The following is a 144,179-nucleotide window of genomic DNA, read 5'->3' as shown; positions in this document are numbered from 1 at the left end:
TGGATATAAACCTGTGGCGAGCCCAAAGCGTGGCGAGCAAAGCGAGCCCCGCGAGGGGACGCAGATTTCTTAAAAAGTATACGCTCGCCACGCTTCGGGCTCGGCGGCTCGCTACGCTCGCCACAGGTTTATGTCCAACTCCATGCCCACTTGGATAGTAGGGAAAGGAAAAGGACCCCTTTTTCCCATTGAATTCTATGTTAAAATGGACTCAGACCATTTTAACATTGAATCCTATGGAAAAATCTGGACCATCGCATCGCATATGATTTGGTCGCATGCAATGCGATGTGATGCTACCGATCCGACCCGATTTCTAAATCGGACGCCCAGATACTACATTAGTACCCCTTATTCTAGTTCACTCTTTCTGACAAAATCCTTCTTAGATGGACAAAACCATGTGCACTGCAGGGGGGCAGATGTACTGTAACTTGTGCAGAGAGAATTAGATTTGGGTGGGGTTTTACTTCAAAGTGAGATCTACAGTATATTGCAGTGTAAAAATAAAGCAGCCAATATTTACCCTGCACAGAAACAAAATAACTCACCCAAATCTAATTCTCTCTGCACATTTTACATCTGCCCCCCCCCCCCTGCAGTGCACATGGTTTTGTCCATCTAAGAAGGATTTTGTCAGAAAGAGTGAACTAGAATAAGGCCCATACTGACACACTAAATGCCCCACATAATGCCCCTTACACATTTGTTGCACATTATTAATGCCCTTATACACATGACACACATAATGCCTGTTACACATGTTGCACATTTTTAATGCATTTATACATAACACACATAATGCCCCTTACACATATGCCAAACACTATTGCACAGCCAACCCACCCGCAGACAGCACTCGCACAGCTGCTAACACTGTGACCTCTGCCTCTGCTTGGATACAGATGTTTCCTCATACATCTTGCCTCAATAGGCCATGCAGCTCTTGGCCAGATCTGGTTGGGTACCTTTTTTTGCTGAAAATTCGTCTTATTTGCATTGTTATGACCAGCACACACAAGGAGCTTCCAATGATTAAAATTATATGCGGCATGCCTATATTCTGTGTGTGACTGTGGCTGTACCTGCATACGCTATGCTATGTTACAGTGATTTCCATGAATACACTATTTCATATGCAGATACAGCCTCATTTACACACAGAATATAGGCATGCTGCATATCATTTTAATCAGCAGAATCTGCTGATGCCCCTAGGCAATTGCCTAGTTTGCCTATGCCTAAGGCCGGCTCTGGGTTTATTTTAAGATTTCCATGGTATAGCATACCATAATTCATGCTTCTGTCTCTTTCTGAAATGTCTCCTCCCAACCATTCTAGATCATTGGCAGCTGCACAGAAATGCCTGTCACAAATAACTGCTTTTTTTTTGGAGGTTAATACAATATCTGACATTTACTATCCGCACATTCTGTTATCATCCACATGTTGGGTGACATTCTATGGGATGTGCTAAATGCGCATTTTTTTTATCGCACCACTTCGCCCTTTTTAAAATCGCAAGATTGGCCCGTTTTTCACATATTTAATGAGATGCGAAAAACGGGCCAAATAGTGCGAATAGGTGCGAGGTGGTGCGATGTGTTTAGTCGTGAAAATGTGCGATTTTCATGTCTGAAAATCGCACGTTTGCAGGAAAGCGCACATAAAAAAAACACTGACACCCTGAAAAATAAAAGTTTAATACACACATAACACACACACACTGATACTTACCTACCTTGAGCCCGTAGTTCGGTCCCTGGATCCTGGGTCCGGGCTCCGGGGCTCCATGGCTGAAGAGTCCAGTTCCGGGGCCTTGGTCCTGGTTCCGGGCTGGTCCTGGGGTTCCGGGGCTCCAGGGCTGAAGAGTCGGCATCCTCTCCGGCAGACGCGCTGCTCCCGGCTGCTGTGGTACCCGCTCTCGGACTGAAGAGACGCAGAGATTTTCATCTTCCGCGCCTTTCCTCCGGATGATTCTATTGGCCACCTAGCGGCCAATCAGGAGCCGACTTCCTCGGCTCCTGATTGGCCGCTAGGCGGCCAATGGAATCATTCTGAGAAGAGGCGCGGAAGATGAAACATCTCTGCGCCTCTTCAGTCCGAGAGCGGGTACCACAGCAGCCGGGAGCAGCGCGTCTGCAGGAGAGGATGCCGATGTCGTCGCCGGGGACCAGGGGAGTAGGATTTCCTTCCTCAGGTACCCCTGTGGACTTCATCGGATCCTGGACCCCGGACCAGCCCCGGAACCAGGACCAAGGCCCCAGAACCGGACTCTTCAGCCCTGGAGCCCCGGAGCCCGGACCCAGGATCCAGGGACCGACCTACGGGCTCAAGGTAGGTAAGTATCAGTGTGTGTATTATGTGTGTATTAAACTTTTATTTTTCAGGGTGTCAGTGTGTTTTATTTAACTATTTTTTGTACTGTAGAACTACAAGTGCCAGCGGGCCCTTTAATGCCCCGCATGCTGGGACTTGTGGTTCTCCAAGTCCCAGCATGCGGGGTAGGCTTGCTGGGACTCATAGTTCGACAGTAGAAAACAATAGTTTATCTTCTTTTTTTTACACTTTACATCAGCCCGATGCCCACCGCCCAGGGGCATCGGGGACAGCCCCGGACTTTCAGCATGGGCTGGTAAGTCCTGGAGGGGGGGGGGGGGGGCCTTCATTGGGGGGGTCCCCACTTCCCCAGGACCCCTGCCCATGCTGACCAGCCAGGGGGATAATGCTTTGGCCGCGGGACCTTATATAATAAGTGTCCCCCGGCTGTGGCATTACCCTGCTGGCTGGTTGGGTCTGGTGCTGGTTCTTAAAATACGGGGGACCCCTAGTCATTTTGTCCCCCGTATTTTGGGAACCAGCGCCGGACCTTGAGCCTGGTGCTGGTTTCATTAAATCAAGGGGACCCCTATTTGTCGGGGACCCTGATTTTATGTCACCAGCACCGGCTCAATGAGCCCGGGGCTGGTTATGCTCGGGCGGGGGACCCCGCGCTCGTTTTTTTTTTAATTTTAACTGTTTAATTTTTTTTTTACACCAGAACCCTGCACAGAACATTGCGATCTGTGCAGGGTTCAGGCTAATTCGCCCATCAGAACCTGGTCTGATTTTTGGGCGAATTATAGACACACTTTATACAAATCAAATACCATTAAATATGCGATTTGTATACTTTTTCATGTAAAAAACATGAAAATGTGCTGCGAAAAGCAGCCATCGCATTTCCAGTGTGTCCAACTTGTTGGCCAAAATCGCACTTTTTTCTCATTTTCGCAGCTCATTAAATATGCAAAAATGCAAAAAAATGAGATTTCGGCCATTTTTGCGAAAAAACTCGCAAAAGTCTAAACTTCTCATCCCATAGAATGTCACCCTTTGTATCCTGTGCTTCTCACACCTCTTACATGAGAAGCTGAACTCAGTCAGCATAAATTTCTTCAGGAGTATTCGCAGTACGAGCCCAGTCACAGAAGTTGTTTCACAAGTCTCTGCCCTCGGAGCATTCACCGTGGGCAAGCAGCTTATTAAATTTGGATTCCAGAGGGATTTTACCCAATTCAAGGTATGAAACAAATTGAGAATGATGATACAGTTACCAAGATGAATATTTGCAGAAGTGTTAGATTATTAGAGATCATTAGCGTGCAGTTATGGTGCTCAGTAGTGGTCTGATACACCAGTGGTTCTCAACCTCGGTCCTAAGGGACCCCCAACAGTGCTCGTTTTGCAGGTCTCCTCACAAAATCACAGGTCAAATAATTAGCTCCACCTGTGATCTTTTAAAATGTGCCAGTGAGTAATTAGTGCACCTGTGTATCTGTGAGGTGACCTGGAAAACATGCACCGTTGGGGGTCCCTGAGGACCGAGGTTGAGAACCACTGTGATACACAACTCAACTGCCCAATACACGTCTACTCGTTGGGCTATTTTATAAGAAAGAAATAGTCAGAGGCAAATGTTGATTCTTCCTGATTTGTGACGTCACAGACATGAATGGCATTAAAATGTTACTTTTTCTCTTAAAACTACAGTATTTTCTTCTTATAGGTAATATGGGAATTACTGTGTACAAAAGTCTTCACATATAAATATGCCAAATTACAGTATCATCTGATAGTCTGAAGCAATCTGAAAAAAAAAAATGTATTTCTGCAGGTGTGTTATGACTGGCCAACGGTTGGGAACTCGACGGTCCGTATACCAACATCGGAATTCTGACCGCCAGTACTGACTGGCCAGTGCAAAAAAGTCTCTGCCCGGCGCTGACCTGCTTTCTAGGCTGCAAGTATAGGGCTGAACTATAGATATCACAGTATGCATGGAAACAAGGCAGAGGTTGTTGAGTGAGAGGGAGATGTGTGATAGGGAAGAGCTTTGGCAAACAGATATTATACTTGATGAAATTTTGGCTATCTGCAGTGGCGGTTTTTACCTATGGGCTGCAGCCCCCCCAGGTAAAATCCGCCACTGTCTCTGCCTAAAGTGAAGCCAGATGCATTCTGTGAGACTTCTCTGGCTTCACTGTGACTGGCAGTGACTTCCTATTGGAAGTCCGACCTGCCAGTCACTCAAGGCATCCCATCGGGAGGTGTTCCCTCCCTCCGGGATGCCTCTCTCTGCGCAAATGTGCAACAGCCCCCAAAACAGGTTCTGCGCATGCGCAGTATCGCGGACCATACTGCGCATGCGCCGGAACCCAGGAACCCGATCAAGCCTCCGGGGGCTGCTGCAAAGGCAGCCCCCGGAGGCTTGGGCCAGCACATGCGCAGTGTGTATAAAGTTACTACGAATGCGTTGGCCCCGTGTAGGGAACCAGCGGCAGTGGAGCACGGTGGTGGTAACAGCGGCAGCGGAGGAGGGGGACACATTGCGGCAGCTCCCCTCCTCCTAAACAGTACCAGCCGCTACTGGCCATCTGGATAAAGAAACAATTGGACACACAGGATAAGAAGGAGGAAAATAGGTCAGGTGAAGGGAGGTAGAAGTGGAGGCCAAAGTGTCATAGTATGAGTTTGCTGAAAGAGATCAGTTAGTGCAGGCCTAAGTATAATAACAGTGAGGAGGAAAGATGTTGGAAGTAGAGACTTTGATGGAGAAACCTAAAAGTAGGAGGTGAACTAGCAGGCTTAATGTGTGAAGGGGTCAAGAAGAGAGTTATTGACATGTCAAAATATAGTAACAATGTCTGATTAGAAGTAAGGTCATGTATTATAATCATAGTTACTGTACTTACCTAGCCTTCCAAAAATCTGGTCCTCCTCCCAGCCCCCTGGAAGGGTGGGCAAGACTCCCACATTTAGTGCCCCCCCCCCCCCCCCCCCCCCCGTATCAGCCCCAGACCCCCAGGGCTAACATGAAGCAAATTGCATCATTTAGTACCACCCCTCCCCGAAGAGCCGTGAATAGTGGCATTTACTGTTGTGGGGCTTAATGGGGGCGCGGCTTAATGACAGCAGGTTCCGGCCCTGGAAAAAGCTGCAGGGAGTTTCCTCTTCGGGCTTCTCCCCACTGCCCAGCCACTGCCTACACATACACACACACACCAGTTATCCTATCAGTATATTTTTGGAGTATGGATGAAAACTCACACAAAGCCTGGAGATAATATGTAAACTCCACACTGTTATGGCACTGGTGGGAATTGAACCCCTGACCTCAGTGCTGTGAGGCAGTTATGGTAACCATTACATCATCCATATAGTGTTTCTGAGGGTAAAAAATGCACCTATACTAACATTTAAATATAAATATAGTACAAGTCTTTTTCATTGTTAAAATTATAAAAATCAATGGTAACTGAATAAATCCTCCGAAATTCCTTTAGTCCAAATAAGACCATTTTATATACTGGAGATAGATAGATAGATAGATAGATATGCATACATCATATAGCATAATATAATCTAGCACCAGAACCTAGTACACTCATAGTAGGAATTATAATGCCAGTATCTCTAGACTGAGCCACATAGGGGGAGAGTTACTAAAGCGGGAGTTCTGTTTATGATGGGCAATTAATCAGATACTATCGTTTATCTTCTAGAAGGTGTTAAATAAATAAGAAGTAGATTCCGATAGATTGCCCAGAGCAATATGCCATGTGAAATAGAACTCCTACCTTAGTAAATTTCTCCCCATAGAGAGACAGTGAAGCTCATATTTGTCACTTAGCACCAAGCTGGGTCTACCTAATTATTGTGATGCTCTGTATATTGTTTCTGGATTCTTTAGCCTTTAACAAATATATAAGGTCATTATTTATTGTGTTAGCACTGAAGCTAAGAATGGAGATGACACAGACACTCTGTCATTATACTGTGGCACCCATATGTTCTTTACCCTGGCTTGCATGCAGAAAGCATACACTATGCTAATCCAACAAATGCTCCGAAATCTATTCAACAGTTACTGTACCCTGCTGTCTTCAGTCTCTGACTCATCTTCGTTATCATGTCATAATATATCAAATAGAATATAAACCACTCTAAAAACCAAGAGTAGAAATGCAGCAGTATACTGTACCAATCATTATTAGTCAATCCTGGGGTGTTCACTTGAGGGATGCAGTCGTAATTTTGACATTTCCAATGTCAACAATCATAATGTTGACACCACAATGTTGTCAGTTATGATGACATCCTCAGAATGTCAAAATATTCACAATGTTGATAGATGAAATTTTGATATGTCAAAACCCAACATGCTCAGAATGTCAACATTAGGGTTAGGCTGCAGGAGGGGTTTCAGCAGTGATAACCAGAGATGGGTCGTTCGCGAACGAAGCAGATCTTTTGGACGGATCCCATAAAAGAGTGAGTGAGCCACCGATCCCAAAAAGGTGAACCTTTACTTTCATTCCTTTACTTTCAGTTTATTACAATGCATTTGCCTGAGCTCAGCACTGCCACCTGTGGCAGCTGAGATGTCCTAACTCCGGAGACTGAGTACAGTGCTGTGACTGCAAGTGAAAGAAAGAATAACAAGGCTGCTGCTGCCAGGGATGGCCATAGGTGCAGACGCCATCGATGGTTGCCATTGATGGTGATTCTGCACCCAGCCATCAATCAGTGTTTTACTTGGTCATGTATGTTCTTATTTGTTCAGCTCACTGTTTTAAAAAAAAAAAGTTTACAAAAATGGCAATAAATGATTGTAAAACAAATTATGCTTCGTTATTATCAAAAACCCCTTTTTTCAAAGTGAGCCGAGGACCCGTCTAAAAGATCAGGATCTTTTCACGGATTGATCACTAGATCCCAGCTCTTCTTAGTGACCCGCATTGCCCATCTCTAGTGATAACACTGATACTGCATAATGTTGCAGTTGCTGCTGCAGACCTGCCCACAAATATGTTTATCTGCAAATACTGGCCAGCTTAACCCTTAGAGCTCTGTGGCAATATTGCTAGGGAATCGTTGTGTCACTCAGCTACCTAGACAAATATTTTTTTTGCAAACTTTGGGTGACAGCCATTACTTTTATTGCCATGAAGAGCAGCAATAAAAATGCAAAGTGATTGCCATGATCAGTGTCATTATAAATAATTTATATTGCTATAGTCTCAACTGCTTCTTCCAATTTAAGTTCTTGAAACTTTCCCTTATTTGTTTTTTTGGCTGTAAGGAATTTTGTATTATATAATGTTATAGATCATTTCAATCTATCATTTGTGTAGCGCTTCCTGCTTATTATAATTCCGATATGACAACTGCTGTGCAATGCATAATTTAAGCAACTGGCAAAACTGCTTATGTTATCTTCATCTCAAATTGCTTAATATTTTTCCCAGCTCTTTTATTTATATAATCCCTCCATTATTTCCTTCTACTTTATCAAATAATCCAAGAGTTTAATATAATGTCCAAGAGCTGGATTCATGTGGAGCTTTAGTGAAACTATTTGGAGGTTATTTTATTAAAACGTGCAGACATTTACAGTATGATTGGAAAAACATTAGCATTCTACAAGACCACAATCTGATCATATGTTATTGGGTTGAAATGAAAATCCAGGTTGACAGAATACTACAATTTTTTGCAAATAAAATAATCAGTTGATCTAGAAGGGGGCAGGCATGTGTGCAGCCATCTTAGCATTGCCTTCAGAAATTACAGATGGATGTTTGTGTGTCCAGATTGAGAATTTAGCCTGTAATATTTCTCACACTTGAAGATGTTTGGCATTGGATTGCATTAGGTGGCTGCTTTCACCTGAGCTGATTTATCAGTAAGGCCTGTGGCTAAAGAAAAGTCCTTAAACTCTGCTCTAAAGTTCTCCCAATTAGTGCACAAATTGCCACTCATTTGCATCCCATCAGGTGGAGGAATGTTGTTAGTAGATGCCATGTTGCTGAGCTTTCACTCCAGAGAAGGCAGAAAAGTTTAACACAATGATGATTCAATCCACTTGACATCTATGCAATCCTTATCCTTGTCTTGTCTCTGCAGGTTTTCTCATACGCCTGAGCTGCTGCACCACCAATAATCAGCATCATTTGTGGGCTCAGGAACTTCTCACACCATGTTTCAGATGTAATAAATGAGGACAGACACTGCATACTAGTTTCAAGAATATCCTTACAAAGAAATAAGGATCAAAAAGGGTTGAGATTACCTGAAGGATAAAAAAGGGGCAGACTAGATGGGCCAAATGGTTCTTATCTGCCGTCAAATTCTATGTTTCTATGATTCTAAGTAGCCATGTTAAACAAGAACAGCAGTAACAGGAAACCGCACCCCCAACTCCCATGGCAACACTAGGGGCCATATTCTGGTTGGTGCGGCCGGCCCGTACGCGTACGTTCCGGGTTTTTTAATGATCTGCGCATGCGTACCATCTCCAATGCGCAGGCGCGAACACTCCACAACGCTTACGGACGGGTCTCTCCGTGCGAAAAAACCTGTACACAAGAGTACGGGCATTGGGGGCGGCATAGGGGCGTGATGAGGGGAGCGGCCGAAATAATGAGGGAAAATGGGCGTAAATATGGGCGTACACGGGGGTGTGCACCAAAAATGAACGGTGCTACTACCGCACGATCGGCTAAAGCACTGTTCATTTCGGACACAAAACAGGCGGCCGCCAACCGCCACCTCAGACCACCCCTACAGATACCGCATGCCAGCGTGCGCCTGGGTTTGCTAATTTACGCTGATTACTACTCAAACACATACACCTGAATGTAATAAGCAATGCTGCAGTCTATTAAGTCCAAACCATGATTTCACTACCTGCAAGCCTACACACAGCACTCAAACACATTGGAAGCTTATCTTTCTATACTTCTCTACATTTAAAGGTTTGTTTAATTTAAGGTAAGAATCTTTTTTAAGACCTGCTTATACAGGTTGAGTATCCCGTATCCAAAATGCTCGGGACCAGGAGAATTTTGGATAACGGATTATTCCGTATTTCGGAATATTTTAATATTTCAATGATGTATTTTGAAGTATCTTGCATTTATGCTGTATAAACACATAATATACACACAAATATATTTTATTACCACATAAAATACACACAAAAATATTTTAATTGTTCAAAAAACAAGGTTTCAAAACGTGAAACAAAATGTGTGTACTATCTCAGCACTGAATTTGAATGCCAAGCAATCATTGTCTTGCACATATATAGTGCCAGTTACATATCATGTCCCCAGTGATGCTGTTACATATGTCCCCAGTGAGTTTTTAGCAAAAAAAAAAAATTTTTTCACTTTCTGGAATGTCCGTATTTCGGAATAATTCGGATAACGGATATTCGGATACGGGATACTCGACCTGTATATGCTAAGGTAGGTATTTGTTAAACAGTTATACACATTCACTACGTGCTTTCATAGACTTTACACAGTAGCACACTCAATCTACACAAGTCGACATGTGTCAACGTGTTCACTCTAATACAAACATAGGTTTTGTATTTATGATACAATAACATAAACCACATCTAACACCTACAAAGGATGTTTCAGCAATGTTTTAAGCCCATGCCCACTATTTTGCACACAATCTTCAATTGAGTTAATAGAAAACAATAATTGAATAACAATTAGAATAATTAATTAATTGTCAGAATTATAGTTGAAAGGCAAGATTAGCAGGTCCATATATGTGAAGGGTATGCCAGCGTGCACGGACGTACGCTCACTCTCACGAGCGGTGACATAAGCTGAGTTTTCCATTGAAAACAATAGGGACCCGTCCGTGCAAGCTGGCGTACGCTCAGATAGCCGCAAGAAGTCGGTGGGAAGACGGACGAGAGACGTCCGTAAACGGTGGCGTACGCTCTGTTGTACACCAGTTGTCGGAGTCTAAGGGGTGAGCCGTCGGTGTACGTTGGCGTACGCTCAATTGTACGCCACTCCCCTTCGACGTTGTTTCTGGCCGTACGTATGCGGCTGATTTGTGGGTGGACTTAACCTCAACGGCCGCGTACGGAGAGCGTACGCTAATATGGAACGTACGCACGTTTGGCCGCACCGATCAGAATAACCTCCTAGGTGTGGCCGAATACATAAGATTGACATTACACAAACACAGTAGGTATAATATTTCATACCTTGACTTTACTTATTGTTACATAGATATACTATGCAGGAGCTTTATTGGTATACATTGACAATACTGTGTATATTTTACTTTGTACTTCTACCAGTTTCAATGTGTTTAAGTATAACAGTGGGGCAGATGTATTAAAATTTAACATTTACTTTAAAACAGGCATGTCCAACGTTGGCCCTCCAGATGTTGTGAAACTACACATCCCAGCATGCTTTGCAATAGTTTTAGCATTCTCTAATAGCAAAACTGTGGCAAAGCATGCTGGGATGTGTAGTTTCAAAACATCTGGGGGGCCAACGTTGGACATGCCTGCTTTAAAATATTGTGTTCCGCTTCTCCAAAAATCGTGTAGATGACAGCAACTGTGTCCCATAAATGTATATATCTTGTGGCCAGGGAAATCTGATTGCGGTATATTACTTGTATGCGAAGCTGTGCTTTTTATCGGCGGAGCCGCCACCTCACCTGTGGGGGCTAAAGATGGCTGTGGGTGATCACGGACTGAGCATCTGCCTTTGCTGTCTGGGCTTACTCACTCAATCGATCCGTGGAGACAATGGGGAATGCTTTTAAACAGTACAACTTTATAAAAACATATACAGAGCAAGCCAGGAGCTGCCAAAGAAGACACCCAAATGTATCATCCAACTGCAGGAATACAATGCTTCTTATGGGTGGCTAAGTGCAAAAGGTCAATAGCGCATATTCGTACTTTTGCCACAGTATACCATAAATGAGGAGGGATTAATGGGTGATTATTTCATGCCAAATATGATTGGTGTTAAACATTTTCTGTAGAAATATACTGGTTGATTTTCACCCAATATTACACTTATTTTATTACTTATGTTTTTTTGTGTGTGTGTGTCTTGTGAGTTCATGTTTAAGATATTAAAAGTTGCATTTTAACTAGTTTGCTTTCTTCTTATTTTCCTCAGGTAAATATATACCACATATGTATTTCCCAGAATATCTTTCACTCTGCATGTGTGTTAGTGTATACCGTATTTGCTGTATGTATCGAGACTATTTGGAGATTAGTTCACCCCGCCAAAGCACCTACTCACCAAAACCCGGTGGAGGAGAGCCTGTACTCCACTATGCACCTCCACCTATTTTCTTCAATTTGGGATACTTAATTCCCAGGACACCATCCATCCTCTGCTCCACTTCAAGGCAAAAAACCATCTGGAGGCACGCCACCTCCTTAAGAAGCCTGATCACCACCAGTGGATGAGAACACTTTCACAGCAAATAAACTTTGTTTCCCAGGTGAATTACAACAAGGCCCCCTCCACACGGATATACCAAACATTACTCTTTAAGGCCCTCCACACTCCAAAAGGTGGACTACTACCAGGCCTATTTCTACACAGACTGACCTCTGGAGAATTAAGGGTGACTATTAATATATTTGTCTGGTTCGTTTAAAACTATATGTTTTTAACTATTAAATCCATTGTTATTGAGAAAGTGGTTGCAAATCAACTGGACACCCATCTGACAACCCCATGACATTTAGGATCCATTCCAATCAGGATTCAGGAAAAGACATAGCACTAAAAACAGCTCTGGTATATATGAAATGATCTTCTGATGTCAAGAGAAAGAGGTGACTGCTCAATCTTAATCCCTCTGGAACTCACTGCAGCAATTGATATCATGAACCATGGCTTAGTTCCTAAAAAAGTTTTGTGGACTGGGTGGCACAGTCCTACCCTGGTTTCATATGAAGTTAACTCATCATCTCCAGTACCACTGCTATGTGGTATCCTACAAGGTTGTATACTATCTCCCATGCTTTCTGCAGTGTTCATATGACCACACAGTGAAATAATTAGGGGCCTGATGTACCACTGCTATACAGGTGATACACAACTGTACCTGACTTCTTCTCCGGGTACTGAAAATCCAATAACAACCCTAAAAGGCTGTCAAGATAAGCTCCAGGAGTGATAATAGGACCTTAACATTAACAGCCAAGCCTTCAGCATAGCCAACCCACTGCACTTTCACTAGGGGGTTCAGAATTAGAAAACACTGATGTTTGAAATCTTAATGTTATCCTGGATGGTGGCTTGACTCTGAAACACCAGATATTAGCCACAATCAAAGCTTCATCATTTCATCTGAGGAACAAGGCCAGAACACTTACGGGGAAATTTACTAAGATGGGAGTTCTGTTTCCCATGGCATGTTGCTTTAGGCAATCAATCAGAATCTACGTCTTTATTAGTTAGACGCTTCCAGAAGATAATAGACAGCCTCTGATTGGTTGCCCATAGCAACATCCCATGTGAAATAGACCTCCCATCTTCGTAAGTTTCCTCCTTAGTTCCTTCTGAAGATAAGCCTGAAAGTCATACATTTGTATAATCTCTACTAGACTATTGCCATGCCCTCTACCTTGGTCTTCTAGCAAAAGAATTGCACCACTTACAGCTGGTACAAAAACACAGCTCCAAGGCTTTTAACCAACAAACCCTGTTATAGCCACCTAACCCCCATTCTGTACTCCCTCCACTGACTGCCTGTAAGATGGTGAAGCATCTTCAACATTGGCTTGCAGAATTTTAAAGCCCTACATCTTACCTCCTGACTTATAAGTCTATGAAATAGGGGCCCTTGAGATAGGGGGCATGGCCTGACACATAAGTGGGCTTGACCTCACAGATAGTGCCACAACCATGATCGTGAACCACACCACCATTGTTGGCCCTGTGGAGGCATGCCCAGCACTTTGTGAGCTGCTGGTATGCCCCCTGTCCTTCTCTCCAGGTGATTACTGTAGATGCACATGTGCACAGGATCTTTTAACTGTTGCTTAGCTAAGCAGAGCAGTGAATGACAGGGGGACTCCCAATTATTTCCTTACTTGCTTCTTTAGATCTCTATACTCTATGTATATTATGAAAAGCTTTTCTGTGCTTCATTGTGTCTTCATTTAGGTTGTAGTTAAATTGGATTGTAGAGATTTAAAAGTATATTTACTAACCAGCAAGTTGTCTAGGCTTGTACCGGAAGATTTAACCCCTTCATGACAGAGCCAGTTTGTGCCTTCATGACAGAGCCCTTTTTTTCAAATCTGACATGTCTCACTTAAGTGGGGATAACTTTTTTTTGCTTTTACTTATCCCAGTGATTTTGAGATTGTTTTTTCGTGACACATTGTACTTCAAGTTAGTGGTAAATTTGGGTCGATACAGTCTGTGTTTTTTTGTGAAAAATACCAAAATATCGTGAAAAAATGGAAAATTTAGCAATATGCAAAATGTCACATTTTCTGCTTGTGAGACAAATAATCATACCACTCAAAATAGTTAATAACTAACAAAGACCATATGTCTACTTTATGTAGCAATCATTATTTCAACTTCCTTTTCATTTTTTTGGACACTAGGAGGCTTCAAATATGACTAGCAAATTCTCAAATTTTCAAGAAAATTTCAAACACTGATTTTTTTAGGGACCAGTTCAGTTCTGATGTGACTTTGAGGGACTTGTATGTGAGACACCCCCATAAATGATGCCATTTCAAAAACTGCACCCCTCACAGTATTCAAAACAGCAGTTTGGAAGTTTGTTAACCCTTTAGGTGTTTCACAGGAATTAAAACAAAGTGTAGGTGAAATTTAAAAATTTCTTTTTTTTTGCAGAGTTTCAATTTTAATACATTTTTCTAACGAATACAGTAGATTTTACTAGAGAAATGTGACTAAAAATTGATTCCCCCAATTCTTTTGTTTTCAAAAATATCCTATATGTGGCCCTAGTGTGCACGTTGACCAAACCACAGGCTTCATAATAGAAGGAGCACCTACTTGATTTTGGAGCCTCCTTTTTATGAGATTTTTTTTTAGGCACCATGTAGGTTTCTAGGCACCATAAGTGCTAAAAGTTAGGAACCTCCCCCACAAGTCACCCCATTTTGCAATCTACACCCCTCAGGGAATTCATCTAGGGGTATAGTGTACATTTCAAACCCCCAGGGGTTTCACCAATTTTGGTACAACTGGGATGTGAAAATGGAAAATTACATTTTTTTACACAAACATGCAGTTCTGGCTCAAAATTTTTCATTTTCACAAGGAATGAAGGAGACAAAGCACCCCAAAATCTGTGCCCCAATTTCTCCCGAGTACGGCAATGCCTCACATGTGACCAAAAAATACCAGTTGGGCGCATGGCAGGACTCAGAAGGGAAGGAGTGATTTTTGGATTTGGCAGCACAGATTTTGGTGGAATGAATAGTGGGTGCCATGTTGCATTAGCAAGACTCCCAAAGCACCAATACAGTGGAACCCCCCCACAAGTCACCCCATTTTGCAAACTACACCCCTCAGGGAATTCATCTAGGGGTATAGTGTACATTTCAAACCCCCAGGGGTTTCACCAATTTTGATACAACTGGGCAGTGAAAATGAAAAATTACATTTTTTTACACAAAAATGCAGTTCTGGCTCAAAATTTTTCATTTTCACAAGGAATGAAGGAGACAAAGCACCCCAAAATCTGTGCCCCAATTTCTGCCGAGTACGGCAATGCCTCACATGTGACCAAAAAATACCAGTTGGGCGCATGGCAGGACTCAGAAGGGAAGGAGTGATTTTTGGATTTGGCAGCACAGATTTTGGTGGAATGAATAGTGGGTGCCATGTTGCATTAGCAAGACTCCCAAAGCACCAATACAGTGGAACCCCCCCACAAGTCACCCCATTTTGCAAACTACACCCCTCAGGGAATTCATCTAGGGGTATAGTGTACATTTCAAACCCCCAGGGGTTTCACCAATTTTGATACAACTGGGCAGTGAAAATGAAAAATTACATTTTTTTACACAAAAATGCAGTTCTGGCTCAAAATTTTTCATTTTCACAAGGAATGAAGGAGACAAAGCACCCCAAAATCTGTGCCCCAATTTCTCCCGAGTACGGCAATGCCTCACATGTGACCAAAAAATACCAGTTGGGCGCATGGCAGGACTCAGAAGGGAAGGAGTGATTTTTGGATTTGGCAGCACAGATTTTGGTGGAATGAATGGTGGGTGCCATGTTGCATTATCAAGACTCCCAAAGCACCAATACAGTGGAACCCCCCCACAAGTGACCCCATTTTGCAAAGTACACCCCTCAGGGAATTCATCTAGGGGTATAGTGTACATTTCAAACCCCCAGGGGTTTCACCAATTTTGGTACAACTGGGCAGTGAAAATGAAAAATTACATTTTTTTACACAAAAATGCAGTTCTGGCTCAAAATTTTTCATTTTCACAAGGAATGAAGGAGACAAAGCACCCCAAAATCTGTGCCCCAATTTCTCCCGAGTACGGCAATGCCTCACATGTGACCAAAAAATACCAGTTGGGCGCATGGCAGGACTCAGAAGGGAAGGAGTGATTTTTGGATTTTGCAGCACAGATTTTGGTGGAATAAATGGTGGGTGCTATGTTGCACCAATACAGTGGAACCCCCCCACAAGTCACCCCATTTTGCAAAGTACACCCCTCAGGGAATTCATCTAGGGGTATAGTGTACATTTCAAACCCCCAGGGGTTTCACCAATTTTGATACAACTGGGCAGTGAAAATGAAAAATTACATTTTTTTACACAAAAATGCAGTTCTGGCTCAAAATTTTTCATTTTCACAAGGAATGAAGGAGACAAAGCACCCCAAAATCTGTGCCCCAATTTCTCCCGAGTACGGCAATGCCTCACATGTGACCAAAAAATACCAGTTGGGCGCATGGCAGGACTCAGAAGGGAAGGAGTGATTTTTGGATTTGGCAGCACAGATTTTGGTGGAATGAATAGTGGGTGCCATGTTGCATTAGCAAGACTCCCAAAGCACCAATACAGTGGAACCCCCCCACAAGTCACCCCATTTTGCAAAGTACACCCCTCAGGGAATTCATCTAGGGGTATAGTGTACATTTCAAACCCCCAGGGGTTTCACCAATTTTGATACAACTGGGCAGTGAAAATGAAAAATTACATTTTTTTACACAAAAATGCAGTTCTGGCTCAAAATTTTTCATTTTCACAAGGAATGAAGGAGACAAAGCACCCCAAAATCTGTGCCCCAATTTCTCCCGAGTACGGCAATGCCTCACATGTGACCAAAAAATACCAGTTGGGCGCATGGCAGGACTCAGAAGGGAAGGAGTGATTTTTGGATTTGGCAGCACAGATTTTGGTGGAATGAATAGTGGGTGCCATGTTGCATTAGCAAGACTCCCAAAGCACCAATACAGTGGAACCCCCCCACAAGTCACCCCATTTTGCAAACTACACCCCTCAGGGAATTCATCTAGGGGTATAGTGTACATTTCAAACCCCCAGGGGTTTCACCAATTTTGGTACAACTGGGCAGTGAAAATGAAAAATTACATTTTTTTACACAAAAATGCAGTTCTGGCTCAAAATTTTTCATTTTCACAAGGAATGAAGGAGACAAAGCACCCCAAAATCTGTGCCCCAATTTCTCCCGAGTACGGCAATGCCTCACATGTGACCAAAAAATACCAGTTGGGCGCATGGCAGGACTCAGAAGGGAAGGAGTGATTTTTGGATTTTGCAGCACAGATTTTGGTGGAATACATGGTGGGTGCTATGTTGCACCAATACAGTGGAACCCCCCCACAAGTCACCCCATTTTGCAAAGTACACCCCTCAGGGAATTCATCTAGGGGTATAGTGTACATTTCAAACCCCCAGGGGTTTCACCAATTTTGATACAACTGGGCAGTGAAAATGAAAAATTACATTTTTTTACACAAAAATGCAGTTCTGGCTCAAAATTTTTCATTTTCACAAGGAATGAAGGAGACAAAGCACCACAAAATCTGTGCCCCCATTTCTCCCGAGTACGGCAATGCCTCACATGTGACCAAAAAATACCAGTGGGGCGCATAGCAGGACTCAGAAGGGAAGGAGTGATTTTTGGATTTGGCAGCACAGATTTTGGTGGAATGAATGGTGGGTGCTATGTTGCATTGCCAATACAGTGGAACCCCCCCACAAGTGACCCCATTTTGCAAACTACACCCCTCAGGGAATTCATCTAGGGGTATAGTGTACATTTCAAACCCCCAGGGGTTTCACCAATTTTGGTACAACTGGGCTGTGAAAATGAAAAATTACATTTTTTTACACAAAAATGTACTTCTGGCTCAAAATTTTTCATTTTCACAAGGAATGAAGGAGACAAAGCACCCCAAAATCTGTGCCCCCATTTCTCCCGAGTACGGCAATGCCTCACATGTGACCAAAAAATACCAGTGGGGCGCATAGCAGGACTCAGAAGGGAAGGAGTGATTTTTGGATTTGGCAGCACAGATTTTGGTGGAATGAATGGTGGGTGCTATGTTGCATTGCCAATACAGTGGAACCCCCCCACAAGTGACCCCATTTTGCAAAGTACACCCCTCAGGGAATTCATCTAGGGGTATAGTGTACATTTCAAACCCCCAGGGGTTTCACCAATTTTGGTACAACTGGGCAGTGAAAATGAAAAATTACATTTTTTTACACAAAAATGCAGTTCTGGCTCAAAATTTTTCATTTTCACAAGGAATGAAGGAGACAAAGCACCCCAAAATCTGTGCCCCAATTTCTCCCGAGTACGGCAATGCCTCACATGTGACCAAAAAATACCAGTTGGGCGCATGGCAGGACTCAGAAGGGAAGGAGTGATTTTTGGATTTTGCAGCACAGATTTTGGTGGAATACATGGTGGGTGCTATGTGGCATTAGCAAGACCCCCGATGGACGGTGAAATGATGAACCTAATAATCCATCGATGTGTGGTATATTTTGAAACACTCCTTTATACATAGGCCGGGTTTGTCGGGGCAAGTTTCACAGTGGAAAATAGTTTCCTTTCTTATTCCCTTTTTATAGCAAACTTTGCACCTTTTTTGTGTCCTGCCCTTTCTTGCAGTGGAGGGGATTTCGTTGGGAAAATGCTGCCCTGGTACAATACGGGGGCCAGTACTAGAAGTACTGGGGCCCTCTGCCTGCTGGTTCCCAAATATTAGGCCCTTTATGACTTCCTCTTGAAAGTGCATAAATGTCCCCCTCTGGCCGGTAGAACGGAATAGCACGTAAGCGTTATACAGTGCCATCTGGATGATATACACAGCCAGCTTCTTGTACCAGATATTTGTTTTCCGCAGGGCACTGTACGGCTTCAGTACCTGATCTGAAAGATCCACTCCGCCCATGTACTTATTGTAATCTAGGATACAATTTGGTTTTGAGGTGTGGGTACTGGTACCTCGTACAGGGATGGAGGTGGTACTGTCTCCATGAATTGTTGTCAGTATAAGGACATCCCTCTTGTCCTTATATTTGACCAACAACATATTTTCGGTGCATATTCCCCTGCTTTCACCCCTTCTCATTACTTGGGCAATGTGCGTTTTGGGGAGGCCTCTTTGGTTCTTGCGCACAGTACCGCAAGCTGCTGTACCTCTTGAACCAAGGGCCTTAAACAGGGGGATGCTGGTGTAAAAGTTATCCACATAGAGGTGATAACCCTTATCCAGGAAGGGGTGCATTAAATCCCAGACAATTTTGCCACTAACACCTACGAGGGAGGGGGGGCATTCTGGCGGTTCAATTCTTGAATCCTTCCCTTCATATACCCTAAACTTGTGGGTGTACCCTGTGGTGCTTTCACACAGCTTATACATTTTTATGCCATACCTTGCCCTCTTACTGGGAAGGTACTGGCGGAATTTAACCCTTCCTTTAAAATGTATAAGGGACTCGTCGATGCTAATACATTTATCAGGGATGTACAGCTCTGCAAATTTGGCACTGAAATGATCAATGACCGGCCTGACTTTGAATAGCCTGTCAAAGGTGGGATCATCTCTGGGTGGGCACTGTGCATTATCGGTGTAATGTATAAATTTATGGATTGCCTCAAAACGAGTCCGAGTCATGGCCATACGGTAAAATGGGGTTCTGTACAGAACATCTGTACTCCAATATTGCCTAATTTGTGGCTTTTTTACTATGCCCATATGAAACACCAGACCCCAAAACGTCATCATCTCTACTGCATCTACAGGGGTCCACCTAGCAAATGATGACGTGGGGTTTTGAGCAATAAACTGCTGGGCATATAAATTAGTTTGGTCCACCATTAAATTTATAAAATCATCAGAGAAAAATAATTTGAAAAAGTCAATTTCTCTGAGACCTGTGGAATCAAATTGGATTCCTGGCATGGCCAAAAACTCAGGAACCTGGGGCTCAAAATTGTCTGGTGGTGGGGTCCATACGAGATCAATTATTGGGGGGGGGGGTCTCAGCTGCTCTACGGGGGCGTCTTTGAGGGGGTCCCTCATCACCAGAGGAGGAAGAGGAGCTTAAGACGAATCCTTCAAATTCCCCGCTTGCCTCACTGGCTGTGTCAGAATCAGAAGCAAGCATGGCATATGCCTCCTCCACTGAATACATTCTTCTGGATGACTGGGATGACATTTGGGATGACATTTGGGATGACATTTTTATTTTTGTGTTACTGGTAGTGAAATGTTTCAACACGTGTATAGTGTAGGGGGGGGGGGTACAAACTTTATTTCAACCCGGGGGGTATGTAGTGTGTTGTGTGTATGTAGTGCAGAAAAAAAAATACTTTATACAAAAAAAAAAAAATTAAAGGGGTTAAAAAAAAAAAAATTGAAGGGGTTAAAAAAAAAAAAAAATTGAAGGGGTTAAAAAAACAAAAAAAAAGGTCCTGCGCCAAAAATTGAGCACAGATGTTGGTCAGTAACGTCTGTCACTGAACAGCGCTCAAAGGCAACAGGAATTTGATAAAAAAAAAAAAAAATAGATCAACCCTGTGCCGAAAAAGCTGATCAGTGATGTACGTCACTGATCAGCGCACAGTGGCCACAGGACACCCACAAAATCACAGTGTGTGTAAAAAAAAAATAAAAAAAAGACCACACAGCACCCACAAAAAAAAAAAAAAGGTGATCAGTGATGCGACACTGATTACCAGTGAGGGGCAGCAGGTGCACAACCTTTGGTGCAACTGGCAGCAACTGACAGGTATATATAAAAAAAAAAAAACCTCTGCGCCCCCAAAAAGTTGCTGATCACCTCAGATATAGTGATCAGCACAAAAGGCGGGGGTAGCAGACACAAAATATACACTCTCTGTCACTATCTCTCTCTATCTCTCACTATCTATCACTATCTATCACTATCTATCACTATCTATCACTATCTATCACACTGCAGCAGCAGCACTGACAGTTATATGTATAAAAAAAAACCTGCACCCCCAAAAAGGGGGGGTAGCAGACTCAAAATATACACTCTCTATCACTCTCTGTCACTATCTCTCTCTATCTCTCTATCTCTCACTATCTATCACTATCTATCACTATGACACTGCAGCAGCAGCACTGACAGTTATATATATAGAAAAAAAACCTGCACCCCCAAAAAGGGGGGGTAGCAGACACAAATCTCTCTATCTCTCACTATCTATCACTATCTATCACTATCTCTCACTATCTATCACTATGACACTGCAGCAGCAGCGACAGTTATTTATATATAAAAAACCCCTGCACCCCCAAAAAGGGGGGGTAGCAGACACAAAATATAGCTCTCTCTGTCACTATCTCTCTATCTCTCTCTATCTCTCTCTCTCTATCTCTCTATCTCTCTATCACACTGCAGCAGCAGCAGGAAGTCTCAGGAAGTCAGATCCAGGAAGCGTCCAGCACGCTACAAGCAGTGATCAAGTGATCAGGTAAGGTATTTGCAAGGATCAGGTAAGTATGAGCAAGGATCAGGTCAGTATCACGGCAGATAGGCACGGTGACCGCTCTGCACGCTACTCCAGACCGGAATGGCGTCTGCAGCGCAGTCACCGGTAGTTTAAATGTCGCGCCTTGGCTGTGATTGGTCCGTGGGTCCCACGGACCAATCACAGCCTTGGGGGCAGGTGGGGTGAGGGTGGGGTGAGGTGTCATCGTCACCGATGACCCCCTCATGCCCCCTGACGCCCGGCGGTGATTGACACCTGTGTTACCAAGCGTCTGATTCGCTGGTAACACAGGAAAACGCTGTGAATGGCTGTTCACACTGAACAGCCAATCACAGCGATCGCCGACGGGGGGGCGGCATCGCAGCCCCCCCTGGGCATGCAGGGACATGTCTGCTGTCAGGGACAGCAGACATCGTCCCTCTGTCACTGCGTCTCGAGACGCAGTGACAGTTTAAAGTCATGACGTATATATACGTCATGTGTCGGGAAGTACTTCCCGGCCATGACGTATATATACGTCAAATGTCGTGAAGGGGTTAAAATGGAAATATAAATAAATATTAAATCAAGCTTGCATTGTATCTATATTGCCATCTTCAATGTACTGTATTGGCGAAACCTGCTGATGATTGGTGGCTTTGACAACCTCTTGTTGTAAACTGCACAAAAACACACACATTCAGCTGTGAGTTACATACAGCATGTTTTCTATTAAATTAGTGAAGCTGTTATAATAGTAAGACATAGGGCCTTATTTTGGTTCATTCTTTCTGACAAAATCCTTCTTAGATGGACAAAACCATGTGCACTGCAGGGGGGCAGATGTAACATGTGCAGAGAGAATTAGATTTGGGTGAGTAATTTTGTTTCTGTGCAGGTAAAATACTGACTGCTTTATTTTTACACTGCAATATAGATCTCACTTTGAAGTAAAACCCCACCCAAATCTAATTCTCTCTATAGTCACAAGAGTATGAAATCATAAATCCAATATAAGCATTATTTGTGTATACTAAAGTATTATAATATTTGGGAGGAGATGTCTAGGAGAGAGCAGAGTAGTGCAGTTTGGTGGTTGGATTTTGGCGAGCGGTTGTATTTAATACTTCAATGATCTATCTTTGTAGAGTTACACATGTTACAGATTTTAGGTAATCATCCAGTTTCTAATTTTGTTTTGTCGTGGAATTAACTGTTAAAAGTTTCTAAAGGGTACTAAGCCTTGCAGAGAGATAAAGTAGACAGAGATGAAGTATCAACCAGCTAGCTCCTGTCATTTTTCCAAGCACACAGTACAGTAATTGCAGACTAATGTTTTGAAATCTTTTATGCATACTTTAATCTTTCAAAAAAGTGTAATCATCCTATTAGTATGTAAATGTACAAACATTGTCTCACATATAGAGGTCTAGGTACTGAGCCTTGGAGGGAGAGAAAGTAGATAAAGATAAAGTACGGGCTAATCATGTCATAGGCTGTGTTTGAAAAATGACAGTTACAGTAGGAGCTGGCTAATTGGTACTTCATCTCTCCCCAAGGCTTATTAAGTAGTCCCCTAAAATGCTTGGAATTGTATACTGGGAATTGTATAGTGGAAGAAACATGTATGATTACTTACACATACTGTTCTATTATCAGGACCAATCAACACCATCTCCAGTTGTGATTGATGATTTGGGAGGAGAGGAACACAGAAATCTAATGGTCATTGATCCAACCTGGCCTGCAGAGAAACAGCATAAGACACTGTAGAGGACATTATTGAATCCCAGCAGTAGCTCACCACACAAGGAACAACATCCCAACCAACTATAGAAGCAATGTCCAACCACTGGATGGCTTCCACGGGATGCATCTACATTTTATTATAGGGCAAACAAAACAAATGAAAACATGACATCCCATTTAAAATTGCTAGGGCATATGTTACGGCACAATATACAAGCGCTAGAATGGATACATATTTTGATCAATGACTGCAGTACTTTAATCAGTCTATTTAAGAGCAAATACAAGCTTTACTCATGTTGCAGGGAAAGCTTTGTGCACAGAAACAAAATGTACCCGCTCCATCAACATTCACAGCAAGCAGCTAGGCAAACACACCACATACTTCTCCTCTGACTACTTCACCAAGGCGTAGTGTGTACCCGGTGACTGACTGAAAGACTAGGTATAGGCCAGTGGTAGCCAACCCTAGCCCCCGAGAGCTACCAACAGTTCACATTTTCCAGACAACCTAGCTGCTGCACAGCTGCACTCATTAATCACTGACACATTTTAAAAGATACACAGATGGAGCTAATTAGCTCACTTGTGATTATGTGAGGAGACCTACAAAACATGCACTGTTGGTAGCTCTCGAGGACTAGGTTTGGCTACCACAGGTATAGGCAAATGTATGGACACACAACTCCATTACAATCAGACAAACTAACAAACAAACAAACAAGCAGATGCTCTCATTTATAAGATGTATAGATAGAAGTGAATTTTATATGTGACAGTGTGCCACTACCTGCTGTAAGGTATGCTGTAGAGCTAAAGTGGGGAGCAACGTGATCATATTTTTATAATTTTGTAATAGGGAGCAATGTAGTTTGTTTTTCCCAATGGAGACCCGCGTATGTGTTTTTTTTTTTTTTTGTGGAGGACAAAGTATTTGTATTGTTGCCTATGGAGGCCAATGTATGTGTGGTTTTTATTTTATATTTTTTTTACTGTGGGGGCCATAGGGAGTTATTCTAATTCATTCGCACGGAGGACCAATGTTTTGCGTCTGCAAATGCGTAGATGCATTCCTGCACATGTGCAATTGCAGGGTGCATGCAGTCATGGTGAACAGAGTGTTTGCCCGGCACACACACCAAACATTGCGGGCAGGGGGGTGGAGGGATGGGGGATTCGTCCATGGGAGCGCGCCCAGCATTTTATGTACGCACACACATACACAAAAAACAACTTTTTTACATCAACTGCAAAACTTAAGTCATACAATCAAGCAAATAAGCATCCCATATAAAAAAAAAAAAACAAGGCAGTTGTAATAATTATAATGTTCACTGTAATTGTCAGTCAAATTATTTTACATGGGGTTGGTGGTGGGGAAGGGAGGGTACAGGTTTATCACAGAATAAAACATCAAATATTTACATTTTTAACAAACTCAACGCAGAAAACGGCCGAACAATAACAAAAATATTAACAAAAAAAAGAAAATCCAACGTTTTTATATATTTATATAAAAAGTGCTCTAAAAATTATTTTTTTTAAAAATAGCAAAAATGTTGCAATTAGGATTTATTACAGAAATCAATATATATATATATAGTAAAATAAAGGCACATTATTTTTTTATTTTAAATAATGGTAACTAGGCCTTCCACGTGACCTCTGACCTTGCAGATTGGGTGGGATAGGTTATGACCTCTGGCTAAGTGCTTTGGCTGATACTACTGACTTCAGGCAGATCAATCAATTGAAGTGTCCCTTTGCTTATATTTAAGATGTTTGCAAGCTTTGCTGATTAGCTTTGTTTCAGAAAGCACAGTGCACCTCCACTAGTGACCAATTATGAGTTGGAGCTGAATTATATAGAAAGCAAAATAATTTAAACTCTAGCCCTAAAGCTTTGTATTGCAGTGCAAATTATTATCAAGCAAAGCTAGTTTTCATGAATTCCTAAAATGACATCTGTGATTAATCAAATATTTCTTTACAATCTGCATGGTTGAGAGAGCCAGAGGACTGCTTTTGGGAAATGTACAGTAACGTTGTACAGATTAAGTATAAGACATTAGGGGTATTCATTATTAGGATAAGTAGGAAAGATTATACAAAGCAGTTATATGGCTTATGCTTAACATTGTTCATTTTCAGAGATTTCGTTTCTACAGTTTTCTTATTTTAACTGATATTTAACACAGTACCTTATATAAGTATAGTATCCACAGTGTTTAGGTATGTATTTCCCAGAATACCTGATGAAGAAATTTGACAATAAAAGAAAAGTGGGCCGATTTAGTCATTTGCATGATTTATCGGGATACGGTCATTGGGTCTACAGCAACTAGGTCGACAAGCATTGGGTCAACACCACTAGGTCGACAGGCAGCAAGATCGACATGGGTTTAGGTCGACATGGGTCTAGGTCGACATGGGCTTAGGTCGACAGGTCATTAGGTTGACACAGTCATTAATTCGACATGGGCAAGGCCAACAGTCAAAAGGTTGACATGGGGTTTTTCAATGTTTTTTTACCTGAATGTCGACCCTGTCGTCATGGACACAGTTTGAAGTGAAAAACCCCATGTTGACCTATTGCTGGTGTCGACCTTATGTACTGTCGACCTTCGCCCATGTCAACCTAGACCCATGTCGAGCTTGCTGCCTGTCGACCTAGTGGTATCGACCAAATGCTTGTCGACCTAGTTGCTGTAGACCAAACGATCCCAACCCTATTTATCTATCCTGCTATTTACCCACAGCAGAACAAAGTATATATACTGTATATACATAACAGATTTCTCCTAAGTAAAGCAGATTACAGCAACTCCCTTATCGACATCTTCACCAAAGTATCAAGCTCAAAAATTCAACTTTTTTGCTAATCCCAAAATAGCTAGAATATTTTGAGATATTTATTAGCCATTGTAGACAAAACCCTAAAACTTAGCATTTTTATCTGGAGTGGAATCTTCAGATCCATCTCCAGTAAAATTATTAGAATCAGGATTTCAACAGGGATACAAAAGGAGCCCTAGATTGATAAATAAAGAAAAAAACTTTACTAACTTTATTCTTGGGGATCAACATTAATCTTAATAAAGAGGAAAAGGTATAGTAACATCAAGAGGGATGCCAATAGGAAGTGTGACAAAGACAGTTGACGTTTTGTGCACTATTTTTTTAGTGATAAGAAAAAATACTAGTTATTCATTCAGGCCAGATCAACAGAGATCGTCACATACAATGCTAACCTCTGCAGGATGACCATATGAGCCTTCAAGCCCTGGCTGTCTATACTGTACTTGGCTGAAATTCTAGCTGTAGGCTGCACTGCCTTATATACATGGACTGGCAGCTTATTAGATGGAAGACATACATCATGGCACTGTCTAAATCTCCTCTTAGGCAACTCACAACTGCCTATGAGATACGTGCAGTTTGGTTTTGGTTCTGAGTTGAATAGAGTCCCAGTTCGGAATCTCTTTGGATTTCTGAATGGAACTGAGTCCCAGTAAGGTTTGTTGTCAGTTTAGAACTCGGATTTAAATATCTAGCTCAGGTTTTAGACTGCATGTAAACGTGCCATTATTTCAGTTGCTTTTATTGATTTGTATAATTTTTTAAATAATTGTCTATTGATTTCTATCGGTTTTAAAGAGTCCAAAACTGAACCAAAAACCGAATCCAAACCAAAGCACTTGAGGGTGGTTTTGGCATAACATGATGATTTAGAACCAAAACACAGGGCCCGCACACGTGTCTATCTATACTACCAATGTACTGTCAATCAACTGTCTTTACTTTCCTGTTGAGGGATCTGTTTACTTTACTGTCCTGAGTTTGTTTAATGGCATACAGTTAAGCTATTTACACTTTGAATGTGTATTGAATTTGTTTATGATATATATTGCTTTAGCTATAGTTGATTGATCAAGGATATGTATAGCATGAATTATTCTATGGTTTCTTAAACTGTCAATGTATGTTTAATAAAAAAGTGTCATACATAGAAGGTTAAGAAAAAGTATTCAAATGCATGGGAGCTGAAATATTTTTCATACATTAGAATACATTGGTAAGCCAACGAGCCCCAATAATTAATGGGGGTGAAAAATTAAGGTAGCCACAAGCTTTTTTGCCTAAGGCTATTCAATTACAGTCTGGTTTTTTTTGCCCCATTAAATTATCTGATTTTGAGTGTTAATCCATGCAATCCAGAATAAATACCCAAACTGTGGTAACAACACCACAGCTTTCAAAATTAAGATAGTTAATGAAGGTTGTTTTTAAGCCTACCCAGGCTCGAAAACAAATCCTCATTTAGTGCAGCCTGTGTGCTGACTTTGGGAACAATTGAATAGCCTGGAGAGATCAACTAGCCCTCTGCAATTTGCTGCTGCTCATTGGATTCTCCCTATAGTTTGGAATGGGATTTATATTACATATAGGAGTATTAATATCCAGGGTAAATGGGGGACGCAAGACATACTGTTCCCCATACTTTATCAATGAGCCCCCCCGCGCCAGAGTACTCTGATATAACTAGCTGTAACTCTTATGCAGCAGCAGAACCTGACAGTCAGAATGTGGGCAGGACAGTATGCAGTGCAGGCGAATACACAGAAGTATCAGGTTTCATGAGCTATCAACGGGACTTCCCAACCAGAGGGGGAGGTACGATGGTGGAAAGAGTTGTAAATGGCACAGGAATCCCAGCTTTTCCTTCTCTCCACCTGGGTGTCTGGGGACTATTAAACTATGATTTGAAATCCTAATCTACACAATTGGTTTACATTTAATATATACAATCCATACATCCCAACATGACCTATTTCAGGAGGGACAAGATTCTCTATTCCTGGAATTCCCTCTTGATTTACATTCACCTGTGGTAAAACACCTTTCTTATCAATTAAATGGTTCAATGCAGATGATGCCAATAATATATTAGGAGTGGAGTCCAGGTAGAAGGCATTTGTCCCTTCTGGAATGTGTCATGTTGGAAGATATGCATAATCTAATAAACCCCTCCAAACACCTTCTACTAAGCTTAAGTGCCCAGGGCACACCAAGGCTTAATCTAGCCTGAGGCCAGTTAAGACATTAACGGAGTGCTCATTAACTGTTAGAAACTCTACTGGAGGTGGCGGGGACCGGCGGACAGTGACAGGGAGGCGGCAGGAACCGACAGGGAACTACGTCAGAAGGGGGCATGCAAGTGTCTTGTGCGCATGCATCCCCTTCCGACAGCTGGTGGGGGCTGGCGATCTGACCACCAAACCCCTGCTAAATGAGAGCAGCTCCGTCTGTATCAAGCTTCAAAGAGTGATAAAATGGAAATTGAAAAACAGCCAGCCAATCATCTCCTAACTGCCATGTTACAGAGTGGGCTTGAAAAATGACAGGTACGAGCTGTTTGTCTGGCTGTTTATCACTCTACTTTATCACTTTTTGAAGCTTGATACATCTGGGCCCTAGTCTCTACTTTTGGTTCAAGATTCGCCAAATGTTGTCTCAGGCATGGCTGTTAGGGGAATTGTGAATTACACTTTCTAATTATTGCTTCATATGTGGGAACAAAGAATGCCTGAATATAGTGCCAATGGAATCTTTGTGTGGTTGGGCACATTGGCCATGTCATCCTGATGTTTTCCTTGACTAACAGACAACTATATGTGACACAGCTGAATGAATGGGTGTGCTCATAGCATACAATGTCACTAAGGTTCAAACTGGCCTTTAACAACAGGGAAAACCCTCCCGAGGGTCCCACCACTTCCTCTAATGTCAGGATCCAGACAGTGCACCCATTATACAGTGATACTTTATTAGAGTGCCAGATGCATGGTCCCTAATGACTGAGTAATCCTCTGTGCGGACTGGTCTTGCTCTGCGGTAACTGACCACACCCCTTAAGCATGAGCCCCTACCACTGCATTCCCCTTCATACCCAGCCCAACACTGTTGTCACTATGCAATCATATATCATTTTGTTTAGAGCTATAGTATAAGCAGTATATGGGCTGACAGGCAGCAACTACATTATGTATAGGTTTAAGGCTTTAATCCTCAGTAACAGTTACAGACACCCCAAAAAATGAAAACAGAAAACTCTGTCCTTATACTATGTTACGATACACCAGACGATAATGCTTATGATAAAACATGCATGAAAACTGGTGCAAAGAAAATGTTTGTTGTCTAGAACAAACAATCAAAAACTAACTACAATTTTTTTCAAGTGCATTTTAGAAAATCAAAACTGGGGTGAGATTTAATAGGATGAGAGATTTAGAAAGTGAGAGATTTTGTGAGAATTCTCCAGTTTTTTTAAAGCGGCAATCATTTGCACTTCAAAAGCAAACTGGTTTTGCAGTGTAAATGATTACCGCTTTAAAAAAACTGGAGATTTCTTACCAAATCTCTCACTTTCTGAATCTCTCATCCTATTAAATCTCACCCCTAATGTTTATTTGGTTGATAACACGAGTAACTGCTTTATTAATTTGCATCGGTTTGCATAAATGTCCAATAGTCCATGGTGGAACTACTATTGGTGCAGCAGGAGTAGTGCACCGGGAGCTTGAGATTTCAGGGGCCCACTGCTGCCCCTGTCACCCTCCTCCTGTCATCCACTATTTTTCCCTTTCACACTTTGCCTCTCCCTGGCTCTCCCTTTCACTAACTGCCATGTGGCATATTTTGAACTTAGTTTGGGGTGGAGGAGGGGGCCCAAATATATTTTTGCACCTGGGCCCACAATTCACAAGTTCTGCCACTGCCCATAGTATCCCCTATATATGGGTTCTGTTTCATTAACAAGTCATAATTTCTATGTTATCGGTAGAATTTTTCACTAGTATCTGGTCAGCTCTGTGTATATATCTTGCTATATCTGCCCATTTTATCCCTGAGTATGCCACAGGCTGGAAGTAAGTAAGATGGCTGCTGACAGACTTGCTGTCAGGCCCAGGCTGTAATTTGCATACATAGCAGCCCACGTGGTTATTTGCAGCAATTGCATGCCATTACATAACACACTAAGGGGCAGATTTATTAAGCTCGGTGAAGTGATAAACTGTCTGGTTTTTATCACCGGCCAATCAACTCCTACCTGAGAAGTTACAGGCTTGATTTGAAATATGACAGGTAGGAGCTGATTGGCTGGTGATAAAAACCAGACAGTTTATCACTTCACCGAGCTTAATAAATATACCCCTAAGTTAGTTTGTGTCTTAGAGTGATTTTGCTTTTTTGGTTCACATGCATCTAATGTGCACAGATATACTATTGTGTACATACGTGTTGGTGTAGTGTGTTAATAACATGTCAGAAGCTTGTAAGAGTTACAACCTGGAGCGTATAGTCAACATAAAAATCTGTATGTATGTAATCCATGGCTCCCATAGGCCACAAAACATGGAGTCATAGTTGTTTGTAATAAAATTGTGCATAAGAATCCAAGACTGTATATAAATTACCTGCCAACATACCTTTTTTTAACTGGTTAAATAAAAATTGCATTGGTACATTGCTTCTGCATATTACTTACTATAAATGTAAACTCAGACTGTAAATTGTGTTGTTGTACCAGCTCTTGTTACAGGTGACTGCTCTGAGCTTGACAGAAGTCATGGCACTGTAGTTATTTTAACACTTGGCAGTGAAACAAGTTTGCTCTGTGTAAGCTGCATCAAATATTGGTCTACTTATTAGTGAATGGATGCTTTTGTATTTTAAATGCTTTGTAATTGACATCTAAAAAACATCTATATTGGTCCACTTTAATGGTTATGTATTTAGAATTAGATACATCTCTACACTACTATTATTAAATGACAAAGTAGTGATGATTCAGTGCGCATCCTTATGCCAAGTCAGAAGTTCTTAAACCTGGTCCTTTGAGTTGACGAGTAGCTCACAGTCTTTAATCTGAATGTCTCTAGTTATGACAAAAAGTTGACATGTCTAGTGAATATATGATGTAATTTCTGTGCCTGTGACCCAAGGTTGGTATGTGTATGGTTTCTATATGGTTGCATGCTTGACATTATCTAGTGTGAAGAAAACAGTGAAGACCGTATGCTATTTCTCAATATGACACATTTAAGCTTTGCTAAATAGCATATTGAATTGTACCTACACACACAGTAACAACAGCCAATGGTTGTGAGAATGCAGCTTATCGTGTAAGAAGGAGCCACTAAGATGGGAGGCACAAAATATCTCATGTTTCAATTATGTAATAGGTTCCTAGTAATTTGATGGATTGCATTATCATGACTATTGGTTCAACCCACAAACGTGCATGAACGCATATATTCTGCTTTAATTGCCCAAAATCTGCACGTTACGTCCGAGATGATGCATTTAATGCAGAGCTTCCATTGCAGGTCCTGAGGCTATACACAATATGGGGCTTCACGTATGGGGATGAGGCATCTAATTGGATCTGCCCCTATATGTAACAATTTTTAACGTGCAGTTAAAAGGCTCTAATCTGTGGGATGAATATGCCATGTGTGACATAACCTTCCAAACATGGTGATTCTAGTGCCACAATACCCTGATTCTGCATCAACAGTCCACAAACTCCCTTAGATCGCTCAGGGTGGCAGCCACTCAGGTCCCTAGTCAAGGCCTATAAAAAAGGAAAAATCTAGTAAATTTAAAAAAAATAATGATTGAATAATGAGGGAGGTGTGTGCACCTTTCAATTCTCAAAACAATGTCTGAACATCCACAGTTCACGATTCCTTACTTTAAAGTCTTATGGTCCATCACAGTGAGAAACCTGGAGATACAGGACATGAGAGGTCCAGAGAGAAGATAACACACCACAATACTGAAATTAATGCTTCAGTGCAGATGAATTGTCCGTTAATACTGGGTCAAAGGGAGAGGTTTGGGGATTTCGGGGATGAGGGGCAAACTTTCCTTCACATCTCGAGCGAGATGTTCTGTTGAGTTATATCAACAGGAACATCTTCCTTCTGTCCCACTATATATTGATTACACTGGTGAGGTAGCAGTAGAGTCGCTGTATAAGCTCTGGGCGATGTCTTCTCTCTGGATTTTACGAAGAGCTGTATACAAAGCATCGGTAGTAGCACTGTCCTTGTTGGACCAATCAGAAAGCAATGCTCGTACCGGGCATTCCTCTCTAGTAAAAGAGTCTATGAGCTCATCTTGATAGCCGAGTTCTCCAGCCAGGCACTTCCAAGTTTGTTCCAATGACCCAGTGAGAAGTTTTTCCACCTCTTCTTGTTTATGTGGTGATAGATTGTTGAATAAGTGAAGGTCATTTTTACCTAGAGAAAGAATTAGACCATATTACACATTATGGTTTTGTGGTGTATATAACTTTACATACTGCTTAACTGAATGAGTCAGTCCAATGGTAAAGAAAGTTAACAGTGAAAAAAAGAGTCTATAGGTTATGGATAGTTTCACTACAATGTGAAACACTTGGCCTGATTCAGACCTGATTGCAGGGATGCAGCGCCGCTGATGTCAATACTTACTTAGCACTGTGATTCGCTTGGAGAGATTATGGCTGCTGATAACGTCAGCCGCCCTCCTCCCAATGGCCAGACCCGCCTGCATTTTTTGTGCAGCACTCCCAGAAAACACTGGGGGGCCGCACACAAATGCCGTCCGGCTGTCAATCTGCCAGCGTACGGCCTTCAATCACAGGCTGTCACTGGCTATGGCTGCACAAAGGGCTTGTGCATGCGCACTGCGAACTGTGCACATGCGCGGCCCACCAATAATCAACAGGGCTGCGAATTTGCAGCCCTGCGATCAGGACTGAATCAGCTCCACTATTCTGATCATGCTAAATAGATTGAGTTTCCCTGTTGCCAAAAGACTGTACCAGCTACGGATATTTGCATGTCATTGTTTGAAAACCAGGAAACAGAAAAAAACATATCACAGATGCACAAATTTAAACATTTCAAATGTCTTTTTCTATATACCTAATTGAGTCAGTCTCTAGTATGTAAATATTGTTAACATTGTATAGAAGCAATTGGCTCCAGGGTGCACACAAGAAATCACATGAGCCAAGGTAAAGCTGATAAGCATGATTGCAAAGTAAATAATGTATCTTCTATAAAGAGCTTTCGCAATTCTAATACAAGTTTGTCATATAAATATTTTTTTATTATATAAATATTTGGAATACAGTATAACAGTGAGGTGGCGTAAGGTCAAAAGCTATGGAGGCACTGCCTGATATGAAACTCATACTTACACAAACATAAAGGGCAGCATCAATTCCACTGGCGAAGGGGTTTGTACGGCGAGGATGGCTTTCTATCACTGAAAACAAGCCATCCTTGCCATCAAACCCCTTTGCCATCTCTCAATGTAAGGGACAAATCCTCACTGTGAGAGGGCGATGAGGATCCACTTATACGGAGATGTTCACGCCAAATGCAGTGAATCCGTTGCATTTTGTGGCGAGACCTGCCGTTTTAATGGCCACACTCACCGTTTACACCTCGCCTCAGGGAACAGGCGAGATGGAAACAGCGAGTGATAGGAGTTGAATACTGTTAGTGAGCTATCGGAGCTTTTTGCATTGAATACCCCTCATATGATTTGGTGGTGAGTTTTGACTACAAAAAACTATTAGAATAATACAAAGTTTATATAATGAGGAATATGCTCTAAATATCAGTTTTACTGGAGTATGACAGGTGAGGCTCTGTCTACCTTGGCTGGACATCACAGATGTATAAATATCAGAGATGAACAAGCCTATGTTACTTGATTGGAGCACTCTCATAATGAAAACCTACCCACAACTGCATAGAAGCTGCAAAAGACACCTACTTGAAATGTAAATCTTTCTGTCCTGCATGCAATTTGGAATGGTATTTGATTGTTCCAAGGCTGTTGCTATTTTGATGAGCAACCAAATTAAAATAACTGGATTTTAATGCAGTGGTTTACCACAAATTCCTCTATTTTGCTACAATGCTAAAACCAATATGTCAGCAGCTCCTCCTAAAAGATCCAGGGCCAGAAGAAGATCTAAAAGCCAAGCGCAAGCATGCCACAGAGGAAAAAGCTTTAATAGTGTAGCATGTATTAGTAGAAATGAGTAGTTCGGTTTTGCTGAAAACCGAACACATCCAAATTTTTATTTCTGATAGATAGAACTACATACCTCCCAACTGTCACTATTTTCAGGGGATAGTCCTGTGTCTAAACCGGGGAAGGGGGGGGGCGGCAGTTGGGAGTCCCCCTGCACATCGCTGCTCTGGGGTGATTAGATGCTGTGCGCATGCGCACAACATCTCTTCAGGGTGGCAGAGGGGCTGGGGGCATGGCCAGGAGCTCACAGTAGCGAAAATGGGGTGTCTTACATCTGCAGGCTTCCTGTACGGGAAGCGGGCAGGCAGCTGACATTCACTGTCATCTGCTGCACACCCTCCGCCCGCCGCACCAGTGTCATGGATGCAATTACATGGGGACGCCCCCAGCATTTTCATGGGAACGCCCATGAAATGCTGGGCATTCCCATGGGTGTAACCCCTCACCGCCACCCTACACCCCTGCCTACACTGCTAGGTGTGAACAGGACGGCGAACAAGCACTTCACCAGGCCCACTCGCACCAAGCATCTGCGCATGCGCATGTGGAGACGCTAAACAACACTCCCCCGTGCGATCGCACAGGGGAGCGATGAAATCAGAATAACCCCCGTTGAGAGTATATATAAAGTAATGTATTTACCGCTAGTATATGCATACACTGTTATGTAGATTGAAAAGATAATGCAAATTTGAGTGGTGTGCTAATTTAATAAATAGTTAAGCAAAGTATAAAACGTGGCCTTATTTAACAACCCAAATCCCAAGAATCCTATAATACTGTACTGTTCAGCGTACAAAACAATATGTTATATGCTTTGTATCTCAAGGCTATGAAATGTGATAAAATGTTGGCATAAAATCAGTATTTGAAATTTCTTGGACACCTACAAGGCAAAGTATATTATAAATCCAGACAAGTTTAAAAAGTGTTACAGCACATACTACAAGCCTCCACTTGCTGTGTTACTTAGGGTGGCTCACAGCAAATAAAGTGATATATTGCTGCCATATAGCTGAATTCAGCAGAAAAGGTTCTCATGGCTCATGCAAAAGGTCATGCTGATGCCATAATAGTCACATTGAATGTATTATATGTAAATACATTAAAAAGATATAAAAACTGCTTAGACCTAACGTATGCAGTTTTTACTGATGTAGTGGGGCTCTTGGTGGCAGGCAATACATAATGTTGCTAAATTGGGAGAGGTTAAAAGGTAAACTCAACCCATCAGATTCTTAGTGGTGCCGTCATTATTATGATCCTTTATTTATTTGGTGCCACAAATTCTACAGTTCCGATCACTGGGGAAAAAAGATATTACAGGTTGAGTATCCCGTATCCGAGTATCCGTTATCCAAATTATTCCGAAAACCACACATTCCAGAAAGTGAAAAAAAAAATATTTTTTTTGCTAAAAACTCACTGGGGACATTTGTAACAGCAGTACTGGTGACATGATATGTAACTGGCACTATATATGTGCAAGAAAATGATTGCTTGGCATTCAAATTCAATATCTGAGATAGTACACAAATTTTGTTTCATGTTTTGAACCCTTGTTTTTTGAACAAGTAAAATATATTTGTGTGTATTTTATGTGGTAATAAAATATATTTGTGTGTATTTTATGTGTTTATACAGCATACATGCAAGATACTTCAAAATACATAATTGAAATATTAAAATATTCCGAAATACGGAATAATCCGTTATCCAAAATTCTCCTGGTCCCGAGCATTTTGGATACGGGATACTCAACCTGTAGTACAAAGACAGAGGGTTGATATGGAAAATTCAAACCAAACCAATGCTAAATAAAGAACATTCAAGAACATTCATATTAATAAGACATACTGAAGGTAAGTTGTACAGCAAACAAGTGTCATACAGACACAGGCAAGAGGCATATGTGTGCCAGTTGGAAGCGGACAGGAGGACAGGAGAAAAGGCACCGAGGGCCAGATTCTTTAAGCTTCAAAAGTGATAAAATGCAGAGTGATGAACAGACAGCCAATCAGCTCCTGTCTGACATTTTTCAAACACAGCCTGTGACATGGCAGGTAGGAGCTGATTGACTGGCTGTTTATCACTCTCCATTTTATCACTTTTGAAGTTTAGGGAATCTGGCCCCCTGTGAGAAATCAGATCTGTAGATATTAGTTTTGCCATGCTGAGGCCTGTAGTTTCCCAACACCATGACTGTGATGCTGCTCAAAATGAACGTGCTATAGTGTTACTTTTCAACCCATATTAGCAACTGTTTATTTTGGAATCCAATTAGCAGTGGTAATTTACTGCTGTTAATAGGTTCACCAGTGGCTATCCAATTAGCCCTGATGCGCTGCACCTACCAGGGGAGCATACTCTGTATCCCATGTATTATCACAAAATATCTGGTTCTTTTTCAAGCCAATAAAAAGGGCCTGCAAATTGATACCATCAGAATCTTTTTATCTGCTGGAAAAGGTTCGGCAGTAGTTAGATACCAGCCACAGACTGTGGGCTGTAGCCAAGTCCCTAACCTAAAAAGTTATACATGTTTGATTATGTCTGTGGGTAACCTGGCTCATCGCTGGACTGCAGTTCCCGAACTATTGTATAAGAAAAGTTCTATTGAAAATGGGATGTGGCCCATCCCATAGCAACCAGATTCTATATATTTTCTTCTAGATGGTGCTAAAAAAAATAGAATCTGATTGGTTACTATGGTCAACATCCCATCTTCAACGGAACTCCCATTTAGTAAATTTGCCCCTATATCTTTCTTACCACCATGAAGTGAAACTGAATATGTAATATAATTGGACAATGTAGAAAATGTGGTGGGGTATGTGCTAGCCCATGCTTTCATTGTCTGTGGTAAAAGAAAACCAATATATATTAACTTTAACCTTTAGACTTCTAAAAGATTTCCATACCTTGCATGTGTCCTGTTGTCTGTTCGGCTGTACTGTCGCTATTGACAGAAATGCCACTGTCGCTGTGTAGCTTCTCCCCCTCAGGAGATGGGGTCTGGTTTACAGGATGACTGTTGTTACCTCCTTGTTTGTTCTTTTTACAGCTGTTCCACCTACGAAGACATAAGGCATGTGTAAACAGTGACATATTGTCTATAACTTAAGGCCCACATACACTAGTGCGATTTTCCCAAATTCCCTCAATTCCGACGGATAAGGCTGAGAAATCGGCTTTAAGTCGATGCATGTTCCCGGTAGCTTCGGGTCAGAGTCGGAGGATGGATGTGCTGCACATAAGATAAATCACATGTGCAGCCATCACAGGCACATTGTGGGTGCTTTTAAGCATATGTAATTTCCGTTGGACTCCCCTGCAGCTCCATGGGAGCCCTTTTACATATGATAAATCACATGCAATTTATTGCATGTAAAAAATGGAGATCGAGTTCCAAATACGGTGTGAGCCCTCCAGGTGAGCTGCTGGTGGAGTTCAAAGAAAAACTGGTCTGACTTGTGCCTCTGACAAACCGGACCAGTGTATGGGGCCTATATATTCTATAAATTCTCCATCTGATAATTCACATCAGAAATATCAGATAATTTCACATCAGAAATAAAAATTATATTGTTTAGCCAATTTTTTTAAAAATTGTGTGCAGTGTTAATTATTACATTTATTGTGCCTACCTTTAATCTACTAGCATACATGCCTAGTCTTTTGGAATATTAGGATAATCCCCAATTAGAGGGCATTCTCCCCACTCACAAAGAGTAGACTTTATTCTTGATCAACCCACTGCCCAAGTGAAATGGGTGGTCGGGTGGCCCAATGTTGCAAATTGCTAGCTTGCATTTCTCACCATCTTTTTTTTTTTTTTTAAAGTACCATTAAAAAAGTAGTAATTAATTAAAGGTTACATTCCAATGAATATTGCTGCAGCCTACAAAATGGCTGTGTTGTTGAACAGACTAGAACACAAAAAAATGTCCTTTAACCCTTGCAGTTCCAACGTCTAGTCAGACTCAACAGCCCTAGCACTAGTAGCAGATCCAATGGTGAGCCACTTTAAAATTAGAACATTAACATTGTTTAACATTTAATGTAGACCATTTTTTTATAGAAAAAAAAATTACAATTAATTTAAACATCTAAACCAGACTGTTTGAATTGGAAAACATAATTGTACTGCACAGGGTTCAGAATATAGGCTTTTGAGTCACATATCAGTGAATCCACTTATACTGTAGGATCCCATTTCCTGTACATATTTTAAAATCTTACTTAAAACTGTACACTTATTTGGTTAAGAATGAGACTAGCTATGGGAATTTCAAAGCTGTACTACCCAGTAACAATTTGCAAATAAGACACAAAAACATTATGACAACATTATATAAGCCCCCACATTCTTATACGCTTATATTAGTACTCTCTTATATTGGAAAACATATAAACAGACGCGGATCAGTAGGATTAATTGTCCATTGCACATTTACACCCATTATCAACTGGGACACCCTATCTGATGTGCTGCACGCTTCATAGGCCAATGAAGATGGCAATTAGGTGACTGTGTTAGATAATGGTACATCTCTGGATCATGCAGAGTGTACAATTGCACAATATATTTTACCATCAGTCCTCAGGTTAGCTGGCCAGAAAAACCCATCTTTCTCCTGTGAAACCAGCCTTAGACTGACATGTCTGTGACCTGCCACAGTATTAATCAGGCTGCTGCTATATGAAAACAAAAGCTACACAGTGCCAACATTCCCACCAATTATATATATCAGCTTTGTCTGGGCTGCCCCCAGTCATACACTGCAGTGGGGATAAATGATATCAATGGTGACCATGCAGATTTCTTTAGTACAAATGGCACAGGGGAATCTTGGCAATGCTGATAAATTCTATTTATCTTAAATGATCAGCACCGCACCTGCTAAATATCTGTTGGCAAAGAAAATATGATTTTGTAAATGGCAGACTAGGTATTGTAAATAGATCAGCACTTATGCTTACGTCATATATCAATTATCCCAGTGTCACTCTATTTGTGACTGATTACATTACCTTTGTTGGAGAGAGTGACAGCCACTGACAGTAATGTAACACTTATGACTGAGACCAGCAAGTATGCGGCTCACTCATCCAACAGCCGGAGTAATGATTCACAGTTCCCTCCATTATCACCATGCTCCATCACAAACTAGGCCTTCCTGCTGTTGGTATATAACATAAGTGACTGTGACTTTTATATTGGCCAATATCATTGATGGGTGTCATGGAAGCAATATACTGCAAGTCACTATGTTAAGCCTGTTCTATAGCTACAGGTGACACATTAATGAAGTATCATAACAAAGCAGTCTACAAAATCCAATGAATACCTAATTATAATGACCATGCCGATACTATATTTGATCCAACATCCTTATCATGTCCTCATAGCAGATGTACCCTATCTGAACCTGATAGACACTTCTAGATGGACTTCTTGGAGAGCTCACCGTTTGAAGACTATAAACGCTACCAGTCCGACAATGACCGCTGCCAAAATAGAGCAATAGACAGGGATGAGGTTCTCAGCTGCCCCTCGTGGATGTATAGCTTCAGAACCCCCCGAAGGAGTGATGTTCAGCTCTGGATCAGTCGCTGTGCTGTCCTGAATAGTGGTGTCTGCACCCAGCAAGAATGGAGTTACTGATACACCAGAATTTGGGTCTAAGAAAAGAAAAGGAAGAAAGAAACAATGTTTTATTGATGCTTCGCTTACAATTTCTCTGCATGTATCCTTTTTATATTTTGCCTTGAGCAAAACAAGGGGTTGGCTGCCAACCCTTGAAAATATTTTTAGCGACAAAATCTGTTTGTACCCTCTTTTCATGCTCTGCCTTAAGCAAGACAATTTTTGGCTGCAAACTTGTCAAACATTATAGTCACAATTTTCATGATATTCACATAGAGCTACATATAATACATATATGGGTCTATTTCTAAAAGGGTAAAATCGCCCTTAGGGCACATTAAAGTATCAGTATTATTTTCATGGTATCCCTAGGACGGACAATTGCTTCGGATTGAGAATTTCTGCAATTAATATTATTCATGAATTGCTCATTAAAGAAGCAGTTTCCTGCAATCAAAAAGTTGCCATCCAGAAAGAAATACTAACTGCCCCTTGCAAAATTGCGGATGAATCGCAAATAGCATCTGAGTAAAGGCAAGACTATATAGTGCAGATCTGCACTATATAGTCTTAATTGTCCCTCTGCAGCATGCCGTGAGACCATCTGATCGTATCGGGACTCGCATAGCACGGCATATCTGCCGTGTGTACACACCATAAGTCTAGGGCTTTCCCTAATCTGCTAAAGAACCAGGCTAGAAGTGGTCATCGCTGATGTCAGAGACCCACCCAAGAAACACCTAGGCACACCTGCATTTTCATAAACACACCCAGAAAATGCCATGTATCTGTCCTTAAAAGCTGGTCTTCCTGTCAGTCAAACTGCAACTTTTATGCAACTGCTCAGTGCGTATGCACTGAGCTGCTTTCTCCCCAGCGATGAATGTGATCATCGCTGTCCATACACGCTGGGCATAGTCAACCAGTGTGTATGGACCTTTAGAGTCACTTATGTGGTGGTGGAGACAGTTGTGATTCTGTTTGTCCACATAGTTTATGATTGGTAGCCACCAGCTCTGGTTTTGTAATGTTGACTGGAGAATATTGGCTGGAGAATATGGATCAGTAAGTTGTGGTAAATGGAACATTTTGAAATTGGTGTAAGTTTTAAGTGGTTTACCACAAGCTTCAGTGGTGGGGCCTCTCCTTTTTAATATTTTTTATTAATGACCTAGGAGATGATCTAAGGAGCAAAGTGTATATTTGTGCAGATGATACTAGAGGTAATAAAATCAGATCGGAGTGTAGCCTTTCTACAAGGAAACTAAAATAAAATGAAGGATGAGTTTTAATATTGCTAAATGTAAAGTTCTGCATTTTGGGTGATGGTTGGTCATAGATAGTCAGAGTTGCTAAGTGGAGGAGGCTGGTGGTGTTACAGTTGGGGCCATGGATTAAGAGACACCTTGACCACAAGAATAGAAAAGGGAAACCCAAAGCCAAACTTCGCTCAACTGCATTTAAAAACTAATGACAGGAAGACTATAGAGCATTGGTTCCCAAATTGTACTGGGGTGCCTCAAGACACTTGCAAGGGTGCCTTGGATTGGTTGTCCAGGACAAAGTCAATGTAATAGGCAAATTCATAGATGGTGGCTGCCAATCTTGAAACTCCCCACATAACTGAATATAAAGATGACATAAAAACACAATTTAATCAATGTATTCAATTTAGTTGATGTGAGGCGGTATTGAGACAAATACTGTTCCAGAAGCTGCCAATAGACTTGAGTACAGTTACACTTATATGCAGCCAGTTGTGTACTTAACATATTTGTATCTGGGGTGGTTCTGTCATTTACTTTCCCCCTTCAGCAGAACTCTCAACAGTGGGAGTATTAAAGGGAGTGTGATCTTGTGGGAAAGAAGCGTGGTTCCTCACACCCATGTCACTTTCATTCTGAGGGTGTATCCTGCATGGTTTATATATCATGCACATGGGCACAACATCTATTCAGTATTCACACTATGCTCTGCTTTGCAAAGCAGCAGTAATTGACAGATGCTCTCCAAACCTCCACATCCCCCTGCCACCACAAAACAATGGTGGGACAATCCCCCCCCCCCCCCTGTGCCGCGAGAACTCGCTTACCATGGCTGGCTCCTCCTGAGTTCTTTTGGATTTGTGTTGCGCATGCATAGTGCATACAGTACCGAGCAGAACCATTGTCCCCTCATCAGTGTCACAGGTATGAAGTGTCATACTATGCTGATGTGGGAACTCGGAAAGTAATCTGCACTGTATGCACTGTGTATGCACAACACAGAGCCATCACAGCACCTCCATCAGGAACCTGTTTACTTCAGGAACCAACTGCATTTGGGGCCCCCCTGCTACCCCCTCTTGATCCTGGTACTCAGTTAGCCCCTGTCCCTTTAATATGTCACTTTGTATCACTCTTTTCACTCAAATACATACCAGGACTGGGCTATAGTTAATATCCTATCTACAATCTCCCAAAATACACTAGAAACGAGTAGCCAGGGGCGGGCTGGGCCGGGGGGCAGAGTGCCATATGCCCCCCGGGCCGCTTACCCACCCACTGGCTGCGGGCCGTGCTGCGGCTGGATCAGCTTCTCCAGCCCTCCTGCACTGGCCGCGGCTTACAGAACACGGCCGCGGCTACAGGAAAATGGCCGCCGGCCCCCTGCACTGAGGACATGTTCTCAGTGCAGGAGGCCGGCGGCCATTTTCCTGTAGCCGCGGCTGTGTTCTGGAAGCCGCGGCCAGCGCAGGAGGGCTGGAGAAGCTGATCCAGCCGCAGCACGGCCCGCAGCTAGCGAGTGGGTAAGCGCTCCCCCCCCCCCTCCCTCACCCCAGCATATGTGTTTCTGTCACTGTGGGGGCATATCTGGCACTGTGTGGGGGCATATCTGGCACTGTGTGGGGGCATATATGGCACTGTGTGGAGGCATATCTGGCACTGTGTGGGGGCATATGTGTATCTGGCACTGTGGGGGGCATATTTGGCACTGTGGGGGCATATATGTATTTGGCACTGTGGGGGCATATGTGTATCTGGCACAGTGGGGCATATGTGTATTTGGCACTGTGGGGGCATATGTGTATCTGGCACTGTGGGGGCATATGTGTATTTGGCACTGTGGTGGCATATGTGTATCTGGCACTGTGGGGCATATGTGTATTTGGCACTGTGGGGGCATATCTGGCACTGTGGGGGCATATGTGTATCTGGCACTGTGGGGGCATATGTGTATCTGGCACTGTGGGGACATATGTGTATCTGGCACTGTGGGGGCATATGTGTCTGGCACTGTGGGGGCATATGTGTATTTGGCACTGTGGGGGCATATGTGTCTCTGGCACTGTGGGGGCATATGTGTCTCTGGCACTGTGGGGGCATATCTGGCACTGTGGGGGCATATGTGTCTTTGGCACTGTGGGGGCATATGTGTCTCTGGCACTGTGGGGGCATATGTGTCTCTGGCACTGTGGGGGCATATGTGTCTCTGGCACTCTGGGGGCATATCTGGCACTGTGGAGGAATATGCGTATTTGGCACTGTGGCAGAATATCTGGCACTGTGGTGGCATTTGTGTCTGGCACTGTGGGGGCATATGTGTATTTGGTACTGTGGCGGAATATCTTGCACTGTGGGGGCATATCTGGCACTGTGGACATCACATTGTGCGGTGTAATGGGCATCATGGTATGGGGCGTAATGGACATTACGGTGTGGGGAGCATTGGGTAATTGCCATCACAGTATGGGGTGTAATGGGCATCAAGGTGTGCAGCATAATGTGTAATTAGCATCACAGTGTGCGGTGTATTGAGTAATTAGCATCGCAGTGTTGGGCGTAATGTGTAACTGGCATCATAGTGTTCAGCATAATGTGTAATTGGCATTACGGCATGTGGCTTTATCTGTAATGGGTATTACAAGGTTCGCTAAAATGTGCAATCTGCAGGTACACAATACAATCATGGTACAGGCAACGCCCCTTATGATAGGCCACGCCCCTAATTTTTCGGCCGGTGACTTGGCTGATTATGGGCCAGTGCTCTGGACTTGCCCCCTAGGCTAAAAGTTGCCAGCCAGCCCCTGCGAGTAGCACATAATTACCATACAGACATCTTTATACATCTATAAATAGAGACTCCAAATGCGCCATCGGTCTACTTTAACAGACAAAAGCCATCCTTAGATCCAGGATACCCAACAGAGGAAATTCATCCTGCTTTATTACATTGAACTCTATCTGGAGAGTGGAGACCATTAAGCACTTAAAATAGCCATCTGCTTGCATCTGAGACTAAACAAGCTAAATGGACCAACACATAGTTGGCCAAAAACTTTGGGGGTTATTCTGATTCACTCAGAAAGACACAAACACTCTCTAATGGACAAAACCATATGCACTGCATGTGGGGCTGATGTAATATGTGCAGAGAGAGTTAGATTTGGGTGTTTTATTGTTTCTGTGCAGGGTAAATACTGGCTGCTTTTCTTTTACACTGCAATATAGATATCAGTTTGAAGTACAAATCCCAACCAAATCTAACTCTCTCTCTGCACACGTTAAATCTGCCCCACCTGCAGTGCACATGGTTTTGTCCATTAGAGAGTGATTGTGCCTTTCCAAGTGAATCAAAATAACCCAATTTATCTCAGGGAACTGTTTATACTGGTCACAGCTATTAAGTTATGCTTTCCACCAGTAAAGTCACCAGTACTAGATCTAATACAATGTTATAGTGTAGTTTATTTATTATAGCAAATACAGAATGATGGTGTATGAAGTGATAAAGGAAACTAGGTAAAATAGGGAAATTGCCTCTAAATATAGCATCTGTGCAAATAATATAAAACAGGGAGTAATGCTTCTAAAGGAGTCTAGAGGTGTTTTGGGCCAGATTCTAGTTCATTTGAAAAAGCTAATTCTCTGTCTAATGGACAAAACTACGTGTACTCCAAGTGGGATAGATGTAACATGTGCAGAGAGAGTTAGATTGTTTCTGTGCAGAGTAAATACTGGCTGCTTTATTTTTATAATGCAATATAGATATCAGTCTGAAGTACAAACTCCACCCAAATCTAACTCTCTCTGCACATGTTACATCAGCCCTACATGCAGGGCACATGGTTTTGTTTATTAGAGATAGAATTTCATTTTGCAAGTGAACCAGAATCAGGCCCTTTGTGTGAGACTGAGAGGGGATACTATAGTATACCAATACAATAGGATATAGTGCCATTATAAATATATTAAATACTTTTTTTTTTTTTTGCTTTGGTAGATTTATAGAGGAATATGCTTTTAATTGCTAACAATTTATTGAACAGCGGTTCTTTTATACAAAGCTGTCAATATTGTATGTCAGCATGAGACAACAATTTGTTCCAATAAATGAAATCGGATTTACTTGCAGAGGACACTAAAGGCTTGAGTTGAGGCACTGTATACAGGCACTGTATACAGCAGACAGAGATCATGGATTTAGTAGATAGCTCCCTGACAATACAGATAGGGCAGGGCTACAAAAACAGACAAACAAACAAAAGTAAAGTTTTCCATTTGACATTTGGAACCTTTTTGAACTTTGTTATTATCTGCTGCCTTTGGTTAAAGCAAAGTGCCAGAAGGCAACCTGGGGGCTTCATGTAGAATTGTGTTTTTTCTTTTGGGGGTAGGAAGGGCAATTTTGAATATCTTCCTCTGATACAGAAATGCCTTGTCTCAGCTGTGAATAACTGCACGAACAGAAAGTATTTCCCAGCCGCTTTTAAGATGCATGCCAAACATGCGATGTAATGCCGGGCTTGCCTGTTTGAAGGGCAGGGACAGTCTTTGTAGCTAGTATACTGTACATAATATACCATGCATACTGTAAAAGTGCAGTGTGTAGGTAAAACATTGGGCCCTATTCAGACCAGTTTGCACAGGTCCGTATTATTTGACCGCAATGCGCATGCGCGAGGCCCTGGCTGCATTTGGCTTTGGTAAAAAACATGTCTGCAAACTGACTGCAGGATGACTGACAGGGAGTGGGCGTGTGCTGGTGCACCAAGAGAAACGCTGGCAGTGTCAGTGGGACACAGATATGGTTAAGCATGCTATGGCAGGGAGGATGTCATCAGTGGCTACCCGGAAGTGCCTGCAAAACACACAGCCGCAGAGTTAGTCCTGGGTTACATGTCGTTTGAGAAGACCAGTGTCCTGAGAAAAAATCCTTCAATGGTGAGTATAAAATGAATGATTTTTTCTCTAATCGCACAAATGCAAATGGATGTGCATCCGTACACATCCATTTGCAAACCAAGAGCAGACCTTCGCAAGCAAGGCAGAATCTTGCAGGGTGGGGCAACAAATCCTCGCAGTGCCACAGAATTCTGACCTGTGCGAGGCACATTGAGTGAAGAGTGTAGGTAAATGAGCTGTGGCTTCATAGATTAGACTGTTCAATACTGAAGAAGTCTTACGAATACAACATTAATACCAACATTTATTTTATGTGACACTTTTAATGGTATTGTTACTGTAGGATGCAACAACCTCCAGATTGACAGCTTTATTTCATTTGTATTTAAAAAAAAAACTAATTCAGTAATGCAGTTCAAAGATAATAGAATATTTCAGAGGAAAATAATGCAGATTTTTTTCAGAAACGAATCAATCAGATTATGCTGTTCGTAAAATATTGTCAGATTTGTCCAGATTTTAACATAGATTAATTTGAATGGTAGCATAGCTGTGTTGTACACCTGGAGGCCAATGCAATTAGTTTCTGAAAAGATGATTATCTAGATGAGCCATTACAGATTACAGAACTATGTTAGTGAGGAGAATGCATTATCAAAACTGTAACAGAGGAACACATACAACATGCCTGCACTGGGGACAGAGTAAACAGTACATGTATTCTCCAGACTAATACAGAATTAAACTACACATTTTTACTAAACTCCTGCAGGCGATCTCTCTGCAACAGACTTCCCCTGCAGAGCATTCTGAGGAATGATGTGTAGGACAGTGATGGTCCTGTTGTGGTATAGGATGCCCCCAGGCTGTTTCCTGTCTTAGTTGTGTCACACAATAAGGTCACTGTGAGTAATTAGAACAATGAGTCACAGACAGAAGGACCAGAGCATTAGCTTGAACTATTATAATAGATGTTGTGCCATCATGAGTGTATGGAGGTTATTCTGGTTGACACGCAAAGCTGCAAAATTCGCTTGTCGTGTCATGCGTGTCATTCAAACGCCGACCCCCTGTCACACGCTGCCATGCGGTGACACGGTGGGCACAGTACTCACACGTCCGTTTCCGCCGCCGGCTGGCATGTGTCCGGTGGAGTCCTCGGTCGGGCTGGCGGCAGCAAGTCATAGCGGCTCAGGATGCTGGCTCTGAAAGGCTTGTTGGAGGCGTGGCAGTCTGACTGTGTGTTTGTAGGTGCTGGGAGGCCGGGGCCACCATCCTGCTTCTCTGTCCAGGTGGCCAATGGCAGCAACCCCCTTGCCATAAAGGGGAACTGCCTAGGCTATCCTGGGTCAGTGCAAAGAGTCTCTTATGCAGTACACAGCTCTGGGAAGATCCTGACTCCTGCTAGTGCCTCTGCTCACTGTGTCCTGTCAGTCAGTAGTCCCTGCTGGCCTCTGACCTCATCTCAGCCTCTTCCTGGTATCCGGTCCATTGATCCACCTCCATTCCCACGGTACCCTCCGGTTCTTCCTCCTGATCTGGATCCTATCTTCAATCGTCCAATCTTCCAATACCAATTCCAATATTTATGCAAAGACTTGTTTCTCAGTTATTTCCAAGGTTATTGCAAAGACTTATTATTTATGATTTGTGACTGCTCATCAAATAAGTATTTGATTCAAGTTCATGTCATTTATATATGAGTTCTTTCATTAAACCTGCTCGTTTTACACTTACATCTTCTGGTCAATCATCTGTTCATGTGCACCACACAATACCATCTAATCCACCACCTGTGACACCCCTACACGCCAAGTATCCCTGCATGCATGCGAATGGATGTTTTGCATATCCTTTCGCTTGTGGGGACAAAACCATACGATGGTTGCCAACAAATCGAATGATTTTGCAAGTGCTCAAAGTGAAAGGGGTTACCAGGTCCCCAAAACCAGTAGCAACATGGCAATACAAACTGGTAAAAAAGAAGGGCTCTTACTGGTTCCTTGCTGTGTTGCTTTGCGGTGTGAACGGGTTAATCGGGTCGAGGGACCTGTTTCCTGTCCACACCAATGGAGGAGGCAATGCTTGAGCAGCGTCAGCTCTAAATGCTGCCTCCTCCCCCACCCCCGATGACTCTCCGCCACTCTGCCGCACCCCCGGATGATGTCAGCAAAACTGCAATTTTGGCGGTTCACTGAAGTAATCTGAACATACCAAAATACATAGTCGCACCGGGACTGAACCGTTTCAAAGTCCCAATGCAACTCTGCATTTTGTGGTCTGAAAGGGGGTATCAGTGTTAGAGCCATTAATTTATAAAGGTAACGCATCACAGATATCTCATGCTTAACTTTTATTCCCTATAAGATCCTCTTCACGGCCGTATTAAGGTTTGGGGCCCCAGGGCACTTAAGACAAGGGGCCCGGGTAAAAGGTGTGGGAGGGTGTATATTAGATTAGTATATTAGTGCATATCTCCCAACATGTCCCTGTCCTGGTGGGACAAAATGTTCTCTATCTGGACTTCCCTTTTAGTATATAATTGGTGTTACCTGTGTTGAACTATTTCATTTATAATAAAGGAATTTCAACAGAGGTGATTGCAATCATATATTAAGAGGAAAATTCAGGTAGATAGGATTTTAACCCTCCTGAAATAGGTCATGTTGGGAGGTACTGTATGTACTGAATATATTAAATTTAAAGTATATTAGATTTAAACTAATAAATTAATACATAAATAAATAAAGAGTAATATTGTCTGGATACTGTTTAATTGAGACAACTACTTTATAATTTTTTTCTTGTGAAACAAAGACAACTTAAACACCCTTAAAATACACAATATACAAATAAAATCTACAGTATCATTTATCCTGTCACATGCAAGAATAGCAGCGGTCCCTGTACTACACACTGGGATAGAACTCAGGAAAGCTAATGAAACCAATGTGCTCTAAGCAGTGTCTCCCTGACAGAGGGAGGTCCGGAGATATGAACCCCACTCTGGGCGGCAGGCGATCTCTCCCCTAGTTATGACCCTGTGAGTTAACTTACTGCTTTGAAAGGCTAGTCTCTGTGGATATCCAAATGTGCATGGAACAGGCGATAACACATCTGCTGTGCTGCATGTACCTATACATTATTTGTTAAGTTGGATACCTCCTGCAAAGACATAGGGAAGCTATTGCTGGTAAAATATTGAAGATGGTAATCCTTCGGTATAATAGACAAATAATAGACAAGTCCCACTAACCATTTTGGAAAATAAATTTTAAGCATTAGCGGGCATTTTGCTAGATGTAGCAGAGGATCTGATCTATCTACACCAACCATGTGCAATTTAGAATATAAGGATATATTACTTTTAATATAATACACATCAGAATGATGTGCAGCATTTTTTATCATATAATCAAAGACTTTAGCATAGTGCACCATACTTTTTTGGTTAAAGGTTTTATCTAAAGTATCAAAGGGCTTTTCTCTTTGAAGATTAAGCTAGGAATGCCCCAGGGCTGCCCCATTAGTTTATGTGCAGACTAGATCTTCTATAGAGAATCAACATATAATTGGTGCAGATCTAATTTTGCAAAGGGACCTTAACATTGCTAAGTATGTGCACATGCAGAGGACATTGTAAAACCAGAATCTGAGCATTAAGCTCTACAACAATAATTGGATACTTTCTTCTAATTCCATGGTTGATATAAGATAAAGTAAGGTTGGTTGGATTGGAAGATTATCTGATGACTTTCCAATTCCAAGAGCTCTAGAATGTCAGCAGATAAGAATCCCATTACCATTCTAGTTTGCAGATTTTTATTCCTAAAATTCCTAAAATAACTCAGACTATTTTTGATCTTTCACTATGATTTACTTTACTGTAATATCTGGGAGATTCACACATTGGCCTTATTCTAATTGCTTTGCATCCCCTATGTGTTCACACGGGGGCTGATGTTGGGCGTATGCGCATGTGCATGCATGTTTACCGGGCACACGCACTCAAGACTGCTGGGGTGGGGCGATTCCCCCAGGCGGCGGGCCTGGGGGAATTGCCCCTGGGGAACACCCAGTTTTTCACAGGCGTTCCTATGGAACACGTAGTGACGTGGGTGCGGGGGGTGGGCAGTTGACATCAACGGATGTCAGCTGCCCGTCCACTTCCTGCTGAATGTCCACACATATCTAAGGTTACCTGAGATTAACCTTAGATATGCGTGTACCTTCCACATCATTCGATGGTCAGCAACCATCTAATAATGTGGGTGTTCACCCACAGCCTGCGAATGGATATTTTATGTTAAAAATCCATTCGCAGCTCCTGCGAACGTACGTGGCGTGCAAAGGGAGAGTAGGCGTACCGGCATTTGGCGGGTGACATCTGGTGGACTCGCAAGGCTGCAAATTTGCAGCCTTGCGAATCAACCAGAATAACCCCTCATTTTGTGGCGTTCTCTGAGTATCCCAACAGGGGAGGCCACCTTCTCGGTTTGTAATTTAATTTGTAGGAGGGGTCTTGAATGGGCAATGTGCAACCTCAGGGTTTGCCCCTTACTGCAAATTCACATTTGCACTCGAGACGTTGGACCTTATTCTGCTGCCTGCATGGAAGCCTCCCCCCACCCCCCTCAAACATGCCGCAATCCCCCACAGGCATGGGAATGGATGTTTTGCATAAACATCCATCTGCAGCCTTGCTTGTGGGGACACAATCATTCGATGGTCACCAATCATCGAATGATTTTGCAAGCGATCGCAGATCTAAGACACCTCTGTGGTGTCTTAGATCTGCTGGCGCCCTGTGTGGGAAGCGGGCGGGCAGCTGACATCTGCATGTGCATCACGGGGGGGCATTAGCATGGGAAGGCCCAGCATTTTCATGGGAACACCCATGAAATGCTTGGCGTCCGCATGGGTACAGCCCATCGCCACTGCCCCACACCCGTACTGCGAGATGTGAACAGGATGGCGAACTAGCAGTTTGCCGTGCCTGCTTGCACCAAGCCTCTGCACATGCACATAAATATGCATGCACAGACATCAAACATCGCTACCCCATGCAAACGCACAGGGAAGCGAATGAACTAGAATAACCCCCATTATCTCCAGGATCTCCAGAAAAAAGGAAGGGCTCTAAAAATAGAAATACAAGTCTTAAAATTTTAATCAGATGCAGAATTGCATTGGTTTTAAACTCCCTTCTGGATTAGGCTGTATCTCCTATTGCATTCAATAAACATCATGGGGGAAATGCAGTTGAATGTACACCTATTTGCAGAATGTTTTGTCTGGAGGTGTAAATTTGCCTGTTACCAGATGCATCTTTTCCACCCTGTGTAGCGTCGGTGCCCATGTGTACCGATAATGATAATGATGAAACCAAGCATACAGATAGGGGCATCTTTCAAACAATAGTGATTTCAACTCTACATATGAGTGAAAATATGTGGTTAGTTCCAGGCATGGAATTTGGGAACAATTACTGCAGATATGCACTCCATACCAATAAGAGGAGTCATAGGGGTTTATTTACTAAGATGGAAGTACTATTGAAGATGGGCATTCAATCAACAACAACAAAAATCTTATTTATTTAGCACCTTCTAGAAGTTAACAGATTCTGATTGGTTGTCCATCCCATCTTCACTAGAACTCCCATCTTAGCAAATAAACCCCAGAGTGCAACTGAACAGTACTGAAAAAACGGTGCGTTACCAGAGACAAAATTATTGCCAAGGAAATAAGACATACTGTTAATGTTCCCTACATTTCCTGTGTATTTGAAAGATGTATTCGTAAAAAGAAAAAGATTAAATACATAGAAGGGGATGTCAAAATATGATATTAAACAGTGCTTCAGGTGATGTTATGCAAAGCATGTGTGCTTCACTTCCAGAAATTAAAAGACTCTATCATTACAATGAATGATTTGTATTTTTCCTGGCCTCTCTAATACTATATCTTTCTCTTTTATTGCCAATAATCTGTCTAGTGATTTTTGGGACACACAATGTTTGTTTTAAATAAGAAGAATCCCAAATAGCTTCAGCTCTTTTTTTTTTGGCAGATTGGAAACAGGACCTGGAATAAGATCTGTAGATGCAAAGCCAAAATCTCTTCAGAATTAATGATTTTTACGCAATTTAAAAGCAACCTAAAATTCGAATGTGTGGAGAAACTTCTGTGAATCCTAGTGCATAATCATTATTAACTCTAATACAAATACCGAATGCATTAAAAAAGTAAGTGATCCATACAAATGAAACATCAATAAAAATAGTTTTAAAACACTGATAACGCACTGCATTTATATTCATATATATCATATGAAATGTACTCCTTTAAATGCCAAGTAAACAATGATTGTATGTGACTGGTTCTATGTTTTAAAAATGTCTAAATAAGGAACAGGTGAGATTTGCATGCAGTCATATGCGGTCCAGCTTGTTTCCAGCACAGCTGCATACTGAAATACAGTAAATTGCAGGATAGGTGATTCTCACATTCCCATGGGGGAGGAGCACATTTTTTGTGTTTTGTCTAACTGATTTCTGATTTTCAGACAACTATTTTGGGGTCAACAATTCACAAATACATTATATTACTGAACTCAACAGTACTTTGTCATGTACGTTTTTAATGTGTTGTAATATTTTACTTTTCTATGAAAATTATAATTAAAAACATATTTTTCAAAGTACTTTTTAGCAATTTTTACATGTATTGTTTCCTCCCTTTGTATTTTCCATTTGCCTTGGTTATAAATCGTTTCATTAAGGATAATGAAACTTGCTGCTTTTAGTTTGCTAGTTGACTGGAATGCATTAAAATATGGCTCAGTGATGGTATTGAATTATCAATAAGTTCCATTAGCATGCATATTGGTTAATCCGAAAAATATGGCTACATTTTATTGTATCTGAGAAATGGGACTGCTTTCAGAAACTGTTCATTTGTATTGACAAGGCTATGGAGTTTTTGGCACCTCAGACACATGTGAATTTAGATAACTCTCTTGCATAAGTATAGGGTTGGAGCAAATCTGTGCTGATATCGATGATTTGAGCCTCTGTACACAGATGGAGGTCAGCATTTTTTCCCCAAGAAAACAATGTGATGCAGCTGTATTTGGTGCCACTATGAATCAGGCTATAAGTCATTGATGTATTCATAATGGGTGCACACTTATAATTATATTAACCTAATTGGATTCCCATGTCAGCTGGCGCTGCAGACAAATATAACCAGGAATATGGAGCAGTGCCATTTTTCCAGAGATTTGTGTATGCACAGTAGAGAAGTATCTGCAAATACAGTGCAGGCACCGTGGTCTGGTTGACTCGACTCGCAAGGCTGTAAATTCCGCATCCTTGCAAGTTCCCTAGGCGCCGCACGCACGGCCACACCCTCTCTCCCCCTGAACCCCCGCAGCCAGGCAAATGGATGATTTGCATAATCGTCCATTTGCAGCCTTGGGTGCAGGGGAGAAATCATTCAATGGTCGGCGAGGACAGGGAGGGCAGCGAATAGCCACTTATGTCAGCTACCCGCCCCCCACACTCAAGTCGTTGGGGAATTACCATGGGAACGCCCAGCGTTCTCATGGGAATGCCCATGAAATGCTGGACATTCCCATAGGCAAATTAGCTGGCCCGCCTCCCCACACCCCTCCGTGTCCCCCGGTCACTAACAATCAGTCCCCCATGCAATTGTACGGGGGGACCAATTGATTTAGAATAACCCCCATATTCCCATAAATCTGCACATGAGTGATAAATTATTGAACAAGAGAGGAGGGGTCCACAGGGATGCTGCACAAGAGCCCTCTACTCTTTTCATCTGCACCTGCCCTAAGTTTTTCACACATCAAAGAATTAACTAGTTGGTAGTTCAATGGAATGCTTACATCATGTCTGTCTCAAACGTTTGTGGGTGAAGAGTACATTTCAGGCCCCCATTTCCCACTGATGCTAAACTACAATTCTCAGAATCCTTATGTAATAACATGCTGTTTAACTTTTCTAAGAGAAGGTGATCATCAATAACTGAAATGCTTAACCTCCTATATCTCTGGTCTATCCATTTATACTCACTGTAGCACACAGCGTCTGATGTCAGTGTGCACTCTGCTTGCGTGATCTCATCGTCTTCGCAAATAGTGCATGGTAGACAGGGGTCCATGTTGTTGTCCACATTTGAATATGTCCATTCAGGGCACTTCTCGCACACGGTGTCCTGGTTCATAGAACAGGAAAGGATCATACCATATCCGATGGGGCATGTCCTGCATCGAATACACTTCCCACTCTCCTCATGTTTGTAGTATCCGTAGGCACAAGCACAAACGGCATCATCGGTTTCTACACAGGGTGCAATCATACGCGTGTTGCCATCGCACTCAGTACACACCTTGCAGGATTCTGTGTAACTGGTAGTGTCGGAGTAAGTAACACCTGTGAAGGAAAAGACAAAGACAATCAGCAGTGTTCCACTGAAAGTACATATAGGCCTATGGATAATTTACATTCCCTGATGATAAGAACATATGTATAAGGAGTCAATCATATATGGAAATCAAATGACACTATTTATGCTTTTTATGTGGCAGCTCCTATTGTGAATCCTTTCAGGTAAGAGCGTGTATCCTCCCGTTTCAATTGTGGTGGGCCGGAAGTTGGTAGCACATTCCAGCTAGATTTTAGTTTATTAGGCTTTGAGGTATAAGCATGTGAAAAGCATCATCATGGTCTCACGCCATGTGACAGCCAGACCTTGGGTAAGTAAACTTTTGAAAACATGTTTTACTTACACTGTAGTTCTAGAAGAAATTTTTCTTAAATACTACAGCTTGAGTGCAGAAATCAGAATAAGAAAATCTGAAATAAAATTGTTCTACCCTCTCTGACTAGTAGTTTCTGCTGTAATACATTGTTGGAGTCCAGTGATAGTAATCTCTTACGAACATTAAGAAAAATATGTTTAAGGGTCCTAGTTATCAACTAGCCAAAAAAAAAGACACTGTGGCTAGCTAACAAAAACAAACCACAAAAAAAAACAACTAAAATAAAAACATGGTAAAGCAACACTGTCCAACATCTAGGCAGCTGTGAGAACATATTTATTGCATAGGTGCAATAAATCCCTTCCAAGCATGTGTAACATTAGCATGATAGCCCCTGCAATGGCCTAATGCAGGGGTTCTCAAGATTCCACACAGGTCACGTTTTCCAGGTCACCCAGCAGGTGCACAGCTGGGGCTAATTATTTCATTTGTGATTCTGTGAAAACCTGCAAACATGCAGTGCGTGAGGTCTTGAGGACCGAGTTTGAGAACATGTGGTCTAATATACCGAAATAGCAATACCCAGAATCCCCAAATGCTATGAAAATAGCAATTTTCACTGGATTTAAAATTTTAAGGATCTCCTATCGGTATTTTGGCACCTTAGAGTTAAGACCACTAATGAAAAAAGTAAAGTACCATTTTTATTTGATGTATACATTTTTCTAAAGAAGTATTGTATTAGCATTATTTTGTTTTTAAAAACAATTTGCCTACTTAATTTACAAAGCAATCAAAACGGTCAACATTCACAAGGTTGACACTAGAAAAGGTCAACACAAGCAAAAAGTTGTCACGGAAAAGGTTGACACATAATATGGTCGACATGAAGGTTTTTCTAACTTTTTTGGTATCAATGTAAACACCTGAGGATGTGGACCACCAATTAGTTTACTGCATCTGTTCACATGCTTTTCTATACTCGTCATGCTGCAGGCCAGGTGCCTCACTACGCTTGGCACATTTTACCAATCACAATCGGAGTCCACATGAATGGTAGTGTATGAAAAAGTGAAAAAAAAATCCTCAAAACTCAAATTGAGCGTTTAATGTGTACCTATTGTTTGTGTTGACACCATGTCAACCATACAGCATGTCCTGTAAGTTGGCTGTATGTTATTGACATATTGGCTGTCAACCTAGACATTTTACAAAACCAAATGTGGCATTATATGACTTCTGCATAACAGAAAATGTTTGCCTTTTATTAAATAGATATAAAAAGCATTACTATGAATAATTATTAGTATAATACTAAGTATTAATATATTCATATTGGATCTAGTTGTTATTTTATATTATCGTTTTTTTGGCAATCCAAAAAAGAAGCCCAAGTATCCATTAGACGTCCCACCTGAAGACAAGGGATATCTTTATTAACATGGCTTGCAATAAAGGATCCCCTTTTAAATCATTGCCAAATTGTGATAGAATGCCATATGATATTGTTAATGTAAGTTTCAATTTTAATTAGAGATGTACAGGCTCTGATTTACTCTGATTTCAAAGCCGGGTCTTATTGGCTATCAACTGTCAACTGTCATGTGATTTGGGATAGCCAATAAGATCTTGCTTTGAAATCAGAGTAAATCAGAGTAAATCAGAGCCTGCACATCTCTAATTTTAATAGAGACACTTGTCTACATTGACATCCTATGTGGGAATGAGTAATCTGTATAAGAGGTATCATTCCATAATAGTGCCAGGAAAGAGACTTGCGTTTCACATTTATGGTAACATAATTCCGTGTAACCATAGCTTCCAACCATCGACTATGCCTGAGAAAATTTAGCTTCTATTTGAATATTACATAGATGGCATAGAGTTTGGTGTTTTATAAGCTCATATTAAACCCTTTGAGTAAATTTGTCAAAGGGTTTAATATGTTAAAATTGGCAAGTAAACATTTTTAACTATCATAATGACCGGTAATGGTTATCATATACAGAAAATATCTTTTTTTAACACATTTTTTATTTGAATTTATATAACAAATGTGAGCAATGCTAGCATTTTTTGCGTATATGTTGAACATCTATTACAGAGATGTTGGCACTCAAAGGGTTAATGGTATTCCCTTCCAGAAGAAGTGGTGTTGGTAGACACAGTAAAAACATTTAAATTAGCTTTTGGCTTGGAGTAGCATGCAGCAGGATGTGTTTCCCAGCTCTGGCACCTAAATTCTGTCTCAAACCCCTTTCATAATGCAGCTCTTAAACAGTAAATTGCCATTTTTTTAGCCTTTTAAAACGGGTAGAGCTGCAGTGTGAAAGCTCCAGGGTGCTTTAAACATTTAACAAATTCCTGTATTTTTTAAACGGTTAAAAAGCAGTTCCCTAGCCGTTTCTTTGGCAGTGACAAAGGGTCTATTTCTATGGCTTGAAACGTGTTCCTTGGGGGTTAAACGGATTGAATGTGTGAATAGTATTACATTCTATTTAAAACGGTTTTCCCCTGCGTGAAAGTGGTTTGAAAGGGGTTTAGTGGCTCAAAACCGTTTTAAATACCATTTTGAAATACCGGGTCTTAAACGTTTAGGCAATGTGAAAGCAGCATAAATATCCTTTTGAAAAGTTATATTTCTCCCAGTTGTGGTGCACTGGTGGGGCATCCCCTCCTTTAACTCCCGTTCGACAGTGGTGAACATTTGACCCAGAGTAAACTTATGTGAAGCCTGACAGTTCTCATGGCCGTGATGCATGTAATGGGTTTGGCTCCATTGGCTGTATTGGAGTGTTGTCTTTAGTGGGTGGACCCTCCTGCTCTTCTTCTGATGATCCTTTGGGCATCTTCCTGATGCCCCATAGTGATGCTTGTCTGTCTACAGCTGTTGCTGGACATGTGGCTGCCTTGCTCCGTAGGGCTGGGTGACTCAAGGTTACCAGCACCTCACCTCAAGTATTCAACCCGCTATGTGGTGGTGCACGGTCACTTGTACTTACCAGTCTAACCTGTACAATTGGCGACGTGCTAGCCGCTGCCATTTTGTCTTATGACTACTCTGTAGGTAGGTTGAAAGGTTTACTCCTGCAGTTTAAAATTTCTGCCAATTTAGTTTGTACATAAATATGGAATGCCTCACTTACATCTGATAGAAACTGTACTACTCTGGGACTTTTTGTCTGGACATTCTGCTGGTTGTTCCTTTGATACTGGAGACAAGTTTGTTGCTGTGTCTCCATCTTCTCATGGCTTTGAGGACCGGCCCGGACTAATGCTTTACACCTAATTAAAATTTGTGATGCCCTCTCAACTTTTCACCTACCCTTTTCCTGTTATTAGTTTTTTTTACTGATGTAGATTTACCTATATGTATCCGGTATGTATTTTCGCTTAGATAGCATAATCTCTAATATGTAACTCAGCAACATAAGTCATATATGAAAAGTGTTCTATATTTACACATGTTGTGAGAGAGCTGGATCTATTTCAGCCTACTTAGAAAAAGAGAGACGGTGATCCACAAGACGTGGACAACCGTTCGCAGAAAGGATTCCTTTGTGGAGGCACACTTTTATATCAAATGAGTTGAATAATGGTTGTATTAAGACTTAACTTTTAATTCCAAATAGTTTAAAATAGTTATAACTCTTATAGAAAAATAATATGAAGTATAATTAGCCTTTAAATGGCAGTAAAGAGTTATGCATAAGAATTATCGCTAGAGTGAACAAAGAAAAATGTATATATTGCCACTAACAAACAGTATCAAATATGGTGGCAATGAGTGGTGTTATTTAAGACATATACAAAGCATTAATATGCATATTAATGTATTCTAGTAATTCTCAAAAGTATTCTAGTTTGCATGGGGGTGCCAAACACCCTACCACTGGCCCTGTCTCTGCCTAATGGGGGGGAGGGGAGGGGGTGTAATTAGGTGGCATAGAGAAATGAGTTCTCCCACCTCTGCATGGCCACTTTATGCCCTGGTTCATTCCCACTATGGCCCTAACTGTGTAGGTTGTATTTTATCCCCCTTACTTGCATGGGTTTCTTCTGGATTCTCTGGTTTCCTCCCACAGTCCAAAAATATACTAGTAGATTAATTGGCTCCCAACAAAAATTAACCCTAAAATGAATGTGTATGCATGTATATGTGTTAGGGAATATAGATTGTAAACTACACTGGGGCAGGGCCAAAGAAGCATTACTGATATTCTGTGCTTTATCATTTCAGCTGTTTGTCATATACAAATTTCCCTATGTCCTAATAGTTGTGTTGTTGCTAATGATGGACATGGAAATACTTCACCTTTAGCATATCCTTTTAAAAAATCTGCACTGTAAAGTTTGGTTTCAGTGTAGTTTACTTTATGCATTTTATAGCAATATATACATGTTGGAGGTTAGTTTTTATGTCCAGAATGCCTAACAATATTTTGAATAAATCTTTGTATGTAAGAATGTCAGTATTAAGTGTTAAGCACATATTCTAAAAGCCTAATAAAAACACAATTAGTACCTGACAGTCCAAAAAAAACATTTCGAATGGAGTTTTGGTACTTGTGTAGTTTCACGGCGCCAGCATGGCGCCGTGCTACTTCCGGGTGTACGCTCGCCACAAAATATGTCCAAAAAAGTAACTTAACTCCATGCCAACATGGATAGTTCATACTTCCACTATCCATGTTGGCATGGAGTTGATTTTAAATAGCGTGGCGAGCGTAGTGAGCCACCGAGCCCGCAGCATGGGCGAGCGAAGTGAGCCCCGCAAGGGGACTCAGACGCACGGCGCCATGCTGTCGCCGTGAAACTACACAAGTACCGGAGTTTTTTAAATGGAATTTTTGAAATGTTAAAATCAGTTATTGTAGGATTTCAAAGATTTAGCACTCAGTAGAAAACAATTGAGATCTAGAGTATGAGGACTTTATTGCATCCTAGGAAATGATAGACAGAAACTGGTTGGTTGCTATGGGCAACATCACCTCTTTTTTATTTTAGAAACTTTAGTAAATCTACCCCTTTAGAGAACACACTTTCAATACTCTAAAAAGCGAGAACAAAGTAAAACGTTTTGTCTAAGTTTACAACAAGATTTGTTTTGAAACTGCCATGAGTATGAGCCCTAAGTGATATCATAGATCACCCCCAGGACTATTGGAAAGAGTTCAAAATGTCACAATATGTTGTTTATTGTTTTATCTTGCACAAAGGAAGAAGAACAACAAGCAATTCTGAATCATCCAAATAATTTGTTTTAATTAGTAACCAAAGTTTCACAAAATTAGAATAAAGGCTATTTCATGTTTCAGGAAAATGTATACTGACACATTTTAGGAACCTGATTAATCTTTGAATGAAAAAATTATACAGACATAAAAAAATTGTCTGTTAAAGGGTATGCACATGCAAATAAATTATTTAATATAAAAAGATGAATGGTTGTCATACGGACACATGTTGTTTTTCCATTCCCCTAAAATACCTCCTTCCCTCAGCAGAGGTCAGCAGGGAAATACAGAGCTTGAATTATAGTCAAACACCTGACTTGTGGTTTTGATCTCCTCTTACATTCTTAATATAAGTTTATAAGGTGTTATTTTGTCAAACAAATCCCACATGTTACTGCAGAAAACTACTGCACATATAAATAATTTACTTCCTAATCACTAAGTGACTTGTGCACACTGCCTACACATAGTGGGGTTAACTAAAGGATGATGCCATCACTGAGGTAGCCATTTTGTTAGCCTATTAATTCCCTAGGAACTACAGAATGGGGTTGATGTTTTAATCAGTGAAAAGATTGGAGAAGTGTACAAATAGAGAGGTTGCTTATAACAACAGCTGTGAGGAAGCATTTACAAGTGAGGTACATACTTTAAAATGATACAGTAGGTGGATGCTGATTGGTTGCTATGGACAACTTCTCTATTTCTCCACTCCTTTCAACTTAATACATGCACCCTTATGTATGTTACTTGAATAACGGAACTGGGTGTTGACTCATTTCAGCAAATGGATCAGTCATATCTCTAGTTTCTATTGAACTGACTGATTGAATACATAAAATGGCTGCCTCTAATGTAATCAATTTTATTTTATTCAATTTCCCCACTTTGACACATATGGAAATATTCCAACGCATTGACAGTTAACTGGCAAATGTTATTATTGATAGTTGTTCTCATTTAAGATTTCTTCCCACACTGAAGTAAAAAGCAAATCAAGATGTTGTAATATCTGGCAGACTGTTTTATGTATAGAAAGCAACACTGTATTTATACTATGTATTTTATCATAGGTCTTTCTAAGTTTTTTTCTTTCTGTCATAACATAGTAACACTTCTTAGCTTAGCTACAAATCAGTTTCAAAGTAACATCTGAACAAGTCTGAGAAAGACTCAACAATACAACAGTAACATGGTACCCATAAAGTCTCTGTCATGCTGAGCATAAACAACTTCGGGGAGAAGAGTTAAACCTTCTAAAGAGTGAACAATTGGAGAAGTGTCCCATACCAACTTCAGCTTCTACTTATCATTTTATAGAATGTACTTGATAAATGATAAATAGAAGCTCATTGGTTGCTATAGACAACTTACCACTTGTCTGCTTCTCCACGCTAGAAGGTTTAAAACATTTCCCCAATTGTCCTTTATTATGAGTGAAAGCTCTGTTTAGCTATAGAAGTATAAAGTGGATGTTCACTACACAATATCATATTTTTGACATAATTAAATGGTCAATAATCAAACTACTGTGCCAACTGTAATATATACACCATCTTAATTTAACATTATTTATATATAATTTGCTAAATCATATCATATCATATTATGCATTGCTGGCATTTGGCAGTGACAGAAATCTAGCCATAGAGATTATCTTAAAATTAAAGCACAGGAGAAATCAGGTAAGGGGTGAGTTGGTTTTATGGGGAAAAGCAGCCAATTGACAATATGTGATGGTGTGAGGACATGGCTACATGGGAAGAATAATAATGTAGTTAGTCACAGACTAAGGGGGTATTCAATCCCAAGTGCTATTTCTGACAGGGGAAATAGCACCCGCCGTCTATTCAATGCTGCCGTTACTGACAGCACTGAAGGCGGAATTTGACAAAACAGATCCGGTTGGATCTGTTTTGTCTGAAACGGCCGTGGATTGTGGAATTCATGCTGACACCCCCCTTTTTGACAATCGACAGGTGGAATATTGAATTCCGTCTATCGAATACCTGTCGGACTGGGTGAAAACGGCCCCGGATTCTGACTGTTGGGAAGTTCCGACAGGCAGAATCCCAGATTGAATGCTGCCCTGAAAGTTTAAGAAGGGAAAAAAGAGGTCACTAAAAGCACACAATAATTTGTGATCCATAAATTTGGGATCCATTTGTGATGCAAGCAGGCTTATGTCGACATGAAACACAGATCATATACTGTAACTTATTGTTTTGCTTTCATTCTACGTTAAAGGACTTTTTCCATTGCAATCTCTTATACCCCTTTCAGACATACGCGAAAATCCCGGGTTTTTTCACATGAACGCGCCCAAACCCGGGACTAGCGTATGTCTGAAAGGGTATACCCGGTATTTCACTCCCGGATACTGAGCACCTGCAATTGAAGAGGGTTTTTCCCGGTATTTACCTCCCGGGTATAATACCCGGTTTATGTCTGAATGGGTTTACCTGGGTTTTTCAGTTTTAAACATGTGATGTTGCTTTTTTTTGGTGCCGGGGCGTGTCCCATTTTAATGATGAAACACTGAAATGCTTGAAAGCCTGGCTTATGTGTGAAAGGGGTATACCTGGGTTTTTCCCGGATTTGAGGTGTAGTGTGAAAGGGGGTCTGTTACTAAAATCCCAGGAGTAACCTGGGTTGAAAATCCCGGGTAAACCTGGACAAAATCCCAGGTAGTATGTCTAAAAGGGGTATTATTTTACATATGACTTTCCCAGATTGCCGAATCATGAGAGTCTCATTTTCAAGCTTATTCTGATGATGGTAACAGTCACTTGCCCAGGGTCAACCCTGATATTAGTAGTTAATTTGGTACTCTTTACTTAGAAGGGCGCCCACGATTTTGATCGTGGGCATCGTTAGTAAAAAATCTCGGGCATCTCGGGCATTGAATGCACTAAAAAATCGGGTGCGATCAACCGACGAGATGCCCGAGATTTCCCATAGGGAACAATGTTAAATGTCTCAATTGACCCAATTTTCCTGTTCAATGCTTCAATTGACCCGATTTTTCCATAGGAAACAATGTTAAATGGGCCACAGAGGCCAAATAGGCACTCTGAAGTGTATAATGGCCACCCGAATTGTTAACGCCACCCCACGATCAATGTCAACCCGATGCGTGGCGAGCGCAGCGAGCCCGCGAGGGGCGGCGGTACGCGTCCTACGACCTTTTCATACCCCCACTATCCACGTCGGCATGGAGTTGAGAATAGAAAGTGTGGCGAGCGCAGCGAGCCACCGAGCCCGAAGAGTGGCGAGCGCAGCGAGCCCCGCGAGGGTACGCGGACAGCTGTGAAGCCCGCGAGGGGACGCGGATACCTGTGAAGGTATCCGCGTCCCCTCGCGGGGCTCGCTGCGCTCGCCACGCTTCGGGCTCGGTGGCTCGCTGCGCTCGCCACACTTTCTATTCTCAACTCCACGCCGACGTGGATAGTGGGGGTATGAAAAGGTCGTAGGACGCGTACCGCCGCCCCTCGCGGGCTCGCTGCGCTCGCCACGCTTCGGGTTGACGTTGATCGTGGGGTGGCGTTAACAATTCGGGTGGCCATTATTCACTTCAGGGTGCCTATTTGGCCTCTGTGGCCCATTTAACATTGTTTCCTATGGAAAAATTGGGTCAATTGAGGCATTGAACAGGAAAATCGGGTCAATTGAGACATTTAACATTGTACCCTAAGGGAAATCTCGGGCATCTCGTCTGTCGCATCGCACCTGATTTTTTAGTGCATTCAATGCCCGAGATGGCCGAGATGGGCGCCCTTCTAAGTAAAGAGTACCGTTAATTTATTGTATGTGTGATCATTTGTATTTTAGTTTTGTTTTTTAATGTAACACTCAAACTGAAGGCTTCTAAAATGTCTAAATCTATAATTTACTCCTGAAACCAACCAGCTCAAGATACTGTAACAATCTTGTAATACAAAAGCTATTAGGAAGTGGAAAATATAGTCTGGCTCAATTTCCATGAAGAGGGTACAGGAAACACAACAGTCCCAACAGGGCATCAGGAATTCCTCACAGTACGTGACACAATATGCTGCTAAAAGCAAAAAATAATTGACTTTCATGCTCATCCCTTAGAAAGTGAGAGCCATAAATGCATTTTCCTTTTTAACAACGTGCAATATGCACAGCAACCCAGACATCTCGTAGCTGGCCACCATTTTTCATGCCTCAGGAATATTATATCATACTATACAATGCAGTTATTAATCTGGTTTGTGGATTGAGTCCTAGAAGTGCTGATGGATCTTGCATGACCTATCTGTAAAGAGAGCAAGTTAAGAAGGGGACATTGAGATAATAAACATCTTCCAAATCTCCCTAGGAGTGCTGCTGAGTCTTGCCTATTTTCTGAGGATATTTAGGGGTTAATTTACTAAAGCTTCTAAAAATGAAGAGGTGATGTTGTCCCTAGCAACCAATCAGATTTTTAGCTGAAAAAGTGGCTCTATTTCAGGCCTTCCGTGTTCAATTGTGGGCGTTTTCCCCGCTATGGAGTACATTTTCACCCATGCCTTTATTTTTTGGGGTCTGCATCAACAAATTTGACCAAAAGTGGTAAAAAAAAAGTGGTAAAAAAAACATGTGTGACAGCGGCAAACAACTGTTTTTTCGACCATGCCTGATTTTTCAACTACTACAAAAATCATCATGGGCATTAAATGAGGTGAACCCAATTTACCCTAAAAATATAATTTGAGGTCCTGCCCTTTGACAAGCTTGTGCCATGCTGCTTAGTGGCTGGCTGGTTTGCCCATGTGCAGTGGTACTGAAAGCCTGGATTTCAGATTTCAGTTCAATTTGCTGGAGAAAAAAAGTTTAGATATAAAACTAATTAAAAACATGTATATTTTAAAAACTATTCCCATGTGATGAAATGTTTATTTTATTAGTAAATCATTTCTTCATTGAATTTCCTCTGCTTGCAGAAGAAAATAAGAATTCTGGCAATACTTTGCTTGAGGAAGCTGTAGCTGGCAAGACATGGCAAATCTGTTCTGCAGCAGGATCTACCCCCAGTAATAGCACTGCTACTAAAGATGGGGGAACTGCTAGACCAGCTCTGGATCACAGCAGGCACATTGGGTTACAGTTATGGATGATTACTTCAGGAACTGTCCCATTCCCAGGAGTTGTATTCCTATTATTTTACTTGTTTGGGGACAGAGGCGGCCTAAGGGAAAAATGACTTCTTACAATGCATTAGAAGTTACTGTATTGCTTGTTTTTGAGGATGATTATGCTAGAATACATAGTTTATCCATTCTGTTCTCACTGTTGTGCACAGTAATATGTAGACATGTAACCATAGAGCCTTATTCTTTACCAGAATCCTGACATTTTTGTGTGCCATTGTTTGTAATAATAAAACATGTATAATTTTGCTGAATTAGATCCAAATGTAGTTGTGCATGGAAAGTTTTTGGGGACATTCCCGCATCCCTCCAGCGGCCAGCGGTGTCCCGCTGCGGGGGGGGGGGGGGCAGTTGGGAGTCCCCACCAATCTGACAGAATTGCCACTGTGAGTATGCGCACAGCGTCTATTCAGAGGCCGAAAACGGGGGCGCGGCCCTCATTTGCATATGCCGCATCCTCATTTGCATGAGCCCTGCCCCCTTTTTGGGCGCTCTATTCTTGATAGGGTAAAGTTGGGAGATATGTAGATATGTCCTCAATACATTGTGGCTTTAGTTGTTGTACACAGCCCCTCTGGGCGCACCAGGTCTGCGGTGCTATAGTTAAACCCCCCTCAATCCCCCGCAGACTTACCTATCGCGCTGGTCTCGGTGGCTCCGTTCTTCTGCTGAGGACCACCACAAAATGGCCGCCCCCATATAGCACACAGTTCTCTGAAACTGTCTGTTGTATGGGGGAGGCCATTTTCTGGTGGTCCTCAGCAGAAGAACGGAGGCGCCGGGACCAGCACGATAGGTAAGGCTGTGGGGGATTGAGGGGGGGTTTGCATGGGCGGCGGGGCGGTGTGCTCGGCGGGGTAGGGGTGCTCGGCGGGGGCGCCCCCCCTAACGGCGGGGGGGCGCCCAAAACGTAGCTACGCCACTGTAGGTTTGGAAACTGGAGGAGAGTCTTATTGTGTGTAAGAGCATTCCGCAGAGTGGGTGCAGCACTAAGAAAGTCCTGAAATCATGAATGGGAGCAAAAAGTGCGTGTGGATGAGAGATGTAGATCTTGTGTGGAGCAAAGAGGTTAAGTTGGGAGATATTTTAAGATAAGAGATGTACATCCACATTTAAAGTCATAGCTAGGCAACCCTAGTACATTGTGAGAGGTATTATGCTGCATCTGCAATGCCAATAAAATGAAAAATTCAAAGAAAATAGGGAATGCTACACCTCAAGGAGTGGCTCAGTCACACCAGGCTTCTCTTGCCACATGGTGTATTAATGCTTGATCCGGCATAGGTAACCTGTGACTCTCCAGCTGTTGTGAAACTACAAGTCCCAGCATGCCTTGCCACAGTTTGCTATAACTGTGGCATGGCATGCTGGGACTTGTAGTTTCACAACAGCTGGAGAGCCACAGGCTGCCTACGACTGTGCTAGATATATGGGCACATCTGTGTGTAGGAAAAGAAGCATGTCGGAAACAGCATATGCCCAGCTAATATCCACTGGTGTTTTTAAACACAAACTCATTCACCCGCCTATTGCATATATTTGTATATATTTTTATGTATAGGTCAGTGATTCTCAAAACTTGAATCAAGTCACCTTAGGGTTACAGCAATGTTTTCATGGAACCATTGGGATCAAAGTTATTTTTATTTAAATATTTGGAAAAAATATTAAATGACGTAAACTGCCCATATCTGTCATCCTTCGGGTCAGTTAGGTGATGAGGTACAGTTGTGCCTCTGATTGTCCACATGTTGTATGACTGGCAGACACAAGCACTGGTTTTAGCTATCACTTTGACAATAAATAATCAGATTTGTTTTTGGACCACCAACCCAAGGCACCCCTGAAAGCCTTGCAGGACCCTAGGGTGCCTAGGTAGGCACCCAGTTTTTGAACCAGTAGCCCCCAAGATAAAGTGCAGTATGCTAATAAGCTATGTGTTCAAAATAAGAATATTGAAGAAAATATTTTTGCTTAAAAAAAAAAACTATGCTGCCTTTCATGGAGATTTGCGGTTGTACCCTTTGGCTTTTTCCACATTCTAAATTCCTCAATAAGTTCTGTAAATATCACATTCATTTTATATATCCTTTTCCATTGATAAAAAAGTAGGTGCACTGTATTTTTTTAGCCAGGGGATGAACATAAATATTACTTTAATATGTTTCAGAAGTGAGAAACCGCACTTTGCAAAAGCAATATTAAAGGTGATCCAAAGAACAACACAGCAATTGGGCTATTCTTCACACTAGTTATCTAAAACAAGTCATTTAGAACGCATATTGCTTGGAACAGATCTTTGCAGCATATCAAGTTCCCCAGGCAAATTATAATATATAATCAAAATTATAAGAATCATTGCCACTTAAAGATGCAGGTCATTGACATTTGTTAGAAGCTCTTGTTTATTCATGATCTGCTGTTGGGATCCATTCTACATAAACCGATACGATCTACACTTTATTTAAATGTGTAAACCTTGAGTCTATAGAGGGAATAATTCAGCATTGTAGGTCCTGGACAAAGCAATGTACTGGGGCCCCTACCCAACCAATCATGGGAATAAATGAAAAATGAAACCTATCGTGGAGTACCACACCATCTTCCGACATGCTTCCATACAGTGAATGGCTATCATCACTCTGATTGGTGTATAGCTCCAGACACCCATCAGTCAGCATGGGCAATAAAGTCATGCTGAAGTTTTGGCTGTCCCACCGGAGAGCTGCACTCTGTTATATTGATGTGATGTTTTGGCTGTCACACTGGAGAGCTGCCCTCTGTTATATTGATGTGATGTGTTGGCTGTCACATTGGAGATCTGCCCTCTGGTATATTGATGTGATGTTTTGGCTGTCACACTGGAGAGCTGCCCTCTGGTATATTGATGTGATGTTTTGGCTGTCACACCGGAGAGCTGCCCTCTGGTATATTGATGTGATGTTTTGGCTGTCACACTGGAGAGCTGCCCTCTGTTATATTGATGTGATGTGTTGGCTGTCACATTGGAGATCTGCCCTCTGGTATATTGATGTGATGTTTTGGCTGTCACACTGGAGAGCTGCCCTCTGGTATATTGATGTGATGTTTTGGCTGTCACACCGGAGAGCTGCCCTCTGGTATATTGATGTGATGTATTGGCTGTCACACTGGAGAGCTGCCCGCTGGTATATTGATGTGTCACCCATTGACTTCAACAGTGAGAAGTGGACACATTATATGTTCCAATTGGTGCACAATGTAGCTTTTGAACAAAGTAAGCTAAACCTGGTAGACATCAGTATAATATTCTCTCAACAACACAAATAAGATAATTTAGTTCACAGCTAGTCATTTGCTGTCTGAACTACTACAGCAACCCTAATTGTCCCTTAAGTAAGATATATTAATCTGTTTTAGCATACTTCCCAAAGTGGAGGTCCAAGTGGTAAGTGCAAGGGGTATGATGACATACTGTAACTCAAGTCATCATGACCCTGTTTAGGACTTGGTGTGCAAGTTAAAAGAGAAATATTGGGTTATTCAATCAATCCATGTGCTAATTATCATTAAAGTATTATTTTGCTTTACAAAGGGAATTTTTAAAAATATTCTTAATTTAAAGCCCCCACACCCAAAAAGATATAGGTCTGAGACATCTGCGTCAGTTTGCCTCATTTTAGGCACACCATAGAGCTGTCAAAATATTTTAGTGTAACAGGGAACAAGTACAGAACATGTCGTTTCCCTCTCCCTGGCATAGAACAGAGAAACAGTCTGACTCATTAACAATTCTATAATGTACTTTTGGCATGTCTGGCAGTGGAACACTTGGCGCCTGAAAACTATGGCTTGCATTGGATGCAGACAAAATTGGGAAATCAACAACTCAGCATTTCAGTAGATGAGATTAAATAATTAGATTAAGAAGGAACCACTGTTTTATATCATGCAGTAATTATATGATTAAATTTAAGTACAAAAAATACAGCAGTGATTTTGTGGCTTGGCATTCATGCTGAGCTGAATATTTTTACCTGGTAGCAGAAGTCCTCTTGAGTAGAGGTGGCATATGCAGACGGAGGAAGGGGCAAACCGGGAAAGAAACTGCAGTTTACAGCTAAACCGGAGGAGTTTGATTTACTAAAAACATCAGAACTATCAGCAACCTATTAAGATCCCTGACAGGGAAAAAAATCCTTCTCTACATTGTGGCCAATCTTATTGAACATTAATCTCAAACATCATGGAAATATATGGGCTAGCATAGTAAAGATGTCTGACATCTGATACCTCTAGAACAAGTATGATTCATCTAATATAGATAACCAAGTGATAATACAAGTAAAATGAAGGGGCCTACACACGGGGAGATTTGCTGAGCATTCTGAGCGATGCTATAGCACTCAGAACACATAAGCACACAGCGATGTGTGCTGAGAGATCTGTTAATCTAGTTAATCGCTAGATAGGGCCACTGTTTTCACTGGAGAACACTGGCCCTAACCAGTGATTAACTAGATTTATCCAGCATGCTGGATCTTGATCGCCGGTCGAGCAACGTAGGGACATTTTCTAAGCGATCTAGTGAGCATTGCTTAAAAAATGCCATGAAATCGCACCGAGTATATGGGGCATAGCTATAGTGGTGCACGGTCTCGCATGTCGCTATTGCCCGCTGATTAAGATCCAGCATGCTGGATAAAACTAGTTAATCGCCAGTTATGGCTAGTGTTCTCACCGAAGAACACCGGAGAACACCGGAGAACCCTGACAGATCGCTCCGCACACATCACTGACACATCGAATAGTTATGGCATTCCCTATCAACACAAGAGTCCGTTTTTGCATGTACTGGTCTTTAATACATTTCCTGAGTCTCTTTACAATGTAAATAATGAAATCTGAAAGCATTGAAAAAAAGGTAAAAAGAGGTCATCATAGCAATAAATGTCAAGTTTATGCATTTTACTAACAAAATAAACCTCAATGTTCCATTAAATTCCAATTATAATTTTTATGAGATTCCCGTATTTGATTTTGATTTAAGAGACTTTAAAGAAAGAGAGCCTCCAGACTGCACTCAGCGAGGCACTGAATATTTAGTGTCTATAGTTTAATGCCATTTGTCACACTGGTATTAGAGTAATTAGCCTTGTTAACTTATCCCATTAAACTCTTTTGCTTAATAGCTGCCTGACTCGTGAGTCATGTGAATGATGATCTTGGATTGATTCCTGTAGCAGGATTACTCTATTGTTCTCCATCTTCTTGCCATAACTGGTAATGTGAGGGGTGGCGGCTGGCTCAGGAACATAAGGGTTTATGATAACCGGGATTGTGCAAAACTGAGATTGTGATAACATATATTTGGATGTTTGAGAGTTGCAAGGTTTAGGTCTTATATACAGAGAGAACCATACTATGATTTCAGTACTCTTTCTTAAAGCCATTAAAAAAAAATGTAGCATACAAAAAATAGTGCAATTGATTAGAACTGTACACCCATTTTTGCTTTATGTTAATTTTTGCATTGCATGTATTGTACAGATGTGTTATATATAAAAAAATTAGCGAACACATAATAGCGTTCTACGCAGTGGCGTAACTATTAAATTTGCGCCCCACTGCCGCAAATTCAGGCAGCACCCCCTTGTAGGGTTAACAAACCCCCTTGTAGGGTTAACAACCCCCCCACCGTAGGGTTAACAACCCCTGTAGGGTTAACACCCCCCCCCCCGCCCCGTGCGGTCGGTACCTCCTGCCGCCAGTGCTTCTGTCTGTGGGGCCGGACTGCTAATAAAAAATAACCCCCCACCCGTAGGGAAACCCCCCAACCCTGTGCAGACGGTACCTCCTACCGCTGGCGCTTCTGTCGGGTCCCAGCTCTCCCGGCTCCTGCTAATAAAAACTGACACTCAGAAAATGGCTTCCTCCATAATGCAGACAGTTTTTGAGGATGCTAGAGGAGGCGGTGGCCTCCTCTAGCAACCTTAAAAACTATCTAATGAGCCCAGAACTGCCAGGGGTAGTAAGCACTAGGGGCAGATGTTTTATAGCAGAACATATTGTGCCGCTATAGCACTTCCTGCTTCACCTCATTACTGAAGCAAAGCAGAAGCAACACCGACAAGATCTATTAACATCTTGTCTGCCAGAGTAGGGGAGTGAAAACTGCCCCCTCCAGCAATCCTATCAGAGCACACAAGCACATCAGCTAGTGCTGACGCACTGTGTCACGTTTATTCCTGGTACTCTGTGTACTCTTGATCTCTATTTATTTCTTGCACTCTATGTACTTCTGGTCTTTGGTGCTTCCTGGCTTCTGTGTTATTCTGGTACTCTGCTTACTTCTGGTACTGTGTTTAATACTCGTCAGTTTTTTCCAGGTACTGTACTCTGGGCATTAGTGTCTTTGCTTACTCATGGCAATGTGTACTCTTGATATTGTGCTACTTTTCCTTGTCACTCACACTTAACTAAAGATTTTGTGAAAACATTTTTTAATAAAAGTATCATCTAAAATTGTAGAATAGTATCAGACCTAAAATGATTCATGATTCAGAGTGCTATAGAAATATGAATCGAAATGAGGTGGGAGAGTTGCTAAGTAGGGCGGGATGTTTTCTGGGTTTTTACTGCATCTTTGTATGCAGTAAAGCCCCTCCGTCGGGGCATCACTGCAGAGGGAATCGCCAGCTTCTCTCCACAGTGTTGTCAGAGGGATCTGTCATGGATACCTCCCAGCATGCCCTGGGGCCAGCGCCGTCTTTCTGCATATACGCAGAGGGACTCCCGGGTCTCTTATTTCAAGAGTTGTCCTTTGCGTTATTAATCGCATATGTCAGTGCATATGCAATTAGTATGAATGCGGTAACCGGCAAAGAGGGGCAGAAGATGTTAGAACATCCCGCACTATGTTATTATATAAAATATGTGTACTGAGAGCTACTTTCATTAATTAGCCTCAATTTTTAAAGGTTAAGTGAAATGTACAGGTGCAATAAAGAGTAGTGGGGTAGGTTTCCATGAGTAATTAATACTGATACAGGTCTTTTAGGTCAAATAGTTTTTGAACCACTGTCTTGCAGCCAACTAAAGGCCCCCATACACAATGCGATTCTGGGCCGATTCCACATGATTTCGGCACTTGGGCCGATAAATCACGAGAAATCGGGCAAAAATCGTATGCGTGTGACATTTGATCTGATCTGATGCGCGGTTCCGTGCGCATCGGATCAGATCAGGAGGTCGAACATGCAGAAGGTACGATGACGTCCGACCTCCTGCAGCAGGTGGGCAGCAGCAGGGGGCTACCGGTGACAGTGGGGCGGGCGGCGGTGATATGTCTGTGCGCCGCATCGGGTGGGCAGTAGCGGGCGGGTGCCGGTGACAGTGGGATGGGTGGCGGTGATATGTCTGTGTACCGCAGCAGGTGGGCAGCAGCGGGCGGGTGCCGGCAACAGTGGGCCGGGCGAGTGGGCCTGGCTGCGGTGATATGTGTGTGCACCGCAGTGGCTATTACAACTTTGAAATACAATTGTCAAATGACTGTCCGGCTTCCACTGGGAAGGAGGCCGCTGATTGGCTGAGAGTGCTCTATCTCAGCCAATGAAAAACCGGACAGTCATTTGACATTTTATTTCAAAGTTGTAATAGCCGCTGCTCGCCCGCCCGCTGCAGCGCACACATATGTCACCGCCGCCCGCCCCACTGTCACCGGCACCCGCCCGCTGCTGCCCACCCGCTGCGGCGCACAGACATATCACCGCCGCCCGCCCCACTGTCACCGGCACCCACCCGCTGTGCTGCCCACCTGCTGCGGCGCACAGGCATATCACCGCCACCCATCCCAATGTCACCAGCACCCCCCTCCCGCTGCTTCCCGCCCCCACTACCGCAGCTGCCCCCTGCCTGATCCTCACCACCCTGCAGCTCCCCATTTTTCGCATGGGATTTATCTCATGTAAAAAATGGCACATCATGTGCCAAATTGTATGTGACCCGTCCGGGGAGCTGCCGGGCGGCTCGCAGGAGAATTGGGTCTGACTTGTCCCTTGGACAAGTCGGCCTAATGTATGGGGGCCTTTAGCCCTAGAAGCTGTGAAAATTACCTAGCAGACAAGTTTATCAGTTTAGACCACACTCCTGGGATACCATTTGTAAATGCCAGAATAATAGCCAGGGCCGCCAACAGGGGGGTGCCGTGGGTACAGCTGTCCCAGGCCCCGGCCTCTGGAGGGGCCTGGGCATCTGCCCACAGTGGCATGGCGCCACCCCCACCCCCACATCCGCACAATGCCTCCCCCACCTGGCACCCCCCCCAGCCAGGCACGCACAATACACACAGTGCAGCCTGCAGAGCGCCAAGCCTAGGATACAGAGGGGCTCAGCGCTCTGCAGGCTGCACTGTGCAATGTGCTCTCCTGACCATCCGTGAAGGGAGATTTTGCAGCACCGCTGCTGGTAAGTAATGGTAATTTGGGGGGGTAGGGGGAGGCGGCGTGCGTGCGGGGGGGTTCCAGATTGAAGGTCAGTCCTGGTCCCCAACTTTTCTAGTGGCAGCCCTGATAACAGCAGGGCCGAAAGTAGGATATCCGGCACCCAGGGCAAGACAGTAATTTGGTGCCCCCCCCCCCCCCCCAAAAAAAAAACAACTATATAGGACAGGAGATTAGATGCTGCGCACAGGGAAAGAATGATGGTGTAGAACTCTATCGGGACTCCGGGAAGAGGTTCTGCAGCAGCTGAGGCATCACCCCCATTGGTCATACCTGTAGACCTGGCAGGGCCAGTTGCTGCCCAGCGTCTCCGGTAGATGGAGGGTCCTGATAGATGGAGGACATCTATGTTGCCACTGGCCAGCTCTATGTTGCTGCTGGCTGACTCAGCGGACATACTGCAAGGGGGTTGGGCAGCTGCCGCCTCTGTTTAAGCAGGCTTGCCTCCCTCAATAATACATGCCGGGCATGTTGCTTGCTGGACCTGCGGCTGTCACTGGCAAAGCCCCCCGTACCCAGTGCCCGGGTCGCGTGACCCGCTAGCCCCCCCTCCTAGTTATGGCCCTGAACAGTCGCTGCTCACTGCTGCTGGAGAGGCAGAGGAACAGTGTTCTGCTGTTGCTGGAATATTGGAGGTGTTTTTATATGATAACTAATTGCAGAAATACAGTATGATGGACCTCATTCACTGCAATCCTCCCACTGTAGCTTTAATGTCAAGGACATGATCTATTGTCTATTTGTGCTGAACAGAGGTGAATATAAGGTTATGATGCACACTAAATTACTGGAGTCAACTAGTAAATAGATCATTTTTTTTGCAAAGTGGTCTATCACTATAATGATATGATTCAACAAAAACATTTTTATCTAATGTCCCTGCTGTTAACAGTGTGAGACTACCCTTTAATGAGCACACAATAATTTGCAATTGCAGTTGGTTATAAATGATTGAAACTGAAACCACTGTATGTGTTTTTTTCTCTTTTCCTTGATGAGTAATATTAGAGACGATTCTGTGATTCAGTCTACGACAACGAACATTATCTCCCTCCCAAGGTCACCGTCAAGGGCACAACAGGAAGAGGGGAGGGTGCTATTGATTTTGAAGTAACGAGGTTTATATTATGGCAGATGGAATCCAGATTTTGATTTGAAGGACATAAAGAGAGGCCCCCTTGGGGGGGGGGGGGGGGGCGCAGAATCATGCCCAGGTCTGGGGTGCAGCTGCCGAGTTAATCCCTTTAATGCGACAGGAATTGTTAGCAGCAGTAATATAAAATTATGAGACTCGTCAAATCAGAATAAAAACTGACAAATTAAAGAAAGGATATTAACAAAGCTCAAAGAACAATTGTGCCTTAAGCAAATGTAGCCGTAACAGCATGGCACTGAAATGCATTGAAGTAATTATTCTTACCTTAAAGCATTTACAGTGATGTAGTAGCCTATTGTGTATAAAGCAGATACAGGATTAAATTGACTTTTGGTGGTGCAGCTGCTTATTGCAGCAGCTGATACTGAAATATCATGTGACATTTATACACCAATCCCTGATGTGTCATAGTTGCAATTGTACTTACTGTCCAGACAGGGTTCACAGACAGTCTGGTTTACGCCACATTCTTTTACGACACCCTCTCCTGCTCCACATGGTCTGCAGCACTCTCCACTCTTGGTGTACTGCTTTGTCGGGCAGTCTTCCGCTCCAACCAACAACTGTAGATACACAAAAAACATCAACATAACACACCTGTGTTTAAGGAGATCAAATCATTATTCAGATTGTCATACCTGATTTGCAAACCACTCACTATAGTTTTAGAAAGGCACATCTCTCTTTTTAAATCTGCACCACTTGCAGGACAGCATGGTTTTGCCAGGTTTACATGTTCTTTTTGCTTTAATCTCAACTCAGAATCAGGCTCTGTGGGGGAAATTAACTAAGATGGGAGTTCTATTTCTATGGCATGTTGCAATGGGCAACCAATCAGAATCTACTTCTTATTTATTTAGCACCTTCTAGAAGATAATAGATAGTATCTGATTGGGTGCGCATAGTAGCATCCCATCTGAAATAGAGCTCCCACCACCTGTGTGTCGTCTCCAGTTCTTTCCTTCTCTCTGTACACCTAGGTACACTTGTAGTCTGCATATGTGATTTCTGAGAGCAGCAGGTCCACACGGAACTCGTTGTATGACTGTACATTCCACAAATGGCTAATAAATGACACATAAAGCTATACAGGTTTCTTATCACACAGTACAGGATGCTGCATTACACAGATTGATACCTATTTTCCATTGAAGTAACTCTGGATACATTAAGAGATGATGAGTATGAAACATAGGAATGTTGCATATTAACACCTACAGTAAGTGGATGATAGAGGAGCAATGACCTGGACCCCTCCTATTCAGGAGACATAGATTTTGGGTGCATGGGTAACAGCTTGTGGCTCTAACACATCATGGGCCAGATGCACTTAACTTCAAAAGTGATAAAAAATGAGAGTAATAAACAGTCAACCAATCAGCTCCTGCCTGACATTTTTCAAACACAGCCTGTGACATGACAGGTAGGAGCTGATTGGCTGGTTGTTTATCACTCTCCATTTTATCACTTTTGAAGCTTAGTGCATCTGGCCCTATAAGAGAAGATATTAAATTCCGTAACATCAGTGACATTGTGCTTATTCTGCATTGACTTGACGGTCGTTAGAGGAGTATCTGATCCAGAGACACTGCTGCAATCATTCGAGAAGGAGATAATAGATTATGGGAACTGTAACTCGACAACCTGTTCTAGATAGGTACCCCCACAGTGTGCCCCTTTGATTAGGCTCCCATTAGAAACCACATTTTCACCAGTTTGTGGCAGCTTGCTGCAGCCAGGAGGGTGAAGGGAATATTAGCTCTGAAAACTGCTCAGTATATAAATTGTGAGCACGTGAAATATTTATTTCACTACTTGCTATTGCTGCCTAAAATATAGCTACAAGTTGCACACTGGTGCGTTCAGTTCTCCGAGACTGACTTGCAGCACTGTGGACCCTTTTCTTCTGAACCTGTGACAGATGAGCCACTTTATTTGCATCACCGGCAATACACTCTGAGGTTGCTCCTCTGAATCCTTCTGACCATGGCTGGAACTTTAGTCTACTTGAGCATGGAGCCAGTGGTGAGGATCATTGAAGGCTGGGTTATAAGGTCATGATGTTCACTAAGGCTGGCATATATAGGCATGGTGGGCTCTGAGGCTCTCAGATACAAAATAAGCATGAAAGAGACTGGCATTTACAAAAATAAGGGTCTCTTAGTGGGCTTTTAAGGGCATTGGGGCTCTAATGCTAGTATATGTAAAGATGTAATAAAGGGGACTATTTGGCTGGTTTATAAGAGCATGGTGAGTTCCGAAGCTGACAATTTACATAGACAAGACAGGGGGCTGCGGCCAGCATAATAAGGGAGCTCTGATCTTACATATTAATGGGGCTCTGATGATGGCATTATAAGGAGGTTCTGAGGATGGCATACAAAGAGGACATACTGTGTCCTCTGAGGCTGGCATAATAAGAGGGCATGATAGGGGCTCTGTGGCTGGTATATTAAGGAGGCATTACAGGGGACTTTGGAGATTACTTATTAAGGAGGCACAAGAGGGTGCCCTAAGGTGTGGTACTGTAGATCACAGTTTTGACACATGAAAGCTGATCACAGCCTAGTGGAAGTGGGACCTGCCTGTTCTAGACTGTACATATTACACAATCCACAGCTGTTGAAGTACTCCAGTCTCAGTATAACCTGGGTATGCTACGATATTTGACACATTTACTGATCTTAATAATCTTAATAACAGCAACCACCCTCAATAATAAATTAAACTAAATTATGCTGAGAACAGTGGGAGCACTGGAGACATTGTCTTCTATTTAGAAATTAGCAGCCCCTTAAATTAGTAGAATAGGCTTCGAATTAGAGAACCTGCTCTCCACTGATGGAGACTCCTAATAAACAAGACTAATTTGCCAGGAGAGAAAAGGACAGCTTTCCAATAATCAAGCTGCTTTTTTCCACGCTCAGCATGATAATAAATATACACCAATGACTTTAGTGCAGTGGTTTCCAATATCCTTTCCCCTTCCTTTACCCTCAGAAATCCAACTAAATATCCACATCTTGGAAGAATCCTCACTAGAGCACAGATGGTGTGAGGTATATATGCCACTGACCAACTGTTCTGCACTCTGTACTACAGTTAATTGATGCTACTTTAGGAAAACTACTTTCAGATACAATACAAAAGGTATTCCTGCATTGTCATCCAAACTGATCCCTATGAAGCTTTGCAACAAGGGTTATCCAACCTGATCACTATACAGTCTCCGGGCAAGGGTCTGTCTCATGTTTAATGTTTTACTGTATATGACTGATCTACTAAGACTACTGACTCAGTACTTCATAAACAGAAGCAATATATGCAGGATTAATTAGCATCAGTAACAGACAATTGCAAAATAAAAGCAACGGTAGGACAGATTTGCATTTGTATGTGCCTCCATCTTCTCTTCTAAAAACACTAAAGAACAAAGCTGGGTACACATCTATGCAATTCATCATCTGGCCCACTGATATTAGGTGACTTGGCTAGTGTTTAGGTGTGTATGCAGGTCTATTGAGGAAGCATTAGCTGATAAATAGCTTAAAATGCTACTTGCAACAGTTGGGATTGGGAGGTCAATATACAGATGTAGCCGCGTTCATCTATCCCCTATCGCCAGAACTCGCAACCATATTTGCACCACGGTTTGGAATTGCCACACTGAGATATCACTGCTCAATGCATTTCTATGGGCCATGGGAGCAAATTAGATGTTTGTTTTTTAAGTTGTTTTACGACTTATGACCAATAAATGGCAGTGAGGGGCCTTCCATTTAAATTGTATAATTATTTATATGGGAGTCGGAGACTATCATGCTGAGACTTCCACACAGAAAGAAAATATATAATGCCGATGCACACTTTTTGGCACCAAGTAAATATAGTCAGAATAATTATAATGAACTGTGAAATCTAACGTTGAGCACATTTAAGGTTACCTGGATGTTGATAGGTGGGCCTATATTTCATGGGCAAAAATATAACAAGTACCTTAATTTTGCTCTATGTTAGATTGCATATAGGGGCTTATTCAGGAACGCTCGTTGCGATTCAACTTTGGCCCCAGCCTCAATGGTCGGGGTTTGCGCATGTGTATTGTGCTCATGTGCAAACCCCGGCAGGGAACAGCTTCAGTGAGTTACCCATATGCCGGGCAAATCGCTGTGGGGAGAGAGGCCCGGGAGGCAGGCAGGGGACAGCATCAGGATAACGCCCAGCATTTTATGGGGAACACAGGTGGGCTGATGCCTGCTCAGGCCGGGGGCTGACATCACATGACAGAGGTGACCATCAACTGATTTTTCCTGCTGGAAACCGCATGCAAAGGGAAGCGTTAGCGAACACACCTCCTCGCATGGCAGCGAACGGATTGTGGCGCTGGGGGGTGGCCATGCCGCAGGGTGGCATTAAGGTGCTTGCTAAGCAGCAAACAACTGCTGCTTAGTAAGCCAACCTGAATAAGGCCCATAGTGTGCAACTGCATTATAATTTCTCTATATGTATAATTCTGGCACTGTATAATTTTTAGACTCTATCAGAGAAAGATGCGTATATTCCATATTTGGTCATTTCACTAAAAAAGAAAAGTAAAGTCAACCTGTACAATAATTCCCATTAAACTATAACTGTTACATTTATAATCTCTAAAAGTGCCGATACAGGGTGTGAGGGTGCTGTGCGATGTGATGCGCACTCCCGCAGGCATCCCATCGCACAGCACATAAAGTCTGTGCAGCCCTTGCTTTTTGAACTAGGTCCCGATCGCATCGCACACAAATTGATTTGATCGCATGCGATGCGATCTAGTTCAAAACGCACGGGAATATTGTACCGTGTATGGGCACCTTTACTGCACACATTGTGTACTTTCCCCATCTTTTATGCAGCAGTGGATGCACAATAACGCAGAGATAGATCAATCCCAGCACTGCACACTTGTGCATGTATGTGAGTGGCCCCATACTTTCTTAATTATAATGTGTGGCATTTTGGTATTATAAACTATAGAATTCCCTTGAATATCATGTATCAGTTAGTGCGACCACTTAGAAGAGAGCTGTTTAAAGAAAAATCACAAACTGATACAATGTTTACATTCCAATGAGACAGCAAGGTTCTAGATAGATTTCCCCACTCCTCATATACCTAGGGCTGTAATGCAATAGAGTACCGACTCTATTACTAATATCCTTGTTAGAATATATTCATTTTAGGTTAATTATCTTCTGAATAGGTTTTTTATGATGAATTAAAGTCACATTTTATGTCATTCCATCATTTCAAACTAGGGTCAATGAAATACAAACTATATATACTGTACTGTACAATAATGATTATTTTTCTTGGGTAGTGACCCTGAAAGGTTGAGAATTCTGAAGTAATTATTATCAATAGGTTTACTGGAATTGTCAGGTTGATGATACAGCTGGCTGTAACATGTAGAAACTAATCATAAGCCATGTAGCATAACATCATGTAATTCTCATTAAAATCTGTGAAATGTAAAGAACATGTTGTACATAATCACATAATTATGTACTGCAACTAATACAAGAAGCCATCATTTATAAACATACAGTACAAAGCTCGGTACATATGGTGCTTTCCAAGGGGTGTGGATCATTAGGTCATCAGCATGTTGGACAACAGTCATTAGGTTGACACCATTAGGTCGACATGCATTTAGGTCGACATGAGTCTAGGTCAACATGCAGGAAGGTTGATGTGAGTCTAGGTCGACATGGGTTAGGTTGACAGGGTCATTAGGTCGACAGGGTCAGGGTCAACAGGGTCAAAAGGTTGACAAGGGGTCTTAAAAAAATTGTCCCGAATGTCGACACAATTGACATGGACACTGAAACATAGCACCGTGTCCCTACGCATGGCTCGCTGAGCTCGCCATGCTCCGGGCACACTATTTTGGCATGAAATACCACCCCAAATTTTTTTGAAAAATCCTTGTTGACCTTTTGACTGTCGACTTAACCCATGTCGACCTAGTGACCTTGTTGATCTAACCCATGTCGACCTAGACTCATGTTGACCGTCATGCATGTCGACCTAGACTCATGTCGAACTAAATACATGTTGACCAACATGCTGGTGACCCAATGACCGTATCCCTTTCCAAGGTCACATGCTTATTTTTACACATTGACTTGGTAATGGGAGAACATGGCTCTTTCTGCTAACATGGGAGGAGATGGAAGGATTAGGGATGCTCAGGGCTGTGTTGTAGGCATAATAAACAGTGTTTATTTATTTTAGTCACTATACTTAATAACACCCAGTATTGGCACCATCCGTACATGTATCACCTCACCACTACTCTGGTAGGGAACATTTAACCTAGTTTGCTGGACGCCACACAGTTTTCACCTCCACAAAAGCTTTGGCTTTTTTATCAATTTATTCCTATATTTTCAATGGGACATATTCTGCAACCATCAGATACACTTTTGTGGCAAACCCTATTTTAAAACACAATGGGGCAGATGTATCAATAATATTTTAACGTTAGTTAAATAACGAGTCCCGCTTCTCCTGCATAACGAGGAGAAGCGGGCACTCGTCTGCCTTATCGGCTTGGGGGATGTTAATACATCTCCCCATAACTGGGGAGATGTATTAACATCCCCCAAGCCGATAAGGAGAGCCGTTATGCCCAGCGTTAACGGCTCTCCTTATCGGCTCCCTCGCCGCCCCGCACATGCGCACTCGCCGTCGCCCCCCCTGCCCGGCTTACTGGGCGTGCGCGAGATCTCGCAAAAAACGCGAGATCTCCAGCGCAGCCCTAGCCAGAAGCAGGGCTAGCGTTGTCCCCACAGTGGGGGATAGGACAACGTTAGCCCTGAGCTGGCGAAGCGGCCGGGGCGAATTAACGCCTTGAAGGCTGTTAATACATCGCCCCGGCCGTTAATCCCTGGGGGGGATTGCAGGGACAGCCCCGCCGAGCGTAACTCGGCGGGCTGTCACTAGCGCACGTTAGGTGCGCTAGTAATACATTAGGGTCAGACGTAATCCCCCCCAGTTAACCAGCGTTAAGTGCATTTTTGCACTTAACACTGGTTAATACATCTGCCCCAATTTGACCAAACATACAATGTGCAAACATACACAAGCTCTACTCTTGTTACTGTATCTCCTCTTGTTATATGTAATACATTTGCAGATGTACTGGACTTTCATATTGTTGACCAGTGGCAGCTCCTACCTTTTTTTGGGGGGGAGGGCTGCCTCTGGCCACAGGCACTCCCTCCCCCTGTTGCCACTGCCGCCGCTCTCCTCCTGTCCTTGGTGCCTGTCCTATGATGACAGGCGCCAGGACTGGCACATGCGGAGTACAAACATCTGTACTGTGCATGCGGCCAGCTTCTATGGGCTGCTTTGGCAACAGCCCATAGAAGGAATCTTGGTCCCGGCGCCTGTACAATATAAATGACAGGCACCGGGACCAGCGCGTGCGCAGTACCGATATAGGTACTGCGCATGCACAATTGCCGGTTTTGCACGGCAGCCCGCAGAAAGGTGTCCCAAAGGGAAAGAACACCTCCCAATGGGAATGCCTTGGTGACTGGCAGGTCAGAATTCTAAAAGGAAGTCACTGCCAGTCACAGTGAAGCCACTGCAGTCTCACAGACTGCATCTGGCTTCATTACAGTGGTGGATATTACCTCGTGGGTGGGGTGGGGGGGGCTGCAGCCCATAGGTAAAAACCGCCACTGTTGTTGACCTAGAAGGAGAAGGTGTTTACACAGAATAGGAAATGGAAATAGTGAATGATGGGGTGTTACCTGCATGTGAAGAAAACTATTTTGCTTAATGAAATTGAAACGTTGATCTAAGAAACTCGCATATATATATATATATATATATATATATATATATATATATACTTTATATATATACACACATATATATATATATAATAAAGTAACACATGTAGGCATCATTGGGAGTTCCAGCGAGTCAGCTGATGCAATCATTAAAAAGGCAACCCAACAGGATCTCACCGATGCCTTCAATTCGCAGGTTATTACAAAGTGATTCTACATATGTTTGAAGAACTTAATGCTTTTATTAATGCCATCTGCTCTGCGGTAACAAGCATAAACATACCAAGGGTGTTAAAATAAACAACCAAAAGAGGGATTACATGAATGTTGGGAAGTGCAAATCATTTTCATCTACATTTTACATGCATTTTTTTTTTCAGCCCAAAGCACAAACACTGTAGTCTTATGCATGGGTTATGCTTTTATTTTTGGTACAATGATATCTGCCGCCAATCTTGAGAGTATCATTTTCCTTGTTTACCCTCTGAGCCATGGTTTCTACATCTGGGGGGAAATTTACTAAGATGTGTATTCTACTTCAAATGTGATTTTGCTCTGGTCAACCAATCAGATCCTGTCTACTATCTTCTAGAGGGTGCTAAATAAATAAGAAGTAGATTCTGATTGGTTGCCCATAGCAACCTCACTTGTGAAGTAGAATACACATCTTAGTAAATGTCCCCCTTTATCTTAAGGAGTTTGTTTTACATCTGCCTACCCAATCCCATGTATATATATATATATATATATATATATATATATATATATATATATATATATATATATATATCCTGCCACTATCAAACACTGGGGCAGATGTATTAAGCCTGCAGAAGAGATAAACTGGAGATAAAGTGGAGGTGAATTAAAAGGAGATAAAGCACCAGCCAATAAACTCCCAACTGTCATTTTCAAACACAGCTGATTGGCTGGTGCTTTATCTCCTTTCACTTTATCTCCAGTTTATCTCTTCTCCATGCAGGCTTAATACATCTGCCCCATTGTGAGCAATGCTGGTATTATAAGAGAGCACTTGAGGCTATCACCCTGGGATACCCCACATATGGAGGTCTCCACATATAGCTACATCACCAAGGTGATGATGATACTACTACTAGTACTACTACTAATAACAACAACAACAACAACAATACAACTCATTAGTCATTCTTCAGAGGTGGAATTACTTGGCATCTTGGGAGAAGATGTTGGTTAAGACTGGCTACATTGGTTGTCCTTTCAGAGCATTAGAAAGGTAACAGTGGCACTGAATATTTCAGCTCACACAACAACTATTTTGTAAGTATGAGGGAGGAGCTAGTGCTGAGGGCTGAGCTAGGTCATCATGAAGTCAATCTAAGCATCTAAACAATAACATAAAACAAATAAAAATTGGAGTTCACTCCAATGACTTGGTATAAGCGGAACATTGGAAGCAGTGGCACCTCTATATGAAATTAGGTTCATTCACCCAATCTGTTTATTGTGTCTTTGGATGTGTTATAGTAGTACTGTTTCCTGCTGCTCACAAGAATTGGCAGGTCAGTCAATGCCAACATGGAACCCTATAAGGTCACACAAAATAATCCTTACATTGTGGGTGGGCAGGAATGTAGATCAGTTCAGATTTGTCAGGTTTTCACAGATGTTTAGTAAATGGACATGAATAATTTACCTGCCACATTCCAAGGGCTGATATGGCTAATGGCGTTTACCACCATACACGCCAAATTGGGCCTCAATACCTCTTATACAATTTGACAAATCAGTCACTATTTAAATAGCTCACTGAGAATAGAAACAAAATGTTTCCACTCTGTAAACATCGGTAAAGTAAACATAACCCCTTGTTAAACAAGATCTACCTATTACTTCTTCTGACAGAAAAAAATAATTTGACTTTCACAAACAAGGATTTTTAATGGCATGCTTGGGAAAAGAAAGATATTTTTGTAAATAATAGATATCATTTAAAAGTAATTCAACTAATGCTTTACTATATTGCAAATCATTACAAACACACTTGATGCTATTATGTCTAATTACCAGGCTTTAATATATCTACATGTGTTCATTTGAGAAAGGAGTAGTCCCGTATGCAACCTTTTCTTCATTGCTGGCAGCAGCACAGCATTGCAAAGTCTAACCACTAGAGGGGTTTAATCTGTACTGCAACAGTCTCTGGAAAAATGGGCATTTTTCTGGTGATGTTGGCAGCGGAGGGGAGATTATTAAAGAAAAATGGTCTCATGGGACCTGGCTAACTTCTTGTGTCAGCAGGCATATTGAGTACAGTACTGTACATTGGTATGGCATACTGATACTTCTCTGAGAGTCATTTCCATTTATCAGTGTAACTCACCACTTATACCACTTTTACTCAAAAACTGTTAGGTTGCACCCAGGTTTTTGGACTCCAACCGGGATTCGACCCGGCAGTTGTCCCATTTTTACACCGGCGTCCCCAGGCATTATGCAGGGCAGGCGAGGCTGGTGAAGACCGATGCTTGGCGATGACATCATCTCCAAGCACCGGGAAACCACCAGGTGGGACTCCTGTGATGCCGACCGACACGCTGGGGGCAAGCCCAGCACCCGGGAAAGCTGCTGGGCTGCCCCCAGCCTCCGTGTACCCCCAGCTTTGTTATGTGAGGTGAACTGATGCTGCACACAGACATCCATTTACCACCTCCCAGCCTCCGCTGCTGTCTGCATAGTACAGCAGACAATAGGGGTTGCTGTACACGGCCCCTGCCCAACCTCTGACCTGACCGCAGGACGCTGCGGTCCAGAGGTATGGGCTCCGCTATGGGTGGAAATGGACCCTGGGTTGGATGACCCAGCTTACCCATTTACACGGCTCCTGACTTGGGTATGCCCCATTGCCAACCACGATCATTTGCAGGTCGGACACCCCGGGAACAGGAACCGGGTTATTTTTTTTACCCCATTTCCAACAAGCCCTGGCCCAGAGTGGAGAGGCAATAACCTGGGTCGAGATTCTGGTATACAAGGGGTATTAGTGGTTGAGTTGAGTATAACAATACAATTTGTCTGCAATGCTAAGTTATTTATGTAGGTCTCAATACAGTTTGATCTCTTAAAAAATGGCTGCAACTTTTAGCCCCATCAGTAATAGAGGCATGCAGTACAGTAAAACACTTCACTTGCAACTGATGTGCAAAACTTTATTATACCAGTTACCCTGAGCAGAAATAAAAGCACTGGAGTTTTACTAGTATTCCAAAGACTAGTTCCCTATTGATAGAACTAAATAACTGCATACTGGATGTTATTCAGTCCATCTTTATTCTAAGTGCATCTGACAGTCTGTGCTATGTTTATGTGGTGATGGCAATGGTAGTGGGGGTCGAGTTAGTGTTTCATATGTGAGTTCTGTGTCACATTTGTGTGTGTGCCTTAATAGTGTTGGATACTAAAATTAGGGTTAATATTAAATTAGCCTATTAAAATCCCAAAATATTTAAGGGATTAGATGGCTTCCTGCACTTCAGGTATTTATGGGGCATACTGTATATATCAATGCTTGAGTAATAAAATGGAGAGACATAAATTACCAACTAATCAGCCACTAACTACAATTTTATAGGCTGTGTTTGAAAAAGGACAGCTGGAGGCTTATTAGATGGTACTTTTGGGTCTATTTACTAAGGCTTGGACGGAGATGAGGTGAACAGAGATAAAGTACCAGACAATCAGCTACTAAATGTCATTTTTCAAACACAGCCTCTGCCATGGTAGTTGGGAGCCGATTGGCTGATACATTACCTCTGTTCACTTCATCCAAGGCTTAGTAAATAGACCGCTTTATCACTCTCCAATGTATTTTCTCCACTTTATCTTTACCCAAGCTTTAATAAATCTGTCCCTCTAAATTTGAGCAAATCTGATCCCAGGCTATGCTTCTTTTTATCAAGGCCAAAGGTCCTATTGGTTGTTTGTATAGGTTTTAATTACTTTCACTTGTAGCTTCCACTCTCTTTTGAAGCCTGTCATCTCACGACTACCCGTCTCCTTCCACCATACCTTCTGTCACTAATACCTGTACGACATTCATGACCATAACCTCAGAGATCTTTGTTATTCAGTCACGCTCTACTTTATTACATTTCAAGATGCTGACATACCCAGGATTCAAACCCATCACCTGTGGTATTACAGTCAGACACTTTATTGATGAGCTATCTGCTATGAAATCAGTTTTGTCATGCTCCTCCCACATATGTGGAAAAATGGAGAGGGGTGCCAATTCTTTTTTGTCACAGTGTTTTGTACATGTATTGTGTTTGTTGCCTCATATTAGGTTCACAGAAAGATATGTGCAGTTTCAACACATCTAAGAGTAATGATCCACAGATAACTATGTGGATCGCACTGTTAGTTCTCACTGAACTGACTTCAAACAGAGACAATCCAAAAACCCAGCATGCTGTGCTCCTGGTCCGCCCAATGTTTGCAGTCCATACACTGAGTTATTATAATGTGGTCCTTATAACTATTATGAAAACCATTTTCCTGCCTTCCCTTGTCAGTGTCATCAGAATAGGAAAGCTTTGTGTGCTGTTCATTCTCAGCAAGCATAAGATAGCTGGATGAGAGTTTGGCAGCGTAACCTGTATCCATTTTAATGCAATGTATGAAATTATCTGGATCTGATCATGATTGAATTCATCAAATGCACCATACAGAACAACAGTTATAAACCAGCATGTTAAATAGCTCACTTAATGGTTCTGAGATGAAGAAAAACTAACAATAAGGTTCTAATTCCAAGCCCGGCTGCATGGGGTCACCCTCTCCTTAATGCGATATATGAGAAGCACATGTCCCCCACTGTGAGCTCTCCCTCTCACACATGATCCACATCAAAGTTCATACACCGCCAAAGATCATAGGGCTTTGAATCCGTGAACAAGTGGTATAAAAACTCTCAAAGAAGGGAAATTATGTTCCAGGTATAGCATGAATGCACACATGTTCATCACAAGTATGATAAACTGTGAGCAGGGGTCATGTGCTTCATAATTTATAGATGGAGAGGTTTTAGCAGAAATTTATATATAAAAAGGTTATATAGAAATATGAGGTAAATGCTGCAATTCAAACCTCTCAATGTTACTTATAATGATCAATTCATCATTTGCTCATCTCTTGTTACACTGAGTAAGAGAAAGAGTAACAGACAGGGGTTATATATAGTCAGAGAAGTTTTAATGAGTTATGAAAGCAGTTATGAGATGACTGGAGTAATAAGACAAGTAAAAATAGGATTTTAGGAGGATTCATAGTTTCATACAAACATTAAGCATAAAAGGAAGAGTCACAAAGAGATAAATAGGGGTCACAGAGAGATAAAGAGGGGTGGTATCCTGTAAAGCTCACATTGAGAGCTTTATAGGATAATACAGTAGGAGGAATTAGAGTGGAGATTTATCAAGTTTTGGAGGGAGATAAAGTGGAGAGAGAGCTAAAGTACCAGCCAATCAGCTGCTGGCAGACATCAAGATGTGTTTAAAGAATGACAGGTAAAAGCTGATTAGTTGGTACTGTAAGTGAGGGTGCTATTTTTTGAATGTGCAATTTAAAATAAATTACCAAAATTATATGCCTACTGAAAATCGCACATGTAGAAGTGTGCGATTTGCAGTAAATATCACGTTTTGCCGTGACCAAAAAATTGCACTTCAAAAATCGCATCTACAGATGGGGCTGGCTTCATCTTTGCAGGGCTGGTGTTTCTAACACCAGTCCCGTCATCACGCCACGAGACGCTATCTAGCAAATCGCACCCTATTACATCTCGCCCTATATCTGTCCCCACTTTTCACCAAGATATGATACATTTTCCCCAATGTATAAGGTTTTGCGTAGTAATAGCTGCTGATATAGGTATTAAATACTAAGTAATTGGGGAGTAATATGCAGATGTTAGGGTAGTTTTAGGGGGCTGTTAAACTGAGTGGTAAGATGTGGTAAAGGTAGGAGTTATAGTGAGAGGTTATATGGAGCAATAGGAGGAGTTAAAGGGAGAGAGATTACAAGGAGAAATAGGAACAGTAATAGTGATGTTACATGATGTAAAAGAGAACATATACAGCAAGAAAAGGTTATGTGAAGTTTGGGGATTTATATAGAAAGTTTATATGAAAAAATAGAAAGTAAAAAGAGCATGTATATGGAGTAATAAGATGTATTGGAAGAAGTGACATAAATATATGTTACTAGTAAGCCCACTTGAAGCAAAAGCTTCGAAAGCTAGTCTGTTACCTGCTATGTTTGTGCATGTGTGAGAAAGAGATGTAGTTTCACACTTTGCCAGCAGATGGAAGTGTTTCGGAGACTCACGGACACTAGACACATATATATATAGATGATTATAATGTAGCTGTATTTAGAATAATAGTACGTTTAGGGATAAGATATATCAAGTAATAATACTCTAAGTTTATTTATATGGCACAATTAAATTAATTATAGGATAGGGTCATCATGTCCTACTTACAAGTTGAGTGTTATAAATGAAAACTTGTCATAATATTTAGCTGGAAGCACATTTAAAAATCCACAAAATATAATAAGCTAATTTATGGTTGGTTAAAAAAAATATCTAATACGCCGTAGTTAAGATATAATGAAAAAATAAGACCTTATTAAGAAAGACTATTATTAGAAAAGACTGGGTTCATTTTTTACAAGGTAAGACTATGAAATTAAACAGCTGCAGGATAAAAGTTCTTAAGCTATTCAAGAAGAAAATGAAGAACAAGATGTGACCGCCTTAGGAATTTTGTGCGCATATCAATCTCTTTTAGGCAATTTTTGCAGAAATGACTGATAAGAGACCAACAGGCTCCAGTATAAAATATGTGGTAGATATAAAATATATTTTATATATAATATACCATGAATACTGCTCTCACTGTATTCAAGAAATTTATTATTGAAGATAATAGATCATAAAAATATCATAGTAGTTGAATTTTAGCCAAAAATCCACCCTAAAAAACCAGCAAACTTCACATAATTGATGCATAAATTAGATTTTCTACTCACCATAAAATCCCTTCCTGATAATTTAACTGGGGACACCAATGTCTTGACTTTTGGTAGAAGAGCTTACACAGCATTTTTCAACCACTGTGTCGTGGCACACTAGTGTGCCTTGCGCTTGCCACCAGATCTAGAGATGTCCACACCAGTTTACAACCACATCCACCAGTTCAACGGTTATTCACTGGTCTACTGTTTTCATCTGAGAGCCAAAGTATTTTATTTTTGTTCCCTGGGGGGACCAGTGTGATTGTTTTTTCATATGGGGCCTGATGGGTTTTTTTTTTTTCCTGTGGATGTCTGATGGTGTGCCTTGGCAATTTTAAAATCATGTGTGGTGTGCCAGAAGTTGAAAAAGGTTGAAAATCGCTGCACTTGCAGGTTAAAAGTAAACTCTGCCCCCACTTTAACCCCCTCCCTTCTCCACTAGACCTCAGTTTCTGCATAACAAAGGTGCAAGGAGAGAGAACAACTAAATCTTTTAACAACTAAAAAAAACTAAAAACAGAACATAGAAAAAAAACCAGGGAGGCATTGCAGTGTCCTCCAAGGAAGTTTAAGGAAGATGGTGGGTACAAATAAAATATAATTTCTTCTTACATGCTATCTTTGGAACACTAGTCTTAACTAAAGGACTTCACAAAGTAAGACTAATGGGGGGAAATTGAAATACCACACATAGACCTATATGTCCAAAGCTAACATTGATGAAGCCCAATGTATGGAACAGGGAAAAATTGGGAAAGTTATGTACAAAGGACCAGGTCACTGCTCTTCACAAATTCTACACTGAGGCTACATGGCATACCACCAAAAAGCCCCAACAGCACAAGTAGACTAAGCCCAGATGGAAGCTGAAACAGATTTATCTGAAGATTTGTAAGACTGATGAATAGTAGATGTAATCTGCCTTGCAATGGAACAAGCCAGCCAACCTTTTTTTTGTGCATCAACTTAAGTTAAAAGGGAATCCACATGCCAAATTGAAGATGTATAGTCGTTATAAATCCAAAAAGCATGGACACCATACACAAAACATAAGAGTATGAAAGTAGATGAGGCTTCCCACGGAGTGGCCAGAAGAACAATATCCTGATTCAAGTGGAAAATTGAAACAACCTTCTGTTAAAAAAAAACTACCTTGTCGGTAGGAAAAATAACAAGGGGATGCCGCCAAGAGAACAGCAGCCAAGAGACCCCAAGGCTTGCACCATGATATGTAAAGCTTTCAGATACCATGGTAAATTCAAGAAGTTACCAGCTTATAAACCTGAATCATGGTAAACAACCCAGAAAAATCACACGTCCTCAAGAACCATTATGTCAAAGCCAGACTAGACAAATCTTGGAGTGACAGGGGCGCTGATGCAGCCTCTCTTGTCAGAGAGGAAGCCAGTAAAGAACATTGGCCAGCATTCTCTTAAGGAGAACAAACCACTGCTGAAGAGACCAGACTGAATCTACTAGAATTAATGGCAACCCATCTAATTAAACCTGCTGAGGATCCCTGGCCAGCATGGACAGAGATGAAAATAGGTACCCCAGTATCATCATGGCATCCACAAAGACCACCTTAGAATCCAAGGTGCATGCTTGAAATATGGGATTTTTTTTCGTTTTACTAGGAAGCCAAGAGATCTGTTGCGGTTTTTCAGTAATCATATCAAAATCAAAATCTTTCTCTGATAGGCAAAACAATGTGCACTGCAGGTGGGGCAGAGAAATATATTTGGGTGAGGTGTGTTCAAACTGAAATCTAAATTGCAGTGTAAAAAAAAGAAGACAGTATTTACCCTGCACAGAAACAAAATAACTCACCCAAATCTAACTCTCTCTGCACATTTTACATTTGCCCCACTTGCGATGCATGCACATGGTTTTGTCTATTTGAGCAAAAATGTCCAAGCATAGCTGGCTTTCTATATACACCAATCTGATATAAAAAATACTTCTGAACATATGCCGGAACCTTACTTGCAGCTTTGTGTGTGTCCAGTTGTTTCGTACATGCCAGACTTTGCCCTAATATCTCCAGTGAAATGCAATACAGTCAGCCTATTTATGTCTTAAGTGGCTGGTAATAAAATTGTACATATTGTGTATGTATGATGTATGTTATTTGTACCTCTTTTATACAAGACAACTTTACTGCACCATACTGTAAGCATCCTCTGCTGGGCAATATTTTATCCTCTATCATCTTAAGCCCACCAGTCCCTACAGCCTTACCTGCCTGCCCCCTCTTATAATTAACATTATATAAACAATCCTGAACAAAACAAAGAAACTTAAGTTACTAAAGTATTTGACTGATTTTCATAGTAAAGCCACTGGTGGTGCTGTTGCGCTGAAGTACATGACCAATATTAATTTAACTTAAGCCAAGAAAGATGTATGGCAAATTCCACTCACATAAATACATGGAATATGTACCGTAATAAGAATGCCTGTGAAAATTACAATTACATTCATGTGGCTTGCTGGAAAGGTTTCTTAAAAGCAGAAATTATAATAAGCCTACAGCAAAACCCCTGACATTTTGTCTGCCTCAAAGCAGACTTGAGTCATCTTGCAGCATTACTCAGATAATAGTGTAGAACAAAAGGGACATAGTTAAAGAGGTTGCCGACTTTGTAGAAACCGCTCTTAATCAAATATAATCCCTGGCGTAAAAGAAAAGGGATGTTGCTGTGTAAGTGCTCCTGGTGCATGAACATACTGTGCTTAAAGAAGAAATCAGGCACATCTTTCTAGACTAAAAGGGTTAAATATATGGTTTACTGCATGACAAGGATGAATGGCCTGATACAATGTCCCCATTGTGGTTACATTCAAGTTTTGCCTAGTGGTATCTTTGTGGTTGGTACTATCTTTGGATATGTTATTTGACTTTCAAACTTTGCTACTGTATATACTGTATATGAGTGTATCCTCTGTAGCAACATGGATTTATTCTTGTTTTTTATTCATTGTAGATATCTAAAGTTATTTACATGTTTCACTTCAATGGCTAGTTTGATCCAACAGAATAATTGATCATTTGTTATCAAAGGGATGTCTGGGTGGTACATTTAAATAATCATTGTTATTTATGACTTCTTAAAACTATAAAAATATTAGATTTTTGTTTATAATCATTTCAATATTACTCACTGTAAGTTAAGTTGATGACAACCTAAAGGATTTTGGTAATTATTGGAAGATACATTTTTACCATGAAAATGATTATATTCAGCTTTGTTACCTAATGAGAAGAGTAACCTAATACCATAGGTGCTGGTGGCCTCTGTTGGGCAGCACAGATGGTGTAATGGTTAGTGGAATTGCCACACAGCATTGGGGCTGTAGAGTTTGTATATTCTTCACGTGCTTTCTTGGAATACCTCTGAGTAATCTGTTTACTCCCACAATACAATAATATACTAGGAGGGTAATTGGCTCCCAACAAAATTAACCATAGCATGACTGTGAATGTACATGTAGTAGGGAATATAGATGGTAAGCTTCACTGGGGCAGGGACTTTGACTGTATGTGAATGGACAAATATTCCCTGTACATCGCTTCAGAATATGTGTGTGCTTTATAAATCACTGGTAATAAATAAATAGGATAAATCTTTACCATCACACTTATTAGATAAGACTTTGTTACCTAACAATTGGAGTAACCTAACATTTGAAAGAGCTATCGAGGGAGGGCAAAAATATTGCTTGCCCTCATTTTATTGCTACATGGCACCAGGCTTTGAGTAATAGGAAAGATAAGTATTTTTTCCATTTTTGTGTCTTTGTATAACAATGAAGAGGGTTTGGGGGTGACTTAGTGTTTCAGAATCATGCTACACTTTATTTTCCGATTTGCATTGAAAAATATCAGTACAGTAGGTATGACATAAGGGGAGCAATTGTGTTGTTTTGTGGACACCCAAATGTAATAGAGCAATTAAATTGACCCCTCCAATAGGGCGTGAACACCACGTGCATACCCAGAAGTACCCAGTTTAGCCACGCAAAACTGCTAAACCTGACGACTTACCACATATGTCAGCTCATCTCCTCAGGATGCATTGAGTTGAAATGTGTCCCTCACACCTATTTACAAGGGATGCAGTCAAAATCCCGACGGTCAAAATCCCGACAGGGTCAAAATCCCGAATGGGTCATAATACCGACAAGGACAAAATCCGGACAAGGTTAAAATCCTGAAAAATCCCGACATGGATCAAGGTCAAAATACCGACATATAGAATGTACAGGTGAAACAGTCAACATGACTTTCCGTCGACAGGTCGCGAGGTTGACATGGGTTTTTTCACTTTTTTTTGACCCGACATGTGCCGACAGGTGGTATTTCATGCCCTACCATCCACTAGGGCGTGGCGGGAGAATAAAATAGTGTGCCAAGTGCAGCGAGGCACCGTGCCCGATGCGAGGGGCTGCGGTTCACTTCCAACTGTGTCCATGTCGACCGTGTCGACATTCGGGTAAAAAAAGGTGAAAAAACCCATGTCATGTTTCACCTGTTTCACCTGTACATTCTATATGTCGTATTTTGGCCTTCTCTGGATTTTAAATGTCGGGATTTTGTCCATGTCGGGATTTTAAATGTCGAGATTTTGACCTTGTCGGGATTTTGTCCTTGTCGGTATTATGACCCATTCGGGATTTTGACCCTGTCGGGATTTTGACCGTCGGGATTTCATACCGAATCCAGGTACATGACAAGGGCTTTAGGAAGTGACCCACCTATCCATACGTGATCCCATGTTCTGTATAGTCATTAGAATATATCAATTTACCTATGTAATTATCCAGCCATGTTGTAACCATGTTGTAACCATGTTGTAACCAGCCATGTTGTAACCAGCCGTGTTGTAACTCATTTACAGTATGTTCTGCATAAAACTTACTTGTGCTATTGGAAATATTTAAATGTATTCATTTTGGGTGGGGGAGAAGATCACAGTAATTATATAATTGTAAACCAACCATTGTAGTATGTTCTGAATAACCTTTGGATATGTATACATTTTTGACAAAGAAGATTTGCTTTAGCAAAAACCTTTATTTATTAATCTTAAAAGTAACATGATTCCATGTTTATAGTCCATCTAATGTATAATGAGTTTTGAGCGATACATTGCTTCAATAAAAAATATGTGGGGAAAAAAACTATTGAATCCCCCCCCCCCCCATGTTTTAGAATGTTCTTGTAATACAATTGAATTCAATGTCACAGCAGTGATATCATGTTTTGAGAATTCATTACCTTAAATACACCTGCACTTCTTCTCTCCAAAGTGTCACCTGCAAAACCTCTGTCACTTGTGCAAACTGCAGAGCAGATCACTGTCCCTCCCTCAGATTTTTTACATTCTTTCAGTGCTTTTAACAGCTGCTTTTGGCCCTCTCCTGACTGACATAACTAAGGCCCTTATTCTGATCTGTGCGGATATTCCCGCATTCTTACGGAGCGGTCCGCACGCCACGGTGTTTTGCCGCATGCGGCCATCGTCCGTAGAAACGCCCACGTGTCCTCCGCATTCGGACGGACTCACTCTTTAAGAACAGGGCGTGTTTACGGACGACATACAAACCATGCGTGTGCGGGAGAAACACTCCGATTCGGCACGGTATTACAGAGTATTACAGAGTATGCTCGGGAATACCGCATCCGAACGGGAGCCAAGCGGTGCTACCGCACGTAAGCGGAGGATTTACGCCAAACAACCCACTATGAAGTATCTTCTGCAAGACATCACATGACCCACTTATTCAATTACCTATCCTCATAAAAAACTGCTTATTTGGAATTGGAATCAATTAGATTCCAATATATCCTTACAAGCATGCCTAACACATGCATAGCACACATTAACCCTTACAGCAATTGAAGTGCAATGGTTTCAATTAAAGCACTGACAAGCGTCCTATTAGTGAGTAATGAGTAAAGGAGTAGATTGTTATTGGGTTCAGGTGTTAATGGTTGTAGTCATTAGGCGTACGTTCGCCTACCGCATGAACGAGTGGTGTCCGCAAAGCAATAGTACACTTGTGGACACCGCACATTTCAGCCCTTTTTGCTCGCGTGCATTCGGAGTGGTTTCCGAATGTACGCCCCCCAACATAAGTGTACTCCCCCGTGTCCGCCCATGTTTCCGCCCCGTTTTGCCCACTTTGAAACTACGCCCATGTGTCATTCCGCATGACGCCCATAATACGCCCCTATTTCCCGACTGATTGCGGTGACCAGTTTTGGACGGGCTTTGTCCGAACTGGTACCGAGTCAAGGCGTGGCACATGCGCGTAGCGTTCTCCACGCATGCGCAGACGCCGTAAAGACGCGATCCGTAAGAACGCGGTAAAGTCCGCATCAATCAGAATAAGGGCCTAAGTGACGCTGACAACCTGCAGGTGCAAGTTTACCACAGTTCGCAGCAGGTTCTTAGTAAACACACATTGCCTCTAGCGTCTTTTGTACCTGCCCTTTTCACACCCTCAGCAGGATTATACGATTTTACCTCACACACTGATGTACTATAACAGGAACACAAAACTATAATACAATGTATTTGGGTATTTATTCCAAGAGGTGTATTTATCAATGCAGGGAGATAGATAATATTGGGGCAGATGTATTAAGCCTTAACAAGAGATAAATGCAAGGGTGATAATGGGGGAGATTCTCTAAGCTAGAAATGCTGTAAAAACCCAGTTATCTGGGTTTTTACCGCATTTTGGGATGCTTTAAGCATCCCCCGCCGGGTTACCGCGGTGGGGGGGGGGCATCGCCAGAAAAATCTGGCGATTCCCAATAGAAGCCAATGGGCTTCTACCACAACCCTCTGCCGCCCCCCCCCCCCCCCGCCAACCCGCATCGCCTCCTTGCCGCCCCGCATCGCCCCCTCGCCGCTCCGCATCGCCCCCTCCCCCCTCACCTGTGTCCAGGCAGCACAGAGCTGTGCTGCCCGGCTCTGTGCTGCCCGGACCTGTGACCTCCTCCCTGCACTGATCCTCTTCCGGGTGCAGGGAGGAGGAGAAGCCCGGCGCAGCAGTGTGGGAGGGAGGGGGGAGCCGCCGGGACCTGCTGGGACCCGGCGACTCTCACCGCAAAGGACAGCTCTTAAAGCAAGAGCTGTCCTTTGCTATAATTATCGCATATGTTAGAACATATGCGATAATTATAAATGCGATGGGCGGCGAAGGGGGGCGGAGATTCTTGGAGAATCTCCCCCAAGGAGAGATAAACGCCCAGCCAATCGCCTTCTAACTGCCATGTTACAGGCTGTGTTTGAAAAAAAGTCAGTAAGGAGCTGATTGGCTGGACATTTATCTCTCCTTATCACCCTTGCATTTATCTCTTGTTAAGGCTTAATACATCTGCCCCATTGGGGCAGATGTATCATAGCAGCGCTTATCACGCCGCTATGATACTTCCTGCTTCGCCTCAATAGCGAGGCGAAGCAGGAAGGGACATCGACAAGATGTATTAACATCTTGTCTGCCGAAGCGGGGGAGCGTTAACTCCCCCCTTTGGCGATGTCCCTTTCTGGAGATAGCGCATCAGTTAATACTGATGCGCTATCTCCTGTCCCCGGCCGGCCGCACTGGGCATGCTCGGGATCTCGCTGTTCACGCGAGATCCCCAGCGCAGCCCAGACCTAACACCAGGGACAGCGCTGTCCCTGCTGTTTAGATAGGGCTTCGCCAGCCTGATGCTGGCGAAGCCAAACCTGGCTTCGTGCTGACCGTTCATACATTCGGCCTGCTATCATTTTGATAGCAGCGCCGATATGGACAGGGGCGCATAGCGTCCTGCCCATTACCGCATCTCGGCTCCTTCATACATGGGGGAGAAGCGGTATCAGTTCACATAACGTGCGCTGATACCCCTTCTCCCCCATAACGACCCTTCATACATCTGCCCCATTGTGAGATATAGAATACTAGATCGGATGGCATATATTGAGGCAGATGTATTAAGCTTTAACAAGAGATAAATCCAAGGGTGATAAGGAGAGATAAACGTCCAGCCAATCAACTGCCAACTGCCATGTTTACAGGCTGTGTTTGAAAAAAGTCAGTAAGGAGCTGATTGGCTGGATGTTTATCTCTCCTTATCACCCTTGCATTTATCTCTTATTGAGGCTTACTTCATCTGCCCCAAAATCTGTCACTATTTTATCTAAATATTGATATTTAACTATTAGTAAAGAAAGTGCCTTTTCTTCCTCTTTCTAGAATTTCTGCTGTAGCCCAAACTACTTTAACTGCAAAGTCACAACAAAACATCCATGGTGCATAACAATATTAGCTGACGTCAAGAGCCTTAATTTGAGCTGTTAAATCTAGATTTCCATCAAGTTCCATGGATTTATTAAGAAAGACAGTGGCATTTGCAGACCTGCGAATGCTAATTTGGCACTGGTCTGGTGAATATGAGTTTAGCAGAGTGAGGGTGCTTATTGCTAAGTTAAAATGTCCAAGTATAACAGCTTACACCTTTAGTTCTACAGTGGAAGGGGTTTGGACTTTAATGTGACAATTACACTTTTTTTGTTCAATGCAGCATAGTCCAGGTATTAGTCATAGGGTCGATTGTATGAAAGTCGACAAAGCCTTAGGTCGACACCTGAATTAGGTCAACATAGCTAAGGCCCAGGGTCGGAAGATCGACACAAGCATAAGGTCAACAAAGATAAGGTCGATAGTCAAAAGGTCGACGCAAGTTTTTCACGTTTTTTTACCCAAATGTTGATATGGTCAGCATGGACACCGTGTAAGTGTACCGCATCCCCTCGCATGGCACACTGCGCTCACCATGCTTCGGGGACTGTGCCTTGCTGTGTTCAGCACACTATTTTAATCTCCCATCATGCTGTAGTGGATGGCCTGTCGGCACATGTCGGCTAAAAAACAACAACTGAAAAACTCATGTTGACCTTTTGACTGTCGACCATCCCATTGTCCACAAAATGCTTGTCTCGACCTTCCAACCATGTTCCTACCTTAGCCATGTTTACTTATTTCAGGTGTCCACCTATGCCCTGTCGACCCTCAGTTGTCGACTTAATGCATGTCAACCTTCATAGTGTGGACCGCATCCCACATAGTCCATGGTCATGCACCATAATACACCATAGTCCGTGGTCATGCACCGTAATACTCCATAGTCCCTGGTCATGCACCGTAATGCACCGTAGTCTCTGGTCATGCACTGCAATACACCGCTGTCCAACAACCCACTACAAAAACCAAAGGACTGGGCAGAGCATCTACTGTAAATGTACATTGCACAGGCTAAAAGCTAAAATTGATTTGCAAGGTGCATCCAATATATTTTGTACATGAGATTCAGTGATGTGAGATGCAGGCCACGCCTCTTTTCTCTACAGAAACTTTTCTTCAAAAATTAAAATATACAAATGCAATACATAAATTAGTAAATTAATAGAATCTTTATAAGTATGGCCTCCAGCAGGAAGCAATTAAAAACTAAATTTATCACACTCCCAGTTTAACTAACTAGAGAACATATAATGTACAAAATAGACATGATAATAAACACTGCAACGATACTAACTTATTTTTGAATCATTGCAATGGTTTTTTTCAAGCTCATCAATATAATAAGTCTGTACAGACATCCAAAAATCCACATGATTACACAATTAAACACAGGAATACACATGCACAAAACACACATGCTGGCACAGATCTATGAAGTATGACTGTGATGATTTAGTTAAACTGTATAGGAGCTATCAGTGGTGGCTCCTACTGTGTGTAGGAGGGGGGCTGTCACTGGCCAATCTGGCAGGTCCCTACTGCTGTGTCCCAGCCACGCTGCCTGGTTCCAGCAACTGTAGAATGTAACTGAAATACCCTGGCCATGCACATATGCAGTACTGCGCATGCACTAAAGCATGGCTTCGATGAACTGCATCGGCTGTAGACCATAGAAGCCGACTAGGGAGGAAGGGAGTGGCTAGCCAACTCTGCTTATTGCAGGCCAGACTGGAGGTCCCGCATGGAGCATGGAAGTCCACCTCCTAATGGGACTGCCTGTCATGAGAGTGACTAGCAGGTAAGACTTCCAATAGGAAGTCGCTACCAGTAACAGTAAAGCTAGTGCAGGCAGAATTCATCTGGCTTCACTAATACTGAGTGGGTTGGTGGATGTTACTGGGGGGTAATGAGCATAGGCGAATCTAGAATTATGGTAATGGGTGGTCCCAGATCTAGACATAATAGCAGGGGGACCTTTGCGCGGTGTAGCCGCGCGGCAAAAAGGGTGTGTGGCCTCATGGGAAGGAGGCGTGGCATCACAAAAAGGGGTGTGGTATTACACTTTAGATCATACACAGTAATGCCCATTACACATTTTAGCAAACTTCGTAATACCCATTACACATAAAGCCACACACCGTAATGCCAATTACACATAAAGCCACACACCATAATGCCCATTACACATTGTGCCACACATCATGATGCCCATTACATACTATATAACAAACCGTAATGCCCATTACATATTTGCCACATAAGTGCTGCTTACCTACGTGCTCATTGCTAGGGGGTTCTTGCTTGATGGCACCATAGTACCCATTACACATGATACCGCACACCATAGTACCCATTACACATGATGCCGCACACCATAGTACCCATTACACATGATGCTGCACACCGTAATGCCCCTTACACATTAAGCGACACATTATGCATAATGCCCCCACATACCGCCACTTATAGTGTCCCATAAGCAATGCCCCCAAAAGTGCCACTTACTGTAAATTTTTATATGAGCCTTTGCTGCTGCTGCAGGGAGAGATGGAGAGCGGTGCAGCTGCTTCTATGGGGAGTGGAGCAGAGTACAGCGTAGAGCACGCTCCCACTCCCCTCCTGGTGTCCCCTCTAGCCGAGTGGACATTTTAAATATTGTGCGCGCTGTTGTTGTGCGTGACGTCGGGGGAGGGCGCCGGCACCACATGATAAGGGGGGGGGGGGCTGAGGTGAAAGCGGGGAGAAGAATTGGAGCGGAAGCTGCAGGGATGACAGTCATTGACAGCCCGGCTGTATTCAGAGCACTGCAGGTCATGGCTGTTTGAAATAATACCCCTTTCACTCAGAAAGTGCAGGGATTTACCCAGGAATATGGTCCCAGGAGCATGCAGTGACATTCCCAGGCTGACCCCTTATACACCAGCCTAATCCCTGCATTTTCTGGTGTGAGGGGGAGAGACAACCACTCCCCTCTCCCTACCCCTCTTTAACCAACCAGCTATATCTTTGGAACCAACTGACCCATTTACATGAGACCAGTGTCATATTGCAGAACTTTTGGGTTGGCTTCAAATGATTTTGGTCCCATGAAACTGGGCTGTTTGGTTCCAGAGAAATCTGCCCTCAAAGAACATGAACAGTCATGAAATTACATTTTAGAAATGAAAAAAAAAAAAATGGTTTAACCTCAATATCCCAGGAACCAATTAACCCATATGGATCCAGCCTGGTATCAGATTAAAGGCCCAGCAATTTGGGTTCGACTGAGATCAACCTCGAGCTTCAGTGATGCCGAAGGGGGAACTGGCAGCCGTTGAACTGGGTGGGGGTCGGAATTAGCGGGTCCCATGTTATCCTATAGGGAAAACGTTCCAGCTTTGCCTGCCCGTATCTCTGGTTCTCAGGGGGCTAGAGACACGAGGCTGGGCTCGTTGGAAAGCGCCATCCCTCAGCTTCCGAAGGGGGAACTGGCAGCTGTTGAACTGGGTGGGGGTCAGAATTAGCGGGTCCCATGTTATCCTATAGGGAAAACGTTCCAGCTTTGCCTGCCCGTATCTCTGGTTCCCAGGGGGCTAGAGACACGAGGCTGGGCTCGTTGGAAAGCCCCATCCCTCAGCTACAAAATGGGTGGTCCTGTGCACCCCCGGACCACCCCCTAGATTCGCCTATGGTAATGAGGACTAAACTCTGCCAATGGGAGCTATTCAGATATTCTCTAGATGCCAGGCAGTGTTTATGGGCTCGCTAGGCAGAGAATGTATGCTGACTAGCGAGCCGTCCTGAATCAGGATTCTATGTGTAGAATGTAAGCCAGATTCACAAAAACAAGGAATATCCTATGTGTAAAATACAAGCCAAATTCCGGTATAGAAACATGCCTATTCCAATATGCAGAACTAAGTAAATATTCCACAGACATTTTTAAACATTGCTAATCTATACATTTATCAAATCACAGGAATGCATGTATTTGTACATTACTGTATGAATTAGCATTGCAGATATACACAAGTACAGACTTTATGCAATGCTACAGTGTAGCTATTGCTTGGTGTGCATTATATAAATGCTACATGCTGATATTATGTCATTGTGCTTCTGGCCTGATTCAGAGATTATCGCAAATCTAAGGGGTGATTCAGGATGGTTTGCAAAACACATTTGGTTTGCTAACAGACAAAACCATGTGCACTGCAGGTGTGGCAGATGTAACATGTGCAGAGAGAGTTAGATTTGGGTGGGGAGTGTACTTCGAACCGATATATATATTGCAGTGTAATGCAGCCAGTATTTACCCTAAACAGAAACAAAATAACTCACCCAAATCTATTCGGCAGGGCAGTGGGGTGGCGTCTCTGGTGCCACTGAGAAAACCAGAATCAGGTCCCAAATGTGCTTTGCAAACCAACCTGAATCACCACCTAACTCTCTCTGCACATGTTACATTTACTCCACATGCAGTGCACATGGTTTTGTCCATTTGAGAAAGATTTTGGATATACAGTACGATCAACTCTGAATCAGGCCCTCTGTGTATTGGATGCGTTTTGAGGCTAATTTATTTACAATGTATGAACCTTGTTACATTACTATTGTATCTGTCATGCATGCTACAGTGCAACTGCCTACTCTGTGTCTTATAGGTCAGTAGCCTGTGAGTAATTTAGGGTGGAGTAATTAGCAGCTTTTAGGAATGTTGTTGTAAGATATTTAATGTTTTACAAAGGTAAGCCCAGGATTTTGACAAGAGTTTCCTCACTTAACTTTTAACACTACCTTTCACCAGAATATACCTATATCCCGTATACAGGGTATATAATATATATATACAGGTTGAGTATCCCTTATCCAAAATGCTCGGGACCAGGAGAATTTTGGATAACGGATTATTCCGTATTTCGGAATATTTTAATATTTCAATGATGTATTTTGAAGTATCTTGCATTTATGCTGTATAAACACATAATATACACACAAATATATTTTATTACCACATAAAATACACACAAATATATTTTAATTGTTCAAAAAACAAGGTTTCAAAACGTGAAACAAAATGTGTGTACTATCTCAGCACTGAATTTGAATGCCAAGCAATCATTGTCTTGCACATATATAGTGCCAGTTACATATCATGTCCCCAGTGATGCTGTTACAAATGTCCCCAGTGAGTTTTTAGCAAAAAAAAATAATTTTTTCACTTTCTGGAATGTCTGTATTTCGGAATAATTCGGATAACGGATATTCGGATACGGGATACTCGACCTGTATATATATATATATATATATATATATATATATATATATATATGTCTGTGTGTGTCCTCCTTTATACAGCTGCTACTCCTTTGTGTATCCACCATCACCACTTGACTTTATCTCCTAGGTATAAAGTGTAAAAGAGGACGAGTGCATCAGTGTAATAGTCTCAGTATAATTTCATGTGATGTGAATATGTTTAGCAATGTAGCTATTCAGCTTAACAGTCTTTTTGCATGTAACAGAGCTTCAGCAATAACCATTGTCTTCTTTATTCGCCAACTGCCATAAAAAATTGTGGGTACCGGCCGGACTAACAAAATAGGCAGGGCCCTTTTTCTTCTTTTTGAACCCCCGGCTTGCCTGGGGAGAACACCGGTGTCGGCAGCACTGACCGCATTTTTCAACCTCTACATTGCTTCAAGAGAAATGTGAACTCTGTCTATGACAAGTTGAAATGGTTGACTCCAGTCCTGGACCCCCTTTCTGTCTGGGCCTGGGACTGGAGTCGCCACAGACTCCCCTGATGGCTGCCCTGCTCCCAGGTGCACCTCTTGCTCTGAACTCAACCAGAAAAACAGCATTAAATGTTACTAGTGTAACCAGACATCTAGCTAACACTGACAGTACAGTATGCCTCATCTCAAAAACTGAGGAAGCTGAAAGTAAACAATACAGGTTAATAGAATAAGTAGTAATTACTAGTTATATTTACCAAACAAATATTACGGTACAGCATAAAATCAGATTTGAATGACCATCTTAATTTGTGTAAGTGGACTTCAGTTCCATCCAAAGAGCATAGTATTAGAGAACAAGATACAGTAGCGGTAGTTGTGGATGAGCAGACGTTTGGACCACATGCGAGGAGGAGTGGCCAGAGAAAGGATGCGTGGAGGAGTTGGGCAAAGTGATGGTGTACCGGAACTGGTGGTCATGGAGTTTTACTGTATACTTTTAACGTATACCATATATATTCATCCTACACTCATTATAGTGCACCATTTGGTGATCAGGGGTCCCTGAAATTAACACAAATAATGCCTGCAAATTAGCTTCCAGTGCCTTGATTTAGTTTATATTTAATAACATTGCCCACATGTCTACTTAATATTGTGAGTTGGGTGGGGCAACTGTGAAATACCAAGTAGTTGGTATCTTGGCATAATGTTGACATCGTCTGAATATGATCTGTGAAAATGAATGTTGACATGGCATAATGTCAACTGCACATGTCTGTGCTAGGTTCAGCATTATGCTGGGCAAACATGCTACAATTATCTGGCAGATCCACCCAATATGGGCCAGATAATTGCAGTGTATATGCAGATGGCTGATCCAAAAATATTGATTGGCCAGGCATGTCAGATTGTCCAGCATGTCCCTCTGATTTCATATGGTATGCCCTACTGTGGGAGAAGGATTGAAATTTCCCCGTTAGTTTCACATCATACTTGCCTACTCTCCCAGAGCCTGCGGGGGGACTCACCTGCCTATCCTCTATTTCCAAAGAGGACAATTTAAAAGTAGGTAAATATGCTTCACATGGCAAAGAGAGAAGTGGCATTTCCCCAGGGGCGGAGTGCCAATATCAGGTGACATATGACTGTGAGAGATCTCACAGTGTACTGTATGTTCCAGATATTTGCATTATTAGAGGTCTGAGAGGCATTTTACCTGACCGTGTATGCCTGGCATTAGGTTTAGGCTGCAGTTAGGGTAGAGTTAATATTATCGGCATGCCGAATGTTTGCATGATGACCATGTCAACTTTATGCCAATATTGACATTGTGTATGTCAAGTTTTTACATTAACATAACATTCATGTTGGCATTCTAAATTTTGACAATTTGTACCACACCCAGGTGTTTCACACTGCGCATCCACTGTATTTTATAAATGAGGCCCAACATGGTGTTAGCATAGACAGTATAATACACTTTTTTTGCACTGAAATGATCTTTTATGGGGAAAGGGGGATTCAAATATAAAAAGAGTATCCACTCAAACCTAAATGAACAAGTTTTGCCTCATGCTGTTAAGAACACACACACAGCATATAGACAGTTATTTGGTATGATAACCTACGTACACAGCAGTGGGTACTATAGGGATAAATGCATCATTATAGTGCACCAATCAGTGGTTGGGGGTTTTCTGAAATGAACACCAATAATTGCCTGCAAAGAGGCTTCTAAACCCTTGATTCAGTTTGTATCATCTATATATATGTCTAGTGTCCGTGAGTCTCCGAAACACTGCCATCTGCTGGCAGAGAGTGAAACTACATCTCTTTCTCACACATGCACAAACACAGAAGGTAGCAGACTAGCCTTTGAAGCTCTTGATTCGAGCGTGCTTACTAGATTAATAATATGATTCATATTTACTTGTGTACTATACAGTTCTCTTCATGCTAAATATAGGGACAGATTTCACAATGATTGATACTCCTGTTATCGCTCGTTACGAATGATAAATGGCGCTCCGTCTAATCAGCTACTAACTGCCATGTGTTGGGAAAATGACTAGGGATTGGCTGGAGCCATTTATCATTTGTAACCAGTGATAAAGAGAATATGTTATATATGCCCTATAACATGAAACCGTGGACTTGTACAAAGCACTAAAATATCATTTGTTTGTTAATTATATGGGATCATAGCAACCCATGAAAAGTAAAGTAGCGAACACTGTGTGTGCCCCTACCTATATGTAAAGAACACATGTCCTATCACTCCTCACAGTCTCATCTAGTTGTACTTCTGACGCATCACTTGTCAAAATATGCATTATATTAAAATGAACATTGACACTTCTGAAGTGTTGTGACCTGTAAATATCATTATGTTTGTTAGACATTCCTGAAATAATCACTAGAACTAGTAGCATTTCTCTCGTACATTACTGAAATACCCACAGCAGTTTAGTGACATTTAGTCTCAGCTGCAATGGAGGAAAGGCTACGCTAATCTGTCATGAATTACAGTACTTGTAAAACCCCAAGTTGTAATCTACCACTTAGTTACATAAATAAAGCCACTTACAGTACTTCCTCTCTAGCCCAACCACAGCTGGTCCACAACCCATTCACTTTGCTCACTTTTACTGTTCTGTATACATGACATTAGCTAGGCATCCACATCATTAATCTATTGTAGATAGTACAATTATAGCTGAACTAGTACACACTAGTCCTTTTCAGATAAGCATTCTTTGTTAACTATGTAGAAGTCACCGACCCACAGAAGTAACATGATGCAGAGATTAATATAGAGGTAGCACTATGCTGTACATACAGATCCATTATGGATATAGTACAGTTAAAACATTTTTACATTTTACAAAAATAATCTATACATTCACATGTAGCCAGTTATGTAGGGTGGAAGGTCCTGATCATTCCAAATGCTGTTGGGCACTTTTCTAGGTGTTTAATAGCTGATCTGCCTGGTGGAGGTGTTACCTTTAACAGCCTAAGTGCAGGTAAGCCTGAGTGAGAACAGGAGGCATGTTGTATAAATTAATGTTATAGCAATTACCATATTTACAGTTCTGGGTGATAGATTAGGACTGATCAGAAGGCTTTGGTGCACTTGGTCAGAGTTTATCAGACAAATAAAGCTTTGAGAATTCAGAATGTGTTTGAAACAAACATATGTTAAAATTGTGCACAGGTTTTACATTCCCAACTCTCTCTGCCTAGAACACTCCCCAAAAATGAAATGTTCCGCAACTTTAAAATTGTATCTACAGTAGCTGCACCTCTCCTTTTCATCCAACCCAGAAACACCCACTTCCATAAGGATTCATTCAGAATACTCCTTCCCAATTCATAAACACAGATCAGTCCCACAGCTTTCCCAGCCCATCTGGATGAAGTCTCTATCACCGCCCTTTCCAAAACTCCTCTCCCATATCATGCTCCTGTGAGATCTCCACACCGTATAAAACACACTAATGCCAAAACTTAGCATGCAGAGAAAAATCATTATGTCATTACTTCCCACCAACACCCCTAAAATCTGTACATCAGGGGTAAGCTTCAGAAGTATCTACCATTCAGTCTGCGGAGATGGTGTTTGCTAATCATATAAAGACATTCATTATTAAAACTGCATTTAAATATGTAATGAATCAAAATATTGCTTTAAAAAAACCAACAAGGTATTAAACTGAAGTTCTAATAAAGTGCATAAGGAATCCGAGTTTACAATCACAGCTGATCCTGCATGGCAGATATATAAACTATATATTTTTATAATAAATTAAATTCTATAACTACAGAAAAGAAAATCGAATTGGTAGGGGGGGGGGGGGGGGGGCACTTTAATTCCCTCACACAGCATTCAATTTATAATGAGGGACCACTAAGTTATGAAAGGGTTATGTGTGAGGGTAATGTACTCAGAATATATATCTTTCCCACTCAGGTGCAATACTGTACAATATAAAATGCAGAATATGGCACTAAATGAACAAGAGCAATAGAGGGGAGGAGGAGCAGCAGAAAGGAGACAGAGTGACAGTTTCCATGCACCAACTAACCAATTGATATATTCCATTAATGGATTTTTACAAGGGGAGGGGGGTGAAAGGTTTGGGACTAGATTGTGTATTGAAGGGCATGCATTGTGCAGCTTCCACTGAAATCTGAGTATGTAGGGTTTTGTGTGTGCAGTAATAGGAAGGTAATTATCACCACTGCATTATCCACAAGCCAAACCCTTATACACTGCAGATCTGGGCTAGAAAGCTTTACTGCAAGGCATACAGTGTATAAACACAGACCATCTCTTTTTACACCACCAACACTATAAAAACCTACAATAAAACTGCATGAAGTAACAGGCTCTCTAAAATCCTGTAGCAAGACAACATCAGCACATGGGTGGTGTTAACAGGGCTGTCAGTTACAGGGTCAGCCTTAAATGACACTTCTAAAAAGGAAATGACAATTGATGCTAGCTGGATAATCTACTATGACATCCCAGAAGAATAAAAAAACATTAGAATCAAACAGTTATGCATTGTTCAGTTAAACAAACAATATATATATATATATATATATATATATATATATATATATATATATATATAGTACTATATATATATATATATATATATATATATATAGTACATATATACATAAAGTATATATTTGCAAAGAGAGACATTAGTAAGTGTGGGAAGATATAGGGCAGCTATATATATATATATATATATATATATATATATATATATATATATATATATATATATATATATCATACAGTAAATAAATCTGTACAGTAAAGCATTGGGACTGAACACTGGGTAAGAAAGCAAAACCTGTACTTACTATGCTACATAAGATGACAAGCAGTGGGGCTTCCATTCTTGTGGTCCTGAGAAGCTGATGGCTGTAGGCAGAGATAGGCAGATACAGAATGCAGCAGCTCCACGATTCAGCTACACCTGCCCCTAAAGCCCTGACAAGCCATCCCCTTCTGTATAAGGAGAACCATCCCCTCAGCTGTCCTCCCACTGGCTGCAGCCAGTCCCACAGGCACAGCAGCCCCCCCGCCTACACAGCAAGCGAGGACTGGCTGTCAGGGCTGGATTTAGGGAATAATGTTTGGATCCGAGCCCCGAAAACACTTAACTACTAATTATTTCAAAGAAAACAAAACAAAAAAAAAGATGCAGCAATTTCTTTCGTCCTTTTGTTTCTGCTCTTGTTGAGCTTTTGTCGTTCTCACTTGGGGTTTGACAGGAAAAGTCAGTGCATTATGTATGTACTGTGCTGCCCTGACGGGGAAAGTGATGTGCTGTGTGTAGCATTATTATTCATTATTATTCATAACAATAAAAACACTTTTTTCAGAAACATTACTGATCCACTTTCATTGACATTATTCATTTCTTACTTATTTGCATAACTTTGCTTTACAGAGGCAATACTAATATATATATATTTTTTTTTACAGGACTCTGCTTTGCACTCAGATGTGTTGTATAGATGATAGGCAATTTCTAGGTTAACAATCACTAGGTTGACCACGAATGGTTGACAGTGACTAGGTCGACACCTAAGAATGATCTACATACTGCAGTAACATGGTTGACACTGAAAATGTTGACATAAGGTTTTCACAGTTTCGATGTCTAAGTTGACATATGACCAAATTGACACCGTATAAGTGTACGACGTCATCTTGCATGGTTCACTGTGGTAGCATGTGTCGTTCTTTTCAGTGTCGACCATGTTCATGTCGACCTTTAGCTTGTGTCAACCTGTCAGGCTCGACCTTCTGTTAGGGTATGTTGACCATTTTTAGGTGTCGACCTAATCCTTGTTGACCATTAGTGGTCAACCTAGAAATTGTAGACCTACAATTAACTCCCTCGTCTGTACATGCACATTACAGAGGGGGTCATTAACGACCCGTGGGACTGCTCATCGTCCACCATTACAAGCTGACACACTGGGCGATATAATCAACTATATCGCTGATAAGTGCAAACATTTGCGATATCGCTCATTATCGTTTATGGTCACTAAGTCGACCACAGGAGAGTCAACATACATAAGGTTGACCTCTGAAGGTCAATAGGCCTTAGGACGACACACTCAAAATGTCGACAAGGGTCTAGGTCGACATGGGGAATGTTGACAGTCAACACAGGTTGACATGGGGTTTCACATTTCTTTTGAGCGGACAGGAGGTATTTCCTGCCTTACCATCTACTAGAGCATGGAGTGAGAATAAAATAGTGTGCCCAGTGTAGCGAGGCACCGTGCCCGAAGCATTTCAAGTGCAGTGAGCCATGCGAGGGGACACGCTGCACCTATACGATGTCCATGTCAACTGTGTCGACATGTGGGATAAAACCCGTGAAAAGCCCATGTCGACCTTTTGACTGCCTATCTTCCTCATGTCGACATAATGCTTGTGTCAACCCAATGAACCTGTGGACCTTTTCAGGGTGTCGACATAAGGTCTGTCGACCTTCAGTGGTTAACCCAATCTATGTCAACCTTCCCGTGGTCGACCCTATGAACCACACCAGTTTCTTATATCACCTTGTGTGTATGAGGCTAAAGTTTGATGTGCTGCACCAGTGGCGTAGCACCAATTTTTTCGCCCCCTCCCCCCACCAGAAAATATCGGTGCCCCTCTTACCCTGCCTCCCCCGCTGCCTTTGTATTCGACCAGGAGTCAGGACCGCAATCGGGACCGCAGTTGGGACAGCAGATCTACTAATCTGTGTCCCGGCGCCTGGCTCCTTATGAGTCAAATGTCCATCACAAAATGGCCACCCCCTTACAGCAGAACGTTTGAAAGGATGCTAGAGGAGTCTGCCGCTGCCTACACTTGAATTTCAAAAAACTGTCTGCTCTAAGGGGGTGGCCATTTTGTGATGGACATTTGACTCATAAGGAGCCATTAGCAGATCTGCGGTCTCGACTCCCGACCGAATACAGACACGGCGGCGGGATAAGGCAGGTAGAAGTAGCGTAACAATAGCCCCCGCAGACCCCGGCGCCCACACTTACTTGGCGCCTCCCCGCCACCGCGGGGTTTGCAGAGCTATTGTTATGCCACTGTGCTGCACATCAAACCTAGCAATATTGCTACTGACCTTATTTGTTCTAATGAAGAACGGAACATGATCATTCCGTACATAATTTGGTCCAGTGTGTTCCCATATCGGAATGAATGGCGTTGCTGTAGTGTGTACCCAGCTTTAGATAGTTTCTAACTTTAGAGTATTATTCACGCTGCATCCTTATGAGGGCGATCCTTATGCAAGCTTATGAGGGTTAGTGAGAACATGTGTAAGCTTATTCTGACACATAACTGTGTGCTACCCAGCATACAGAAAATTTGTTATCCCCACAGTGGGGGTATCCAATTACCTGTGGTATTTTACCATGAATATTTTATTGCTGGGGGCTATCCAATTGTCTGACATGAGCCTTGGCTTATCAGGGAATTTTTTTTCCCCTGCCTAAGGCAGGCGGATCAAAATCCCTGATAAGTGCTGCCTTTTCAAAGACACCAACTCAAAAACACATAGGTTTCCCTGTGTTTTCGCTAAAGAATTTAAAAAAATTGACGTTGCCCAAAGCAGCCAATCAAATTCTGTCTATTATTTCTCTATTGTATCCTAGAAAATGATAGACAGAATCTGAATGCTTGCTATGGGCAACATCACCTTTTTTTTATTATTAGTAAATGTAACCAATAAGATCTGATTTAATTAGCTGCATAGTATCAAGAGCTAAATGAATGCATTTATATGCACAGAAAAACAAGATATGTTAATAGAAAGCTTACATTTACCTCCAATAAATACCTATTATGTATGCTGCCAAATATTCCTTGTCCGTAATTGTAATGAACCGATGTTGTATTTGGTTGTAAAGACTCCCGAAACATTAAGAGATGTACAAAAAAACAATGGTTTCCAAACATCTTCGATTGTTGTTGCAGGATTTGTACAGTGCATGTTTAGATCTAATTCTGCAGGATCACCTGCAGTGCCCCCAATGCTGCAATATGATTGACATGCTGCAACCACCTGTGGAGGGAGACCTAGTGGCATGGGGGGGGGCGCTACCCTAAATGGAGGTCAGCGTTTTCATTTTCTGATGCAGATTTATTGACTTTAGCAATGGAGATGAGGCGATGATTCTAAGCATTCTTAGGGTTTTTCACATGGTCGATGCTGCAACCATTGGTCACGATGGTAATCCGATGCTGCATTTTTGGATGCCCTGTTCAACATTGCTGAGTGTGGGCTTCTTATGCCTTCAGGTGCATCCAAAGACACACTTGCTGTGCAATCTGTGCCCATGTCTGAACCAGGCCCCTATGGCACTGAGGGATAGATTTATTAAACTCGATGAAGAAATAAACTGTGTTTTTTTTATCACCGGCCAATCAGCTCCTAACTGTGATGTTACAAGCTTGGTTTGAAAAATGACAGGTAGGAGCTGATTGGCCGGTGAAAATCATAAAACCAGACCAGAGCCGGACCTAGCCAATTTGGTGCCCTAGGCAAGATCTTGGCTGGTGCCCCCTAGCAGACATTCTCACCACCATGTTTGGGGGTCAATCCAATAATGCACAAATTATGTTACCAAGGGAGAAACATGCCCATTGCCACGCGGGATTACACGCTTGTTCCCATGTGGGGATTACATGCTTGTTGTAATGGGGTATTACAAGATCAAGTCCAACTCTTCCCATCCCAGGACAGGGAGTCCTTCTCCTGCCTGCATCATGTGCATAGTGGTGAGTACTTTGTGAGCCAGCACACACAAAGACAGTTACAGCCTGGAGAGGATACTGGGACCCCAGCCAGCAGCAGCCACCAGTCACTTCTATTTATTCCACAGGCGCTGCCAGTAGTGAGAATGGGCCTGCCGCTACAGTCTGAGCAACAGGGGATGGCTTGGCCAGTAGAGCCCCCCTGCCCCCTCTTCCCCTCCCCTTCCTCCCAGCTTACCCCAGCTCCTTTTTTTTCTTTGTTTATTTAAAACAGAAGGTGGGGGATAGCTGGAGGAGGGGAGTGCTTCCCTGGTTTGGCACCCTTCCCCCATCATGCTTATCAGTTTCTGCTGGCTTTGCTTGCCAGGTCCTGCGGAGCCTCAGACTGGCTTACTTCTGTCAGCTACACAGCACAGGCGGGGCAGGCAGCAGGCGGATGATCGGAGGTAGGAGGACCTTCGGTCTTCTTGCAGCAGTATAGCAACAGTCGGATGAGCCGTGTTCCTGTAAAAACGGCCCTGCAGGTATGTATGTATATATATATATATATATATATATATATATAAGCCCTCACCCTCCTTGCAGAAGGTTTTGGGAAGAACCGGCACACACTTGTAGAAGTCCAATGTAGATTTATTTAAGGCATGAGATGGTATACAGACATGGCCCAACAGCTGTTTCAACTGATATTCACAGTCTTCCTCAGACTTGCTGCATGTAGGGGATGCAGTTATAATCCCGGCGGTCGGAATTCCGACATTCAAAATCCTGACGCCGAAATCCCAACACTTTCTCCCTCTATGGGTGTCCACGGCGCCTGCGCCGCGCAACACACTGTCCCTCCTCGGTGCCCAAGAAAGTTGGGAGGTATGTATATATATATATATATATATATATATATATTCTCCTATATAAACACACTTGTTTTGTTAATAAACATTTAAAATAATCTACATTTGACAAATTGGCCATATAAAAAACTGCATTTTTGTGTAAAAAATTACATTTTTTTACACAAAAATGCAGATCTGGCTCAAAATTTTTCATTTTCACAAGGAATGAAGGAGACAAAGCACCCCAAAATCTGTGCCCCAATTTCTCCCGAGTATGGCAATGCCTCACATGTGACCAAAAAATACCAGTTGGGTGCATGGCAGGACTCAGAAGGGAAGGAGTGATTTTTGGATTTTGCAGCACAGATTCTGGTTGAATGACCCCTGAAGCACCCATACAGTGGAACCCCCCACAAGTGACCCTATTTTGCAAACTACACCCTTCAGGGAATTCATCAGGGGGTATAGTGTACATTTCAAACCCCCAGGGGTTTCACCAATTTTGATACAACTGAGCTGTGAAAATGAAAAATTAAATTTTTTCATTTTCACAGCCCAGTTGTATCAAAATTGGTGAAACCCCTGGGGGTTTGAAATGTACACTATACCCCTAAATGAATTCCCTGAAGGGTGTAGTTTGCAAAATGGGGTGACTTGTGGGGGAGGTTCCTAACTTTTAGCACTTATGGTGCCTAGAAACCTACATGGTGCCTAAAAAAAATCTCATAAAAAGGAGGCTCCAAAATCAAGTAGGTGCTCCTTCTATTATGAAGCCTGTGGTTTGGTCAACGTGCACACTAGGGCCACATATAGGATATTTATGAAAACAAAAGAATTGGGGGAATCAATTTTTAGTCACATTTCTCTAGTAAAATCTACTGTATTCGTTAGAAAAATGTATTAAAATTGAAACTCTGCAAAAAAAAAGAAATTTTGAAATTTCACCTACACTTTGTTTTAATTCCTGTGAAACACATAAAGGGTTAACAAACTTCCAAAATGCTGTTTTGAATACTGTGAGGGGTGCAGTTTTTGAAATGGCATCATTTATGGGGGTGTCTCACATACAAGTCCCTCAAAGTCACATCAGAACTGAACTGGTCCCTAAAAAAATCAGTGTTTGAAATTTTCTTGAAAATTTGAGAATTTGCTATTCATATTTGAAGCCTCCTAGTGTCCAAAAAAATGAAAAGGAGGTTGAAATAATGATTGCAACATAAAGTAGACATATGGTCTTTGTTAGTTATTAACTATTTTGAGTGGTATGTTTATTTGTCTCACAAGCAGAAAATGTGACATTTTGCAAATTGCTAAATTTTCCATTTTTTCACGACATTTTGATATTTTTCACAAAAAAACACAGACTGTATCGACCCAAATTTACCACTAACTTGAAGTACAATGTGTCACGAGAAAACAATCTTAAAATCACTGGGATAAGTAAAAGCAAAAAAAAGTTATCCCCACTTAAGTGAAACATGTCAGATTTGAAAAAAATGGCTCTGTCAGGAACGCAAAAACTGGCTGTGTCAGGAAGGGGTTAAATCTAACTCTGGAGTGTTGATGAGATCATACTCTGCTTTCCTTCAGTATGGGAGGGACTTGTCTGGCTCTGCAATGACATCAGACTACATAGGAGGAGCTGCTGCTGAGAGCATGTCCAGCAGCCCCCCCACCGCCATGTTTTTTAGTGGCAGTCAAGTCTCTCTGCACCCTTCCTGCCACGATCCCTGCCGAATGCCGATGCAGCATAGCTAGGTCAGCTCAGCCGCTCTTCCAGCATCCACCCTGCTCACATTTTTATTACTGGTAATGAGCTGAGCCTCTGCACTAGCTCCGCCAGATGCTAGTGCAGAGGCTCCACTCACTGCCAGTATTAATCATGTTGCTCAGAGCAGGGTGTACTCCGGAAGTGCAACTGAGCTGACCTAGCTATACTGCATCGGCAGGGATCGTGGGAGGAAGGTGCAGAGAGACTTTACTAACACTGTGTGCGCTACATGTGTTGCACTGCCGGCTGCCCCCTGAATTCTGCCCAAGCAGGCAGCACCAGCGGGTACCCACAAACCACCAATGTAAACATGAGCCGCCCCCTAGGCATTGCAGATGCCCTAGGCAACTGCCTAGTCTGCCTATGCCTAGGGCCGGCTCTGAACCAGACACATTATCACTTCACCAAGCATAATAAATCTACCCCTGAAGGTGTAAATACTATTGAGTTATTTTGTTGTTTATTTGACTTTTCACACTTTTTTTATAACAAGAAATCAACGTTGCTACTGATTAACAAAAATACTTTGCAATATCACATAAAATTGTACTCATCACCACTATTGTATTGATACTTGATAGAAATACCTATAGCTTCAGTCACAGCAGTCTACTAGGATATGTTCCTATCACCGTTGCACATCTGGACACTGCATTTTTCCCTGATTTTTTTTTTTTTGCAGTGTCTCAGAACTCCACTAGGTTGGGGGTCATTGTTGAACAGCAATTTTCAAAATTTTCAATGAATTCTCAATGGGATAGAGCTCTGGGATTTGTGAGTCACTACAGGACACTGGAGTTTTTGCATTTAAGCCATGCCAATTTAGCTTTTGATAAATTCTATGGGTCACTATCCTGCTGGAATATAAATCTCAAATCTTTTGCAAACTGCAGCTGCTTGGTTTTCCTCCAAAATTTCTGTACTTGCTTGCTCCTTTTTGGCCTATATTGTGCAAGGTTTTCCAGTATATGAAGCATCCTGTGGTATTATGCTCCAATGGCAATTGCTAATTACTGTATATGGGTGCTGCATTGAGCTGGGCAGAGGCAGAACTCTGGGAGGCAATGGAGTCATCTGCCGCCGGGCTCCTGCTCCCAAGGGGACACCTCTCCTCCTCTGTGACTTGAGAAGGTTTGCTTGCCCAGGTGCCTTCCTAGGTATATATAGTATACCTGTTGTATGTAGGCTGTAGATGGCAGCACTCACAGGACTAAATAAATCACACCAGGCTGTGCATCTTTGTGATATACAGTAGATATATAGATATATATTTCATAAGAGACATTTTATATATATATATTATATAAGATTGTGTGTATGTGTGTGTCTGTGTGGATGGGGCACCAATATACATATTGCCTCTGGGCAATTGGGACAAACTTACGCCGCTGGAGCTGGGCATCACTTGCTGTGGTGTGCAGGGTCCTGTCCTGTGCCCTTCATTGTTGCCACTACAAAGTGTGTTCTCAGGTGTTATATAAAAGGCAGTTTAACCAGTGCTAGTTGTTTGGGCATCCAACATTCCCATTTGCCCAGAATAACAGAGTCCTTGTAATAGGGCAGATTGCATAAGCCCATGTCAGAGTGGCACCTGCTTATTACAGACAGTGGTGCTGAGGTGGTGTTAGGGGCACCGGGCAAAATCTTGCCATGGGCATTAAATTGGTTAGGGCCGGCTTTGGCCATGTCCCTTCTGTAGGTTGTTTTCACATTTTATTTATTTATTATTTATAGTTTCTTATATAGCGCAGCATATTCCGTTGCTCTTTATAATTGGAAACAACAGTGATTAAACAAACTGGGTAATACAAACCGACATGGAGGTAGGATGGCATTTAAAAAGAAAATAATGCTTTTCTTTTCTGTGCTATATTACAGCAAATTGGTTGCAGGATGGCAAGACAGCACACTAAAGAAAATATTTCCTGGTGACCCCAAATGATGGGGAATGGGGTGTATATGTGTACCACTTTGCTTCTGTGCTTTTAGAGTAATAGTGTGCATTTTTTTGTGACTTGCTGCTAAAATACAATTTTGTTAGACCATGTTGTAATGTCAAATATGATGGACTATGGTGGAATGCACCACATCTTTGAAAAATAATACTCTATAATATAACATCAATAATGTAGCAAATTTTTCAGAATACGGTGTGTCCTCATTTACCTAGCAATTATTTACGGTAATAGTTCTGTGCTCATTTATGTATTGTGAGGTGCTGCGGAACCCTTGTGGCGACATATAAATAAACGGACAATAATAATAAAAATAATAATAATATGGCCCTAAACAGGGGCGAATCCAGAAAAAAATGACGGGGGGGCACAATAACAGGGGTAGAAGCGGGGGGTATCTTGTGCACGCCATATGGTCCTGAGAAAATCGCTGAACAGCAGGTTGTGCCCCCACAAGGTTAATACACAAGGGAATAAACACTAACACACAGTAGTAAATGGTTCAGGTGCTGATATGCACACAGTGATTATTTATATGTGTGTGTGTATATATATATATATATATATATATATATATATATATATATAGTGGGGGAATGTAAAAGTGAAGGCTGTAGCTATATGCGCACCGAAGACGTGCACGCTCTGGAAAAAGGGGGTGTGGCCTCTTAAAAGGGGGCATGTCCTTATGGGTAGTGTACCACACCACATACATCCCGTACACACTTTATGCAACACAACAGGAGACCCCCTTATACTTGCCCATTAACATTATGCCACATGGAATAAGCCAAAATTCATGTTATGCCACACGAAATAAAACAAAATTTACATTATGCCACCAGGATTAAGCCCAAAATTTACATTATGCTACACGGATTGAGCAAAAATTCTTGTTATTCCACACAAAATAAGACAAAATTTATGTTATGCCACATGGATTGAGCCAAAATTTACGTTATGCCACACGGATTGAGCCAAAATTCAAGTCATGCCACAAAGATTGAGCCAAAATTCACAAAATAAAATAAAATTCACGCTATGCCACACAGATTGAGCTAAAATATACGTTATGCCACACAGTTTGAGCCAAAATGTACTTTATATCACACGGATTGAGCCTAAATTGATGGAGGGGGGGTGCAGGGAAAGAGATGGTGGGTGACATAGGGACAAAGACGGTGGGGTGATGCAGGGACAGAGATGATGGTATTATGAAGGGGCAGAGATGGCAGGGTGACACAGGGACAATGGGAATGTAGGGACAGTGAACCTACCTGGGGTCCAGCAGGGGCGGGGATGATAAACGGGCACTCTCCACATGGGTGCATGGTGGGGCTCTGACAGGAGCATATAGCGTGGATGATAGCCATAGTGGTGCAGCGGTAGTGAGAATGACAGATGCTCGGCATGGCAGCAGCAAGGAGGACAGCCGGGCGCTGGGTCCGGCAGCAGCGCTACGGGTCAGGGGGGCTTTGAAGGGACCAGCGGCAGCAGCGCAGAGCAGCACCCGGCACAATATTTCTGGGACAGTAGAAGAAGTGGCAGGAAGCCATACTGCAAAGCCAACTTTGATCTTTGTGTGTGTAATATATATATGTGTAAATGTGTGTGTGGTGTGTGTATATATATATATATATAACACTGCTGTGTACCTATTATGTATGCACACATACATCTGCAACACATATATTTACATCCTCCTGCCATCCCACACTCACTTGCTGCTGGCCATATGAAAATAGGTGCCGGGGGTTTGCCTGTTGGCCCATCCAAAGTGACCCAGGCACCAACAGCTGCCTGCCAGTGACTCTCGCAGTTAGTGTACAATGCAAGCATGGGGGGGAGCTGGGTATGCATGACCTGAGGAGGTGAGGAGACAGAAAAGCCTTTCCTCTCCTTCGAGTCTTCTGGCCGCCCGCAGCATAACGTAATGTATAGCTGCAGCGTTACTCGCGGCGGGCAATGGTACACTGCCCTCTCCTCCGAGTCTTCCGGTCGCACTGCTGCATACAATGATGAGTCTAACTCATGGGTCTTCAAACTGCGGCCCTCCAACTACAAATACCAGCATGCCTTGCCACAGTTTTGCTATAAGAGAGTGTTGAAACTGTGGCAAGGCATGCTGGGATTTGTAGTTTCACAACATCTGGAGGGCCACAGTTTGAAGACCCATGGTCTAACTCATTAGTACCTCTGCGGTGCTACTAGCCGCTTTAGCGCGACAGGCGTCGATACACTGAACTGGCTGCACCGCCGCTCCACCATCTGCTCCATATTAAATAAAAGTGTCAGCAATGACAGGGGGGGCACATGCTCCCCCCCTGGACCCGCCACTGGCGCTAAATGTATGGCACAATTTTGATGCTCTACCATTATTAACAGCCTTTAGACTTTCATACTACATATTGGCTTTTTGCACTGTAGCTACATACTGAAATGATTATAGTGTATTGCAGTGGCGTAAGTTTGTCCCAGTAGCCCGGAGGCAAGATATATATTGCCCCACCACTCACACACACAACCTGAAATATCTATCTATCTATCTATCTATCTATCTATCTATCTATCTATCTATCTATCTATCTATCTATCTATGTAGTGAGAACACATATATTTTAGAACTCCACAGAAGTGATATTGATGGCTTTCAATTAACTAATTTAAACTTGCAGGGGAGGAGAGGTGCCCCCTTGGGAGCAGGAGCCCGGCGGCAGATGACTCCATTGCCTCCTAGAGTTCTGCCTCTGGTGTATTGGTTACTTAGATTTTGTACTTGTAATCGCAATCATGGTAATGTCAGAGTGTACATTGAGCATGAAGCTGTGGTGGGATGCATGGCATGGCTCAGCTGTGGTGTATTTTCAACAAAGTGCCCCAGAGATAGATGTGCCCCTCCCCCCCCCCTGTTCTTTTTACATCTGGAGCTGTGGAGATCGCACATGCAGCACACTCAGCTTCAGTTACTCCTGCAGTAACCAGCACAAGCCCTGTAAGCTTAAGGTCAGTGACAGTGTGTCCACTGCTCCCAACATGTCACTATTGTGAAAGAGGTTGATGGTTGAAGTTGCTGCTAGGTGTGTGTGGAGGGTCTGAGGGGAGGAATCGCCGGCACAGTGGTGATGATGGGGGGAGGGATTGCACCTACATTACCACTTGTATTTGAGATGGGGGTGCCGCATGTACTGGGGGAGAAGTTGGGGGTGCTGTAGCTGCTCCTCATCATGCCTGCCCCCAGCACTGCCATTACAGTCTAATATACCATTCTCAGCATGCAATCAGACAGGACAGAAATACTGGTACTACATGCCCCATAACAGCAGCAATAATTTTTTCCTCTGGCTCCTCTGATCACTGCTTGGCTCCTCTGTCAGATTAGTAACAGAGTGGGAGCTTTAGGTGCTGGGACATTGGAGAGAATGCCCCCTTCAGGGCTTGGTGCCCAGCGATGGGAGCCTCCATTGTCTCTGGGAGGTTCGATACTGTGGCTTAGCCATAACTCTCCCTGGACTCTTGCCTTTTTTCCCAGATTAGGTCTGTGTCGTACACTGCTCTGTCACACAAATATGTTTTTTTGGTTTCAATATATTTTTCATGGCGTGCCAAATAGATGATTTTGCTAGGTTAGCAAGCATATATATGTAAAACACCAAATTTAAAAAAAAAATCTTTCCAGGCATTCATCTCATAAAATACATACAGTACCATTCTTTAGTTACTGTCACTTTTTCAAAAGCATGGTGCTTATGTATTTTGCAGGTACAATATTGTTATTCATTTATAGATCTTTATGTTGTATATGACATTTTTTAGATTTTTTAGACCAACCTTTTTTCTCTCACATACCCCTTGATTAGGCTTTTCATTTATGAGTACCCCCTCCTCTTAATTTTAAATGTCCACAGAACTTATGAGTGGAGTGGAAGTAAGTGGTATGAATGCTCTTATGCGTGACGGTGTAAGGAGTATCAGAGGAGTAGAGTGCAGGCAGGAACCGGGTCCCTCTGTGTCTGGCCGCTTGCTGTGTATTATCTCCATTGTTCCCGCTAATAATAATTAATGCGGCAGCTTCCTCCACACATGTCAGGGCAGGGCATATGTCTGCTAATGTCTGAGGGCAGCGTGGCTAGCTACCAGAGGAATGCTGGTCGGGCAAAAGCACGATGAGGCACTGATGATGCAAGAGACAAGAGTGACGCAACATGGTTTGTCTCCATGGCAATGGAAGATTTCTTCTTCCGCCATTACCAATATTATTTACAAATACTCCCAAACAGTCTGCAAAGTACCCCCTGGGGCTAGAGTACCCCTGGTTCGGAACCGCTGGTTTAGATAATGAGCTAAATGTAATAGCCTGTGAGAAGTTGGAGGTGCAGGACTTTGTGTGAGAATGCCTATATTTTTAATGCGCCACTCATTTCCATTGTAATCATTTACTAAGCAAAACCAGGTTTCACCTTGTAAAGGATTGAGGCTTTAAAAATTGTTGCAGAAAGTTGTACACCTTTGGCTATTTGCATTTAGTTCCATATCTGCTTTGCATGTGTGCACGAACCAGTCAGATGTAAGATTTATCATACAGGGTATTTCACGTCCTCTCCTTCCCAATTCCATAGTGATGCAAAATAAACATTTCTATCCAATATTAGACTTGGTAACTTTTAACAAAGGAACAGGGCAGATTAAAAGCTAAACTTAATTAGCAAAATAAAGAAAAGGTGTTTCAGGTAACATAATACAGTTTTGCAAGTGTTAATAAAAAATTATGTTCCAATAATTACTATAATCACATTTTAGATTGTACAAAAACTTGTAATCCAACCTCACTTAGCCAATTCTGTAACTACATTTTCTCCTTCTCTAAGCTAATGGCTAAGAGCAGTATAAAACTCCCCAAGGCTGTTATCATATTTCTATATGTGGATTTTTATTTTATTTTTTATTTTTTTTAAACCGTGAAAGTAGTGATGCAAGACAGGCACTTGGGGCTTCAGGGCAACTGTTCACAAATTGCTGAAGGAATTATCAATTCCTAAAATGACTTTTTGTGCTGAATGAAATGAATCCTAATGGTTTTACCCTGATATGAATAAATTCTTTAGACAAGTTCATCAGTTGCCAATGTTTTACAAGGTCTGTTACCTTGAAGCTATGATATACCATTTCCATCCTTTGTTTAACCAGTTATTCTTTTTTGCTAATGAGCAGTAAATCATTTACTCATAATTAAGAGTGGTTGTCTACCTTCAGATTGGTTTCATGTATTGGTTTCCACCTTTTTTTTTTCAATTGCAATTGAGCAATTATTTTTCTAAATGTTTGTATCTTTCTATGCATTTTTTATAATCTTATATATATAAATATAATATTATAATATATAAATTATATATTTCTATTGCAAAGAAATACAACCAAATGCTCTTTCCAAAGTGTTGATAACACAGTAGCGATGCTCTGTCATAACTCAGCAAAAAATATAGACATCTGACTGATTACTTAAACACATGTAACATAGTAATGTATTTAGTGGGATGAGGCAGGTACCAACTAATAAATGAAGGTCATCTTAACCCCTTCCCGACATTTGACGTATATATACACGTCATGGCCGGGAAGTACTTCCCGACACATGACGTATATATACGTCATGACTTCTAACTGTCACTGCGTCTAGAGACGCAGTGACAGAGGGACGATGTCTGCTGTCCCTGACAGCAGACATGTCCCTGCATGCCCAGGGGGGGCTGCGATGCCGCCCCCCCGTCGGCGATCGCTGTGATTGGCTGTTCAGTGTGAACAGCCAATTACAGCGTTTTCTGTGTCACCGGCGAATAACGTTCGCCGGTGACACGGGATCGGAGGTGATTGGTGCTGTAAAGTACAGCACCAATCACCGCGGGGTGTAAGGGTGACACTGGTGTCACCCCACCTCACCCCGCCCGCCCCCAAAGGCCGTGATTGGTCCGTCGGACCGACGGACCAATCACAGCCATGGAGGGGGGTTTAAACTAACGGTGACTGCACTGCAGACGCCATTCCGGTCTGGAATAGCGTGCAGTGCGGTCACCGTGCCCAGCTGTCGCCATTTACTGACCAGAACCTTGCTAAATACTTACCTGATCACTGCCTGGATCTTGCTTCTTCTTGTGACATCCTGTGCTGTGTTGTGCTGTATTGTGCTGCTGCGAGTTATTAGATAGAGAGATAGAGAGAGAGAGATAGAGAGAGATAGAGAGGCCTAGTGACAGAGAGTGCTATATTTTGTGCTGCTGCAGTGTAATAGAGTTATAGATAGAGAGATAGAGAGAGATAGAGAGAGATAGAGAGAGAGAGAGATAGAGAGAGATAGAGAGATAGTGACAGATTGTGCTATATATTTTTTATATAACTGACTGCTGCCCCCCCTTTTGTGCTGATCAGTATAAATTAACTGATCAGCAACTTTTTGGGGGCGCAGGGTATTTTTTATATATATATATACCTGTCAGTGCTGCTGCTGCAGTGTCATAGAGTGATAGATAGTGAGAGATAGAGAGATAGAGAGATAGAGAGAGATAGTGACAGAGAGTGATAGAGACTGCTATATTTTGTGTCTGCTGCCCCCATTTTGTGCACCCCCAGCAACTTTTTGGGGGTGCAGGGGTTATTTTTCATATATATAACTGTCAGTGCTGCTGCTGCAGTGTCATAGAGTGATAGATAGTGAGAGATAGAGAGATAGAGAGAGATAGTGATAGAGAGTGCTAAATTTTGTGTCTGCTGCCCCCGCCTTTTGTGCTGATCACTATATCTGAGGTGATCAGCAACTTTTTGGGGGTGCAGAGGTTTTTTTTTTTTTATATATACCTGCCAGTTGCACTGTCAGTTGCACCAAAGGTTGTGCACCTGCTGCCCCTCACTGGTAATCAGTGTCGCATCACTGATCACCTTTTTTTTTTTTGTGTGTGCTGTGGGGTCTTTTTTTAATTTTTTTTTTACACACACTGTGATTTTGTGGGTGTCCTGTGGCCACTGTGCGCTGATCAGTGACGTACATCACTGATCATCTTTTTCGGCACAGGGTTGATCTATTTTTTTTTTTTTTTGATCAAATTCCTGTTGCCTTTGAGCGCTGTTCAGTGACGGACGTTACTGACCAACATCTGTGCTCATTTTTTGGCGCAGGACCTTTTTTTTTTTAACCCCTTCAATTTTTTTTTTTTTAACCCCTTCAATTTTTTTTTTTTTTTAACCCCTTCAATTTTTTTTTTTTGTATAAAGTATTTTTTTTTCTGCACTACATACACACTACACACTACATACCCCCCGGGTTGAAATAAAGTTTGTACCCCCCCTACACTAATGTCATCCCAAATGTCATCCCAGTCATCCAGAAGAATGTATTCAGCGGAGGAGGCATATGCCATGCTTGCCTCTGACTCTGACACAGCCAGTGATGCAAGCGGGGAATTTGAAGGATTCGTCTTAAGCTCCTCTTCCTCCTCTGGTGATGAGGGACCCCCTCAAAGACACCCCCGTAGAGCAGCTGAGACCCACCCCCCAATAATTGATCTCGTATGGACCCCACCACCAGACAATTTTGAGCCCCAGGTTCCTGAGTTTTTGGCCATGCCAGGAATCCAATTTGATTCCACAGGTCTCAGAGAAATTGACTTTTTCAAATTATTTTTCTCTGATGATTTTATAAATTTAATGGTGGACCAAACTAATTTATATGCCCAGCAGTTTATTGCTCAAAACCCCACGTCATCATTTGCTAGGTGGACCCCTGTAGATGCAGTAGAGATGATGACGTTTTGGGGTCTGGTGTTTCATATGGGCATAGTAAAAAAGCCAGAAATTAGGCAATATTGGAGTACAGATGTTCTGTACAGCACCCCATTTTACCGTATGGCCATGCCCCGGGCTCGATTTGAGATGATCCTTAAATTTTTGCATTACAACGATAATGCACAGTGCCCACCCAGAGATGATCCCACCTTTGACCGGCTATTCAAAGTCAGGCCGGTCATTGATCATTTCAGTGCCAAATTTGAAGAGATGTACATCCCAGATAAATTCATTTGCATAGACGAGTCCCTTATACATTTTAAAGGAAGGGTTAAATTCCGCCAGTACCTTCCCAGTAAGAGGGCAAGGTATGGCATAAAAATGTATAAGCTGTGTGAAAGCACCTCAGGGTACACCCACAGGTTTAGGGTATATGAAGGGAAGGATTCAAGAATTGAACCGCCAGAATGCCCCCCCTCCCTCGTAGGTGTTAGTGGAAAAATTGTCTGGGATTTAGTGCACCCCTTCCTGGATAAAGGTTATCACCTCTATGTGGATAACTTTTACACCAGCATCCCCCTGTTTAAGGCCCTTGGTTCAAGAGGTACAGCAGCTTGTGGTACTGTGCGCAAGAACCAAAGAGGCCTCCCAAAAACGCACATTGCCCAAGTAATGAGAAGGGGTGAAAGCAGGGGAATATGCACCGAAAATATGTTGTTGGTCAAATATAAGGACAAGAGGGATGTCCTTATACTGACAACAATTCACGGAGACAGTACCACCTCCGTCCCTGTACGAGGTACCAGTACCCACACCTCAAAACCTAATTGTATCCTGGATTACAATAGGTACATGGGCGGAGTGGATCTTTCAGATCAGGTACTGAAGCCGTACAGTGCCCTGCGGAAAACAAAAATCTGGTACAAGAAGCTGGCCGTGTATATCATCCAGATGGCACTGTATAACGCTTATGTGCTATTCCGTTCTACCGGCCAGAGGGGGACATTTATGCACTTTCAAGAGGAAGTCATAAAGGGCCTAGTATTTGGGAACCAGCAGGCAGAGGGCCCCAGTACTTCTAGTACTGGCCCCCGTATTGTACCAGGGCAGCATTTTCCGAACGAAATCCCCTCCACTGCAAGAAAGGGCAGGACACAAAAAAGGTGCAAAGTTTGCTATAAAAAGGGAATAAGAAAGGAAACTATTTTCCACTGTGAAACTTGCCCCGACAAACCAGGCCTATGTATAAAGGAGTGTTTTAAAATATACCACACATCTATGGATTATTAGGTTCATCATTTCACCGTGCTTCGGGGGTCTTGCTAATGCCACATAGCACCCACCAACATTCCACCAGAATCTGAGCTGCAAAATCCAAAAATCACTCCTTCCCTTCTGAGTCCTGCCATGCACCCAACTGGTATTTTTTGGTCACATATGAGGCATTGCCATACTCGGGAGAAATTGGGGCACAGATTTTGGGGTGCTTTTTCTCCTTCATACCTTATGAAAATGAAAAATTTTGAGCCAGAACTGCATTTTTGTGTAAAAAAATGTAATTTTTCATTTTCACTGCCCAGTTGTATCAAAATTGGTGAAACCCCTGGGGGTTTGAAATGTACACTATACCCCTAGATGAATTCCCTGAGGGGTGTAGTTTGCAAAATGGGGTCACTTGTGGGGTGGTTCCACTGTATTGGTGCTTTGGGGGTCTTGCTAATGCGACATAGCACCCACCAACATTCCACCAGAATTTGTGCTGCAAAATCCAAATATCACTCCTTCCCTTCTGAGTCCTGCCACTTTTTGGTCACACATGAGGCATTGCCGTACTCGGGAGAAATTGGGGCACAGATTTTGGGGTGCTTTGGGGTGCTTTTTCTCCTTCATACCTTCTGAAAATGAAAAATTTTGAGCCAGAACTGCATTTTTGTGTAAAAAAATTTAATTTTTCATTTTCACTGCCCAGTTGTATCAAAATTGGTGAAACCCCTGGGGGTTTGAAATGTACACTATACCCCTAGATGAATATCCTGAGGGGTGTAGTTTGCAAAATGGGGTCACTTGTGGGGGGGTTCCACTGTATTGGTGCTTTGGGGGTCTTGCTAATGCGACATAGCACCCACCAACATTCCACCACCAAAAATCACTCCTTCCCTTCTGGGTCCTGCCATGCACCCAACTGGTATTTTTTGGTCACATATGAGGCATTGCCATACTCGGGAGAAATTGGGGCACAGATTTTGGGGTGCTTTTTCTCCTTCATACCTTATGAAAATGAAAAATTTTGAGCCAGAACTGCATTTTTGTGTAAAAAAATGTAATTTTTCATTTTCACTGCCCAGTTGTATCAAAATTGGTGAAACCCCTGGGGGTTTGAAATGTACACTATACCCCTAGATGAATTCCCTGAGGGGTGTAGTTTGCAAAATGGGGTCACTTGTGGGGGGGTTCCACTGTATTGGTGCTTGGGGGGTCTTGCTAATGCAACATAGCACCCACCAACATTCCACCAGAATCTGAGCTGCAAAATCCAAAAATCACTCCTTCCTTTCTGAGTCCTGCCATGCACCCAAATGGTATTTTTTGGTCACATGTGAGGCATTGCCGTACTCGGGAGAAATTGGGGCACAGATTTTGGGGTGCTTTGTCTCCTTCATTCCTTGTGAAAATGAAAAATTTTGAGCCAGAACTGCATTTTTGTGTAAAAAATGTAATTTTGCATTTGCACAGCCCAGTTGTATCAAAATTGGTGAAACCCCTGGGGGTTTGAAATGTACACTATACCCCTAGATGAATTCCCTGAGGGGTGTAGTTTGCAAAATGGGGTCACTTGTGGGGGGGTTCCACTGTATTGGTGCTTGGGGGGTCTTACTAATGCGACATAGCACCCACCAAAATTCCACCAGAATCTGAGCTGCAAAATCCAAAAATCACTCCTTCCCTTCTGAGTCCTGCCATGCACCCAAATGGTATTTTTTGGTCACATGTGAGGCATTGCCGTACTCGGGAGAAATTGGGGCACAGATTTTGGGGTGCTTTTTCGGTACTCTTTACCTAGGAGGGCGCCAGCGATTGAAATCGCGGTCGTCGGGGGTAAAAATCGCGGTCATCGCGGTCATCGCGGGTAAATCGGGATGGCCGCGATGCCCGCGATGACCGCGATCACCGCGATTTTCCCATAGGGAACAATGTTAAAACGGCAGATTGACCGCGATTTTACTGTTAAATGCCTCAATGGACCCGATTTGGGGCCAAATAGGCCAAATTAACCCTTAAATGTCCCCCCAAATTTTTAACGCCACCCCACGATCCACGCCAACCCGAAGCGTGGCGAGCGCAGCGAGCCCGCGAGGGGCGGCGGTACGCGTCCTCCGACCTTTTCATGCCCTACTATCCACTAGGGCGTGGTGTGAGAATATAATAGTGTGGCGAGCGCAGCGAGCCACCGAGCCCGAAGCATGGCGAGCGCAGCGAGCCCCGCGAGGGGACGCGGATACCTTCACAGGTAGACGCGTCCCCTCGCGGGCTTCACAGGTGTCCGCCTCGCCACGGACACCTGTGAAGCCCGCGAGGGGACGCGCATAACTGTGAAGGTATCCGCGTCCCCTCGCGGGGCTCGCTGCGCTCGCCACGCTTCGGGCTCGGTGGCTCGCTGCGCTCGCCACACTATTATATTCTCACACCACGCCCTAGTGGATAGTAGGGCATGAAAAGGTCGGAGGACGCGTACCGCCGCCCCTCGCGGGCTCGCTGCGCTCGCCACGCTTCGGGTTGGCGTGGATCGTGGGGTGGCGTTAAAAATTTGGGGGGACATTTAAGGGTTAATGGGCTCTGTGGCCCATTTAACATTGATTCCTATGGCCAAATCGGGTGGATTGAGCCATTTAACAGTAAAATCGGGTCCATCGCGCCTTTTAACATTGATTCCTATGGGAAATCGGGAGCATCGCGTCGCGGGCATCGCGGGTACATTTATGGCCGGCCGCGACGCGACCGACACGATTTCCATGTTTAACATTGGTTTCAATGGGAAATCGCGGGCATCGCGTCGGTCGCGTCGCGGCCATACATAAATGTACCCGCGATGCCCGCGACGGGCGCCCTTCTAGGTAAAGAGTACCGCTTTTTCTCCTTCATACCTTCTGAAAATGAAAAATTTTGAGCCAGAACTGCATTTTTGTGTAAAAAAATGTAATTTTTCATTTTCACTGCCCAGTTGTATCAAAATTGGTGAAACCCCTGGGGGTTTGAAATGTACACAATACCCCTAGATGAATTCCCTGAGGGGTGTAGTTTGCAAAATGGGGTCACTTGTGGAGGGGTTCCACTGTATTGGTGCTTTGGGGGTCTTGCTAATGCGACATAGCACCCACCAACATTCCACCACCAAAAATCACTCCTTCCCTTCTGAGTCCTGCCATGCACCCAACTGGTATTTTTTGGTCACATATGAGGCATTGCCATACTCGGGAGAAATTGGGGCACAGATTTTGGGGTGCTTTTTCTCCTTCATACCTTATGAAAATGAAAAATTTTGAGCCAGAACTGCATTTTTGTGTAAAAAAATGTAATTTTTCATTTTCACTGCCCAGTTGTATCAAAATTGGTGAAACCCCTGGGGGTTTGAAATGTACACTATACCCCTAGATGAATTCCCTGAGGGGTGTAGTTTGCAAAATGGGGTCACTTGTGGGGGGGTTCCACTGTATTGGTGCTTGGGGGGTCTTGCTAATGCAACATAGCACCCACCAACATTCCACCAGAATCTGAGCTGCAAAATCCAAAAATCACTCCTTCCTTTCTGAGTCCTGCCATGCACCCAAATGGTATTTTTTGGTCACATGTGAGGCATTGCCGTACTCGGGAGAAATTGGGGCACAGATTTTGGGGTGCTTTGTCTCCTTCATTCCTTGTGAAAATGAAAAATTTTGAGCCAGAACTGCATTTTTGTGTAAAAAATGTAATTTTGCATTTGCACAGCCCAGTTGTATCAAAATTGGTGAAACCCCTGGGGGTTTGAAATGTACACTATACCCCTAGATGAATTCCCTGAGGGGTGTAGTTTGCAAAATGGGGTCACTTGTGGGGGGGTTCCACTGTATTGGTGCTTGGGGGGTCTTGCTAATGCGACATAGCACCCACCAAAATTCCACCAGAATCTGAGCTGCAAAATCCAAAAATCACTCCTTCCCTTCTGAGTCCTGCCATGCACCCAAATGGTATTTTTTGGTCACATGTGAGGCATTGCCGTACTCTGGAGAAATTGGGGCACAGATTTTGGGGTGCTTTTTCTCCTTCATACCTTCTGAAAATGAAAAATTTTGAGCCAGAACTGCATTTTTGTGTAAAAAAATGTAATTTTTCATTTTCACTGCCCAGTTGTATCAAAATTGGTGAAACCCCTGGGGGTTTGAAATGTACACTATACCCCTAGATGAATTCCCTGAGGGGTGTAGTTTGCAAAATGGGGTCACTTGTGGGGAAGTTCCACTGTATTGGTGCTTTGGGGGTCTTGCTAATGCGACATAGCACCCACCAACATTCCACCACCAAAAATCACTCCTTCCCTTCTGAGTCCTGCCATGCACCCAACTGGTATTTTTTGGTCACATATGAGGCATTGCCATACTCGGGAGAAATTGGGGCACAGATTTTGGGGTGCTTTTTCTCCTTCATGCCTTATGAAAATGAAAAATTTTGAGCCAGAACTGCATTTTTGTGTAAAAAAATGTAATTTTTCATTTTCACTGCCCAGTTGTATCAAAATTGGTGAAACCCCTGGGGGTTTGAAATGTACACTATACCCCTAGATGAATTCCCTGAGGGGTGTAGTTTGCAAAATGGGGTCACTTGTGGGGGTTTCCACTGTATTGGTGCTTGGGGGGTCTTGCTAATGCAACATAGCACCCACCAACATTCCACCAGAATCTGAGCTGCAAAATCCAAAAATCACTCCTTCCTTTCTGAGTCCTGCCATGCACCCAAATGGTATTTTTTGGTCACATGTGAGGCATTGCCGTACTCAGGAGAAATTGGGGCACAGATTTTGGGGTGGTTTTTCTCCTTCATACCTTCTGAAAATGAAAAATTTTGAGCCAGAACTGCATTTTTGTGTAAAAAATTTAATTTTTCATTTTCACTGCCCAGTTGTACCACAATTGGTGAAAACCCTGGGGGTTTGAAATGTACACTATACCCCTAGATGAATTCCCTGAGGGGTGTAGTTTGCAAAATGGGGTCACTTGTGGGGGGTTCCTAAATTTTAGCATCTTATGGTGCCTAGAAACCTACATGGTGCCTAAAAAATAATCTCATAAAAAGGAGGCTCCAAAATCAAGTAGGTGCTCCTTCTATTATGAAGCCTGTGGTTTGGTCAACGTGCACACTAGGGCCACATATAGGATATTTATGAAAACAAAAGAATTGGGGGAATCAATTTTTAGTCACATTTCTCTAGTAAAATGTACTGTGTTCCTTAGAAAAATGTATTAAAATTGCAAATCTGCAAAAAAAATGAAATTTTGAAATTTCACCTACACTTTGTTTTAATTCCTGTGAAACACCTAAAGGGTTAACAAACTTCCAAAATGCTGTTTTGAATACTGTGAGGGGTGCAGTTTTTGAAATGGTATCATTTATGGGGGTGTCTCACATACAAGTCCCTCAAAGTCACATCAGAACTGAACTGGTCCCTAAAAAAATCAGTGTTTGAAATTTTCTTGAAAATTTGAGAATTTGCTATTCATATTGTAAGCCTCCTAGTGTCCAAAAAAATTAAAAGGAAGTTGAAATAATGATGGAAACATAAAGTAGACATATGGTCTATGTTAGTTATTAACTATTTTGAGTGGTATGATTATTTGTCTCACAAGCAGAAAATTTAACATTTTGCAAATTGCAAAATTTTCCTTTTTTTCACGACATTTTGGTATTTTTCACAAAAAAACACAGACTGTATCGACCCAAATTTACCACTAATTTGAAGTACAATGTGTCACGAAAAAACAATCTCAAAATCACTGGGATAAGTAAAAGCAAAAAAAAGTTATCCCCACTTAAGTGATACATGTCAGATTTGAAAAAAGGGCTCTGTCAGGAACGCAAAAACTGGCTCTGTCAGGAAGGGGTTAAAGGAAGAGAATTCCTGTAATATATGCGCAGAATAGCTATGGTAAATATGAGGGCCTGATTCGCAGCAGCCAGTAATGAGTTTAGCCTCCGCCTCGCTCAAGTGAAATCCCACCTTGCAAATTAATGTATTCTCTGTGCAAATGGCTGTGTACGGGTGCACATCCATTCACATCCATCTGCTCTTGTAGAACTACAAATTCCAGTATACCATGCCTTTGGCCAGCAGCACATGATGGTACTCATAGCTCCAAAGGCTACTGCTTACATACTAGCAGAATACCTCTCACTTGTGTAAAAATCTTACCAAAGTCTCAATGACCAAGATTGTTGTTGACAACATGGCAGCCATCTGCATTTTGTCATTGGGATTAGGGGGTCAAATTTTAGTTTGACAAAATAGTGCTCATAGTTCTCTGAAGTTTTGGAAAGTAAAAATGACAGTGTTTAAGAGATTAACACAAAATTCCATTTTGTTTCTATTCATAATTTTTTAAGTAGAAAATGTTCAGTAATGCTCAGGACAATGTGGTAACAATCTGTTTACCATTAGCACAATTGTTAAAGAGGTTATTTTGGAAACCAGCAAAAGGGAGGGTCTTAGTTTCCCTGTGTATTGATCAATTCAGTAACAATAAACAAGATAAATATAATTGCAGGCCTGATCTCATTGTATTTATGTATAGTGGCTAATCATAGATTCCAGCACTGAGTGAGTTAAAATGTTACTTCCAGTATGGTTTCTCTAGAGGAATCAGCCTTGTAGGATTGAAATGACTGATGACTGGAATTTCTAGCCTAGGGCTTTTGAGGTTTGTGTTGAGTCAAAAGTCCTGGACTTTAGGAAATTTGAAGACCTTACTCTTATGGATAGAAAAATCTCACTGACCCGTAGCCTTCTCTGGCTGACTTGATATTATATGGGGCTATGAAGAGCTCAGAAACACAGATTACATTAAGCAGTCTAGTGGCAGTGTCATGTGTGACTGTTCAGACAGAGAGGATTCTGGGCTATGCTCCTGACTCATTTCTTTCATTGATGATCAGACTAGTAATGACAATTGCTACATTCTTAGCTTTTAGAAAGTGGGAGGAATGTAAATGCCAGTGAAGGGTGCAAATTGCCATTGCCACAGAGTTTAATTGCCAACAATGGCAGATCTTCTCGTACCCTTGCTCAGCTGGCTCCCGGCATTCAGGATTCCAATAGTCAATACATCGACATCAAGTTCAAATGCTGGTGTAAGGCTACCAGTGTACATATTGGATTTTTTCAAATAAAGAATTTATTATTTTGTGATTGCATCTTATGTTCTTAATCAGGTTAAAATTATTATTATTATTTTTAAACTGTATAATATCGACATCATCACTGTATGTGGGATTCACTATACTGAGCTAGGAGTTCAATAGTTGTACCACTCATGCTATATGATCTAAATTGATTAAGTATTGTAGTAAGTTTTGAGTCATATTGGTGAAAGCTATACTGTATATATAAATAAAATGATGATGATGATGATGTACCAGCTTCTACAGCGTAGCATACTTCTATTTGTTGCCATAACACTGGCATTGGGCTATACCATATTCAATACTACGTGTCTCCCTTTTATTGACACTCACATAAATATTTTGGTAAAAACTTTCTAGCTGTCAAGTGATTTAATTGTCGGGGGTTGTGGCTTGGAGAGCATGGAGTAGCAGCTGCACATGGCAAGCTGTAGCTCCCACATACCATCCTAAAAAATAACATCCTGAACCCAGGAAAGAAAGGAAAATTCCCTCAGCAAGGAACCAAAGAAAATACGGATATTGTCCGGCTGTATTGGCGTGGTGCTGAGCGGCGGCTGTCCTGGGAGAAGGTGGAGAAGGAGACGCTGGAACTGGTGCCCAGTGCTGACACGCGGGGGATAAGGTCGGAAACGGACCTGACTCCCCTTTGACGCTGCAGCTGCACTTCCGGCCAGGTGCACGAGCACGGATGAGATGGAGAGTCGGAGCATACGGAGGAGACGGAGAGACAGTGGAGGGCTGCTCCAATCCCCGCCACTGGCCGTGTGAGGGAGATGCTTGGAGTGATGGTGGACGTTTGAGCTGGGACTGGACTCCCGAGCTGTGGACGGGCTAACGGAGGTCCCGATGAATTATAGGAGTGAGAGGCGCACACTATATACGCTCTCTGCCCCCTAAGCTCCACTGTGCATGTCCTGGACTTTTCTGTCTTCGGCAGAGGATAGGCGTGAACGCTGCCCTCTGGAACCTATCCTGTGTGCCAGATGTTCTACTGGTGGCTGTAAATACGGGGCCTGTTAAGGAATCTTCTGCATGATGGTGAAGTGCACCTAAAGGGATATGAAGTCCTGGAAGCTGCATACACTCTCATTGGCAGCACCTATGACACCATCCTCAGCCAAGATACCAGGAGGTGAGATAAATAAGTAATTGACTGTGAGCTGTATAAGACATAAAGGGGAGATTTGGGGATACTGTGGAAGAGTGGACTAATATATCCTCAGTATTGAGGATGAGCGCAAAATAGAGACAATCAGTTAAATGTCCCCACCTGTCCCCACCCCATTCCCCTCAAGAAAGCAAGCACAAACTCTACATGAAATAAGAGAAAGTGTGATAATATTAATATCAATATATCTCAGAAAAAGTCTAATAGAACTGGCTAACTCCTTGGGTTAATATCCAGTGAAAATAACCCACTGTGCCCTAAATTATGGGGAAAACTTCTGCAGCTACGGCGGCAGCAAAATTAAATAAATATGCACATAACACTCAGACCTCCAAAATGGCATCGCAGAGTGTACCTAGCTCTCCCTCCTCTCGTGCAGAGATGGAAACCTCAATTACTGAGTCAACACAATCGACGCAACAAATCTTACAGGCAATAAATGCATCTGAGCAACGGGTAACAGAAAAGATCGGCCAAGTTCAAGTAGACGTCTCTTTACTGAGACAAGATATGCAAAACATCAGGGAAAGGGTGCAAAAAACAGAACTCTGCATCTCACAATTAGAAGACACTACTACCTCTTTAAGAAAATAGGTGGAGAGCCTCTCCCAACAAATTGTGAATATCCAGTCCAAGATGTCGGACATGGAGGGGAGGTCCAGGCGAAATAACATCCACATAGTTGGACTCCCGGAAAGGGCAGAGGGGGCAGATCCAGAAAAATTCATTGAACAATGGCTCATGCAAATATTTCCAAAAGAAGCGTTCACTCAGAAAGAGCGCACAGGATACCGGCAAGACCATTGCCCCCGGGGGCTCCGGCGAGAACTTTAATAGACAGATTATTGAATTATAAAGATAGAGACACTGTCATAAAACTGGCCCGGGAGAAAGGCATAATCATGTATGATAACCATAAAGTTTATCCGGATTTTGTTACAGAAGTGCAAAAAAAACAGGGCCAGCTTTATACAAATTAAAAGACGCTTGCGAGACTTGAATATAAAATATTCAACGATATTTCCTGCACGATTGCGTGTGATACATGAAAATGACACCAACTTCTTCATAAACCCAAAAGATGCCGAAGACTGGCTGGAGAAAAATAAGCGAGCCTGATACTCTAAACAGAAATGCTAGGGAGGGGAAATATTTAATGTGAATCCCCCCCCCCTCCTCCCCCCCCCATACAGTCAGTATAACAATACACAGGATGCAAATATTAAGTGCCTAGCAAGCCTAGACATGATAGTGTTATATAAAATATAACTATGTATAGGTGGTGTTGCTCCTCCCCCCCTCCCATTTTTTTTCTTCTGATAAATAACAGGGACAATAATGACAAAAATGTGGGAGTCTCCATGTGCCAATATAGCCATGGGAACCTGTAGGTTCCTTTACTCACAGGGGAAATATAGCTTAGTATATGTGAATTACAATGGGAGCTAGGTATACCTTAAGGCAGGGGTGGGGAACCTTTTTGTGCCAAGGGCCATTTGTATGGGGGAAAAAATCCTTCGGGGGCCATATGTAAAAATATCTCTTACAAATTGTCCTGCTGCAGCTGCCCCACACTCCGGCGGCTGCCACTGAATAGGACCGACAGTCTCTGGCTGCTGCTGATTAAGAGGAATCTTGCGACCTCTCGCAGGAATTCCCCTGTACTTGACTCCCGGCAAAGCTGCCAGTCGGGTGGGCGGGCCACTCAGACCGACTACGGGGGCCACATACGGCCCCCGGGCCTGAGATTCCCCACTCCTGCCTTAAGGGATGAGGTTATACAGGGTAGGTTAGGGTGGGGGGAGGGGTGTTTTATGTATTATATATGTTTGTAAGTTTGTTTGTATGTAAAACAGGTCAACAGAAAGAAATAGTTTATCTAATGTAACCAACATGAAACAAGTGGTATATATTACTGTATGCTTAGTTGCATGTATAATACATCTAGTATACAATATAATGTGTATGGAACATTTTGACTGGATCAGACAGAATGGTGTATATGAATGAACAGCTAAAAGGGATAGGTTTCCTGAGCTGGAACGTCAGGGGACTTAATAACAAAATAAAAAGATCATTAGTGATGTCCCAGCTCAGGAAATACAAAGCTGATACCGTCTGCCTCTTAGAGATGCACCTGTGTGGGGATAAAACAGACACTAAAGAAACCATGGGTGGGCTCAGTGTTCCACTCTACATTCACCAATAATGCTAGGTGTGTAACGGTTCTGATAAAGAAAACTTTAAAATGTCAAATAGAAACCAGTACTGTTGATCCCTATGGCAGATATGTTTTTTTAAACGCTGTTATAAATTACAAACCTTTGTATATACTGGCGATTTACATCCCCCCTCCATATAATAATGAGGTAATGCAGCAGGTAATGACATTTATTACAGGATCCCCGGAAATACCAGTAATATGTATGGGGGACTATAATAATATAATGTGCAATGAATTTGATAGATGGAAAGCAAATAGAAGCCAAATGAAACCCAGATAAAACCCAATCAACCACATTCTCCAAATTAGATATTTGGGTTTTGTAGTGCTGCGCTCTGCCTAGGTATTAAAGTGTGTGTGTGGTCATAATAACAGTCCGTTATTGAAATTGAAAAAAACACACTTTACTGGTAAATCAAGGTGTGAATTGACATACACATGCAAAATTTAAAGATAAAATATAGATGAAAGTCAAATCATAAACTTAAATACATACATGGTCTGCAAGTATTGTTGCAGCACAAGTGGATAATAGTTTAAATAAGCAACAGTTGCCGATATGTGCACAAACTCCCAAGGAGTCAGATTGGTGATCTGTCCTGGTTGGGCAGTGTGTACGCTCTTGCGGAGCTGTTGCTTTGAAATGTAAATTTCACGTCAGAGATGAGACACAACCTTAGGTTGTTAATAGCAACGGGGGATGGTGAGTTGCAGATGGTAATTGGCAGTCTCGGAATGGTACTGAGCGCGGCGTCCCGCTAACTCAGATGTACTTTGAACAGATCTTCAGGTACCCCTTTAGATATTAAGAATGTGTTGGTTTTCGGAGGAGCTGTGGATGGTGCATGTAGGTAAGCCAGGTAAGCTAGTGCACCCACCGATGTTTGCTGTGCGTGTGTGGAGACACAACGCACAGCACCTCGGTCCTTTGGTGACTGCCTGTTTCAAGGATGTGGACCGCGCCGCCTGAGTCACCTTCGGTCACTCGTGCGCCGCGCACCGACCTCCTTGCCTGGGAGTCCTCCTGCCTCTCGTCACACTGGACTACCTCCTACTTACCCGTCCTCACAGTAACTACGTCCGGCTGTCTTAGCTTCCACTCCGTCTCCGTTCTGCTTGCAGATTGTCAGTTTGCTGCAGCACCGCGGGAAATTGCGGGATGGTTTGATGTTCTCCTCTCTGGTGTGGAACAGTCCAAATGTCTAATGGATATCACTCCAACGCGTTTCGGCCTTATTAGCCTTCTTCTAGGGAGATAAATGTATGTCCAAAGTTGCAGTTTTTATCTGTCCCTCCGTTTAAACAAACTTTCTGTCATTGGTTCATTTCCGTATGTTCTCATTGGTACGGAAATGAAGGCTAATAAGGCCGAAACGCGTTGGAGTGATATCCATTAGACATTTGGACTGTTCCACACCAGAGAGGAGAACATCAAACCATCCCGCAATTTCCCGCGGTGCTGCAGCAAACTGACAATCTGCAAGCAAAACGGAGACGGAGTGGAAGCTAAGACAGCCGGACGTAGTTACTGTGAGGACGGGTAAGTAGGAGGTAGTCCAGTGTGACGAGAGGCAGGAGGACTCCCAGGCAAGGAGGTCGGTGCACGGCGCACGAGTGACCGAAGGTGACTCAGGCGGCGCGGTCCACATCCTTGAAACAGGCAGTCACCAAAGGACCGAGGTGCTGTGCGTTGTGTCTCCACACACGCACAGCAAACATCGGTGGGTGCACTAGCTTACCTGGCTTACCTACATGCACCATCCACAGCTCCTCCGAAAACCAACACATTCTTAATATCTAAAGGGGTACCTGAAGATCTGTTCAAAGTACATCTGAGTTAGCGGGACGCCGCGCTCAGTACCATTCCGAGACTGCCAATTACCATCTGCAACTCACCATCCCCCGTTGCTATTAACAACCTAAGGTTGTGTCTCATCTCTGACGTGAAATTTACATTTCAAAGCAACAGCTCCGCAAGAGCGTACACACTGCCCAACCAGGACAGATCACCAATCTGACTCCTTGGGAGTTTGTGCACATATCGGCAACTGTTGCTTATTTAAACTATTATCCACTTGTGCTGCAACAATACTTGCAGACCATGTATGTATTTAAGTTTATGATTTGACTTTCATCTATATTTTATCTTTAAATTTTGCATGTGTATGTCAATTCACACCTTGATTTACCAGTAAAGTGTGTTTTTTTCAATTTCAATAACGGACTGTTATTATGACCACACACACACTTTAATACCTAGGCAGAGCGCAGCACTACAAAACCCAAATATCTATGTACAAGTAAAGGATTAGTCACCCTTAAAGTGCAGCTGCTAGCCGAACACGATTCAGTGCGCTGATTACAAACCCATTTCTTACATTCTCCAAATTAATACAGGAGATGGGCCTAATGGATATCTGGAGGGTTAGGGATCCAGAGGTCCTTCAGTTCTCATGCTATTCTTCTACGCACAATACTTTCTCCAGAATAGATTTATTCTTGATATCTCCTTCTCTGGCCCCTGCAATAATTAAAGTAGAACATCTGTCTAAAGGAATCTCGGATCGCTCTCCGATATATCTGAGTATTGACCTGAATCAGGACCGAGGCAAAACAGTATGGAAATTAAACCCATACTGGCTAGAGGTAATAGATAAAAATAAAGAAATGCAGCTAGAATGGGAAAATTACATAGATGATAATAAAATGTATCATCATTTGGAAATATGACACTATGCCTTGAAAGCGGTATTGAGAGGATCCTTTATAAAAAAAAATATAAGAAGTTAAAAGAAATAGCAGAAGGAAGGAGAGCGTGTATTAAGACAAAGATGATAGATGCAAGAGAGGAGTGGGTAGAATACTTGTTTAATAAATCTAAAAGGAAGATACAATTTAGCAGGCAACACCAGTACTATCAATCCGAAATAGCACTTTGTGCAGACGACATGCTAATTTTTCTACAAGATTCAGGGCAGTCCCTTCAAACTATGTTAGATCTAGTGAATGGCTTTGGGAAGATATCAGGACTACGAATCAACTGGGGCAAGTCAAATATGCTTGCGATATCGGGGAAGATAACCGAGGAACATCCTGACCTGCATCAGCTAAAATGGACCCTTAAGTTTAAGTACCTGGGCATTTGGATAACTCCAAATATGCATATGTTTATTGAGTTAAACGTGGAACCAATTACAACCTGGTTCAAGGAAAAAACACATATATGGAAAAAACTTCCAATTACTGTTACCGGATTTATTAATATGTTCAAGATGGCAGTACAGCCGAAATATTTGTATGTCTGGCATACAAATATATATATATATATATATATATATACTGGAGATGGCGGCCTGGCACTCTCCCGGCGATGTTCTCTGTAATGAGTTTGATATACCAAATAATACATTTTTTAGATCTCTTCAGCTGAGACGTGCTTTACATAAACAATTCGGAGGCTATACCTTGGAGATCTCCATATCCCCTATTAAATGATACGAAATATGAACAGGAGGGGGCAAGTATGAAAATTATATACAAATATCAATACAAACCAACACCCTGAGCTTTTAGATCAGTTAAAAAATAAATGGGAAAAGCACATAGGTCAATTATCAACGGAAAACTGGAAAAGCATATTGGGTTCAATAAAACATTCTACCTCTTGCATCAGATACCAGCAGATACATTTTTATGTTCTCCCTAGGGTATACCGTACCCCGGTGTTACTGCATAAGGCAGGTATAAGGGACAATGGGGCAGATGTATTAAGCCTGGTGAAGAGATAAACTGGAGATAAACTGGAGATAAAGTGGAAGGAGATAACGCACCAGCCAATCAAATCCCAACTGTCATATTTCAAACACAGCTGATTGGCTGGTGCGTTAACTCTTCCAAGTTATCTCCACTTTATCTCCAGTTTATCTCTTCTCCAGGCTTAATACATCTGCCCCAATGCTAGATGCCCAAAATGTATGGAGGAAGGAGCAAGGTTCTGGCACTTTATATGGGAATGTCCCTGGGTACAAAGATTCTGGGAGAAAGTGTGGAACAATGTCAGTCTTGCTGTTCCTAATATTGTACAGTTTGGCCCCAGGACAAGCCTATTAGGGCTAGAGCTAGGGGGAGGTAACACAGCACAACTATATCAATATATCGGCAGTTTATATAGCAAAAGTGATTATAGCACGCACTTGGTTTGCGGCGAATCAACCAGAAATAACTAAATGTAGAGCACTGGTGAGAGATGTGATCAAACATGAGAAACATATGGTATCATACAAGAAATATGTTCGCTAAGTTTCATGGTAAATGGGATACTGTAGGTGGTTAAATTCTCATCTATATAAAATAAATGAAGAGTAAGGAAGATCTGCTGAATGAAGGGCAATAATCCATTCAACACAAGTAATAGGGAAAGAAAAATAAAGGGGGGAGAGGAAATAATGCACTAGTTCACAAGAATTATATAAAAGAATGCTACACAAATTATATATATATAGAAAATGTGTATAATTTGGGAATAGATGATCTCTTAACACTAAAGATATAATTTAATAGCAGACACGAGTTACTACATGAGAAAAAAAAAGCAATAATAAATAAATTTGAATAAAGCACGACAATATGACATTTTGATACTTATGGGGTTATAAATAGATTTAATAGTAAAATGATGTATGGACTGATGCCTAATAAGACAAATAGAAACATAAAGCAGCGTTGGAATAGTGATAAATAAATGAATGAACCAAGAAGAAAACCAGCATTGGGTTATGTACTGTAAAATAATGACCTGTAACTGTTTATTGTTTAAATGTGGGTGAGTTATGTAAATGTGCGTATTGGTTGTTGTATGTCTATGTATTTTATCTTTTTTTATAAACAAAATCAAATAAAGAATATGTAAGTTAAAAAAAAGTGATTTAATTGTCACTTGCACATACTGGGCGGTATTCAATGTTCTCCGATAGTTGTTTTTTTTCCGCAGTTTCTTATTTTTTCGCTCTTTTTCTATGTTCGATACTTTTCACCTATTCAAAGTTGGAATTATGGAATGTCGATATGTTTTCGCTAGTTTTTTAATGTTCGTTTGTTTTGCTTAGTTTTCAGTGATAAATTCGCATTGTTCAAGTGATATCTTTCATTTATCGCCTTAGAAAGAGCTCGTTAATTTATCACCTATTCGAGGTTTACTTTATGCAGCCTTCTGTACATTTCACGGTGTAATTATCGCCACCTCTTATCGATTTTATTTACACTATTTTATAAATAATAACATAACTGAAATAATGTTTTTTTTCTCCGAATGTTATATAAATCATTTTTAAAGCTGTAACACTTGTAAATAAATATATATTTAATTTATTCGGTAATATATTTCTACATTAACTTTTACCCATGATGCTCGGGTGCATCATGTGATCTTTTTTACCCATGATTCATATCTCTTTCATGATCAAATCACTCCTATCTGAGACTTCAGGGAGTAAACAGCATTGGCAGTCTGCTGGTATTGGAATTCGTTTTTGTAGGTCTTCCCTCGTTTCCCATTGTGATCACAGAGTACAAAAATATATACCAATATATACCTTTTATCGATGGCGGGAAAGCGAAATAGCAACTCCCACCGTTCGCCTCATAGGTGTATTATCGCAATTACGCGTTACGCGTCACACAAATTTTGAATAGCGGGAAAAAGGTATTAAGCAATACATTAACGCAATGCGAAACAACCGATAACATTTCATTATCGCCATGCGAAGCAGTGACGGTGCACATTGAATACCGCCCACTGTCATTAATTTGACTATACTGAAGGGTTGTAAAACCATTTGGACAACACTGTTTAGATTATGCTGCATAATTTAAGGATTAAACATTAGTGAGCAGTTTAGGAGGAGATATAGGGAGAGTTTATATGGAGCAATGTGAGAAGTTATATGGGGAGGTTATATGGAGTAACAGGAATACTTATAAGGTTAGAGGTTAAATGGGATAAGGAGGTTTTATATGGAGATGTTACAGTATATGGAGCAATATGAGAAGCTCTGTGAAGAGTTTATATGGAATATTAAAAAGAATTTATGCAGTAGTTATATAAAGCAACAATATCAGTTATACGAATAGGGCTATTTAGGGATTATGTATAAAGCCTTGGAGAGAGATCAAGAGAAATTGCCAAAAACAGCCAGTTGGGTCAAAATCCAGACCGATCGTGGTAAGTATTTTTACGCTACCGTCAATCCTACCTCTAACCATAACATTGCACTGAGATGGATTCAATAGGATCCCTCCCAATGTCCCTTGCATGCTACAGGGGATTCTGGGAGGGATCCTATTGAATCAATTTCAGGGCACCCCAACCAACCCATCCAAGTCTTACCCTAATCTCCCCCTCCCACAACCTAACACTATCGCCTCTTTCAGTTTAACCCGTAATTCCCCCTCCCATAGCTTAATCCTAACCATTCCACCCACTTCCTACCCCAAACCCCCCACTCCCTATAGCATCCCCCTATTGCCTAACCCCAAGGTTACCAAAAAACCCTAACCCCTTGGCATGCAGCTTCTGCCATTTCAAATAAAAGAAAGAAGCTTATTTGTAGTTTTGACCAACTTCTCCAGTTTATCTCTCTCTCCAAGGTACCTCCTTAGAGAGATCAATATCATATGATATTACTCATGATAGTGCTGCGGCCATGAAAAACGCATATGTATTTTCTCAGCACTTGCGGATAAAATGGCACATAATGTGCACATGGTTTCTTCTGCCAAAAGATAAGCTCTGGCTATCAGGGCTAATAGGCTAGCCCTGGCAAATCCATTAGCAGTTGGGTACTTGTTTCCTAGCGGGGCCCCCAGTTTTCCTACGTACACTACCATAGTGAAATCGCATTGCATCGCATCACATGGGCCATTTTAGTGCCGTGCAATGCGATGCAATTTTTTTATGTAATTTATTCACTGCTTTGTTGGCCCCAGGGGATCGCATCGCATCGCACCTCCCGCATAAATCGTATGCAATCGCTTGCGATTTTATAGGGTGCGATGCCATGCCATTAGCTATACAGTTGTATAACAAACAATGAGGTTTTACTGCCCCCCCCACTATCCAGGCCACCCCGAAGAGTGGCGAGCGCAGCGGAACGCATCCTCCAACCATTTCATACCCCCACCATCCACGTCGGCGTGGAGTTGATTTTATGCAGTGAGGCCGAAGCGTGGCGAGGGGACGCGGAATACATGCACATATACACGCTCACCACAATACACGCTCGCCACAATATATGAAGTCAACTCCACGCCGACGTGGATAGTGGGGGTATGAAAAGGTCGAGAGGACGCGTACCGCCGCCCCTCATGGGGCTTGCTGTGCTCGCCACACTTGGAGGTGGCGTGGATAGTGGGGGGGTGACTAAAACCTCATTGTTTATCATACAAATGTATAGCTAATGCGATGGGATCGCACCCTATAAAATCGTATG

General features: G+C 42.2%; 1 protein-coding gene across 1 annotated transcript; it reads right to left on the bottom strand.

Annotated features, from left to right (window-relative positions):
• Positions 1–31,313: 31,313 nt before the first annotated feature.
• On the bottom strand, positions 31,314–108,782 carry NGFR (nerve growth factor receptor). The gene is made up of 6 exons (XM_083147331.1): positions 108,626–108,782; positions 75,251–75,386; positions 54,106–54,465; positions 39,664–39,877; positions 37,114–37,265; positions 31,314–32,397 (listed from the first exon to the last, which is right to left on the bottom strand). Exons 1-6 carry the CDS (start codon positions 108,659–108,661, stop codon positions 32,099–32,101), a joined length of 1,197 nt encoding a protein of 398 aa, XP_083003457.1. The 5' UTR covers positions 108,662–108,782; the 3' UTR covers positions 31,314–32,098.
• Positions 108,783–144,179: the final 35,397 nt, after the last annotated feature.

Source organism: Crinia signifera, chromosome 6, assembly GCF_055691185.1.
Source record: "Crinia signifera chromosome 6, ASM5569118v1, whole genome shotgun sequence".
Classification (NCBI taxonomy): domain Eukaryota; kingdom Metazoa; phylum Chordata; class Amphibia; order Anura; family Myobatrachidae; genus Crinia; species Crinia signifera.
The sequence above is the reverse complement of the archived record's forward strand: the minus strand, read 5'-3'. Positions and strand labels throughout refer to the sequence as shown.

Coding starts and splice junctions, on each gene's coding strand:
- NGFR (XM_083147331.1), bottom strand. CDS start 108,661: ATGGAAGCCCCACTGCTTGTCATCTTATGTAGCATA. Junction 75,387..108,625: donor TTGTCATCTTATGTAGCATA/GTAAGTACAGGT, acceptor GTGTATCTACAG/TTGTTGGTTGGAGCGGAAGA. Junction 39,878..54,105: donor ATCAGACGCTGTGTGCTACA/GTGAGTATAAAT, acceptor TTCTTTTCTTAG/ACCCAAATTCTGGTGTATCA.